Here is a 121,896-nt window from a genome sequence, read left to right as displayed (position 1 = left end):
TAATCTCTTAATTTCAGGCATGGAGAAGGAGGTGAGAGGAGATGTGAATGTGTGAACCCAGAGTTCACCGTGGCTTGTTCAGGTAATGGGAAACCATGATTAATGATTATGTCTGAACTGGGCCATTGAAACTGATGACATTAATTATCTTTTGAAGATCTTTTTTTAAAAAAACTGTCTTTGTCAACCTATCTATTGTACAGTATATAAGACCCAAGTACAACTTAGTACATAGACGTTGTTATTCCTCTTCATATAAATTATGAGGTTCTTTTGTATTCGCCTTTGGCATTATCCTTGCCACTTCTTTAAGGAACATGCAAAAAATAAATCCAGCTACCCTGTAAAAATTGTAGTGCTGGTGATTCCACACATCAAGTAGGATCGAAGCTTGTAAATCCAATCCATCACTCCCCCCTCTACCGAGGATCTGCTTCTCAATCAAGTGCTGCTATTGCCCTCCCTTCCACCTGCTGAAAATAGATTCTGGAGCTGATCCCGCGGAGAAGGCTGCCCAGTTAAGTCTTTCTCCAGCCTCCCCCTTTCCCAATTTGCTGCCTTGTTTTTACACACGACCCCTTTGTTATGTCGCGCTCCCGTTCACACGCCTGTGCGCACGACTATGCAACCAGCGGCCTTCTCCCCCACCCCCAATTTCACAGCTGCACGATCTTATGTTGTAACAAGCTCGTTCGCTTCGGTTGCGTTTTTGTTGTTGCTGTTGTCGTGCCCAGCAGGGGGCAGTGCTGCATTCTGTCATGCAGCGGGGACGCATCCAAGGCAGGCCCGCGCATTGACCAGGGAACATCATCGTACCGAGTACGCTCGCAGGCAGCGCATAACCAGCAACACAAATCCCCTGGTATGCTGGCAAAACGTGCTTGGGTGGACCTGAAAGCACTTCCGAATTCTGTCACACATACACGCCCCCCCCCAGGCTCTGTATATGCCCAAATGCATATTCCAGTGGCATTATGGAATATGCTGGGGTTCTGTATATACTTCCATATGTATAAGCCAGTGATTATAGCTCCATGAAGGAATGCAGGAATCTGCTGGCTCAGACCATTGGTCATTTCGAGTTCTGTATTTCCCACACTGACTGGTAGCAGTTCTCTAGGATTGTAGACAAACATTTTCCCCAGCCTTACATGGAGAGATAATAATAATAATAATAATAATAATAATAATAATAATAATAATTTATTTATACCCCGCCCGTCTGGCTGGGTTTCCCCAGCCACTCTGGTCGGCTTCCAACAGAATACTAAAATAAAGGTAAAGGTAAAGGTACCCCTGCCTGTACAGACCAGTCTTGCCAGACTCTAGGGTTGTGCGCTCATCTCACTCTAGAGGCCGAGAGCCAGCGCTGCCCGCAGACACTTCCGGGTCACGTGGCCAGCGTGACAAGCTGCATCTGGCGAGCCAGCGCAGCACACGGAACGCCGTTTACCTTCCCGCTAATAAGCGGTCCCTATTTATCTACTTGTACCCCTTGGGTGCTTTCGAACTGCTAATACTAAAATACAATAACCTATTAAACATTCAAAGCTTCCCTAAACAGGGCTGTTTTCAGATGTCTTCTAAAAGTCTGGTAGTTGTTTTTCTCTTTGACATCTGGTGGGAGGGCGTTCCACAGGGAGGGTGCCACTACCAAGGAGTTCCTCTGCCTGGTTCCATGTAACTTGGCTTCTCGCAGTGAGGGAACTACCAGAAGGCCCTCAGCGCTGGACCTCAGTGTCCAGGCAGAAGGATGGAGGTGGAGAGGCTCCTTCAGGTATACTGGACCGAGGCAGTTTAGGGCTTTAAAGGTCAGCACCAAGACTGAATTGTGCTCGGAAACGTACTGGGAGCCAATGTAGATCTTTCAAGACCAGTGTTATGTGGTCTCAGCGGCCGCTCCCAGTCACCAGTCTAGCTGCCGCATTCTGGATTACTTGTAGTTTCCGGGTCACCTTCAAAGGTAGCCCCACATAGAGCACATTGCAGTAGTCCAAGCGAGAGATAACTAGAGCATGCACCACTCCAGAGAGACAGTCCGTGGGCAGATAGGGTCTCATCCTGCATACCAGATGGAGCTGATAAACAGCTGCCCTGGACACAGAATTGACCTGAGCCTCCATGGACAGCTGTGAGTCCAGAATGACTCCTAGGCTGCACACCTGGTCCTTCAGGGGCACAGTTACCCCATTGAGGACTAGGGAGTTCTCCACACCCGCCTGCCTCCTGTCCTCCCCAAAAAGTACTTCTGTCTTGTCAGGATTCATCCTCAATCTGTTAGCTGCCATCCATCCTCCAACCGCCTCCAGACACTCACACAGGACCTTCACTGCCTTCACTGGTTCTGATTTGAAAGAGCTGGGTATCATCCGATGCCAGGATCGAACCTGGGACCTCATTTACATGAGGCAGATGCTCTCCCACTGAGCTTTGCCTCTTCCCTCTATAACTGTGCTATTGACTGGGAATCACAACCAGGGGCAGTGCTGTTGCACTTGGGTCCTGCTTCCGGAATTCCCCTGGGCATCCGATTGGACGCTATGAGAGAACAGGATGCTGAACGAAGATGAGGCCTTTGACTCGATGCAGCTACAGAGTTCCCTTAGGTGACGGATTCTAGCTTCATGTGCTTGTCCACATACAAATCCTCCCTGCAGACAGAAAACAAGCATAGTGTGGAGGAAAAAGTTAAGCCCCAGCTCTCAGCCTTTCTGTGCTGGCTTTCTACATGCGAGGAGGAACATCTGGAAATGTGGTCAGCCATCTGCCACTCGAAGAGGTGCGGTATGTTTTTCTGTCTCGCTCTTCCACTTCGTTGCCTCACTTGGCTGCTCTGTGTATACCTGACCTAGTCCGGGGGGGGGGACTAGGAGGGGGAGAGAGATCATTGGGACACCCCCCCACCCTAGATCTGTTCTCCAAAGTGGTGGAAATCTTAACCCTATTGCCACAGCCTCCATACCAGAAGAGACCAAATGTAGCCCGGTTGAGTGATTTTTAATTCGGTTTTTTATTATTATTCCTCCCTTACTCCAAGGGGAGCTCTGTTTTGTTTTGTTTTGTTTTGTTTTGTTTTGTTGCTCATTTGCAATGCTATAAATTAGGTAAGGCTGAGAGATAGTGGACTGGTCACCCGGTGAGCTTAAATAACAGAGTGAAGGATATGAACTCCTGTTTTCTCAGTCTTAAGTCCAAATCATACACCACACTGCCTGATTGGTGCAGCCCAAGACAACTGCTGTCCTTGTAGACACCATCTGCTCCCACTATAGAACATTATTAATTACTTAATTAAATTTGTATACTGCCCTATACCTTCAGGTCTCAGGGCAATTCACAATATAAAAATCACAATAGAAAAATACAAAATACATCATCAAAATAATAAAAACAACCCAATAACCCTACCTCAACACATTTTAAAAGAGGATTGGATGTCAACCCTCCACATCCCATAAGAAGATTCTGCTGGATCAGACCTCTAGGCCAGCATCCTGCTCTCACAGTGGCCAACCGGATGCCTGCAGGAAACTGGCAAACAAGACCCGAACACAAGAGCCCCCTCCCTTCCTGCAGTTTCTAGTGACATATTCAGAAGCATCACCGCCTCCAATCCTGGAGACACAGCCCACCCATAATGACTTGTAGACATTGATAGCCTTATCAGCTACTAATACGTAGCTTTATATGGCATTTCCAGCATAGTTCTAGTGGTGTATGTCGCCGGCTTTAATCACAGTCTTCCATCCAGCTATAGCCAGGGCTGCTCAGCATATTCTTTGCTTTGCGATGACGACAATGTTAACAGCGACAGCAAGCATGATTCTAAAAAAACAAAAAAAACCTCCTTTCAAAGCTTAACCAAGTTCTGCCCCAACCCTAAACCCACAACACAGAACTTGTGTTTTGCTTATTTAGGAAAATATGCTTTGTTTCTGTTAGTCACAAGAAAAGGAATGCAACCTATTGAAATTCTGCCCGAGCATCCTTTTTGCGTTTTTCACCAGACACTGCCTGAATGCTTCAAACTTTTCCAACCTCAACAGCTAGAAACTTGCTGGTCTCCCTCTCTTTTTAAAAAGTCGAGACTCCCAGAATGCAGACTTCTGTGCCCACTGCTCAGCCTGCCAAATACACAGAGGCCCTGGTTGTAATTATTAATAACGGCTTTGTCTTGTTATATATGTTATGGACAGGAGCTGGCAGCCCAACTAGCCCTTTCCAAAATTTATTATTGTTAATGTCATGCCGTCAGTTATGCACGACACTTTACAGAAGAAGAAGAAGAAGAGGAGGAGGAGGAGGAGGAGGAGGAGGAGGAAGATGACGGACAGGGCTCTAACACACCGTCGACAATAGTCTCCCCCATCTGGTGTCTTCCAGATGTTCTGGAGTGCCTCAGCCAGCACAGCTGTACTCCAAAACATCTGGGAGGCTGATCAAAAATTTGACACATGGAGCCAACAGAGGGAGGTGAGAGCAAAATGCATTTGGCTCAGGCTTAGTTTTGATCACCGTTGAAGACTACCTGTTCCTTCCGATGGCAGTGAACCCATCGTTGCTTTCTGCTCCCGCCTGCCCCTGAGCAACAGAAATGTGTTCATTAGCAGAAGCATGCTCCTTTCGCAATGCCTGGCTCCTGACAAAAGTGCTGCCATAGGCTGACATGCCTGGCGGGAGCAGTCAGTCTAATATAGGTGCAAAATTGGCCCTAGACTTTTAAGTTGCTGCTATGCTTGGCATCAGGCCTCTTGATACCAACACCCAGTTGACAGCTGGGCATGCCGTCCAGAGCCTGCGGCAGATGCCCTGTCTGTCATATGGATGGACTGGCCCAGAACATCTGTCTCTGCGGAGCTGCCGTGTGTATGGTGACGTTACTGATTTTTTTAAAGGCGTTCCCACACTGAAACAGGAAACCTAGACAAATGCTTAGAAAACTCTCCCATCACTGGGCTTGTACTTAGGGCTATCTAGGTCACTGAAAGCACCCAAAGAATTCTGGGAACTGTAGTTTGTTAAGGGTCCTGAGAGTTGTTAGGAGACTGCCTATTCCCCTCAAATAGCTATTGTTTCCAGAGTGGTTTGGCAATCAGTTTACATTCCCCAGAAACTCTGGGAACTTTACTCTGAGCACCCTTAAGTACAGTTCCCAGGATTCTTCGCAGGAAGCCATGACACTATCAAAGTGGTTCAATAGTGCTTTAAAATGTACAGTGAGGCTGTGGACCTAGTTAACCACCAACACGCTTTAAACACACACTCATAACCAGGTTCATTAAAAAGGACAGGATTGTTCCCCAACCCCTTTAGCACATGGCTCATGTTCACAGTTGGGAGAATTTGATCTGTGTCAGTCACTATATGGTGCCCCATACACAAACCCACACCCCTTTTAGACATACGAATAACGAGCCTGAAACAATTACTGGGCAACATAATCTAGTGACCGCAGCGTGACTCAATCAACCCTTCAATCATTCTGCTATGTTTTTCAGACTTTCTAGCTTCAGCGAAGCATTTCTTCACCAACCTGTCCGCTGAGGAAGCTGTGTGAATTTGTGGGGGTCACTGCACACTGGAACAATCCTTTCATGGGTGGCTTTCACAAGATTCGTTGGCCACCGCCAGCTTCTTGTGGAAACTGAGCATGCACCCAGAAGAACGCATTAAGATGCTCCTCCTGGAACAAGCTCATTTGGGGGTGAACGCTGGTAGCTGGTAGGATCGGGCCATCTGTCCTTCTGGGAAGCTTGCCTGCCATTGATCTCCTGATGGAGGAATTCCCTAATAAGCTTTGGAGGGATGTCCAAGGCCCCACCAAAAGCAAAGCTTAAAAGCCTCTACTTGGTTGCATCCACAGCCTCAGTGGCTAAAGGGTGGGCTATGTCTTCCTACAGTACACTTGTGAGTGAAGTTCAAATCAGCATGAGCGGTTGTGAGTATGGAGGAGGATGCCACATACAGATCACAGCCTTGTACTCTGTATTAATTAACCCAGAATAACTGGCCTCCCCTCCCCATGTAAAAACATAAAGAACATAAAAAGAGCCTTTCTAGAGCCATCCAGTGGCCCGTCTAGTCCAGCATCCTGTTCTCACGGCAGCTAACCAGATGCCCGTGGGAAGCCCACAAGCAAGACTCCTGCGGTTACCAGAAAATGATATTCAGCAGCATCACTGCCTCTGACCATGGAGGCAGAGCTGGAGCCATCATGGCTAGCAGCCACTGATAGTAGTTGTCCTCCGTGAATTGGACAGATCCTCTTTTAAAGCCATCCAAGTTGGTGGCAACACTGCCGTCAGAAATGGTTTGGCATCCCTCCCATAAGTCCATCTTGAAAGAACTGACCATTCCTTATCACACACTCTCTGTCCACCCTGGTTGTGAGCAGGGCTGGCATTGCATCCAAGACCGATTATTATTATTTGGGTGGGTGGTGCTGTGGTCTAAACCATGGAGCCTCTTGGGCTTGCTGATCAGAAGGTTGGCAGTTCGAATCCCTGTGACGGAGTGAGCTCCTGTTGCTCTGTCCCAGCTTCTGCCAACCTAGCAGTTTGAAAGCACACCAGTGCAAGTAGATAAATAGGTGTCGGGAAGGCAAACGGCGTTTCCGTGTGCTCTGGTTTCCGTTGTGCCAGAAGCGGCTTAGTCATGCTGGTCACATGACCCGAAAAGCTGTCTGTGGACAAACGCCTGCTCCCTCGGCCTGTAAAGCGAGATGAGCGCCGCAACCCCAGAGTCACCTTTGACTGGACTTAACTGTCCAGGGCTCCTTTACCTTTTTTTGGCATCCGAGACGCAAAATCCCACAAGCACCTTTCCCCCTCCCCATCTAGCGGTAAAAATAAAATAACGGCCATAACTTCCTATTCAGACAACTTGCTGCCTGAGACAGCCACCTCACACTGCCCAATAGTAGGACCGGCCCTGGTTACGAATGGCAGGATGTGATGTTAAAGGGGAGGAAACCACAAAGAGTCCAATAGCCCCTCGGAGACTAAGAAATGTGTTGTGGCATGCACTTTCATAGACTCCACTTCAGCAGCTGCAGAAGAACGCAGGTATCATCCCTCTGGAAGTTATTAAAGGGGAAGTCATCTCTCTGTGTGTTCATATTACTTACATCCCACTTCTGTATGTGGCTCCCATCCCAGTTTCCGTCTGGTTTTATGCCTGCTTATCTTCGGTAGTACTGCAGCAACCTCAGCTGCTCCCAGACCATCCCTTGTCGTCTCCCCAGTCCCCCCCCCCACCCGCTTGCCGCTCTGCCTCAGGAAATAAATCTGTGCTTAGCAATCTCAAGTGAATTCCCCAGGAGGCAGCAGCTATTGCAGAAGAATTAATGTAGAGTCCAGGCCGCGCGATCTTATGGGTGATGCGGTGCCTACCGCCTTAGAAAGCAGCCCTCGCCTAGGATGCCCCCTCTCTCTGGCAGACTACAACTCCCATGGCCCCTCGGGTGGGAGGGGGTGTAGCGAGCATGCTCAGCTTCCCTGCTCTGCTCCCCCTCCCCTCCCCGCATCTCTCTCTCCCTCTCTCTCTCCCTCTCCTGCATCTTCCCACCCTGCTCTGCTGCATCAGCACCAACCTCTCTCCATCCTTAGAGCATCTTCCTCCTCCCAGCTTGGCTGAGCAGGGAAGGCTCAGTTTATCCATTACTGCAATTACCAGTAACCTTCCTTCCCGCCCTCCTCCTCCTCCTCCACCACCCCAAAGAAGAGGGGTCTTCGCCAGCCACCGTGTCTGTCTGTTGAGCCACACGGAGGGTGGGGGAGAAGACCCACTGAGGACCCACAGCCTCGCCAGGAAGCAAGCGCAATGAAGGATCGCACCCAGGAGTTGAGAAGTGTAAGATGCAATTTTCTTTCTTCCCTCCCCCCCCCACAACCTTGATTTAATGCCTGGGGGCCTTGTCTCTGTCTCCCCGCCACCCAGCTCCCAATCCTGTAGAGAGGCAAGTGGGGAGATTAGCAATAGCCCTCCGATGGATTTCTTAAATTCCCTTCCTCCAACTCTCCAAATGGCACAAAAACAATTATTTTATTCAGCAGTCACTAATAGGCAAGGATTTAATGGTAGGAGGAACACTCTATATCTAAATTATGGTGTGTGTGTTTTTTTGAGCGCGCGCGGGGGAGAGAGAAAGTGGCGGTCAGATTATTGAGGGAGGGGGGGAGAGAAGCGATCCACTGCGGGATCTGTCGAGAAGGATGTCTCAGGTTTCCAAGATGGGGGAGGGTTGGACTTGGCATGGGGAGAAGAGGGGCTCGTCTCTCTGCAAGACAAGGGAAAAGGCTGTCTGGTTTCATTTCAGGAGGGTTGATATTTCTCCAGCGAAGAATTACACAGCTATGTATCTGAATGTGGGGGAGCGGGGAGAAGGTTTTATGAGGTTGTTCCATTCCCCCAGAAGTATGGGGAGGAATTGGGGAATGCGTTCTGTTAATGTACATGTCCGTGCGTATATTAAGGCGATTTTCTTTCAGAGTAAGGAGAGAGGGTGTTTAAATATCTCCTTTTAAGTCTCTTATCCTAGCCAGTGTATGTCTACAGAAATTTGTGTGTGGGAAGACACAGTCAATTTTTATAGGTCATCCGATTCCTCCCCTCCCCAAAGAGGAAGGGGGGTGGGTTGGAGAGAAAGGAATAGCCCTTAAGGCGTCAAATATTTCAGGAAGTGTGAGAATGGAGGGGGTGGCTGGGCGGGGGGGGGGGAGAAGAGGAGGAGGAACTTTCTCCCTCCTCCCCCTTCCACCAGCTTGTTGGGAGAAGGACTGTGATGGATGGTTTTTCTCCTTTCACCTCTTTGCATTTTGGGGGGTGGGGGGAGGGTGGGGGATGGCTGAAGGTTGAGCCAAATTGGATGTGACAGATTCTGTCTCAAGGGGAGAGGCACTGGGAGGCAAAGAAATGTTGTGGGGTGCGTGTTTTATAGCCCGGTGTGTTAATGTCAATTCTTTGATTAGCACAAAGCACTCACGCATCGATATGTTAAGAGAGGGGTCTAAGGGGAGATCACCGAAATAATTCCTAAGAACCCCCTCCTCCACTTTTATAAGACCGCCCCTTACACACGAACTGCTGTGCTCCAACCTGCCTTCCCCCCCGCCATCCGTTTTCTGGTTTGCTGAGATAGGATGTGACTCTCATTTCCATTTAAGCCTGGAGACACACAGCAAATCTTTGGCTCCTCTCCCTCCCTCCCTCCCTCCCTCCCTCCCTCCCTCCCTCCCTCCCCCCACGCCGCTCCTTTCCCTCCCTCCCGTCCCCCACCCCACAAGGGGATGGAGTCATTCATACAAAATGTTTTCAGTCTGTATGTAAAGCAACAAGAAGTAAGGAAGAGGCTTTCTGTGATCTCGCTATGCCAAGTGGGCTGATAGAATTGGAGTGATCTACTTTTCTCACGTCCATCTAATTTCTCGCAGCTCTTTTTAAAGTTGGGATTGTCCGCGATCTGGCAAAAATAAAACAAGATTCGTTTTGTTTTATTTGGACCAAAACAAGAATCACAACAAACTCGCCATCTCCTTCTCTCCTCCAAATGAGATTTACTACTTCTTTTTTTTAACAGTGCCTGCTGTTACATGGTCTGGTCTGTTCAATTTTAGCACCTGTGCTATTGTTGCTTTTCTGGCCAGTTTCAGGGTCTTTTGTGTGAAAACGAGGAGATGTGCGCTTTTTGGTATCTCTCTCTGTGTGACAGAATATCACGGTGTGCGCGTCCCTATGTGTATAGGTCATCTCTCTCTGGGTCTTTAACGCTCACCCTTCTCCGACAGAACAAACAGTATCTTTGTGTGTGTGCAAAGGTTGGAATTGCTGGAGTAGCACATCCTCTCTGGACCCCTTTCTCCCCAATGGCTTGTGTGCATTTGTGGAAAGCAGGAGAAGGGGCTCCTTGGCCAAATCATCTTTGCGGAAGGAATATGTGACACTATCACCCAGCGACAGAGAACAGAAATTCAGCCATCTCCTTTCATCCCAATTCCACAATTGAATTGCAACCCCGAAGAAATAATTCAGTGACCTTTTCAAGCGTTGGGAGGATTTCTCTCTCCCCCCCCCCCCAACCTCAGTTTCTGTTTTTCTTATCCGAGTGAAGCAGAGAGAAACCGGTTATAATCACCATTGCATATGCTTCCATCTGCAGTAGCAACAAAATCGAGCTATTCCCTTCTCTTTTAAACAATTGGGGGGGGGGAGCAGATGCAGTGACAATAAAGGAATCCGTCTCTCTCTCTCTCTCTGTGTGTGTGTGTGTGTGAGAGAGAGAGAGAGAGAGAGAGAGAGAGAGTTTTATACATATATATATTTATTCAGCAGCTCCTCCCCTCTGCCTCCCCTTTATTCTGCATGGATTACCGTGGGGGGGGGGGGGACACGCCGACGACGGACCAGACAGAAAAATTGTTGAAAAATTGTGCAGGCTCCCGATCTGGGAATAGCTTTAGTGGCTGCTTATACAGGATGCTGGTGATGTGCCCCATCAGATCTGCTCAAGGCAGATTTCTTTAAAAATGCAATCTCCATCTCCATCTCTCTCTTCCCCCCCCCTCCCTCCCGATGCCCCCTGCAAAAAAAAAACATTTCTTCGCCAGTGGGGGGAGAGAGACTGGGTTCCAGCATCGCTTCCTATCCTCCTGCCCAGGCAAGGGAGAAAATGGCATTTGCTTTATCGTTGGCGCATTGTCGTTTGGGGGGGGGGTTATGATGGAGGAGACGGTTTTGCTGCAGGAGCCAAAGGCTTGTATGTATGTGTCTGTGTCTCTCTGAGCGTGTGTCTCTCCCTCTTGCTGCTCTTTCTCTCTCCCCCCCCCTCACACCACCCCAGTGTTGATAGTGTTAGTTGCTGAATGCAGCAGAAGAGAAGATAGGCACACAATAAAGAGAGATGTGGGGGAGATTATAAAAGCAGGTGTGTTGGCAGGAAGGAGCAGGATGGTGGTGCTGGCATCGCCACCAAGTGTGGTGGCGGCGGCAGTCGATCTTGATGGGGGCGAGGAACCCGCAGCCCTGAGGCAGTGTGTGTGTTTGGGGGGGGGGTGTTGTTGCAAGCTTTGCAAAATCCTGCAGTCTAGAGCCGGGTTAATAAGCCCACACAGACATAGAGAAGGGCAAGATTGCTTTGCAATGATGCTATGCACCGGAGGCGCACAGGCGAGGGACTGTGGCCCCGTTGTCTCAAGCCTATTTGTTTATCTCCTCGCTATTTAAACCCATCCAGTCTCCAGCAGGGGAGAAACATCACAGTGAAACAAATCAAATGGGGAAGTCTAACCCGCTGCTGAACTAACCTCCCTCCCTCCTTTACACCGCACACAGCGGACCCCAGCCAATTAAAAGCCAAACTGAGATTTGCTTTTGGTTTGTTTGTTTGGGTTTGTTTTTTAAGGAGGAGGAGGAAAGGTCTTAAATACTCCTTAAAAGATGCTCAGGTTCAGACTCTGGAGTGTCTCTGAAGAAGGAGTTGTGTGAGACAGCCTCGTTGTGCTTAAAATGGGTTGGATTGTAATGAATGGGAGCTGATAGTGGCTGGGGCCAGAGAGGAAAGATGGACACCCCTCCCAATTCTGCATTTGATTCCCTAGAGGCCCATAAAACAGACTCCACAGACACAGCTCCCTCCGTCCGAACAGCTTATTAATTGCCCGCCGTGTTCAGGGAGCATATCCAGGGGGGCTGGCTGTGTGTGCATTAAACGGGCAGGACAGGGCTGGAGGAGCTGAAATATGAGGCTTGAGGAGGCTGAGAGAACTCAGGCGGCAGGTGGAGACACAGATAAGCTGAGATTCTGTTGAAGGACTTGAAGAGGAGGAGAGACAAGGGGGCTATTCTGGAGCATAGCAGAAGATTTGGGAGAAAGGCATGGAGGGAGGGGGCAAAAGAGGGCCTGACTGCGGGTGAAGATGTTCAGAACTGAGACAAATGTGAAGGGGAGCATAAGGAGTCAGCAGCGGAATACGGTTCTTTCTGCCTCTTTTACGTGAAATCAATTTATACCCCACTTTTCTTGACTGATTGTGAACTCAAAAGCAGCCTGCAATTAAAAACACAAAAGCAGCTGACTGTGCAAATTAATAAATAAATAGTAAACAAGCGGCAATAAAAGAGCGAAGTCCCGACTTGACAAAGAAGGGGGGGGGAGAAACCAATTACAGTAGCAATAATGATTATTAGTCTATAGCCACATGGTGGGGATAGGCTAGCCAGATGACATTCTTTTTTAAAGGCAGGTTTTTTTACCTGTTGTCTAAAAGGATGCAGCCTGGGATACTGCCTGGGGTGGGTGGGTGGGTGGTGTTCTATAAAATGTGGCATCACTACCAAAAAGGCACAGTCCCTGCTTGGTGCCTGTGAAACTTCCTCTGAAAGCAGCACCAGAGCAAGGCCTCGGATGCTGAACGGAACATATGTGTGCAGATAAAAGTGGTCCTTTAAGCAGCCCAGGTCCCAAGCTGTTTGGGGCTTGAAAAATCAAAGCCAGTACTTGTATTGTACCTACAATTGAGCCTGGAAACAAACAGGCAGGAGGATAATATTATATTAATATCACAGGCTGCAATTGGCCAGCTCTGTTCAATAAGCTGGCAGAGGCATTTTTTTTTTTTTTTTGCACCAGCTATAATTTCCAAATAATTTTTAAAGGCAGTCCCACATATAACGTATTATTACAGCGGTCTCGTTCCTTGGGCATGAATGGCTGTGGCAAGGTCCAACTTTGAACAGAATGGCCATGGCTAGCTTGCCAGGTGATGCTGGTGAAAAAAGTTCCCATTGCCATCTCCCCTATTGGAATCCTGACCTCCCGGTTCCTACAGCAGATTTCTAATCTCTAGGGTGGTCTGGCTGAGCTTTTAAAATGAGGACTAGTAGCTTGAATGAACCAGAGGTAAGATGTAAGCCACTGCAATGAGTTAGTACATAACTATTTGTTCCTGTATTAAAGGGACAGGGGAAACGGAAGTCCTCCCTATAATTGCTTGAGGTTTGTTTTGTGCATTTGGCTTAACAGCTGAATAGTGTGTACAGGGTAGGACATAAGCATATCTCTCTCTGTGTGTATTCATTTGTTCTTCAGCATCTAAAATGAGAGCTCACCCCTGTCATGAGTTTACTTGACAGCCTTATGCAAGTCACTCACCCTCCAGCCACCCTTATACTATATGGAGAATATGGGCCTTCATTGCAGGGTTGTTGTAACAATTGTTGAGCTCACAGCACAATGCGCTATAATTCCTTAATTCTTCTTGACTGGTACTTTTTAAAAAAAATAATCCAAGGAGAGGATTTGAACTCGGTCCCACCAGTCCAAGCCCAGAGGTGTTTCCCCCACCCCTCTACTACACTTCACAGTTTCTACATTATTGAGGTTTGGAAGTCTTGAACTGAGAAAGGCTCCTCAAGGCCAAATGCAGCAGAGTCTTTGCAGGATGTGAAATATACTGCTCAGTTTGCTATACTAAGTTGCATGTTGTAGCGTTAAGGTGGGGGGATATGATTGCTCTCGCTTCCCTCTGACTGTCTCTTTCATCCTCAACTCAAGGGCAGTAGAGACGCTTTCGTGAAACCCTCACATCCTCAAAGGCATCATTTGGAGTGAGCTCAAAAGTGCAATCCTAAAACATTGAGCCCAGAGGAATCTGCTTCTTAGTAAATATTCTTAGGATCACACTTCTTAATGGTACAACCGCCATATAAACTGAAAGCTGGTCGGCATAATGTTGGAAGATGCAGTGTGTTAAGAGGTGGACAACGGCATGTTCTCAGCACGTCACAAAAACTACGGTTTCCAGAGTTGCTTTGTGAGCACAAGCATTCCTGCTGATTTAAAAACCATGTAAATTTGCTGTAGAGATGTGCCTTAAGGAAGGACATGCACCAGATTAGCTGTTCCACTTTCCAGGTGGGAGGAAAGAAGGCTTGAGCGATGCTTGATTTTTCTTGCTATGGGGAGAAGATGAGGAGGACTTGGTGCTAAGAAGGTTGCTGGGCTGGGAATCTTGTTACAGGGAGTGAGGAGAGGAAGAGTTTACAACTGGGGTGGGGGACATTTTTGGCCCTGTGGGCCAGTTCTTTATCTTCCTCCTCCACCCAATTTTGACGCTACCCACCTGTCTGTCACCTGATGTCAAGTGACTGACAAGTGGGCCATCCCACCTGCCTGTCGGATTTGACTTGTGGGGGGAGATAGCGCCTAAGCAGAACTGAACTCCTCACACATCATTTGACACCCCCTGCTTTCTGTAAACTTTACAAGGAATAGCAACATCTCAATAACCCCTCTGCCTGACTGTTGCAGGACGTCTTAGGTTATTCCAGTAAGAGCTGTTATGTCCGAGAGAGGTGACTTAGGTTGGAAGGACCCACTTTGGGGAGAAAAGCTGCAACTTCTGTTTTGGAAACCCTTATCGCCAACCCCAGACTTGCAGAGAACTAGTTGTAGAAGAGGGAGAAAGCCTCTACTTCTTTGTTAACGAAGAGTTAACAAAGAAGTAGAGGCTTTGTCAGCACCCGGGGCAAGGCAAGTAATTTGACCCCCTAACCCGTGGATTTGCGCCCCCTAACCCGTGGATTTGCGCCCCCAACCCTAACCCCCAGATGTTGCACCCGGTGCGGCCGGCCCCCCCTGCACCCCCCACGCTACGCCACTGAACTCTTCCCATGTTCTAGGCCTGAGGCCAGGCAGGATCCAGGGCTAAACCCTCAGTGAGATCCATCTCCAGTTAAATCCATTCATCACAGCTCTGCAGTTTTGTACCCACAAGTTACTAGCCCCCAAAATGACAAAACCACCTGCTGGACCAGACCAAGAGTCCATCAAGTCCCACAGTGGCCAGCCACCAGGTATCTCTGGAAGCCCCCAAAGAGGACTTGAGGTCAATAGTCCACTTGTGTTTTTGCTCCTACTAGTTACATTCAGTTGAACGCCACCGCTGAACCTCGAGGTAGGTGTAGCTATCATGGCTAGTAGCCATTGATAGTCTTTATCCCCTATGAATTTGTCTCATCTCCTCTTAAAGCCATCTAAGCTGGTGACTTCCTAGTCACCTAAAGGTGTGTTTCCCTTAGCACAAGTGACCACCAGTATGGCGACAAAACTGATCATAGCTGTCAACTTTTCCCTTTTCTTGCAAGGAATCCTATTTGGAATAAGGGAATATCCCTTTTTTTAAAAAAGGGAAAAGTTGACAGCTATGAACCTGATCCAACACACTGGGCCTTTACTGTGTATCCACAGAGAAAAGGTAGGCTTACAGCTGTTTGTTCTCTCTCATTGGTCGTTACACGGAGGGCCATGACCTCGGGTTGGGACATCACCATCATCCTATTCTCTCTTTCTCTCTAATAAAGATTTTGAAGAAGAAAAAGATGAAAGGATAAAGTTGTGGGAAGCAGCAGAGAAATAAAACAAGAAGAGGGGATAGAGGAAGAAAAGCCAGTAAGGAGAAGCGCCTGTGGGAGAGGCTGGTGGGAGGATAAAAAAATGGATAAAACAAAAGTGTGCCTTGTGTTGTTACTTTGGCTTAAATGTGATGCCCCCAGTTCAGAAAAAGTTGGTGATTGCTGTGTTATCCTGCTTGTTGATTCATTCAACTGTTGTTACTATTGAGCATTTGTCCAGTTCATACAAAAAACACTGCTAGGTGTTGTGTTATTAGCCAGAGTCCTATATTTTTGTGTGTGTGTGTGTGTGTGTGTGTGTGTGCACTTCAGGGTGTGGCAAGGGGGATTGTAACCTGAAAACCAGCCACTTAGACACACATGCAATCACCCTACACGGAAACAAGATTAAATGTTATATAAGTGTGGGATATTTGTATTTCTTGGAACCCGAGCTGCGGTAAAGCAGCTATTCTCTCTTTCTCTGTTTACCCCACCTGCTAATAACAGAATAAACAATGCAAGGAGGAAGATGCAGTCCACGATAGGGAAAGAAGCGGTAGGGGAACACCTGCTTTAAATGAATTCAAATTTCCAGGGCCTGATGATCTCCACCCAAGGGTACTAAACAAGCTTGTGGATGTAATCTCAGAGTCCTGTGGACTGGAGCCAGTGTGGTGCAGTGGTTAAGAGCGGTAGACTCGCAATATGGGGAACCGGGTTCGCTTCCCCGCTCCTCCACATGCAGCTGCTGGGTGACCTTGGGCCAGTCACACCTCCTTGAAGTCTCTCAGCCCCACTCACCTCACAGAGTGTTTGTTGTGGGGGAGGAAGGGAAAGGAGAATGTTAGCCGCTTTGAGACTCCTTAAAGGGAGTGAAAGGCGGGATATCAAATCCAAACTCTTCTTCTTCTTCAAATGTTGTCCTCATCTTCAAAAAGGGGCAAAAAGAAGACCCAGGAAACTTCCAGTCGGTGAACTTGATATCAATACCAGGAAAATTCCTGTAACAGATAAATAAACAGTTGGTCTGCGAGCACTTGGACAAGGTTGCTGTGATTACAAAGATCCAGCATGAGTTTCTCAAAAAACAAGTCATGCCAGTTGAATCTCATTTCTTTTTTTGATAGAGTATCAAGCTTGGTGGATCAGTGGAATGCTGTGGATGTAGTGTATCTTGATTTCAATAAGATTTTTGACAAAGTCCCCCATGATATACTTTCATAGAAGTTGGTAAAATGTGGACTGGATGAGATACCTGCTAGGTGGATTTGTAGCTGGTTGACTGACTGAACCCAAAGAGTGCTCACTAACAGTTCTGCCTTGGTCAGATCACAGCTGGAGTACCGTGTCCAGTTATGGGTCTCACAATTTAATAAGGATATTGACAAGCTGCAATGTGTGAAGAGGAGGGCAACCTAGATGATCAAGAGTCTGTGTACTACATACAAAAATAGTGTGCTAGGAGAGATTCTGAAATGATGAGGAATTTTCATGAGGCTTTTTCTTTTAAAAAAAACCAAATTGCTTCAGAAAAGTTTAAGGTTGGAAATGTGAGAAACAGAATCGAAACTGATAGAGACTTTCACATTTAGTCAGGACTGCGCTAAATGGTTGACTAGGTTCAAGGCAGGTTCACAGAACCAACTTTGACAATTGTTTTCCACCAGTTTGTTACATTTATATCCCATCTTTTGTCCGTGATGGAACTTTCAGCAATGTACAGCAGCCTTGCATTTAAATACTCATCTAGTTCCTGAAGGAGTCCAGGAATTGGAGAGTGGACTGTCAGAAAAGGATGGCGCATACATCCGTCCTCTGCACACCATCTAGAAACCAACTGGGCTTCTATGCTCCAGGTGGAGAATATAAATAGCCCCCCTCCATCCCTTTTCTGCCCCAGCCCCCAACAGGCTAGTGAAATAATTTTGCCAGCTAGGAAGTTTTATTTGTTGTATCAATTTCCTTATTTAATAGATTTATATACAGTGGTACCTCAGGTTACAAACACCTCAGGTTACAAACAGATTCCACTAACCCGGAAGTAGTACCTCAGGTTAAGAACTTTACCTAAGGATGAGAACAGAAATCGCATGGCGGCAGTGGGAGGCCCCATTAGCTAAAGTGGTACCTCAGGTTAAGAATGGTTTCAGGTTAAGAACAGACCTCCGGAATGAATTAAGTTCGTAACCAGAGGTACCACTGTACTGCTTAACTACCACAGTCTCTAAGCGGTTTACAAAGATACAATACAAAAAATAAAAATCAGTTAAAACTATAAAATCAAACTTTTAATAAAAATGCCTGCTGGGGTATCAGTAGGCACTGGAAGTTCAGTAGTGAGGGCCCCGGTCTAACCTCAACTAGAAGAGAATTCTGTAAAAATGGACCGATAATACGAAATGTACGGCTCAAAGATCAGGGATATAAGGGATTAGGTGGTCCTTGAGATATCCTGGAAGCTTATTTGCCTTATTTGTATGGCCAGCCTCTATGGGGTTCCCATTCTGGCATTGACTTGCCCCCGATCTGCTTAGCTTCACCAAAGCTGCAGGACCCAACTGCCTTCAGGCCATGTCTGCTTGAAGTGTTGGGGAGTGTTTTGCCAAGCCCTGATCAAAATTTGGTTAAACTTCCAAGGAACCAAATTAACTTGTGGGGGGGGGGTTTGGGGGGAGAGGCAGATTTGGCCTCGTGGCCATCTATCCTAGAGAAAGGACCCTGAGCTGTCATACCCCAGCCATACTGGGCCCCCAGAAAAGATGGATTTTGCACTATGTCAGAATGATGACAATGGACTTCAAGTTCCACATGCATTTGTGTTCCTCCACTGGTTATGAAACATCTACGTAGTCTCTTCCTCTCCTCCTGGTTTCTGGACTATCACCCTTACAGCCTGAAGCCTGATGCCCCTTAAGGACTGGAAACATTATTTTCTTTCTAATGGAAGCTATCCCCCCCCCCCCAATGCTGTACCAAGCACCCAATGACATATTAGAGCAATGCAATGGCAGGTGATCTAGAGAAGACTAGGAAAGGAGGGTGCTGTTGTTATTGTTTTTAAGGGTGGTGGTGTGTGCTACAGAGGTTCCTCGAGTTACATACACTTCAGGTTACATACGCTTCAGGTTACAGACTCCGCTAACCCAGAAATAGTACCTCGGGTTAAGAACTTTGCCTCAGGATGAGAACAGAAATCGTACTCCGGCGGCGCGGCAGCAGTGGGAGGCCCCATTAGCTAAAGTGGTTCTTCAGGTTAAGAACGGTTTCAGGTTAAGAACAGACCTCTGGAACGAATTAAGTACTTAACCCGAGGTACCACTGTATTTATATAACCATGTGCATTCCATACTTTCTATATTTCCATCCCCATCTTTGCCTTCCTTCTGTCTTTCCTCTGAGGTCTTAGATCAGGCAGCTGGCTCGAATTGTCACAAGACTCACTTAAACAACACGAGACGTTAAAGTGGTCATGAGTTCATTCTGTCTAGTTTGCTTTAATTTCCAAGCCTCCTGGGCCTATTTCACTCATATCTGCAAGCACTTCCAGGAGGGGCAGAATTTTAATCAAAGCTCTCTGGGTGGTTACCTTGAAGCAGTTAGCAGTGGGATCCTAGGCATGTCTACACTGAAGTAAGTCCCACTGTGTTTAAGAAAGCGGCCATAGCCGAAACCTAGCTGCACAAATAACTAGACATCATCTTTCTAGACTTTTGTGTAGTGTCTGAAGCCATGCTAAGCGCTTGCAGATTTCCTGTGTGTAGAGAAACAACAAAGAACCTCAAAGCACCTTAAAATACTTAACAAATACATCATGCCATAGTCATTTTCTTAGGCTTAAGGTGCCACTAAATTATGCCGTTTTTGCTGCAAGAGACTAACATGGTTTCCTCTCTGGAACTTCTGCTTATGCAAGATAATTCTGTAGTTTATGTGCAATTTAGCACGTTAAAGAAAATATTTCATTCCAGTCAAGTTTCTAGCCCTCAAGAGCATCGCTTACAAACTTGTCCAATCCCGCTGCCCTCCCATTCTTTGTCAGCTATTCCCCACCAAACATCGAAAAGATTCAGTGTGGAAAATTATGCAATGTGTTGTGATGACTGCCTAGCCTCTGCTAGCTTTAGAGGTCTACAGTTGTGGTGTCTGAGGAATACTTGGCTGGTGGAAGGAAATACTGCCAGATCTCAGAGGCGCTATTTGCCTTAAGCAAACGGAATGACTCATATTGTAGCTCCGAGCTACTACTTAGTAGTTGTAGTTTTTATTTATTTCAGTGATACGCTACCCTCCCAAAAAGTTCAAGATGTTCCCCCTCATCCCCGTTTTGTCTTTGCAATCCTGTGAGGTAGGGGACCAGCTGAGAGACAGTGCCAGGCCTGGGGTACTTCCACATTTCCACTTGTGCCATGCTTTCTAGGCTCCAGTCTGTGCATTTTCCCAATGGCCCTACTGCTTTCCCTGCGAAAATCCCATTCTTTGGTGCTGGGTCAGAGCAAACATCAGTCCACAGAAAACCCAATGGGCATTTGCTCTGATTCAGCAGTAAATATTGCGTTTTCCTGGGGGAAAGCATTGGAAGTCTGGTTGAGCCCTATGATCACCCAGCAAAGATCAAGGCTGATCCCAGATCTCTCCCTCTGCAGTTCCAGTGCTCTGCCTTGTTTGGAAGCTCTCTCCAGCAGCAGTGAAGCATTTCCCTGTGAGATTTTGAATTATACTGGCAAACCTTCCAAGAAGTTGCTCCATCTTTTACAGAATCACAGAATTGTAGAGTTGGAAGGGACTATGAGGACCAAACCCCTGCAATGCAGGAATCGTTTGCCCAATTTGAGGCTCAAACTCACAACCGTGAGCTCTAGTGACTTGAGCTTTCCAGCTAACTACTACACATCAAAGCCTGAGTTTGATATTCAGCATCCTTGAATCCAAGCAGCCATGTTTCAAACAAGCCGTTTCATAGTTCGTAAGGTTGCAGAAACAGATCTGGAAGTTCGGGGGCAATGCTGGGTGATGTCTGAGGGCATTTCCTCAGTGGTGCTGAAGCTATGGCTGTATGTGTGGTGTTCCTGTGCTACCTCTGTAAAGTAGGAAACCTCCGGCCTCAATTGTGTTGAAACAACCAGGTTACATAGGAGCAGTTCATAAAACTGGCTTCTCCCCAAGCTACTGCCCCTCTTTCTGGGAGCTGAGGCAATGCCACTGTGGGAAGGAGCCACACCATGGGTACCGTCTGTGTGACGGAACTGTGTGAGAAGTAAGGTAAAGGTAAAGGAGCCCTGGACAGTTAAGTCCAGTCAAAGGCAACTATGGGGTTGCGACGCTCACCTCACTTTCAGGCCGAGGGAGCCAGTGTTTGTCCACAGACAGCTTTCTGGGTCATGTAGCCAGCATGACTAAACCGCTTCTGGTGCGATGGGACACTGTGACAGAAGCCAGAGCGCATGGAAATGCCATTTACCTTCCTGCCGCATTGGTACCTATTTATCTACTTGCACTGGCGTGCTTTTGAACTGCTAGGTTGGCAGGAGCTGGGACAGAGCAATGGAACTCACCCCGTCACGGGGATTCGAACCGCCGACCTTCTGATCAACAAGAGGCTCGGGAGTTTAGAAGCACAATCTGCCATGCCACTCCAGAAAAACCAACAAGGGAAGTCAGCAAGGGCCTCCAACTTGAGGAGGCTCAGGTCGAGGAGAGGGGTTTCCATGCCCTTGCATAACTGAGGCCAGGAGGAGGAGAAGGAAGATAAATTATGCAAAATGAGCACATTTGCATAATTAATGCAGGTTGCATAATCCCAGCATTTCCCTCAGCAGAGGAATCTAGCAGGGAAGACGCCCCCACCTCCTCCTCCTTGCGTATAATCTCGCCCATCCTGCTGCTTCTTTCCACCTTCCTTCCTCTTCTCCTCTGCCTCTCCTTCAATGTAGCCCAATCGTTTTTTATCTATCCTATCCTATCCTGCCCTGTCCTCATGTCTACCTTTATAAGGTGGCATCTGTCCAGCCTGTCAGCAAAATTGGGAGCTTCCTATTCTTAAGGGAAAGAAAAGACACACTGCACTTTGTTTGTCTTGTTCAGCAGAGGAGACTGGAAAAGCCAGCGCAAAGGCTGCTTTTATTTCTTTTTATGGTTTCTGTGCCTTCGGGGCACACACTGCGGTCTTTCCACCCAAGCCTGTCTCTTCAGCTAGGAAGCAAAAATGCTGGGTCTATGTGCTTTCCTTTTTTGCTTGTCTCCTTAAACTCTCCCTCCCTCCCTCCCTCCCTCCCTCCCTTCTTCCCTCTCTCTCTCTCTCCCTCCCTCCCTCCACACACACACACAGAGAGAGAGAGAGAGAGAGAGAGAGAGAGAGAGAGAGAAACTTAGGTTGTGGTACAGTGAAGGAAGTTACAAAAAGCAAGGCACCATCATGACATTTTAAATATAATTGCACTTCTTTCACTCTTTACCCCACTACTCCCAGACCAGCCTCGAGTGGTTGCAAAAAGAGACACAGGTCTCCCTCAACCTGGTCTGCAGACAGAAATGAGAAAACGATAATTCAAATTAAAATGCTTTTATAAGGAAGAGTGGAAAAAGAAAAAGGAATGGCAAAGGACGCATCATTGTTGTTTTTTGAGTGGGGGGTATTCAAGGAAAGGAGCTCATCTTTCCTTGCTAAGAACCTGTGAATCCTTTTTAATTTTAAAATAATTAATGTACTGTATTAAAGTTCCCTGTGGCCAGTTATATGAGCCTTTCTTACCAAGGCCCAGTTCCTACGTGGCAGGGATATGAAACGGGGATGCTTTCACCAGGCTTTGCCAGTTCACGGGGCAAGAACATTCCCTCACCTTGAAATTCTCCCCGCATGCAGAAAATTAGTACTGGAAGGAGAAATGCCCAGTCTAGCCTTCTCGCTGGCGGGCTATATCTCCACATGCAGGGACTTTTCCCTTTCCCCCTGCCCCCACACCAGGGGTGGATCCAGGCATGAAACCTGTAGCCCAGGAGTAGCCAGTGTGGTGCCCCCCAGATGTTGGGGAGGCAGGAGGGCCTCAACAGATGAAAGAAACAACTGTCTACTGTAGTAGCATGGAGGAGCCTTGCACTGCAAAATGCTCCTGTTTGGGGTTCCATTGAGCCAACCACGCTCTCTTCCAGGATACTCCATTCCATTCTTCCTCCCCTGAGTTTCCTCGTGTCCCTCCCCCAATGCCACACACACTCAGCAGGCACAGGCCTCCTTGGGTTGTTTGGAGATTTTGCTTTCTCTCTCTCACTTAGGCTCTTCCCCTCCCTTTAAAGATTTTTTTAGAAGACTTCTGCAAGCTTTGGGGGGCCCTGCTGATACCTCCTTTTTTGTTTCTCATTCAGCGCTTGAGATCATTATTCAAGGGAATGATTAGTCACTTAAGTTCTCAGGCAATTTTAGGGGGCATGCTATACCTTACCTTAGGGATGGAAGTGGGTTTTAAGGACCCACCAAAGCCAGTGTTGTGGTGGGTGCTAAGGTTTCCTTGGTTCCCTTTCGCAAATGCAAAATTTGGATATATATTTGTGACGGTACGGGGTACTGTCACCTCTTTCTCTGTTGCCCATGACAGCTATTTTGTACTAGAACCCAGGGCACTTTCATCAAGAGATGTGTGAAATATCAGTATCTAAAACAAAACCCTGCCATTTTAGGAATTGCTGTTTCAAACATTGGCATAAAATCGAGTGGCCACAAAAACCTTCATACCCCCCCATGCCTTTGTGGTTCTTTGCGCACTGAAAATGGCTCCCTGTTCAGTGAGAGACACTTCCATTGGGAAGGAATCCCATGTTCATGCTGCTACGATGCGCCCACTGAGGGCAGGAGATCGTGGCTCAGGTGTCGACCTGAGTGCACAGGTAATTGCAGGTAGGATGAGGCAGTTATTTAGACATCCCCATTTAGAGCCTTAATCACCATCATGATTTAGAGCAGGGGTCAGCAAGGTTTATCTTGCCTGGGCTGGATCGGTCCTGCTGAGATCCCTCCATGGGCCAGATTGTGCACACAATTGTGCACACACCCGCAATTTCCGGTGTCTTTGTTGCGCAGACGCGATTTTTGGCACCGCGGAAGCGAGTCCCTGTGCTATGCTGCACCAGTTTAGTGCAGCACATGGCTCAGTTTGGGGGTGGCTCGTGGGCTGGTCAAACGACCTCCGTGGACCGCTTCCAGCCCATGGGCCTTAGGTTGGTGACCCCTGATTTAGAGCTTTGGTCATCCCGATAGCATGGTCTGTTAAAAGCTCAAAACCAACACTTTGAATTATGCCCCAAAATGAATTGGTAACCAGTGCCAAGATGGAAGAATATCAGAATGTGTAGTAAGTCCCAGTTGCAAGTCTGGCTGCTGCATTTCAGACCAATGGCATCTTCCGAACACATGTCAAAGGCAGCCCCACATAGAGGGCAGGAAGAAAGCACTGGGAGAAGAAGCGCATGCATCTTGAAAGCAACTAAATAGCACTGCAACCAAGTAGGCTCTGGGTCCTTGAAGGATACGGTCAAATACTAAATATTAATATATGCAAATAAATGACAGAGAGATGGACTTAAGACTATTCACTTAAATGTTTCAGCTTCCACCTTTTTTATTTGGAATTTCAAAATCCAAACTGTGCTGCTGAGGAAGGCAGAAACAGAAATATGTAACTGTAAAGACTTCAAGTTGGACGCAGGTGGCGCTGTGGGTTAAAGCCTCAGCACCTAGGACTTGCCGATCGAAAGGTCGGCGGTTCGAATCCCTGCGGCGGGGTGCGCTCCCGCTGCTCGGTCCCAGCGCCTGCCAACCTAGCAGTTCGAAAGCACCTCCGGGTGCAAGTAGATAAATAGGGACCGCTTACCAGCGGGAAGGTAAACGGCGTTTCCGTGTGCGGCTCTGGCTCGCCAGAGCAGCGATGTCACGCTGGCCACGTGACCCGGAAGTGTCTCCGGACAGCGCTGGCCCCTGGCCTCTTAAGTGAGATGGGCGCACAACCCCAGAGTCTGTCAAGACTGGCCCGTACGGGCAGGGGTACCTTTACCTTTTTAAAGACTTCAAGTTACCTCTCTTTGGCCATTCACTCATTTACATCTGTTACATAAACATTTCTCTGAAAGAGGGATGGGGAACCTCTGGCCCTTCAGATACTGATGGACTACAACTCCCATCGCTCCTGATCATTGGCCATGCTGGTAGGGACTGATGGGGGTCCTGCAACATGTGGGGAGCCACAGGTTGCCCAGCCCTGCTCTAAAAGGTAATAAAACTTTGACATGAATAAGAATGCAAAGGTAACTCACATGTATCACAACTTCTCCATGAGAGCCTGGAAGTGACCTCTCCAGACAACAGAACAACTCTTTTTCTTTTATCTCTGCAAGCTGTGATCTCCTTTTTGAGACAGATGCCATTAGGCTATTGAACATGTACTCTATGTCTGTTTCCATCCCTCCCACTCATCCCCTCTGTGTGGCCCTGGGCACTGGCAACCCACAGTATGCCACTGAATCCTCCTAGCCATGTTTTAGCCAACGTTGTTTAGCAAACGTTGGCAATGTTGGCTTGGGCTGATAGGCGTTATAACCCAACACCTTACAGAGGGCAGCACATTGGCCACACCTGTTTTGGGCCATACAATGTGATTATTTTGCAGCAGCATCTCTGTCTCTGATTTTTATTATAGCCATGCCAAACATTCTTAAAATGCAGTGGGTCGTGGGTATCTACCGGTTTGTTTATTTTGCAATTCAAATCTCCACTTTTGCTGCGAATCCTGTAGTTCCCCTGTCTGAAATCTCTTTCATCCCCTCATTGAGACTTTAAATCCTGTCTCAGGGACATGATCCACCATGGAAGTTCTCCTGCCCAAGACTTGTTGAAATGCATGAGATCTATGCAAGAGCTGGGGGCTTTCCTGGTGGATCCAGTCTCCCTGGGTCACCCCTTCTACTCTGCTGCCCTTTATGGCATCCGAAAGACGTCATTGTTCTGCTTACAGTCTAGCTTCATCTAGGATTCAGGGACTTTATCTGGGATTTAGGATCACGGTTCCTAAAATAAGAATGTGGATTGTATGTGGGGTAGTGGTGGCGGAGACTTATTTTTGTTGATGGGAGTCTGGAGGTGCAACTGCATAGAATTTGCAATGTTTTTCCGGGGGGGGGGGGAGGAGAAGCTGGTTGAGGAACCCACACACAGGGAGAAAGAGAGAGAAATCTCAGCCTGCTATCTGGGTAAGAGAGCCGTAGAGGCAGATAGATTTTTATATAACCGGTGATAGCGCTGTCACTGCGTGCTCCAAACAATAGAGCTAGCTGGAGAGGCAGAATTATATAAAACCCCTATATGTCAGTCTCTGTGTTGCCTTGTGTGTTTAGAGAAATCTGGATCTTTGTGGAAGCCCGTCTCTCATGTGACCATTTCTAAAGAGACAGAGAGATGGGGTTACCTAAAGTAATGAGCTGCTGTGACCTGCAAAGCTCTGCTTTCCGGAAATCGTAGGCTGTGGCCTAAAATGCCTTTGAAAACAGGACTGGGAGCCAAAGGCAACTTTGCCCCTTTGAACATAAGAAGATTCCCTTTCTCCCCAATATACAGTCAGATGATTTGTCCCTCTAGTTCCCAACTGGCGAGAGCTAATGGGAGTTGTAGTATGAAACATCTGGCGGGCACCCAGCTGGTGAAGGCTGTGTTAGTTCCATCTTGTCGGCATGCCCTCAGAGCCAGAGGACTTTCCCGGCACCTGTTGGCTAAGACACCTTTATAATTGGTGGTGACAACGGATTGAGCCTGAGGCACTCTCTGGACACCACCTGTGGTGCTTACAGGCCAGTCTCATCCTCCATTTAGATAGATAGATAGATAGATAGATAGATAGATAGATAGATAGATAGAGATAGATCCACACCTTCTCTGAAATCCTAGTGATAAAGGAAAGGATTTAATTTGAGCCTGATTCCTGTCAGGCCATACAGACCCAGAAGCGAAAGGTCAAATGTCAAGGAACACACAGAATAATATTCAAGAAGGGAATGCAGGCATACAGATCACCCCCCTTTCCCTCCTTCCCTCCCTTGCAGCTGAGTAACTACATCTGCCCATTGTGCATCTGGGATTTGGGAATGCAGCTTCTAGGTCAAGCTGGAGCCCTGACACGTCTTTCTTTAAAAAAGAAAGAAATTAGGTACAATATCAAGACACATCCATCTGTATGTTGCTTGCGCTCTCTGTGTGTGTTGGTGTGTGTGTGTTTAAAGCCTTTCTAGGTGTTGTTTAACAGCAGAACTGAAATAAGGGCTATGACCTGAACTTAAGAAAGTACAAGACCTTCTATAACACGGCACTTTCCCAACCACAACTATGCTTAGGGAACATCTCTGCATGACCCCTCTTTGAGGAAAGGCTGTAGCTCAGTGATTGAGCATCTGCCTTGCATGGAGAAGGTCTCGGGTTCAATCCCCAGCATCTCCAGGTAGGGATTAGACAGTCCAGCCCTGAAAACTTGTAGAGCCGCTGCAATCAGTGTAGACAATACTGAGCCAGGTGGACCAATTATTTGTTGGTTTAATTTGGTAAAAGGAAAAAAAAGACATGGTAGAATAAAAGGAAAATTCCCTGGGTGCCTAGATCCAGGTTTGGGGCAAGTACTCTTTAGTGAGAGTCCCCCAGCAGAGATTTAAAATCACAAAACAGTCAGCAAAGTAAAATGTGTAAGTAGGGGCTGTTAGACATTTAAATATCCCTTTCTAAGTTGCTTCCAAAGTTCCTCACTTCCTTTAGCATACAAAGAGAGCCCACGTGTAGTATGTTAAAAATGGGTTACTTACAGATGCTTCAAAGGTCAGATTCATGTGTTATTCCATACAACAGCAATAAAAGACTGGTAGTGTAACTTAGGAATCTTGCAATTGGTAGGCATACCTGACAAAGATCATCTGCCTCTGCTGAGATACCTTCATCCATGCAAACAAGTACCCAAGAATGACAGGGGCCTTCTTGCCTGTATGAACTGATCCTTATATCAAGTTATATCAAGTTATGCTATCAGTCCAGTCAGTGTAACCAATCTTGACCACTAGGTGTTCCTGGAACAGGATGAAAGCTTTCAAACCATGTTCTACAGGATAGATTCCAAGAGTTCCCAACCCCAGTGCCATTTCATCAGCACTCCTGGTTTCCATTCGAACGCGGTGCCCATTTGGGTGGCAACTGGTGACCTGGCAAATAATGTGTTATCCTTTAGAGATGCCAGGTGTGGAGTATCTCAAATTTCTGTCCTGACCAGGAAAGGTCCTAGAACAGATAACTAAACACTGGGTCAATGGGCACTTAGAAAATGATGCTTTGATTTCTCAAAAACAAGTTATGCCAGACAAGTCTCATTTCTTTTTTTGAAAGGGTTACAAGCTTCGTGGATCAGGGGAATGCTGTGGATGTAGTGTATCTTGATTTCAGTAAAGTCCCCCATGATATTCTTGTGGAGAAGCTGGTAAAATGTGGGCTGGATGAGATAACTGTTAGGTGGATTTGCAGCTGGTTGACTGACCAAACCCAGAGAGTGCTCACTAACGGTTACTTGTCATCCTGGAAAAAAAGTGAAAATGTGGGGTGTCGCTGGATTCTGTCCTGGGCCTTTGTTGTTCAACATATTTATAAACAACTTGGATGAAGGTATGGAGGGGATTTGCAGATGACACCAAGCTAGGATAGGTAGGTAATGCTTGAATTGGGATTCAAGATGACCATAGCAGATTGGAGAACTGGGCCAAAACTAACAAAATGAATGTTAATTGAGACAAATGCCAGGTTCGACACTTAGGTAGGAAGAACTAATGGCACAAATATAAGATGGGGACCCATAGCTTACCATTAGTACACGTGAAAAGGATCTAGGGGTCTTAGTAGTGTAACATGAGTCAACTGTGATATAGTAGCAAAAAAAGCGAATGCTATTCTAGGCTGGGCTGTCTCAAGTCTAGTGTCCTGATCCAAAGGAGTCATAGTTCCGCTTTCTACTGTCTTGGTCAGACTACAACTGTGTCCAGTTCTGAGCACTACAGTTTAAGAAGGATATTGATAAGCTGGAATGTGTGCAGAGGAGGGCAACCAAGATGATCAAGGATCTGGAAACCAAGCCTTATCAGGAATGGTTGAGGGAACTATGTTTAGCCTGTAAAAAAAGGAGAATGAGAGGATTGTTGTTGTTTAGTCGTTTAGTTGTGTCTGACTCTTCGTGACCCCATGGACCAGAGCCCACCAGGCACTCCTGTCTTCCACTGCCTCCCACACTTTGGTCAAACTCATGCTGGTAGCTTCAAGAACACTGTCCAGCCATCTTGTCCTCTGTCGTCCCCTTCTCCTTGTGCCCTCAATCTTTCAATGATAGCCATCTTCAAACATCTGGAGGAGGGAGCAAGCTTGTTTACTTCTGCTTCAAAGGTTAGGACCAATCGATTCATGTTACAAGAAAGGAGATTCCAACTAAACACCAGGAAGAACTTTCTGACAGTAAGAGCTGTTTGACAGTGGAACAGACTCCCGCAAGTGGTGGTGAACTCCCTTGGAGGTTTTTAAGCAGAGGTTGGGTGGCCATCTGTTGTGTATGATCTAGTTGTGATTCCTGCATTGCAGGAAGTTGGACTAGATGACCCTTGGGGTCTCTTCCAACGATTCTATCCTGCCACTCAAATGGCAATATTCAGATGTGAGCAGGAAGCAAAGTCTGTTGCTCTCGTATCATTCTTTCTCTGACTCTGTTGTTGACTCACAGCATCCTTTTCTTATACATAGCAAGGGCAATACAAAGTGATTTCCCACCTCCTGAGGCGATCTGGTATTTTTGATATATAATCAAATCACAACTGAGAAAAGAGGGAAATGGCCTAGCCCCCTTTCTGGCAACTGGCCTGAAAGCAAAAGAACCTTATTTTTCTGGCAGTCTTAGACGCAACATGTCTATATTTGTAAGAGCCAGCTCTGCTGCAATGTTTATCATCAATAACGCAAATGGACTTGAATATTGCTTCCTCTTTTTCCCTTCCTTTCTCCTCTTAGTTTTTTAACGTATTGGGTTTCTTTAGATTGTAAATATTTGTTTGTTTGTTATTGTAAGAATTTATGAGCACTACAATTTGAACTGATTAACAAGGAAATTTAAAGTGTGTGTGTGTGTGTGTGTGTGTGTGAGAGAGAGAGAGAGAGAGAGAGAGAGAGAGAGAGAGAGAGAGAAGGCATCAGTGCCAGGATGAAACATGGGAATTAACACTGGTAACACATAACCCTTCGGTGATACTGGGTGACTGGCTGTAATTTATTTATTAGTTAGTTAGTTAGTTAGTTAGTTAGTTAGTTAGTTAGTTAGTTACCTGTCCTTCTCTCTGAGGTCTCATAGCAGGTCATAATCTCTGAAAAAGCAACATTTAAAACAACGTTAAAAACTTAAAATCCTGAAGAATACAGTCACTAAAATATGCATGCATCTCAGGTGTTGAAGACTGGTGTAAAGAGGTGTGTCTTCAGTATTCACTGAAAATTGTATAATGAAGTTACTAGATCAGGCATAGGCAAACTCGGCCCTCCAGATGTTTTGGGACTACAACTCCCATGATCTCTATGGCCAGCTGTCAGGGATGATGGGAATTGTAGTCCCCAAACATCTGGAGGGCTGAGCTTGCCTATGCCTTTACTAGATCCACCTCTGCAGGTGGGGAGCTCAACAGCTTAGGGGCTAGTTGTAGAGAATGCCCTTTCCCAGGCTTCCGCCACCCAAGTTTCTGAACCACCAATAGGAACCCCTCTGTTGATCTTAGCACCTGAGAGGGTCTGTAGGGAAGGAGGCAGTCTTTCAGATATTTGGGGCCAGAGTCCTTAGGACAAGCATAGGCAAACTCCAGATGTTTCGAGACTACTATTCCCACCATCCCTGACCACTGGTCCTGTTAGCTAGGGATGATGGGAGTTGTAGTTCCAAAACATCTGGAGGGCCGAGTTTGCCTATGCCTGCATTAGGACTTTAAAATACTCACATCAACACCCTAAATGGGCCCAGAAACAAGGAATGTGGCTGTTTTAAAACGGGGGTTATGGAAACCCAGCCAGTAATCTGGCTGCTTAATTGGGACCAATTGAAGTTTTGAGATATCTTCAAGGGAAGCCCCACGTAGAGGGCCTTGCAGTAATGCAATATGGAAGTAACCAGAGCATGGACTACAGTGGCAGAGTCATTTCTGTCCCAAAGGGGCTGTAGCTGGCAAACCAATCAGAGCTGGAAAAACACCCTCCTAGCCATCAAGACCTCCTCCATGATCAATTAAATGTCTGGATTGTAGCCCCTTCAAGGGGAAAAGCTAGGAGGCCACTTCCTGGACAGGCTGACTCAGAGACATGTGCTTCCACTGCCCAAAAGTGGTAGAATGTCTGGAACAGCCTTTACAAATTTAGGCTCTTTTGGAGAAGATTATGAAACTTATAGTGGGTTGTATCCAAAGTACATCCATTAAAATTAATGGCCTTAAGTTAGTCACATTCATTCCTTTCAATGAGTCTACATTGGATGCAACCTAGTGCAGGAATCTTTTGGCCCTCCAGATGTTGCTGAACTGCAACTCCCATTGTCCCTGGCTGGGGATCATGGGAGTGGCAACTCATCAACAACTGGAGGGCCAAAGGTTCCCTACGCCTGACCTAGCGTCTCTGTTGGCATCTGTTTGTCTCTAGAGACAATGGAGTGCGCCTCCAGGGTTAAAGTCAAGCTACTGCATTAGCAGCACTGAAGTGACCTGTCTGGGGTACATGCATAGGCAGTGTGTATGGAGGTCCTGGGCTGCCCAAATGACCCCCTCCCCTCGGTCTCGTTGATGTGGCCCAAAGCAGCCCAGAGCAATAAGTTTGGCACCAGCTTGACTGCAGAAATGGACGGAAGGAGGCATACAAGGCACCGTCCAACGCCCTCCCATCAGATGTCAAAGAGATAAACAACTATCTGACATTTAGAAGACATCTAAAGGCAGCTGTTCAGGGAAGTTTTTGATGTGTGACATTTTGATGTATTTTTAATCCTTGTTGGAAGCCGCCCAGAGTGGCTGGGGAAACCCAACCAGATGGGTGGGGTACAAATAATAAATTATTATTATTACTACTACTATACAAGGCACCATCCAATCATCTTAGGGACTCCACTCCTGATTTTTGTAGGGTTTACTCCTGAGACTTTTCTTCTCCTGAAGATATCCCACAAGGCAGCAGAGGTTTAGGATCAGTTTCCCTTCTCCTAGATAGGCTACTTTCCCAGGTGGACGAGCCCCATACGCTCCTTGCTTCCCTCTACAGCACATGCAGAGTCCCTAACTCACCGACGGTTTGAGACCCATCGGCTAAAGCTATTGATTTTAAGTGTATGTGTTGGCCAGGTGTTACAGGTGTGTGGGCATGCTTGTTCACTGAGAGATCATCGCCGAAGGTCCTCCGATGTCTCAGAACTGGCTTTTCCCTCTAGATACCTTCTAGCAGTTTTGCCAACCACCTCCATCCTCTCTCTCCTCAAATCCAGGTGTCTCCTGTGCCCACTTTAACCCAAATTGTTTTCAGCCCGTGCTCAGGCAAGTGGGTGTGAGTCATATTTCAAAGTAGCTTTTTCAGCAGCCTAACAGCCCATCAATGACCACTCCAAGTGACTAAGACTCATCAGGGCCAGGGAGGTGTGCAGATGACGTTTGCTTCATGCTGAGTCATCGAGCCCACTACTATCTAATCTTGACTGGCAGTGGTTCTCCAGAGTTTTAGAAATGTGCCTTTCTCAGCCCTTCTGCTTGCAAGTATTTTGAATCGAAGAGATCAGGGATTGAACCTGCAACCTTCTGCATGTGAGGCATATTGTCCGCCATGGAGCCGACGTTCCACCATTCCTAATAGGGCAGTGTAGCTACAGTACAATACATTTTTTTAGCCCTGCTTTGAGCAGCAAACATACCAAAGATAGGTGGATGCATTTCAAATGAATATCAGTAATGCAGTCCAGGTTTGTAAATTGCAAAATATGTTGACAAAGTCCTTCTGTTGATCTCTTGTTGAAATAGATTCTTTTATCCAGATGTCTTGCAAATGAAATTGAAATCTGATTCCCCCTTTTCCCCCTGGTTCTCCACTGCCCTCTAATAACTCTTTGCTCTCTAGACAACCTTCCATAGGGGACTAGATTTGCTACCCTCTGGGTGTCTGGAGAGAGGAAGAGCTTTCTCCCCTTGAAAGGCGAGGCAGATGACTGGGAAATAATATTTCAGAACACCAGAACAGACATTTTTCCATAATAATGGTTGTTTCAGAGAGAAAGAGAGGCTGTGGAAGCTTCCTCTGGAGAGCTGCGTATAATAGCATTATCTCTGGGGATTCAAGCTTTACTCTGCTTAATTGGCAGATTAATCAACTCCTGCTTTAGTTGATTAAAACTGCCCCCCCACCCGATTATAAATTTTAAGTGGTTGGACTTAGGAGCAGATTCGTTTGTTTTTGAAAGCTGTGTGGTACTTGGGCTTTCCTGCCCAATGAATGAAATAGCAAAGGCAAAAATGGCCTCCGTGAGTTGTGACTTCTGTTTACGATTGAGCCGATAACCATATTGAATTGATTGCAAGTGATATGCTGATTTACTTTTCTTCGGCAAATTCGCCGGTTCTGTTGATTCAACCACTACAGATTCTTCCCAGTGACCGACAGCGCTGATTATATGGAATTTTTAAAAATGACGTTCTGATTTGTTGGAAGTAGGATGTGGGGGGGGGGGGGAGAGAGAGAGAGAGAGAGAGAGAGAGAGAGAAAGAGAGAGAAAGAGAGAGAAAGAGAGAGAAAGAGAACAATTCTTGATTCCAGTCTGATCAAATATGATAGAAAATGGGCCCTGACTTAGACCAACAGGCTTTCCAGTGGTTAATGGCAAGTGCGACCGAAGTTATCTTCCTTCCTGAAGTGGCCAAATGGTGCTGTGTCCCTCGGTGTCCCTAACCCCAACTAGGACTTTAAAAACTCTTGCTTTACTGCTCAGACCCCAGTTCCTGCCTTCATCGATCATTCCGCCACCCGTCCTCCCCAGCCAGAACCTGGCTCAGGGCGGCTAACATCAAAATATAAATATATAGGATGCTTCCTCCCCCCAACAAAGAAAGGGGAACTAGGGTTCAAGGATGCCCAGAAGTGATACCATTAAGACTGAGGGCCCCCAGCAAGGTCTGGTTATAAGAGGAAGGCCCTCTGCCCAGAGAATTTTACCTCTTTATGAGAACATGAATATTCAGGACTGACTCCTGACTTTGGAAACAATTATGGAGCCACGATTAAGCTCTCGACAAAAGCTCCGGCTCAGTTTAAGATGTGTTTTTCAGTTGCTTTTGTTGTTTTATCACTTCTTGTTTGACCCTGGGCTCCTTTGGGATATATTGTTGTTGTTGTCAATCACTTCTGTTTTGTACATACACGTCTATCTCTCCTTCCCCTCACCTGCTCTCCTTCCATTCATCCCTCTGCCGTTGTATACAATCCTGTGTTCCATCAGGCATTTATATGCTGCTCAATCATTTGCATTTCTGTGCTGCGTACATAAAATAAACCACGCAGAATAAACCAATAACATTATCCTAAAATGAAAACAGAAACCCAAACATGACCTTAAAATGCCTTCTGGAATAAAGGCGCCTTTGTCATGAGTCTGAGGTTCAGCAAGAACCTCCCATCTCTCCCATCTCACATAGGTGCACCTATCCTACCCTTCCTGTCTTATATATTAATAGCAAAGGTTCTCTGAGCGTGGATCCCCTTTGCTGTCAAAATGGCGCCATTCACACCAAAGGGGCTCAGCACAATTGGGGTCGGGGGGGGGGGATCCCTGAAGTTTCCAGCGCTACAGAAAGCTTCTAGAATAAAACCCCTAAGGTTGGTTTTCATCCAGCTGATACTCTCCACATGTTCTGGACTACAATTCCCATCAGCCTCAGCCACCAGGGCCTGGAACATTTGGAGGTCACCAAGTTTGTGAAGGCTGCCTTAAGGGGAAACACAGACACACACACAGCTCAGTGAAGTCTGGGCATGCTCAGTGGGCACGAAATGGTACGGTGAGGTAAACAGACAACCAGGGTGGGGTGCGGAATGGAATCTCCCACAGGAGGGCATGGCCGGCTGGAATTCTGAGCATGCCACGCTGCCACATTTTGCTGCAGGAGTCCCTTGCGCCCTGCTGTGTTCTGTGGGGTTTCTTCAGTAGCAAGTGTGTTTAGGACTGCAGCCACCCGCAATTGTTCTCCCTGGCGCTACCCACATCTTTCTCAGCGTTGTTGAAATACTGTTTGCCAGCTCATTATTCATATCTCTCATCCCTGTCTGTCTCCAGCTCCATCTATCCATCAGTCTCCTAGCAAATATCTCTCTGCCCAAACCTGTCCCCATAAATACTCCTTTGTCTCCGCAGCCCCATGAACACACACATGAACACACACACACACACACACACACACACACACACACACACCCTACTGTGTCTGATGGTCTCCTCCCTTACTTTCCTCCACCTGCATCCTAAAGATTAAGCATTCTGTTGGGATTCCTCCCTCCCTCCCTCCCTCCCTCCCTCCCCCCCGCTAGTCAGATCGGAGGTTCCTCCTCTTGCAATATAGTGGGTGCCTGTATTTGCACGGGGTGTGGATGTATTCCTAGGGCTCGAATACCTGCATTTCCCTTCCCCAAAAACAGCTGCAATGCAGGAATGATTGTGTGAGTGGCGGAGACGGACGTGGGCTTTGCTCGCCGTGTCTCTCGTTCGCTCCCTGGTTCTTTTTTTCTTCCAATTTCCAGCAAATGCTATAACTCATGTCAGCCAGGGTGGTTTATGGGCTGCAGGCGGGAGGCTGGGCTGCAGTGGGGTGAGAGGTGACGTGGGGCTCTGAAGTGCTGGCTTAAGAATGCTAGATATCTCTCTCTCTCTCTCTCTGATGGTTTATGTGAAACCAGGATATATAGAAATATCTGCAACCAAGTTATCTGTGCTTGGACTCTGTCAGGCAACAAGAAAAAAATGTTATTAGTTATGATTAATTGCAAGCGTAATGTCCTGCACCTCCCTGCAAGTTTGTCTGTCTGCCTGTCGGTATGGGTTGGAGAGTTGGAGAGTTACCACTGGAAGCTGGGAAGGAGAGGCAGGTAATAGAAAGGGTTGCCAGACCTCCAGGTCTGAGCTGAAGTCTCCAGGTTTGCCTGGCCCCTTGCGGGCAAGAGGTATAATAATAATAATGATGATGATGATGATGATGATGTACATGCAGCTTGCAAGCTGCAGCCCCACAGGAGCTGGCTGCAAATAATAGCATAGAAACTCTGGGGAGTGGGCTGTCTGCCTTCCTCTGTTCCCCTCTCCTAATTAACCTCCATCACCAGGACACCCCCCATGTGACATCACTAGGGGCTGGTTTGGCCCTGAAATCTCAGGGTCTGGGATGCTCCTGACCTGGCAACTATGGTGGCAAATGATGTTAGGGGCTGTGGCAACCACAGCCAGTGAGGTCTAGTGGTTAGTGTTGGTCTAGAAACTAGATGAGGGCTCAAGTCCCTGCATTAAGCTCAGTGAGTGACCTTGAGCCAGCCACGGTCCCTCAGCCTAACCTACCCCGCACGGTTGTTGTGGAGATGAAATGGGGAGGAAAAGAAGCATGTGTGCTACCTTGAGCAAAGGTACAGTATAAATGTAATAAATAATAACAAATAATCTTCCACTCGAGCGGGAATTCTCTTCCCTTACCTCTCAGTACCCTTTTCTCCTAGGAACTATACTGGGAAATGCCACAACTTTAGGAATCCATTGTGCCTTTGGGACTTCAGTAGCTATTCACCCAATCCCCGTCCTCCCCTCAGACCTATTTGCATGTCTAGCAACCCAGGGGCAAAACCTACTGTGGTTTAATGGGCCTGGAATCAAAGGGTTGAGAAGGAGCATCTCACTCCCTCCCCCTTCAGCCCAGACACTGAGGTCCAGCGCTGAGGGCCTTCTGGCAGTTCCCTCACTGCAAGAAGTGAAGTTAAAGGGAACCAGGCAGAGGGCCTTCTCGGTGGTGGCACCTGCCCTGAGGAAGACCCTCTCTTCAGATGGACGTAGACCCCTAAACAGTTTCTGAATCTTTGTACTTTTGCCCAATCACTGTACCCCACCCCCGATTTGAACTATAAAATGGTGGTTTTCTAGAGTCAAAATGAGAGTACCCCCTAAACAATTTTTTTTAGAAAAAAAGCACTGGTTATAAATGCAACAACAACAAAGGGGTATATACAGAGGTACGCAGTGATCAGCATTTGCTTTCTTGCTCAACAACAGCTGTCTTTGTGGCCGCATATCCATACACACTGCCATTTACCAGACATTTTGCTAGAATGAAATACAGTGGTACCTCAGTTAAGAACTTAATTTGTTATGGAGGTCCATTCTTAACCTGAAGCTGTTCTTAACCTGAGGTACCACTTTAGCTAATGGGGATTCCTGCACCACCGCCACACAATTTCTGTTCTTATCCTGAAGCAAAGTTCTTAACTTGAGGTACTATTTCTGGGTTAGCGGAGTCTGTAACCTGAAGCGTCTGTATCCCGAGGTACCACTGTAGTGCCATTGAGCACATCTAGCTCCCCATGCATCTGGGGTTATATGGAAGACTTCTGGGTTAAAGGGTATCACACCTAATTTAGGCTTGCACCCCAGAACCTCTCACTTTGGATATCAAGCACTGGACACACCGGTGGATACGGGGAACAACTGCCAAAACACATCCAATTCCCCCTCTCCCGTTGTTATGCTGCCATTTTGAGAAGAACAAAAACGGGTCTTTTCTGCAACGCACCATCTCCGAGTGCCCCGTCTCGCACCCAGACACAGCCCTGTTCTTTTTGAAGGGACATGCAAAGGGGAAGCGTGTGATAGCATGCTCCGCAAGTGCGCTGCCACGCACCCTGGCGTGCGCAATCTTGTCACAAGAGCTGCTTTGATCTAGTGCTAGATCAGATCCCTCATGGGGTTGCTTGCAGAAAACTGACAATGCATGATAACGTATCGGGGAGGACAGTGGCTAAAGCGGAAATCTCCCCCTACCACACACAATGGGTCACATCTCCAGAAATGCCCTCACAAAGAACAGCGATCAAAGGGGACACTACGCAATAAAAGGTAAATGCCTCAATATAACCCAGAGGAGAAAAACCTCATCACCTTTTGACCTGATGCCGGTTGGCAAGAGATGGCTAAATAATTTCTGTATAACACAGCCTCCTTCAGTATCGCCTTCATAGTATATTCCAAGGCAAGTTCCACCTCCTTTTTGTTTAAGCAGCAACTTTCAGACTTTGGGGAGCCCTTTGCCTTTCCAGAAACCCCTTTCTGTAGGACAAGGGATACGTCTGAGATGTTGCAAAGAAATCTCAAGCATATTACAGGGTGAGCTCCTGCAGGATGTTGTGTTGCTTACATCAAAATTAGCAAGTACATACAAATTAATTCTATGTAATCATATAATGCCTCTCAATAACTAAGCTTATCATCTTTATCTCGTTCCACACTGTCTAACATTCTTAAAAGAGCACATGGCTGAAGATTACCCTGCATTTTATTATTCCAAAACATAGCAAAAATATTTTTCCCCCAGTGTGATTGTCCATGCAATGTGTCTTTCAGGGATCTTGCTGATCTGCTCATTGAGGAAATTCTGGTGCACTCCTGAATGTTGGGAAATAAATGGGGAACACCAGTTAATCCTGAAGTCCCACATATGTGGGGAACTATGAAGAAAAATGGCTGACTGCCTGAATTCAAAAAAGTATGTTCAGGCCTTGACTCCCCTTTAGCTGAAACAGCCCCCAGCAGAGTTTAAAACACAGGTCTATGCGATGTTTGCAAAGTGTGGGAAATATAGGTTGCTAGATGTCTAAATGTCCCAGTATTAAGCTCTTAAAATGTGCTCCCTCTACCTCTCTTGGAGTGAATAGACCACAAACTTTAGTAAGTTTAAATGCTTTATTTACAGATCTCACTCATGCATTGTTCAATGCTGCAGCTGAAACAACACAGGCCAGGTATTATTGGTTGCAAAATACAGAAAGTATCTTCAAACATGGAGTCTGGGCATGGAGCACACCTGTCTCATGTGTCTGCTCAGCTTACGTGGTTCAAATAGTGGAGGGAGGGAGAGAGGGAGAGAGAGAGAGAACGGAGGAGGAAACATCCCTTACTTCCTCTCCCCTTGGAAAAGAGGGGATGTGACATCACAGCCTAATCTAGTAGTTTAGAACTCTGTGGTCCTTAACCCCTTCACATACTAACTAGCATAGATGTGCATTGTTAGCTTTGACTGCAAAAACTCCCACACTGAAAAACCCCCAAGTATCCTAAAAGACAGTTTGAAAGAGGAAGGAAGGAAGGAAGGAAGGAAGGAAGGCTTCTTTGTTTTTAAATGGCTAGGTAAAAACTGCATAACAGTCAGCTGCATAACAGGAACTGTTTTCTAGCATTCAGAGTAGACTTTACCAGTGGGCACCAGGTCTTATCATGAGTAGCTTCAACTTCCTGCTTTGGGGCACTGTTGGGGAAGGACCAAAGCTCTTCTTTGCCTGGAGAAAGGCCTAGGACTGGGAGAGACTTCTGCCTGAAACTTTGGAGTCCCACTGCCAATCAGTGTAGACAGCACTGAAGTAGATGAACCAATGATCTCACTTGTCATAAGGCAGCTGCCTATGTTCCATTAAAGACAGGCAAATCTCTGGCTTTTCCATACCCTCCAACACTTCTCTGATGAAAATAAAGATGTTGCCTCCAACATTTCTCCAATGAAAATAGGGATGTCCCAAGGAAAAGCGGGACATTCTGGGATCAAATCAGAAACCAGGGCAGCTTGTGTAAATCTGGGACTGTCCATGGAAAATAGGGACACTTGGAGGGACTGCTGACCCCCCCTCCCCGCAGGGTGCCAGTTAGATTTCTCCACCTTGGGTCCAGAAATTTACTCATTTACTAATTTTCTTACACTTACATCCTACCTTACTTCCATCATAGAACCCTGTGGTTTCCAGGAAATCTTCCATTCAGATGCTGGTGGCCTTGAGACCCAAACCCTGAAGCCATTTCAGACTAAACTGAAATGGGCTTGCCTGTTGGCGGTTTGCAGTGGCCTTAGAGCAGTCTATTTTTGTGAAAGTTTCTCCCTCACCTTGACTGAGGTACTTTGGTGGCTGCCGGAACCAGGCACGTTGCCTCTGTGCCTGCCTGCCTCCAGGAGGTCGCAGGAAGGTTTCACTGCGGTCCAGGAACAAGCGATGGAGACAGGTGCAAGCTCCTCTGTCGCAAGCAGCCAAACTCATTTCTCAACCTCTTGGCTAGAGCGCAGTCTCCGCCTCCTACCACCGCCACCCATTTCTCATTCCACTGTTGTTCTCATCACTTTGCATCTTTTGCTCTTTCTCTCTCTGTCTCTCTCTCTCTTTTTTTAAAAAAAACCCAAAATAAAAATAGTTATGCAGCACTTGCTGTCAGGAAACCTGTCAGGAGAACGAGCCACCCCCTTTGCTGCACTGTAGCCCTGCCTTAATGAGGATATTCTGCCTGTCTAAATGGCTGTGGGGGGTGGGGGGGAGATTTACTTATTTATCTAGAAGCCCTAATGTGTGGTGTTTGGGGAAAGCAAAGCCCTGCTGCGATTGCAGTCTCCTCACGTTCCTTTTGACTGCAAACGGGGGGGGGGGGGTTTACAAAAAGAGGCCAAGTGTGGACAGCAAGAGGCCTTTCATCCGGTGGGCGACAAATCCTTGGAATGCCTTCGCAGTTGCAGGAAGGGGAGCAAGCAGCGAGACCTGGGAAGGCCAGAGGGTGAGGGACGAGGCAGGCCCACGGGGAGAGGCTGGGAAGGATGCGTACGTAAGCCATTAAACTAAGTGGCTCTGTATTTGGGCAGCTGTGTCTTTTTTTAGCCCATTATTTTGACGCTGTTGCGCCGGGTTTTCCTCGGCCAGGGGAGCGGAGTGGAAGCCGGGGACGCTGAACGTGGCACTTGCCAGTAGTCTGCGCTCTCTGTCTCTCTCTCTCTCTGTTCAAGAATAATGTTCATTATAATAATCTCGCCGGATTCCACGTCTGCTGGTGTCGCTCTGTATTTGAGGGTTGTTTGCTGGAACTCAGGGGAGCTCTCCCCCCCCTTCTTGTTGATTTTATTGGACTGCAGTCCTTCCAGCTGAGGCTCTCAACCTGGTGCCCTGGCTCCTAGCCATTCTGCCTCTTAACAAACCAGACCGGCTTAAATAAGAGAGATAGGGAGGGTAGATCACTGGCTCACAGCTCATCTTCCCCCTCTTAACCCTTCCCTCTGCTTTGCGATCGCACAAAGAAACCAAGAGTCCTGGTTTCCCTGATTATAACCTCTGGTTTCTAGAAAAAGCCCTGTTTGGTTTGGTTTTGAATCCAGCAACACCCACTAAGGCTGAACAGGGACAGAATCCTGCACCCTTATCGCTCTCTGGAATGATAGTTATGCAGACAGAGTGCCTCTGAAGCTTGCGTTCTTATTTTTCATCCACATCTTGAGCAGATGAGAGACACTCCCTACCAGCGTATAAATCTTGTCTTACATTAAAAAAAAGTTATGGATCTAGGGTGAGATGACTTTCGTGTTGCCACCATTCCCTTCCTGGCACAGCTTTTGAACAGCTGCATGACAGGTGACTCCCAATAAGTGCAGGTGATGAAGAAGGGAAGCTTCACCTGTTGACCTTTTTACCTGTAGTGTCATTGTTCAAACCTCAGAGGGGAAGTCGGATATACACATACAACCTTACCCCAAATATATATATATATATGTTTAAGTTGATGAAACCCATTTTGGCCAGCTTTGCAGCCAATCTGGTCTCTGCCCTCTGCTACTGCAATCTCATTGGCTAGAAAGCAGCTTAGTCACTCTGGATAGAGCGAGCCTGATGGCCAAAGAGCCAATCGCATTTGAAGGAGGCTGGTGGTGTGAGCTTTTCAGGCATGCAAACAAAGGTATCAGAAGCAGCCAATCACGCTGGAAGGGCAAGCCTATGAGAATCCTGATCTTTTAAGCGAGGGGAAGCAGTCGCCCAATCTGCTGTGAACACAGGCTTGCAAGAGACCTGGTGGAGGGTGGAGGACTGCCAATCAAATCTGAGTAGCCTGCAGACAAGCAATATAAAAGGCTAAATCATTCCTTCGTTCCGGTGAGGAGGTCTGATCTTGCTAGGGATCTGACTTTTCATCCCCAGGTCCTGCTTTTGATGTCTGTATGCTTATCTTTATAGTCTGGTTTACAGTGATATTTTCCTGCCTGCCTTTTAAGCTTTTGATAACCTTGACATCCGTTTAAATGTACGATGACCCTCAAAGACATGCCTAGCAAAGAATACGGACTCTAAAGGCACATTAAAACACACACCCCACCTGAGCATGTCTTGTCTTCCTCAGGGCCTGGATGGGGAAATGCTTAGGTAGCCCTGTCCTAAACCCTGCTGAGTATGTAACAGATAAATATATATGTCTGTTAGCTGCAGGCAGCAACGAAAGCTGAGTCCTTCTGAGCGTCTCCTTCATTCAGAGGAGACCTAGGTTTGAATCCTTTGCTCACTGGGTCACCTTGGGCACGTCGTCTTCAAATATCTCAAGGGCTGCCACATGGAAGAGGGAACAAGCTTGTTTCTTCCTGCTCTGGAGGGTAGGACTCGAACCCATGGCTTCAAGTTACAAGAAAGGAACTAAACATCAGGAATAACTTTCTGGCAGTAAGAGGTGTTTGACCATGGAACGGTCTCCCGCAGGAGGTTGTGGACTCTCCTTCTTTGGAGGTTTCCCAGCCGAGGTTGGATGGCCATCTGCCATGGATGCTTTTAGACGAGATTCCTGCATTGCAGGGGGTTGGAATAGATGACCCTCAGGATCCCTTCCAACTCTCAGATTATGAGATTCTAAGTTACAACGTAGCCTCAGCGCAGGACCAGTTTGGGGATTAAACAGGGTTACAACTGTGATGGCTAAATAAATAGATTCCATTCCTTCCATCGCTTGGGTATCTTTCCCTCTCATCAACATGCCTAGGAATCCTTGAAAACAGAGGAAGCAGAATGTTCCCAAACTCTGAGCCTGCCTTCTGAATCAACATTGCATCTGAAGTGCCCTGTGGCTGCTTCTGAATCATCCAGATCTTGCCACTATTGCAGAGGGACAAACCATTTGCCTGGCCTGATAGGACCATTTGCCCATTCTTGCCAGGAGATGACCTTGGCCTGCGTCTCCTTTCGTCATGCAAATTAGCAACCTGAGCAGCGTTTGAGAATATATATGGGGGTTGCCAAGCATCCAAAGCTAAGGTAGGTTAATTGCCTGAGCCAGCCAGGAGTGACACAGAACATCAATGCAAATGGCTCTGGAAAGGAGCCAGTCATGCACTCAGCATCCAGCCACATGGTCCAACAGGAAGATGGCTGGAGGAGCCAATCGGCTCACTATAGAATCCTCATATTCAAATAAAAGAGGACAAAAGGAGAGGTGATTGGTTGTACTTGGACTATAAGGTAAAGGCACATGATACAACAACCTTGCTGAAACTATATAGGTCTAGTCATGCCTGGATAGGGGATGGTTTCAAACCCTGTGCATTATTATTATGAAACCCTATGTTTATCATATCATATCATATCATATCATATCATATCATATCATTATATTATATTATATTATATTATATTATATTATATTCCCTGTCTTTTTCCTTTACAGGGGCTCAAGGCATCTTACAGATAAAATAAAAACAGCTAAACAGATAGAGGAGGAATAATTAAAAATTATTTAAACATTAATAAAATCAAAACACACACACGCTATATATTGACCTATTTAAAACATACAGATAATCACAATAAAAACGGCATGGCACTAGCCCTTTCATTAAAAGTTTAACTTCTCTAAGGAGGGAGTTTCAAAGTCTGGGAGCAGCCACCGAGAAGGCCCTCTCCAGCCTCCTTGGGCATCTACAGTTGCAGAAAAGTAAATAAACGTGAAGTAAAATTAAACTTTAGCAGTGTTTCAGTAACATGCTTACCCACTGTGGTCTCCTAACCTCCCCTGCAGTATTTCCCCAGTGGACCTGCTGTGATCCTGACTTCTTCTCCTTCTGCTCCTTCTTAAAAATCTGCTAGCCCTCATGACCATAGAGGAAAATGTTAATAATCAGTGGGCAATGTTGCTAGTGCTTTGCTGTCACTCTTTACATTCCTAGTTGAGAGGGTGGGGTGGGCAGCTGTTACTCTTTAAATGGGTTTAGAAGTGGGAAAGGGAAAATATTCTCCCTGTGGCCTGCAGACAAGCAGACAGCCACCAATCCCGCCACAATCACACCTCTCTCTGTTTGTGTGTGTTCCTTCCCGCCCTCCTGCCCCCGCCTGCCCCTTACTCAGAAGTTGGGTGGGGGGCAGGAACGGGACATGAGAAGGGACCACAGTTGGTTTGACATCTGTGGGCCAGTGTTGCATCTTCTGAGGAAAACCAACTCTTTAAAACTACCACAGAACCTTCTACAGTGGTGCCTCGGCTTAAGTACTTAATTCGTTCCAGAGGTCCGTACTTAACCTGAAACTGTTCTTAACCTGAAGCACTACTTTAGCTAATGGGGCCTCCTGCTGCTGCCGCACCGCCAGAGCACAATTTCTGTTCTCATCCTGAAGCAAAGTTCTTAACCTGAAGCACTATTTCTGGGTTAGGAGAGTCTGTAACCTGAAGCGTATGTAACCTGAAGCGTATGTAACCCGAGGTACCACTGTACTGCAGAAAGAAAGGAGACGGGAGGGAAGAGGGGAGGATTTTTATTCTTATTTATGTATTTTATTTTGTCCTCCGTGACCAGGCTGGTTATTTTGGGGATGATGGTTTTCCTGGAAGGAGAAAAGGAATCTGATAGTCTGCCGAGGTGATGTGGCGCTGCCCCTGAGCCACCCCACCCGGTCTCTGCGTGCACACGCATTCCCAGTACACTGGAAGTGCAAGCGGCTGTTTGTGTGCATGTGTTATTATGTCACTGTTCCAGCTCGCTTAGCTGTGACCTTGGACGAAAGGAGAATGCGATGAGAGAGCTTCGTCACAAACTGCCCTCCAGGAGACGGAGCCAGGCACTGGTCCAAAACACAGCTTCTCCCTCCAAATCCCTCTCTCCAATTCCTTTCCCCGTGGTGCCAGGCCAGAGAGCCTTCTCCATCACTATTCCTTCCCCGCTGCCCTGATTGCCAGCTTTCTCCTGCCTTGTGGAGCAGCGCAAGTGGCAGGGAACCGGGGTGTGTGTGTGTGTGCCGCCTTCCAAGTGGCTAAGCCCATCTCCCTCTGACTTGTCACCTCAGGTTAAATCGAGTTTTGGGGGGTTGCACTTATATAAGAAGAAATGTGGCATCTCGGCTGAGAAGGCAGGGCTTTTTTTGGCCTTGACAACTGCTGCAAGGAACTATGGGATATGGAATGGGAGGTAAGGGTGGGACAGACAGACAGACAGACAGACCACAATTTAACTCTTAGTGCTAAGCTGACATTCACATAGGAGATAACCACTTCTGGACTTTACGTGGAGCACCCATGATTGATTTTCTAAAAAAATTGAAATGCCCTGCTCCTAGAAAGCCAGGTGTTAAGAAAGGCTATTGTCTAGCTTTCGTTGATAAGGAAGTTTTCTATGTGAGGGTTTTTTTCTTTCTTTCTCGTGGAAACGTTCAACCCCAAGATGCCCTCAGATCATCCAAAGCCCCTCCAGACTGGTGGGGTGTGTGTGTGTGTGTGTTGCAAATGTATCCTGCCCACATGTCATTGATGCATGAGTTGTTCATTGGTGGTGAATTTATACCAGACTGTGCAAACACCAGTCCGCTTCATTAGTGGTCCTGTAGTCTTTGCTGGGGGGTCTTTGCTAGACCGCTAATGAAGCAGACTGGTGTTTGGACCATTCACCACCAATGAACAACTCATGCATCAATGGCATGCGGCAGGTTACATTCATTAGTGGTCCTGTAGTCTTTGTTGGGGGGACGCAGGTGGCGCTGTGGGTTAAACCACAGAGCCTAGGACTTGACGATCAGAAGGTCAGCTGTTCGAATCCCCGCGGCGGGGTGAGCTCCTGTTGCTGGGTCCCTGCTCCTGCCAACCTAGCAGTTCGAAAGCACGCCAAAAAGTGGAAGTAGATAAATAGGTACCAGTCTGGCGGGAAGGTAAACAGCGTTTCTGTGCGCTGCTCTGGTTCGCCAGAAGTGGCTTAGTCATGCTGGCCACATGACCCGGAAGCTGTACGCCGGCTCCCTTGGCCAATAAGCGAGATGAGCGCCACAACCCCAGAGTCGGCCACGACTGGACCTAATGGTCAGGGGTACCTTTACCTTTACCTTAGTCTTTGCTGGGTGCTGTCACATTGTCATGATTTGGAGGGGCAAAGCAGGACATAACAAACACACACTTCCCAGAATATGGCGGTATAATGAAATGTTGGGGGATTTCAGGAGGAAGTTATGAGACCGGAAACAAAGCAATATGTATGCCCTCAAACTGTTGCACCTGCAAACCAGTTATGAAAGTGAGATTGTGAATAACCACCCCATGCCATCATGAACACAAGTCATCATGACCACACAGTTAAAAGGAAGCTTGGAGGCTGGGCCTGTCTAGTCCACAAATAGTTTCCCCCCCTGCGTGAGGCAGCTGTCTGTGGTATTTCTTTTGGGTTCTCTAACCCGACTCTTCTGCTCTGGAACGGAAATGAGGCCTTGTGGGATGGAAGTGTGGGGAACTGGGTCTCCTGGGATTTCCTTTTAGATCCAAAAGGAAACTGGATGCATTTCTGGAAAACAGGCCCTCAAGTTTTCTCCTCAGCTCTAGGAGCCGGAAACGGGTGTAGCTTCTTAGAGCAGGAAGGCATGATTCCTGGATTTCGTTGCCAGTTTGAGAAGATTAATCTGTTACTTCTCCCTCTTGGGGTTTTAGGCAGTTCTTAATTTTTAAAATGCGAGTTGTGACATTTCAAGTTTGCCTAGTGGGAGCATGCTCTGCATTCCCTGATCACCCTGTTTTTAATCCCAGATGTCTAGGGGCCTTACCCACAATTTTGTGTATTCCATAGGAATCAGTTGATGAAGGGTGGTTAGCAATATTTTTTAAATAAATGAATAGGGGCTGGTTGTGGTTAACCCATAGCAAAGCCGACATCTCTGCATGTGGTCAGTTACAGTCAAGTCTTCATTATTGCTTCGCTTATTCCAGGGCTGAGCCATAGAATTAAAAACAAGGTGGATTGAACCCAAAGCATGTAGCAACCACAAACACTCCTCCATTTCTTCCTTCTCACTGGATATGTGTCATTTTCCTGGCTCCCCTGGTCATTCCCTTTCTCCCTAACAAACTTTTGCTGAAGGGTGTGAAGTGTGAAGTCTCGCACTTGCCCTTTCAGTCATGTTTTCTTGGCTTGTTTTCTGCTGAGGATGGCGATTTCGTGTTACGAGATTCATGTTAGGAGAGGCATAGCAATGGCGCCTTTCAGAAACCAGGGCTATCTACCGTATTTTTCGCTCTATAAGACGCACCAGACCATAAGACGCACCTAGTTTTTGGAGGAGGAAAACAAGAAAAAAATATTCTGAATCTCAGAAGCCAGAACAGCAAGAGGGATCGCTGCGCAGCGAAAGCAGCAATCCCTCTTGCTGCTCTGACTTCTGGGATAGCTGCGCAGCCTGCATTCGCTCCATAAGACGCACACACATTTCCCCTTACTTTCTAGGAGGGAAAAAGTGAGTCTTATAGAGCAAAAAATACAGTAATTCTTCCTTTCTGACGGTTGGCTACATCTCTTAATTGAGCTAGGAAGAGGGGATTCACCCCAAGCATATTTACTTTTGATGATGCCGTATGGGCTAGGGCGAAACTGCTGCTCTCCTCCACCGAAATACAGATAAAGAATCATGAAGTGAATGCAAGAGGCAAATCAGAGAGAAAGAGGCTGGAAAAGAATGAGGCCTAGGAAGGAACATGGATATTTACAACAGAAACAAGGGCCTGAAATACTGGTTGGGGGAATCTGCTGAGTGTCTGTGTGCATCTGCTTAAATAGGGGAGAAGGGGCAATTGGGAAAGGTTAAAGGCTTGCTGCTTTCCCCCAAATGGTTCCCCCCCCCCCACTTTTCATTGTGTAGTGAAGAAATGGCAATTGGCTACGTGATATGTGTGCTTGGAAACACACAGAAGAGGAGAGCATCAGGGTATCTTTGAGGACAGAGCCAGGAGGGTGTCCTAACCTGTGGAAACGTTGTCTCTTGGACAGGCCAAAGACAGCGACGATGAGGAAGAGGTGGTGCACGTGGACCGAGACCATTTCATGGATGAGTTCTTCGAACAGGTAAGAGGAAGGACAGCCTTGAAGGTGTCACAGCAGCATGGTCAGTGGTCAGGGATGCTGATATTTGTGGTCTAACATCTGGAAGGCTGCAGGTCCCCCACCCCTGGCATGGACCTTGGTGTGGGCTCTTCTTTGGTCTGTTGTTATGCTCTCATTTATCTGGTGCTCTGCTTGAATTACATCAGCGTTCGCCAACCTGGTGCCTTCCTGCTTTTTTGGACTACAACTCGCATAAGGCCTGGGGCTGATGGGAGTTGTAGTCCAAAGCAGCTGGAAGACACTAGGGGAGGTGAAGGCTGCACTACATATTGTACCAAGTCCTACCTCTTGAGTAATCATACTCCTTTCCGGCTTCTGACATCCCCCCAGGTTTTGTCCATATATTTTGAAGCTTATCTCAACAGTCATGAGATCTTGACCAGTGGCAGAGAACCTGTGGCAACTCCAGATGATGCTGGACTACAGTTCCCATCAGCCTTGCCCTTTGGCTGTGCTGGCTGGGACTGATGGGAAATGAAGCCCGACAGCATGTGGAGGGCAAAGGGTCCCTCTCCCTTTTCTGTAGAAGCTTAACTTCTTGAGCCATGGCTAAGGGAGGTTGCACTGAAATATAGCTTAAGAACCCATGACTCTATGGGTTAGCCTTTGCAAACCCGGTGCCCTCCAGTTTTTCTGAACTACAACTCCCATCATGTCCAGGACTAATGGGAGTTGTAGTACAGAACATCTGGATGGCACTGGGATGGCTGATTTGGCATATTGCAGGCTATACTCGTCACTTGTTTCAACACTTGATGTCTACTACAGTCGTACCTTGGAAGCCAAACAGAACCTGTTCTGGAAGGCCATTTGACTTCTGAAATGTTCAGAAACCAAGGCACGGCTTCCACTTGGCTGCAGGAAGCTCCTGCAGCCAATCGAAAGCTGTGGAAGCTGTGCCAGATGTTCGGGTTCCAAAAGAACATTCACAAACCGGAACACACACTTTGCGGCATTTGGAAGCCAAAATGTTTGACTCGCAAGTCATTCGTCAACTAAGGTACGACTGTACTGGTATATACTGTTGTCTCATTCATGTGGCAATCAGCAAACACGTTTATTTCTTTTTAAAAACAAGTTCTCTGAGGCCTGAAAAGGGCACGATAGCAGCAGGCCTGCCTCTTTAAACCTAGGCCTCACCCAATCACTCTCTCTTACACAAAAACAAAAGAGGAGGAATGAGGGGAGGGGAGCTGAACCTCCCCCCCCCCCCCGCCTGCTTCTTCTTCCCCACAGCCCCTCATCTGAAGCATTTCCCCCTTGGCCAAAGAGACAGACTGCAAGGGAGTCAACGGTGAGCAGGGAAGCTTACACCCCCTCTGAAAACAAAACCCCCTCACTCAAAACACATTATTTAATGATCAGGGCAGACACATATTTAAGGAGACCAGCTGACGACCCTTTAGGGGTTATCTCCAGCTTAAATTTCCTCAGATTCAGGGGTGCCAACTTGAATAAAATATTGGGGGGGGGGAGGTAAGCCCTGTCCTGCATAATCAATCACAAGATGGCAATGCCTGTCAATTTTGGTGGACCCTGGTCCCCTCAGATATTTTATTGGGAGGGCCAAAGGGACCTCAGCCCCTAGGAGTTGGCTCCTATGCTCAGAGTAGACTTACTGAAATTAACGAACCTTTTAGTTGTGTTCATTTCAATGGGGCTACTCTTGAGTAGCATTGGCTACAACCCTAGGTTTCAAAGCGTAAGGGAAAGAAATAGTTTTCAAAAGGAGTGTCTGTGTCATAGCTGTCAACTTTTCCCTTTTCTTGCCAGGAATCCTATTCGGAACAAGGAAATTTCCCTTTTAAAAAGGGAAATGTTGGCAGCTATGGTCTGTGTGAGGGAGGGAGAGATTCTACAGTTTAATGTTTCCTCTTGTTTTGGGTTTGGTACGTCATTCCTCAGCCGTGCCTGAGCCTATTTGCCTCTGAACAATGAGGTCCTTTCATGCTGGAGGGTTCTTGCTTCATTATAGAGTCTGAGAACCCGTAAAGAGGTTGGTTTTGTGCAGCAATACATACTTCCAGCTCCCAGACCGCTGTGCGGAAACCAAATGGCTGCCAGGATTAGAGAAGGTGGCCACCCTTGTTCCAGGTCCTCCCCACTTCTTCGCAGCCTGCTTTTGCATAGGAGATGGAGCCTACGAGCTCCCATGCCCTGAATTAACTCCTGCTTAGACACGTGCCTGGGATCTGCACGAGAGCTGAGCGCATTAATATTCAAGCAGCATGGCTTTTAGTATGCAAGAGCATCTTGTTAATGATTCTATGCAGCCCCTGCGATGGGCAGGCGTCAGAGGTGGAAGGATTGGAGGGGGGGAGGCAGAGAGATGCCACCGGGATGGCAGCCACCCACAACTGTGAAATCCACATTCGCTTGTTGGGTCTTGTTCACAAGTCGCAACTCGTGGCTGAGATCATCACACTACACCCCGGAGAAATCTTGCCGTTTCTCTGAAGCAATTCCGCAGCGTGCTGTGGCTGCTTGCAGGAAATCCATGCCTCAGATAGCTCTTGCCTCTCTTTCCTTTGAATTCCAAGTTCTATTTAAAAAAATAAAATAAAAACCACCTACAGCCCACTCACCCTCCCTCTCTCAAATAAGCATACAGATTGCATCATTTCATGCAAAATTAGCAAATGTTGTTGCGTAGCTTTGACCCAAGATTGTAAACATTCCTGCAGTCTTTTCCGGTGGGTGCCTGGATTCTTATCAGTCTCAGCACTCATCAGGGAGTTCGTTACCAGTGAGACCCATAATTAACGATCCAATCTTATTTATTGCTTTTGTGGCCCCCCTTTAATCTCCAGTCATCTTGAGGCGGTATACGTGTTTCTCCCCTTCCTCATTTAATCCCCACAACAACCCTAAGAGATAGATTAGGCTGACAGGCAGGGACTGGCCCAAGGTCACCCAGTGAGCTGCATGGCAGAGTGGGGATTCAAACCCAGGCCTCCCAGGTCCTAGTCTGGGCCTCTAACCACTACGCCACACTGGATCAATTTGTGGACATTGGGCTCAGGCGACATATGATAGTGGAAGACCCATCTATTTAAGACCTGGGCCTGCCCCACTCCTGCTTAGACCGGCAGCCTCCCCCAAAGAGAGCTGCTAAATGTGTTGCTGCTGCCCTGAAACCTCTTTTACGAAGTCATTTTCCCTCAGCAGTGCTCTAGCTCTGTAAGTGGGTCTGTACGGGAGGAAAAGACCACACAGGGAGAAACTTTGGGGGAGTTAAACAATGGGTGAGGATTCTTATCCATATGTCCTACAAATCCTCTTAGTTCACACGCCTCTTTATACACGACTGAGGCAGACCTGAGTTCGAAAGCTGCACTCTGTTCCAACATAGAATCATAGAACTGTAGACTTGGACGGGACCCTGAGGAATATGCAGCTGTCCCATCGAACCTGAAACTGTGATTCCGCTGCATGAGGGAAGCAGGGCTGGCCCAGGATTTGTGATGCTTGATTGAGGGGCGCCAGCAAAGCTATTGTCTGTCGTGGGCGAGTCGGCTGCAGATTTCAGGACCTTGGAGAGCGTCTCCTGGTAGTTTGCCTCCGGGCCCGCATTTCAACTCCTTTCTTCAGCACAGTGCTCCCTGGTGGCCATGCTGAGGCCTTACAGTCATTTAACTGAGGAAAACTACTCTATCAGACCGACAAAAAGGTATTTAGAGAACATTTAAGTCAGAGTTTCCCAAACTGTAGTTCATGGACCGCCAGAAGTCCCCAAGCTTCAGTCAGCTGCTCTGTGACATGTCTGCATTCAATATTCCTATTGCTTTTTTAATTGGCTGCTTTGTTTATTTCTTATATTGCATGTTTTTGTATTGCAATCTGCCAAAGAGATCATAGTCTCAGTGAACTGTAGCAAAACTGTCAGTGCAAAGAAATATTTGTTTTTATTCATTTATAAAAAATATTTATATACTGTTGTTCATTAAAAAAATAAATATCAGAGTGGTTTTACACAATTATACATAAAACCATGCCATAAAGAGCATTTTTTAAAAAAAACAAACTTAAAATCAGTTAAATATTATGGGCAGTTGTATTATTAATTATTTTTAAAAATTAAACAGAAGGCGCCCACTGTATTTCTATTGGCAGATTATTCCACGATCCTGGCCCTATGGCACCAAAATCTCAGTTCCTTGTTGTGAAATGATCCTGACCAACTCAGGGAACAACTAACAATATTACTGCAGATTATCTCAGTGGCTGAGCTGAGATATAAGGCTTCAAGCAGTCCCCAAGGTACCCTGGACCTAAGTTGATCAGGGTGTTGTAAATTAATGCAAGGACCTTGGTAGTGTACCATAGATGTTTGGTGACAGAGGTACTTCCCCCTCCTGCCTGATGCTCTCGCTCTGCACATGGCGGAATGTGGAAACGAGGCCTGTGTATCCCTCTCTCCTTTTCCCGCCTCTGTGGCTCCTTCATGGAATCTCCTCCAAGCTTAAGAGTTCTGTGGCTCCACGATTGGCTAAATGCAGCATAGAGGACCCGTATTGACCGTGGCAGCCCTTGGTCACCGTATCAATTACTTAGCGGTGGGCGTTCAAGGAACCACAACAGGAGGGAGGTCCTATACTCACTTCTTGCCTCCCTGTCTTTCCCCAGGTGGAGGAGATCCGCGGATGCATTGAGAAACTCTCGGAAGATGTGGAACTGGTGAAGAAGCAGCACAGTGCCATTTTGGCTGCCCCCAACCCAGATGAGAGTGAGTGGAACACCCAGAGGGTCACGCCTAGTGATGCTGTCCCATGGCGCTTGCACAAGCCCCGTGCCATGCGTGAATTTGCCCAAGATGGGTGCGCAAGGCTCTCTCTCTAGATCCTGCACAAGGATGAAGGCAAACAATGCATGGGGGGGACGGACACAGTTCAATCATCTTGCAGGGGGTTGGATTCGATGGCCCTTGTGGTCTCTTCCAACTCTATGATTCTATGATTCCCAGGTCTGCTGTCAAAACACTCGCCCCATTTATTTATTTTTGCATTTTCCTTGTAGAGACCAAGCAGGAACTGGAGGATCTCACAGCTGACATCAAGAAGACTGCCAACAAGGTGCGCTCCAAGTTGAAAGGTAAGAGCTGGGTCTCCCCAACATAAAGTTATTATATATATATATATGACCGAAAGTCCAGAGGTAGCATTGTAATCCATTTACGATGGAGTGGGAGGTTTGCAGGCTATGGAGGACTTGCTCACAAACTTATTGACAGCTGCACAAATTATTATAGCCAAGAAGTGGAAGGGGCAAGCAGAATATATAATAGAAGAATGGTATAATGAGGTGTGGGAATTAACACGTGCCATTCTTCTTTTTCTTTCTTTAACTTTGGCGATCACTCATAGCTGAGTAAGATTGTCTTCCATAAACACGGTTTTAACAATGAGTCCGTAAGTGACTTTGGAGGCCAATTCTGGATCCACACGTTCTTACACAGCGGGGGCATTGGTTTCCAGGCAGGAGTTGATCACGGTTTGGATTTGCCAAGCGTGCCTTCCTCTTAGCACATTTCTCCCTTGCGTTCTGAGTTTGAGTGTCTTCAAAGCCCATGACATCTTTGGTGAAGGCTTTTCTCCAACTGGAGCGCTCGCAGGCCAGTGTTTCCCAGTTGTCAGTGTTTATACTACTTTTTTTTAGATTTGCCTTAAGACAGTCTTTAAACCTCTTTTGTTGACCACCAGCGTTACGCTTTCCATTTTTAAGTTCGGAATAGAGTAGGATGGGGAATATGCAGGAGAAATGATTCTGAGGAGATATGGAGGGCGTTTGTAGAATTTGTACTGTTAAAACGGAAAAGAGGTCAAACCATCGCAAGCCAATGGGAAGCCGGACAGCATTGCGGAAGGTGGTCCCCACTCTGCTCCGTGCTGTTTTAGCGTGGTGCACGGGAGCTAACCGAGCGGGCGGTGGGGGTCCATGGGTCGGTTAAACGACCTCCATGGGCCGCTTGTGGCCAATGGGCCTTAGGTTGCTGGCTCCTGTCCTAGCCCTGAGGTAGCTTCGAACCTGCAACTTGGCAGCTCACCACTAGAGGCAGCAGGAGAAGAACCCAGAAACTCCAGGCTCTGACCTAGACAGCTCTTCACTCTCCGCCAAAGCTGCCCTGATCTCTTTGCCATTGTCCTCTCTACAGCGATTGAGCAGGGAATCGAGCAGGAAGAGGTGCAGAACCGATCTTCGGCTGACTTGCGGATCCGGAAAACACAGGTACTTGTCATCGTCACATATATTGGATTTCGCCTTATTTCTTCTGCATCTTCCCTCACCCTCATCCCCAGTGTACTTATATTTAAAATAAATTGCATGTTGTTTTTTTTTTAAACTTCCCGGTTAATTGGGGGGGGGGCCTTTTAGCTGACCAAATTGTTTTTAAATCCATGCATCTAAACCCTGGGGGGAGACCTGCAATGGCTAATGGCCGTTCCAGTCCAGCATTCTGTTCTCACAGTAGCCAGCCAGAAGCTTTAGATCATTTGCGTAACAATTTCCCCTCCCATACACACACAAACACACACACACACACACACACACACACTCCAAAGGTCTGTGATAAATACCGGTAGTTTTGGGTCTTAAATTGAAACAGGGGAGCGGAGGGAATGAGGGGTACAGTCCGCTCTCTTTGGTACCTTCCTCTCTGCCCCAACATGACTGACTCCCCATTTCGCTGCCTAGCACTCGACCCTTTCCCGCAAGTTCGTGGAGGTGATGACGGAATACAACACAACCCAGTCCAAATATCGAGACCGATGCAAGGACCGTATCCAGAGGCAGCTGGAGATAAGTACGTTAATTCTCTCTCTTGTATATATTTCCTGCCCTCCCTCCTTAGGTATGGCCTTTTAGGTACGTTTCCCCCCCAAAATTGAACTCTCTGACGATCTAGGAGTAGCATTCTTTCGGGTAGCATTCTGCCAGGGATTATTTAGCTGTGATTCCTGTATTGTCTGGGGGTGGTCAGAATGACCCTTGATGTCCCTTCCAACTTTGCAGTTCTATGATCCCACAATTGCATTCATCCGGTAACTAGTGAGGAAAGAGCTAAAATATATGACATTAGCAATAAGGACATAAGAGTCCTGAGGCTGGCTCTCTCTCTCTCTCTCTCTCTCTCTCTGAAACAAATTTTTGATTTTCCAAAATATAAACATACAACAAAAACAATTCCCAATCTAATTATCAAGATTAGTCTGTGGTCCATGCACACCTGGATCTTGTGCTGGGCTCCTACTAGCAGATGTCTCCACTGCCGAAAGGCTGCATAAATTGCAAGCAGTTCGCGATCATACACCGTGTAGTTTTGTTCCGACTTGCTCAGCTTCCACGAGAAAAAGGCGCACGCTCATTGGCTTCTGCAGATCCACGTGCAGGAGTTGTTCCTCCGAAGCGAACACCTTCTTTAGTCTTTCGAAGGATTGTTGGGCACTTTCAGTCCAGACGAACTTCCTCTTGCTGCTGAGACAATCCGTGATGGGCGCGGTTAAGTGGGCGAAGTTTTTGATGAACTTCCGGTAGAAGTTGCTGAACCCGAGGAACCTCTGCACATCCTTTCGTGTTTTGGGGGTCTTCCAATCCAGCACCGCCTGCACCTTGCTGGGGTCCATAGCTAGGCCCCTGTCCGACAACTTGTACCCCAGAAATTCCACTTCCCTGGCGTGAAATTGGCACTTCTCCAGCCTGACCCACAACTGGTGCTTCTGCAGTCTCTTTAGCACTTCCCTGACGTCCTGGACATGCTGTTTCTCATTGTCCGAATAGATTAGGACGTCGTCCAGAAATGCTATGCAGTTCTTGTACAGCAGGGAACCCAACACGTGGTGCATGAAGGCTTGAAAACAGGCTGAGCCTGACTGTAATCCAAATGGCATAACTAGGTACTCAAAGGCCCCTAGGGAGGTAAACATGGTGGTTTTCCATTCATCCCCTTCCCTCATCCTAATCAAATTGTATGCTCCCCTGAGGTCCAGCTTGGTGAAGATCTTTCCATTCCTTACCCGTGTTAGAATGTCATCAATTCTGGGCATTGGGAAGGTCACGGATTCTGATACAAGGTTTACCTTTCTATAGTCTACGACCAATCTGGGCTGATTCATGTGTTTTTTTGTCCACAAAGAACACTGGGCTGCCCCCCACTGCTTTAGATTTCTTATGAAACCCCTTTTCAGGTTCTTGTCAATAAAGTTCCGCAACTCCTGCATCTCCCGGTCCGACATGGCATACAGCTTACCCACTGGCAGCTGCGCCCCTGGGAGTAAGTTGATTTGGCAGTCAAAGGGCCTATGTGGTGGCAGCCTGTCCGCCTCCCTCTCGCTGAAGACCTCCTGCAGGTCAGCGTACTGTGGCGGCACCTCTCCTCCCGGCTTCAGTACCGTTCCTGCCACTCTGGCCACCCTCAGCCTTGGCTTCCCCCCCCCCCTAGACAGTGTTCCAAACAGTGAGCTGACCCAAAGGTGACTGTCCGTTGATGCCAAGCCACCACTGGATCATGTAGCGCTAGCCAGCTCATGCCTAATATTATTGGGGGTCCCGCCAGTGTGGCCACGTGAAAGGCAATGGTTTCCGTGTGCCTGGAAACCCTCATTCTCATTGGTGGGGTTTGATGCGTCACCTCCCCTCCCAGCAGCTCCCTGCCATCTATCGTGGTGACTTGGAGGGGAAAATCCAGTGGCAGTAGGTGGAGTTGGTGCTCTAGTGCGAAGTCCTTGCTGAAGAAATTGCAGGAGCTGCCTGAATCCAGCAGTCCCTTCACCTTGACTGGGTGTCCATTTGGGAGTTCTAGCACCACCTCTATGGCTATTGACGCCTTGGGGGGGTCTGGTTGGGGCACTTCCATTAGTTGCTGGCCTGGCTGCTGTGCCCCCCCCCCCCGATGGGCAGCCAAGCATTGGCGTTTCCCTGCACCTTCTCCTCTGCCCCTTCCTCCTCACCACCAGCGGCTCCCACCATCCCTTGCCAAGCCTTTCTTTGTGGACAAGCCCTGGCAAAGTGTCCTGGCCGTTGGCAGAGGAAACACTTCTTGGTGCCTTTGCCATCCTTTCCCTCCCTCTTGCATCCTTCGCTGGCGTTTGAAACCTCTTGCGCACGCGCTCCATCGATTTCCATTGGCTCAACGGACCGGGAAGGCTGCTTTGGCATCTCAGGAATGCGGTAGTCAGGGCAATGCTCTCCTCTCCCTTCCCGCCTCTCCAAAGCGCGCGCTTCCTGTCTGACTCCTATCGCAAGCACAGCTTTGGTCAATTCATCCATAGATTGCGGGCGGGACTCGTGGGAGAGCTCATCCTTCACGGCTGGGGACAACCCCTCCTCAAACAGCATTTGTATAGGTGGGGAATTTAGGTTCCATTCCAGCCGGTGTATTAACATCGCAAAACGGGACCAATAGTCTGTAACTGATAGGTCCCCCTGCTTGCATCTCATCAGTTCCCGCTGGTTCACACTCTGTTCTACTTGGCTTGAATACATCGCGTCCAAAGCCTGAAGGAACTTCTGAACGTCCCTCATGGCAGCATTCTGCGTGGCCATTAGGGGCCTGACCCATTCACGCGCCCCATCCTGCAGATGCCCCACGATATATGCCACCCTCTCTGCATCATCAGCAAAGTCATCGTGCTGCAGTTCCAAAGCGTACTCTATTTCCGTTCGGAACGTGTTATAGTCCTGGGGCTTCCCCCCAAACTTGTGTACCAGTCCAGGCACCTTCCTTGCCACAGGGGTGGGTCTGACCTGCGCATCCTGAGCTCGCCTTTCATCCAGCTGCGCCGTCAGCAGAGCTACATGCTGTTCCGAATCCTGGTTCCTCTCCAGCAGATCCTGCACACTCGCAGTTTGCTCTGCGGCGCCGGCACCTCCAGTCTGACTCATGGTCTCCTGCCTGTGCACAAGTAACTTCAGTGACTGACGGATTGCTGTAATGGTTATAAGGGGTTATTGGTGCGTAAGTTGCTGTCACTTTTGGCTAGAGTGCCTGGCTAACCATGCCTTGGCTGACAGCCCTCACTCCGTGGCCATTCAGTCGCTTGCAGAATCCGTCGATGGGCATTTCTTGAACCTCTTCCAGCATAAAAGCTGTTTGACGCCAAGTCTCCGCCTACTCTCCCTGCGCGGGACTCTTCTGCGCAAGGAAGGAGTAGGCAGAGGCGGGCCCGTGCTCTCTCCACTAGTCTCGGGTGAAGAGTCTTGGAGACCTCTCTCCGAATCCTCCATCTCCCTCCCTTCTCTACTGGTGTTACGCTGAATTCCTTCCCCCCTGCTGGTCCCCTCTCCTGCATCGCTTTGGAGCCTTGCCTCCACCTCTCGCTCTGATGTCAGTTCCCTGACACTAAAGGTCAGGGGTCCCTTTACCTTTACCCAAGTTAGGGCCTGAGGACAACTCTCCACACTTGCGATTCCTGACAGCTAGTATTCCGAGGTATCTTGCCTCCAACAGTGGAGGCAGAACATATAGTAGCTACTGATAGCTTTGGTCTCCATGATGAAGACAAGAGTCCTACCGAGCATGTGCAGAGTGGCTTTTCTTCACTGCCTTGTGATGGCCGCTAGCCTCTTATTATCTGAGATCAGGGGGCTGGGCTCGCACGACAACCTCAAGCAGGCGTGAATGCTGGCACTATTTTTTTTTAAATGATATTTTATTAGATTTTAACAAGAAAAAAGTTACAGAATAAACAAAAAACACACCAGAAAAATACAAAAACCAAAATTTAACATAAAAAAATAAAAATAAAAATAAAAAATAAAGATCCCTCTTTTCAGTTTCTTACCGTTCATTTACTTATTTTCCTGACTTCCTCTCACCTCCCTTTTTTGTATTCCATTTAAAAGTTGGTTCAGCAAATTCATACCCTCTTAATTTACCCTTAATTGTTTATCCTCATATGTTATAACTTCAGATTTTCATCTAATATCAATCCATTCTTGCAAATTCTTATTTTACCTTGTTACTAGAACCACTTCATTTCATTTCAACATCATTAACATTTGAAATTTTTACAATTCAGTTTACCATTAATTTCTTTAACCTTATCTTACCTTCGAAACATTAAAATTTTGAAATTTAAACCATATTTAAACTTGACTCCTTCAAACCTTTCTGCTAAAGCCAATTAATTCCTTTCCAGCACATTTTAGTATTTCATTAGTATTACACTAATTCCAAAAATAAAATGATATGTAAAAGAGAAATTCTCATTCTGGTTTTATCCAACGTCCCTTCTTCCTGGTTTTGGATAATGTCAGTCCTTACACCATTGTACCCTGTCCATCAATCGGGTGTTCTAATATCTGAGGCTCTCAGGTCCCTTCTATGCCCCCTCTGCAGGTTTTCTTGTTCCTGTTTATACTTGCACACATCCTTATCCCTTGTTGGATTCTTGCATATTTTCTTCTCTTTCTCCTTGGGGAGTGAATCTCCGGGGAGTTCCATACAGTAATATTCTCCATTTTCTTTTATCAGGTTGTCCCATTCCCCGGTAATCCACTCTCCAATGTTTAATTTATAATACAAAAGGTAGTTGTTCCAAAAATAATCATCAACCTGTTTCACATTCCCACCAGAGCTAAAGGCTTCCTTAACTCCAAAGTCTTGCAAATGTTCTCCAAGTTCAGTCTTCCAATGTTGCAACTTTTGGTCATGCGGGATTTTGAGTTGTGAATGCTGGCACTATTACAACCTGAAGTGCGAGGAGCCGCCACACACCAACCCATCCTCAGTCATACTTCATTGCGGCTGTTTTTTTGTAGCAGTTGCCTTTGCCTCATAGGGGCGAGTAGCCACTGTGAGTTTTTAAAAGGCAGAGCTGCTGTCTATAGCTAGGTGCTTTCATCCTATTCAATTCTTCTTCTTCTTCTTCTTCTTCTTCTTCTTCTTCTTCTTCTTCTTCTTCTTCTTCTTCTTCTTCTTCTTATTTCATTATCTATACTCCACCCATCTAACTGGGTTGCCCTAAAAACTTCCCTATACAGGGCTGCTTTCAGATGTCTTCTAAAGGTTGCATAGCTACTTATCTCCTTGGCTCAGGAGTGACATAAGTCCATACCCTTCAACATTTCTCCCATGAAAATAGGGACATTCTGGGGTCAAATCAGAAACTGGGATGGCTTCTGAGACTGCGATCTCCTGAGTGACACGGACGCCATTAGGCAGTTGAATGCACATCCATACTCAGTCCGTTTCCCTCCCTTCCACACGACCCCAGCTGCTAGCAACCCACGCTACACCACTGGGCTGTCCTAAAAGCACATTCTCCTGCCACCCTCTTGCCAGTAGTTGTGCGCCTCACTGGTGGAAGGGAGCCTGCTCACTTTTACATGAACTGGAAACAAGGAGATCAAAACAAACAATATGCCAGTTTCCTCATCGGGAGGCCAAGGTGCGAATGCTTTGTTGAAGCAATAAGGCGATGTATTATAATGTGTATTATAAAGTGTGGCCATTAATCATGGCTCCGGTCTTCCCTTTTGCAGCTGGCAGGACAACAACTAACGAGGAGCTAGAAGACATGCTGGAGAGCGGAAAGTTGGCAATCTTCACCGATGACGTACGTATCCCAGAAGCACTCGCAAGCATGTCAGACATGGCCGTCTTGTGGTTCCAAGCTTAGGAAATGACAGGGTTGGGGTGCTCTGCTAGGAAACTGCTCTGGGGGTCCTTGGAATTTATGGGTCAGGCTGGGATTGAAGTAAGCAGGTTCAAGGAGGGGCAGAATGTCAGGCAGGATGCTGAAACCCCAACCACTGATATTACAATGCCCTGTTCTTTCCTGCTTCCCTTCATAGTCATAGGGAATAGAAGTTTGCCAACATTTCTTAACATATAAGAAGCAGGCTCTCCGGGTTCCTCCTCTTAACCTCTTTGGTCCATTGTTCTAACAGGGATGGGGCTCTAACTTGGGTGGGCGCTGTTTAATTTGGGGGTGGGGTTCTTTTAAATTGTTTTCAAATGTTGTATGTTAATTTGTATTTGTGGACTGGGGTATTGTTTAGGGGCTTTTGTTGGGAGTGTACTTTTTATTAGTATGTATACATTATAGTACTGTTAATTGTTTTAATTATTTCTATCATGTACTTTTTGCTTTTATATTGTAACTTTATGTTGTGAACCACCCTGAGACCTACAGGTATAGGGTGGTATACAACCTTTAACAACAACAACAACAGAAGCTGTGGTTCCTAGGACAACAGCCACATTTAACAAGTCTATGTGGTTCTGTCTTTCAATCTGTATCACTGCTTGTCAGTTTACAGTGTTTATTCAAAATGTGGGGTGGAGGCTTCCCCAGAGGGTTGTGGGGGCATTGGAGCGCAGGAGTTTTCCTTAGTGCAGAATTCTGTCTGTCTTTCTGTCTTTCTTTTGTCTTGACTCATGTTGTTTCCTTCAGATCAAAATGGACTCACAGATGACGAAGCAGGCCCTGAACGAGATCGAAACCCGGCACAACGAGATTATCAAACTGGAAACCAGCATCCGGGAGCTTCATGACATGTTCGTGGACATGGCTATGTTGGTGGAGAGCCAGGTACGGCCGCAGGGTCAATGTGGAGCTGTCCTTGAAGATGTAGCTGCTAGACAACAAAGTGGGACCAGGAGTTGGGATCATATCATACCCCGCTTGGAACCCAATTCCAGTGGCTCCCTATGCCTTACCTTTAACACCCTGCATGGCTTAGGACCCCGGTACATTCTCCAGCATTGACCCACCTGCGTTTCTGAGATCTCCATCTGAGGTTCTTCCGTGGGTACTACCACCATCAGAAGCAAAATGGCTGGCAGTGATCATAAAAAAGGCAAAAATAAAAATCTGGAATCTTGAACAGGAGCACTCCACACAGCAGTTCTAGGTCCTGCTTATAAGTAAATAAATAAAATAGTTTCATTGGGGACTACAGAATTCATCACACACACCCCTCAGAAGTCAGCGCAGAGGGATCACCGTGATTCAGTATAATAGCTTCAGTATCTGTAATTCTGAAATTCTAAAATGAGAAGTCTCAGGGCTCAGTTACCTGGAAACTCCCCCCCCCCTCTCCCTCTCTCACCTTGCCCTGTATTCTCAGGTGAGTAGTGGATCCTGAAGCTCCTCTTTGCTGAGAAAGAAAACTTTGTACATGTTCAGAAGCACATTTTCCAAGCTGAGCTCTGACAGCCAACCTCCCCTGCCCCCAACCAAGAAATGTTTGTATCCCTTTGCTCAAGTTAAAGCTTGGCTGGGAGTTATTTTGTGTGTGGACTGCTTCACATGAAACATGTACAAACCAAATCAATGAGCGCAGAGGGTTGGACTTGAACTGGGAAAGACTTGGGTTCAAAACCCATGGAGCCATAAAAACTCATTGAATTGTTTCTGGCTAGTTGTTGTCCTGAGCCTCGCAGGGTTGTTGTGGATATGTTAACCTTAGAGGAAAGGGTCAGGATGATCAGATTATCAGCCATAGCCATTGACCAATTAACTCGCCTTAGCTTCACAAGTCGCCACTTTCTACCATTTCAGGGGGAGATGATTGACCGCATTGAATACAATGTCGAGCACTCCGTTGATTACGTGGAAAGAGCCGTCTCTGACACCAAGAAAGCTGTAAAATACCAGAGCAAGGCTCGGAGGGTAAGTAGGAGAGGTTGGGACATGGGGCAAGGAAGGCAGAAAGGGGCTAATGTTTCCCTCTAGGTGCAAGAGGCAGTCAAGAACCTGGAATGAGTAAAATGTGTTGGAGAAGGCAGGGCTGAGATCAGAAAACTGAGGAGTCAAGCCAAGTTCAGAAGAAGGCGAGATCTAAGAGAAAATCTCCACAATTAGGAAATTACCTATGGATTCCAGATTCTTAATGTTGGTTTGGGAGCGAAAAATAAATGGATGCAGTGGCTTCTGTGGCATATTTGCCACATACAGTCGTACCTTGGATCCCAAACGCCTTGGAACTCGGATGTTTTGGGTCCCAAACACCGCAAACCCAGAAGAGACTATTCCGGTTTTCGAACGTTCTTTTGGAACCCAAACGTCTGATGGAGCTTCCGTGGCTTCTGATTGGCTGCAGGAGCTTCCTGCAGCCAATCAGAAGCCATGATTTGGTTTTGGAAGTCAAACGGACTTCCGGAACAGATTCTGTTCGACTTCCAAGGTATGGCTATAATTTTGAACCGAAGTGAAACTGCCGTACTTGGAACCAGACCTTTTCTTCTTCTCTTTTGGTACTATCTCCTCTGACTCCAACACTTCAGAAGAAGGAGTTTCACAGCCATACTAACCGAAACCCTTTTAAATGGAAACAATGGTAACTCAAGGGTGGAGAATTCCCTCCAGGCCTATCTGTCCTGGCCCTCAGGAGTCTTGCAAGGCCACTATGCCCCTCACTGGCCATGCATCAGTCTCTCCTTGACTGCTTCTGCCAGCCTGGAATGTGTCATTGAACTGCGACAATTGTTTCTTGCTTCCCTGGAGGGAGGGAGTTGTTTGTGCATGTTGTGTAGAAAACTCTGGCTTGTGGCATGTAGGCGATTGTAGACAGGTAAGAGTCGTAGGTCTTGCTCCTCCCACTTCTGCCTCTGGCCCCCCCATTGCTGGCGGGTGGCCCCCAGAAGCCTGTCTATGAGGAAATGTGGCCCTCAGCCTGAAATTTATTTATTTGGTTTTTCAAATTAAATTTTGATAGCTTCCCCACACCTGTGGTAACTGAACCAAATGGCTTTCTTTCCCCTCTGTTCCTTATTTATTCCTTATAATATTGTTAGGTTGCCTCTCTTGCAAGTCATCTGACAGTACATAACATAACTGGTTATAAAATCGAGCAACTATTTTAAACACCACAAACTGACAGCAGTTAAGAGCTTATTATAGCTCTCGGCCGAAAGATTTAAAAATACATTTCCACAGCATCAACCTGAAATCATCAAGGAAACGCATGTTGGAATGAGTAAGTTTTTTTTACAAGAAGAAAAAGCTCATTTAGAAACCTGAATAGAAAGGGCTGGTCATGTATAAACAGGAGAAGAGTTTTATAAATTTGTGGCCAGCATTAGGAAAGTCCTCTCCCTTGCATCCTGCAACTTGAATGACCTTCCTTGGAGGCATTTTTATATGCAATCAAAATTTTATGCACACAGACAATGGAGAATTAAAACAATTAACAATTATCATAGGGACAGAACTGGGATTAAGGTTGTTTTTAAAGGAATCTGTGAATACGGTCCTTTTACAATAAGGCTATCAACAAGGGCTTTTGCAAGGAGCCCTTGATTAAAATCTGTGTACTCAACCTAAATCACACATTTATCAGAAATGTCAGCCTGTGGATCACAACAGGCTTCAGCGACCTGCTGCCCTCCAGATGTCTTAGACAACAAAGTCTGAAAAGGTGGGGTTACAGGCAGTGTTGAGACTGGAGGTACCAACTGGCCAATCGCCAAGGCTTGCCTAGTAGTTGTGTTGGTGATGCTTTGCAAACCTCAGCAATCACAGCCTCATGCCTTTGCCTGCACAGCTTGGTTTCAGACCATGTGGGTAAAAAGAGGTCAGCTGACATCATTGTTGTATCAGGTGATTGACAAGTGGGCAGCCCCACCCATCCATAAAACTTGTCCTATGCAGAGTGAGGGAGATAAGGAATTTGCTCACCAGCCAGATCCTCCCCGCCCTTCCCAGGCCCATGTCTGATACCAAGTCATCAGCGTTGGTGGCATCTTACAGAGCCTGAGAGGTGGGAACGAACTTCCGTTCTAAAGTAGGCAAGGGGAAAGCTGACAAGTGCAGAGAGAGGGGAGGCTGGCCTATGAACGCAGTGGGCAAGTACTGAAAAACTGATGGTGGTTGGGAATGAGGACAAAGGGGATAGTCATAGAATTGAAGGGACCCTGAGGGTCATCTATTCCATCTCCTTGCAATGCAGGAATCCTGTCCACAGCCATCCTTGGGCGGGCGCAAACCACCAACCTTCTGGTTAATAGCCAGACGCACTGACCCATTGCGCCACAGCCAGGATGGCCAAAGGCCAAGATGGAAATTAAAGATTTTGAGGAGGCATTCAAAGAGAGGAAGGGAGGGAGGGAGTCTACTTCTTGGTTGCTGTGTTGGTCAAACACCATTTGTGATGGATAGCTCTGCCCTGGTCCATTCTCTGGCGGCTGCCACTCAAACTTACATTCATGGTCTGGTATAGGACTTTCCGAACCTGATGATTTCGGACTACAACTCCCATCAGCCACAGCCAGCCTGGGTGTTGTAGTCCAAAGCAGCTGGAGGATGACAGATCAGGGAAGGGTGGTTTTGTGGGTCTACAGCCCATGGTCAGTTCCTTTGAGGTTTGTGGGCTTCCCGTGCATCACAGCCACTCATATCTTTCTGAAAATGTGTTGCTTCGATTGTGTACTGTGCAGGAGTGCACAACATGGCGGCCTGCAGTTTGAGACTCAACGCCTCGCCTACAACAGCCTGTTACTAATGCTCGCTTGTCTTTCTTTCCTCCCCTCCCTCCTCTCTCTCCTTTTCCGTATTGCTCCGTGGATTTTCTTGGGTAATGTAGAAGAAAATTATGATTATAATTTGTTGTGTGGTTCTCGGTATAGTACTGGCCTCCTCCATTGGGGGCACGCTTGGGTTGTAAATTAAAGCAAAAATAATAATAATAATATTATAATAATAATTTAAAAATTGTACATGCAGTGGATATAACAGCACATGTTCCAGCTACCTATAGATAAAAACAACTTTATCGGGTCAGCAAATCTAAGTTTGTTGTTCAGCATCATCTTTCTCATCCATTTTTACTCATTTGCTGGACACCAGGGTTCTGCCCAGAATTTCCAGAGATTCTGGGCTTCAACCGGGTGTCTCGTAACCGCACCTCCTCTCCCCTTCCCCTCCACCATGGTCCAAAACGTGTAATTCCTGCCCACCCCGGCGATTTCCCCCTTCATATTAATGGTTAACCCTGAGGGAAGAAATGGTTCGTGGAGCTCTTTTCCCGTCTCAGCGTGGGAAAGGACCCGGCCACGAATTGGGCAGTCATCTCTAAACGGGCCGTTGTTTAAAGTGCTAGGACAGGAGAGATACCTGAAAGGGAGGGGGGGAATAGGCAGAAGCATTAATGCTGGAGTACTAGGCACTAGCGAGGGCCGCGATCTAGCGCACAGCTGTTTGGAACTTACTCCGTTGCACGCAGGGGTAGGGTCCGGGTTCAGGTTCCCCCTCATTGCCTGTGGAAAGGGAATGGTGAACGGTACACCTCGCGAAACTGACAGACACTCCCTTTTCATATCTGGCAATGGGAAACCTTGGGGAAAACAGACATGGTTTCCAAGAGTAGCATTCGTTGCAAGTACAGTCGTGCCTTGGTTCTCAAACGCCTTGGTACTCGGACGTTTTGGCTCCCGAACGCCGCAAACCCGGAAGTGAGTGTTCCGGTTTGCAAATGCTTTTCGGAAGCCAAACGTCTGTCGTGGCTTCCGCAGCTTCCAATTGGCTACAGGAAGTTCCTGCAGCCAATCAGAAGCCGCACCTTGGTTTTTGAACCGTTTCGACTCCCGGAATGGATTAAGTTCGACTGTATTCCAAAACACACAGATACACACACAAACAACAACAACCCTGAAGTTTTCATTCTTAGGTACCTGGAAAAATTGAGTCAATTCTCAGGGCACAATCTGTTCATCTGCTGCATCTTCTTCCTTGTCCGTCCGTCTTCCCCACCTTGTGTGTGGCTCCACAGGCAGAACTTTCCTGCCACAGGCCCCAACCCCATCCCTTGCCGCTGTCAGAGAGCTGCCTGAGCCTGGCAGCACGTGTAAGAGACTAACCGGATCAGCCCTCAGATTTCAAGGATTATCTCGGCGCTCCAGGACACTTGGGTAGCAGTAAATCGAATCGCTGCGTCCAAAAGTTCCTGCTGCTCTAGCTTCCAAAGACACTCATTGTGGACCAAGGCCACGTTAAATTGGTGTGTTGATAATGACACCTTTTTAAAAGATTGCCATATCAGCGGGGAGCAAGCAACGTGTCAAAGCTCACATATCAGCACAGTATTATCAAGCAATATTTGCAGCAGCCAGGAATCTGCTTTAGGGGCGCTAGGAAAGGGAATGCTTCCACATCGAGCCATCAGGAAAGCCGCAGATTTTGCTCCTCTCTTACCTCAAAACTTGTGATACGAATGTACCCAAGACTAGAAAACAGAGACTGTGGTGTCCAGTCGCCCTGTTTCAACATGCGCCAGAAAATAGAATTCTGAACTACTGCTAGCTCATGACTGTGACCAGCCACTCTGCCATTCTCCCAGCCTTTGCACATAGGACTGGATTATTAATTCAGTTCATTTGTATCTGGCAATAAAAGAAAACCAGAGCAAACAACGCTCTTCTGGGCTTCAAATAAGGACGACAACTAGAGGTGACGTTGGTCGTACACTTTGTCCTGGTGTGCATGATGTTTTAAAAAATCATAAATAGCTATTAGTAGGAAGGGGGGTGTCGGAGGATGATCGAGGCTGTGGAGAAGGAGCTGCTGCCGCCATCTCCACTGGAATCAGGTGCCCTGAGGACCTGCTCTCTGCAGTGGGACGAAAGCCCAGCAACCAGTGGGTGCTTCCCTCCCATTGCAGACACGTGGGGAGCAGGGCAGTTCCACTCAAAGCCATTGCCATAGTCCTTATCTGGCCCAGTGAATATTTATGTTTATTTTCAAATATCACCCACGCCACGGCTTGCCACATGACTAATGTCAAATCTGCCTTGGCCCTTCGTGGGCCAAAAATGCCACCTCTGGGGCAGCAGTGCTTGTTTAGAAATGTCCCACAAAATGCAGAGTGTACCATGTCAGACTGCAGGGGAGTTCTCACATTTTGAATTCTTCTTCATTAACCCCCCCAAATAAAACCTCTCCCTGCTAATGGAAAACTAGTTTATAGGTTTCAGGTTAACCTCATCTCCTCCTGGGTGTGCTCGTTTTCTATTTTCAGAGAGATTCTGACAGGAGGAGAACCTTCTAGAACCTAGCCCCCTCAGTTGCATGCTGACATGGATGGTATGGCTCCAGGGGGCCTTGCTGGATGTGGTGTTTTTGAACATGCAGTTCAGCTCTGAGCGATTTCGAATCAGACGCCTGTCTTAGTAATCCACTGCCAGAAATCAGCCGTTAACGAAAGGGACACGGGCAACAGTAGAAGGCTTGTTCATTTTTCTAATAACATTCCAGTTTTCCAGACTTGATGGAGAAGGACTGTCAGGGTTTCTTCCCTGCAGTTCAACGTGGAACTAAAATAAAATAAAATAGTAAGGTTGTTGCTACCATCAGCAGCAAAATAGAAGACAATAGCCTCAACTGATGCTACAGTAGTGTAGACTTACTTATATGGCAATTGGTTCCCTGGAAGGGGTGATCCCAAATGCATCAACTAGAACAGGCTTAATTCACACAGCAGGCATTTGATAGCATTCCATGCAATATCATTTGTCCCATACCTTCCAACACCTTGAAGGCAAAAACAAGGACACCATCTTCCCATATTTTTTCTTGAGAGAACGGCCACCATTTTGGGCATCCTGATCTCGCGCCACGATTCCCCCCCCCCCACCCCCGTGCTTTCTTTGGGCATGGTGGCCAAAACCTTGCATTTTGGGTTGCTGCTGAGATTGTGCTTTTTTTTCCGGGGGAAATCATGGCACAACATTGTGTGAGACCATGGCACCCAAAATGGCTGCCATTCTCTCACGAGAAAAAGAATGGGATGCCTCGGTTTTTCTGGGACATTTGTGGGGTGTGTTGTTCCCCCACCTATAGTGGCTCTTAAGGGCAGTCTCTACATTTCAGCAGAATCAGGAGGGAAAGCTTTCATCGGACCATTTCAGATTAGAGATAGGGGGTTGTGTGTTTGATAACGAATCCTCCTTCTCAAATCCGGAATCCTCGTAAAGGGTCAGCCTAGCTGTCTCCCTGAAACATGCTTGTTTTCTCTTTGGCAAGAAGTTTTGGAGCGCTGAAAACTCCACCCACAGCCCAGCTTGGCACACAAAGTGCTTTACCACATGGTTCTGCTGAATGTGTGAAGTGGTTCTTGCTTTCAGGTACATGTACTTGGAAATCTGGATCTGGGTTGTTGATTTTTTTTACTTGTTTTGATTCCTCTGCCCTGTTCCCCCAGCCGCATTGCCTTGACCCAGTGATCATCTTTCGTGACCTTCCATTATCTACACTGAGCAGCTAGGCTGCTGTGGGATCTCGCTGGCTGCCGTAAACGAGAGGCGATCCCTCGCTCTGCCTTCCGTGCATGAAGACCAGCGCGAAACCCTACCGCAGGCTAGGAAGACGGAAATCCTGGGAGGATCTTCAGGTCAATTTCTGCATGCACAAAGCGTCGCTCATGCGGAAAGAGACCCAAAGCCCAAACCCACCTGAATGCAAAAGTAAAGGCATATCCATATCAAAACTCCATGCACAGAACTAATTATGCACAGTGTATAGCTTAGCTGTTGGTTGTATCAGTGCCTGTGAAATAAGAAGCAGTGCTAAGGTACTGATTGCCATGAAAGCATACTCTGGCCATGCTACAGTCGCATTACCCAGCTCTTAAAAACTGGCAAAGTATTATTATCCCATTGGCCTATTTGTGTTAAAATGCACACCCCTGAGTAACAGTACTCCATCGCTAGAGTATCCTAATGATGCTGTATTCTTAGCAGAAAACAACAGCACCTGATGCGATTAGAAGAAGCCACACTCTGACCCATGCCAAATATGCTGCAGTATTTAAGAACCTACTTACCAAAGGTGCTGCAGTATTCCGGAGTAAGGTAATACTGTGCCCCTGTGTCGAGTTTCGTGAAATAGCTTTCTGCCTTTCCGAGAAAATAAAACGAGCAATGCAAACTGCGCCAGCAACCTTAGCACCCAAACTATGCATCCTTTTCAGGAGCGCTCGGTTGACGTTTGCTCCTTTAAATGGCATCTCTATTTAAAAGAAGAAGAAGAGCAAGAAAAAGCACACCCAATGATTAGATTTTGTAGTAGAACATTAGCTGCTTCTTGGTAGGCTTTTGTAGATCTGGAATTACCTGGAGTGAGTACTAACAATCCAATATTATGAGTAGATTGTGTTGTGGAGTTACCATTCTGGGGGGGAAATAGTATTATTATTTTTTAAAAGAATAGCATGAAAATTATTTTCTCCAGAATGTAACATGTAGGAACATGTAGGGCAGTGTTTTTCAAAGTTCGGGAGCATTCTTACGTCTGAGATGTTTGAGAGCGTGTAAGAAGTGTCCCCCACCCCAACCCGGTGTTTTTGCATAAATCCCTGTTCTGGGCTTGCCTCCTTTGAGGGAAAGCCAGTTTAGTAAGTCTCTGTCTTGACCGTCATTGCATCATCCAGTCCCTCCCAATGCAGAGACTCAGCAGAAATGCCCCATTCCTGGTTGATTTGACAAAGCCCGAGTAGCGAGAACACAGAGATGCATTGGGCAGCCTCCTTTTCGGCTGGGTCATTTGGGCCGACAAAAGGGCACTTCTTTCTTTCTTGTGCTCCTGCTCTCAGTGCGGAATTCCTGGTGTGTTGAGGAATTCCTCAACACACCAGTTATCAAAGATGGCAAGGTCCATACGGACCTGTTCTTCGCTGAAAGCGTCTTCCGTTTCCCATGGCTGTAAAGTGAAGTGGACTCTACATTTGATGGTCTTCCTAGATTGTGAGGGACAGAGGTCAGGGATGCACAAAGACCCCCACCACCAACCTTTCATGGGCTACCCCTGCCATCGATCTCCTCACGACCTTTTCACTTTCTGTCGATGTGCTAGCAATGACAGCTAGGTGTGCGACCTTTTCGAATGTCCCAAGCATTTCCTCCTGCTTACCTGAGCCTGCTAATCTGGACTGGGAGGCAGATACGGGGCAGCCCCCAAAGTTCCAGCCGTGGATGCCTCAGGCTTCAAAACACATTGAATGTGGAAAATTTGAGGAGTCACCCACATGGGAATAAGTAGCCAGAAGCGGCGATGGAAATTATCCAACCCTCTTGGCTGCGGAAGGTGACCTTTAGCGTGGAATTACTCCAGACTGGTTAGAGGAAATAATGCAATTCTAGAGGGAGGATGCCCAATTGTTCCGTAATGCTCAGGATCCTATCCAGTTAGGCCCCGCCCAGTTCCACCTGCAATTCTGTTCCCCAGGGTTCACTCTCTTAAACAAAAGGGTCCTCCATACAACTTTCCCACTGGGGTGGGTAACGGTGATTTCCCCCCACCTCCAAACTCTCATTTCCCTTACCCATTCACGCATCTGCTATTTCTTCCGTCACCTTTGATTCTGATTTTATAAAGTGTGTGTGTGTGTGTGTGTGTGTGTATACATATCTGTATGTAGATATGTTCAGCATTTGTTCAGCGTGGAGGTTTTTTGTACCTATATACAATGGAGCTGATGGAGATATAGGTAAACATATATAAACACACACTTGTTGTATACTTCAAGCAGTATGTGATGTGTGTTTGCATATGTGTGGGTGTGCCTGTGTGTTACACTCTGTACGTTTCTGGTTTTCCGCATGTGATCACTGACAGTCCTTTGCCCTGCTTACTCCAGAAGGAGGAGATCCTTAAACTTCAGCGGGGATTTGGGCAAAGGTTGCTCCAGAGTAGGGGGTTTGAGATCTGGGTCTAAGTCTCCTCATATACATGGCATCCTTGCTGTCAGACTTTATAGGAAGATTCCATGGGCAACTTTTCTTTCTTTCTTTTAAAGCACCACCAAATTTGTGTCAGATCAGGGGGTTCAGACGATCCCTCAGTCTGGATTAGTTCACACCATTAATGGAGAATGAACAAACAATGAATGCAGTTATATGAGAGCAAAGAATGATCTTTCAAATACTGCTTAATAGGGTAGCGATTCTAAACTTTATTTGCAAATGAAAGCTGCATTACAAATACAATGCACAGACTTACAAGAGGAAACTGGGGGAACCCATCACCTTTTTATGTTATTTTAACCACCCTGATTATGTGAATCAAAGGGTAGCTAGAAAATGCAAACATTGCTCTAACCATGCACTGGAAGTTCACTGATCCTTTAGTAATTCGGCTTACATTTAAACGAGAATCAACCCAATTCATGCTTCCCCAAACAATTTGAAATTTGCCCTTTGAAATTTGCCCTTCTCCGAATTTTGTAATGAAGCTCTCCAACTCTTCATGAAGCCTTCTCTCCCCCCCACCCCCAATTGCAAACTGAAATATGGAGAACTGAACTTAAAGACTGGTGGAAATGAGAAATGTAGAGGAACTGAAATTGACGGGTTTGCCCATCCTTAGCTTCAGCAACAATGGAGAAGCGGACCCCCATCACCGTATTTTAAAATGCCGCTATTAGTTATTCTGTTTAGAGCTGAGCTACGCAGTCAGCAGATCTGTGTGACTTATCTCCTGGTGCTGAACCCGCATGACTTCAGACAGCAGGCAGAGGACCAGGCGCTTGAGCCCTTCCACGTACTGTACTTTATAAATTCCGTCCATTTCGCGGGCATATGTTTGTTCTGCGTAGGGAGGGAAGTTGTATTGTACTTGAGCAAGTATTCAAATGGCCCATCCTCAACCCGCAGCCCGAAGCAGAGCATTAGGTCTGCTGATCATGAAGCTTGACTCTTAAGAGAAATCACCCAGGGTTAACACAATCCTCACATTCGCAGGATGCTTACGAGACCTTGCGGGGACGTAACTGGAGTACAGAGTGTGGCAAATGTCTGTTACGTGTTCTTGGCATGACGAAGTATGCTTAACATGCATACGTGACACTGTTGATGCCTGTGTCCAGCTTTTAATGTGCCTAAATACTATGCGCTATAACTATTTATTTGTGTGTGTGTGTGTGTGTGTGTGTGTGCGATTGGTTCTCAAAGTGCAATGTGGGTCTAACAAGGAAAGGGCAAACAGTTGCTAGGGGAGATGAAATCCCTTCTGTGACTCCCCTCGATTGGGCCAGGAGGTTGGAGGGGACCCTTCCACCTCTCCCCTCCCCTCTCTGCCCTCAACAAAACCACAGATCACGTGCCCTGTCCCTTGGGTTGGCTGCCAATACTGAGGATTATTAACACTGCCTTCAAAACTCATCTCGGCTATACATTTCTCCAAAGGCAATTGGAAACTTCTCTTTTCCTTGGCTTCTTTTGGGAGAAGTTCCATTGCTGTAGCTCGCTGGCAATTTGAGAACCATTTATCTGTATTATATCGTGGAGAGGTAGAGATAACATTTATGTATATACTGGTATAGGCCACGTTTTTGCTATGCAATGGGTTTCTAATGTGTGCATTTAGAGGCAATCTGTTTACCCCCCACCGCTCCCCACCCCCATATCGCTGAGCAGGCAAGAAGGCCCAGTTGGAAACTGCCTGCCATGATCCTAACTCCAAAGTGGCTCAGGGTCTGAATCGTTGTGTTGGGATATCTAAAAGCCATTGCAAATTCAGCCGCTAAGCTATATCAGTATATTAATGTGTGTGACACAAGCGTGCAAATCAAACACATAGCTCTGACTTACCGCTGTGGATGTGCTGCTCAACTTTTTGTGTATGTGTATAAATACACACACACACACACATGTAAACACACAAACACACCCCAACACAGTTCAACTCAAACACACACACACACACACACACACATTAAAAATGTGAACAGAACTGTAATTACCCTCAACCAAGCCCAAAAAGTTTCCATTCAATATCTGGGGTTCATCTATTAGAGAAATTACGGTAGGCGGGACTGGCCCAAATTAAGTGTGCAGTGCATGGTGGGAGATGTAGTCCACACATGGTTTGCCCTGAAAAGCTGCTTATACTTGTGTGGACTGCATTTTTCGTGTTCTGTTGGGAGGTTGGATTTATTTGCTCTTTGTGGGTGGGAATGCCTTGGTCTCTTCAAAGAATCATCCTTTACATTCAGGGTTAATCTATCCATTTGCCATGGGGTGCTTTTATTTCATTGTTTAAATGCATTTAAAGGATACCTTTGTTTGGGGGTAAATGCAGTGTAAACTCCAGAGTATATTTGTACAGTACTGTGTATTCTCTGTGTAAATACATACATGCATTCCTTATTTTCTCTTTATAAAGCCTTCATCATGTCATCTCTGCATAAAAAGAGATCAAAATCCAGAAAAAAGAACAAAGAAAACTTAGATTTTTTGATCTTTTTTACAAAAAAATTCCAATATAACACACAAACCAACAAAAAACTGTTTGAAAAAAAAATACGACGACGCAAAGATAAAAAGACAAACCCTACGAACGTGTCGAAAACCCCTTGACTTTCCATTTTGGGTATTGATCTGTGTATTGTTTCAATGTAGGCGGTTTATTGTAGTCTGTGGCGTATTTGCTAAGAAACAACAACTTTTAAAAAAACTTCCTTTTTTCCAAAAAAAAAAAAATCATTCTTTATTTCCCACTGACATATCCTTCTTTTCCCTGACTCTTTTATTCCCCTCTGCTTTCTTCGCTGAACTTCTGTGGTATTAAAAAATAAAAATGAAAAACCACCAACCCACAAAAGAGGGGGACATACTCTCGGCATACCTTCTTTCCCCGCCATTTCACCAATCAACTCATTTTACAAACAGAAAAAAAATAAGAGAGAGAGAAAAGAAAACTATTTCCCTCTTTGCCCCATAAAAACCATGCCGTTACTGAGCGTCCTTTTAAGGGACAAATGCTTCGTCATCTCTCTTTCCTGTTCCTTGTTTCTTTGTTTTTCATTTGATTTTGGATTGAGGGAGTTCATCTGATTGGCGGTCAGCTAATAGTCCTCTCGGAGATCCATGTATGGTGTGGTGCAGGGATGAATCTCTTCAATACATGGGGCTCCCTGTTCGTTGCAGCGCAGGAGACCTCTTCCACGTTTTGCAAAGGAATCTATGCGCAGAGACCACTCACAAAAGCTCCTTACCTGTCAGAGTTTCCACATCTGGAGAAATAAAAATAAATGTTAAAAGGAGATTGGCTCTCCCCCACCCTGCCACTTCTAGAGGACAGGCCTAGTGGGATCTGTTAACCTTGGGCTTCCCCCTTTTTAATGATTTCTTATTTATTTATTTACAGTGGACACTTGGGTTGCAAACGTGATCTGTGCAGGATGCACGTTCACAACCTGCCACGGCGCATCTGCGCACGCACAAGTTGCAATTCAGCACTTCTGAGCATGCGCAAAGCACAATGTAGTACTTCTGCGCATGTGCGACCTCCGCAACCTGGAAGTAACCCGTTCCGGTACTTCTGGGTTTCAGAGCGTCCGTAACCTGAAAAAAAACTCAACCTGGAGGTGTGACTATTGCATTTCTATCCCATCTTTTTTCTGCAAGGAGCTCGAATTGCCGTACATGATTCTCCCTCTCCTCATTGAATCCCCACAACAACCGTGTGAGGTAGCTCAGGCTGAGAGGCAGCAACTACGGTAGCCCAAGGCCGTTGTGACTTTGATAATGCGGTCCAGACTCCACGGCTCCCCGTAGCAGCCGGATGGTTTGACGCCAGAGTCCTCCCCCCGCAAATAAACTTCTCCAAATAAACCACATGAGGTATATTTCAAAAGGAACTAACAATATTGGGGTCTTAGAATCATAGTTTTGTGGCTATGGAAGGCACGCCAGGGGTCATCTAGTCCAACCCCTGTTTAATCACAGTTTAAATAATCCCTGACAGATGGAACATCCAACTTCCGTTTATAAACCTCCGGTGAAGGAGAGTCTACCACCCTAAAAGCTAAAAGATAAGCCTGCATTTTCTCAGCAAACGAGCTTCTTTGTTTTTCCCTTTGCAATGAGTTCTCTGGCGTCCTTGTATGTAAATCTTCCTATTTCCAAAACATTGCAACCCACATATCTAGTGGCTTTAGGCTTGTTCACATGTTAGTACAATACTGAATGCAGGTAGAGGCAACCCAGGACTAGAATCTTGCCAACCCAAAGACCATCCTTCCAAGTCAGGGACTGTCTCCAAATACCATAGAAATACATGTATTCCAGCAGGCTTTTGATATGGGGAGCGAGGGGCTGGGAGGCAACTTGCTGGTGGTTTGTTAAAAGGAATATAATCCCCAGTTGGAAACTCGTCAGATTTGTTGGCGCTTTTGCCGGTGAGTGAGAAAATATCCATTCCTGCTTCCTTTACGATTTTTATCCTGCTGAAAGAGCTTCCTCGGTCCAAAAGAAAAGGAGGGAATATTTATTTATTTTTCTACAAAAGAAATATATATATATCTATATATATCTCCATCTTCCTATTTAAAATATGATTTCCCCCTCCTCCCCCCGCCTCCTCCTCTCACGTGGTGCTTTCAAGGAGTCGGAAGGGCTTGCCAGTCCCTGATCACCCAAAGATTTACATAGTTGCTTAACTTAAAGTGGGAAACCCAGCTCTGTCAACCTTCGGGGCCCTTTGCAAAAGCCCTTAGCAAGACTCGGCTCTGTTTAAGAACAAGTGTTTGAGGCTGCCGTCCCCTGGGAAGTTGTCACGGCCGTGCCCCACCGAAGTGAGCAAAGGTTGCGCAAGGCGATGCGCTCTCGCGCAGCCCCCATTCATTTCGGCAGGACACAGGTCAGACAGACCCGCAGCGGCTTCCACCCCCATCTCACGGTCCCCCAGTCATCACAAACCGCGCTTGCAACTTCCATCGCACCCTGTGGAGCGTTTCCTGGTGAAAACGGAAGGAGACCTTAATGCAAATTGGGGTGTTTCCTTTTCGTCCAATGCAGGGGGAAGAGTCGCCTCCCTTCCCCACTTCCACGTGACTTTTTAAGAGGCAATGGCAAGGATGTGAAAATGTCATCTTAGAATTATTGGCCCATAGTCCTGATTCCCTCCTGGTCCTGTGGGTAGCTGACTGTCTCCTCTTAATTCAACCAGTCTGCTGGGGACGCAGTTAGGCTATCCCATTTTCTGGATTTTTAGCTTGCCCTTGTCTTCTGCTTGCAAGATTTTTCTCATCTTTCGACGCTTCTGTGCCGCGACCCTAAGCTGGTTTCAAACCAGTCTAACCGCCATGCCTTCCATGCAAAGAGCTGTAGCTTGGGGGATTCTAGTTTGATGGTGTTGTTGAACTGCAACTCCCACTGGCTAGAGCAGGCATGGCCAGGGCATTGTTGGAAGTTGTGCATCAGCAACACACCTGCCTTACAGTTCCCAAGATTCCTCAGTAGTCACGGCATGGCAGTTAAGCTAGCTTGAAACTCGCGGTTGATACCTTCCCCTTGAACAGTTTTCGGTAACCTGGTGCCTTCCATATATTTTGGATTACAGCATGATGTAATTTTCATGATGAAAATACTGGCTGGTCCAAGCCATCTAGAGGTCACCAGTTGCCGAAAGCTGCCTTAAGACGCGCATCTGAGAGTGACCAGCAGAATTCACCCATCTTCATATTATTATTTTTTAATGACGTTATTTCATTTTGTTTTGCAATTGCTGGCCAATAAAAATAAAGGTGAGAATGCTTTCAAACAGGGTTGAAAGGAAGCATTTCTCCTCCCCCCCCCCAACGAGGGAATGACACATGTGCCCACTGCTCAAAAAAAGTAAAAAATAAAAATTGAGAGGTGAAATAATCCTGGGGGTTTTAGAGTTGGAAGTCACTGACTCCAGGCGACATGCATGCAGGTGTGAGAGCAGCATGGCTCCATGTCTGTCTCTGGGGTCATGCACCCACAGCCAACCCTGGCATGCTGTGGAATGAGAGATCGACAAGGAAAGAAAGCAAGGTTAGGTTGCTTTCTTAGATTCAGGGCCCAAATTGATTCAAAGGACTCATCTCCCCATCTCAACTCCTATCTTCCTCCTCCTCCTCCTCTTTTTCAAGAATATTTTTTCTCCACTCTATAGTTCCTTCCCCGCCTCCGTGTGTAAATACCAGCTGCTGTGCGTGACGGGTGCCCTTCCCTTCCTCCTCCTCTCTCTCTCCCCACCCCCACCCCCGTTTTTTCGTGGAAAAAGTTGCGTTTGTTTTGTTCTGAATGCGCTTTAACTGGCTGACTTCGGAGGGTTTGAGTGTTTTTTATTCTGGGGAAGTTTCTTTCCAGATTTCTTTCCGAATTTGTTCGTGTGGCTCTATGACTACTTCGTCTTTTTTTTTCTTTTCCAAAAAAACGACGACAACAAACAGTCCTTTTCATTTTTAAGAAGAGATAATGATTTGATTTCGTCTTTTTTTTTTTCAATGTCTGTCCGAATGTGCTTAGTTAAAGCCAGTGACTAAATGCTAAACCTTTCCAAATGCTCGACGGCTTTGCACGCTCTTGCCAACGGAAGTTGGTCTAATAAAAAGGTATCACCCTTTGCCTGCCTTGTGTCTCTCTGTGTGTCTTAAACTGTCCACCTCTCTCTCTCTCCCTCTCTCTCTCTCTCCTTGTTCCGAGGTTTTTATTCTGTGTAGATCGGACTTGGGTTTTGCCAGGAAAGCTGATGGCCACTCAAGTCGGAGGTCATATGACTTTCAAGGGAAGTTGAGTACGCATCTCAAAACACAACATGTAACAAGCAAAAGGACGCCTCTCAAAACATGTGACCAGCAAAGCTGAAGCCCTCATAGTGAATCCAGTTTAATACATGGCATATCAATGAGGAGTTTTGCCCACTGCTTCATGGTTAAGAGGGTTTTTTTGTCCATCTAGCCCCCGTGTCATTGACCCTGACCCACAGCAGGTTTTCTGTGAGACTTGGGCGGGGAATGGTCTTTCTAGCACTTCCCCATGACGGCCAGAAAAAACACTTTTTGGGGGAACGGCGCCCCAAAAAGACGTATTTTGGCACGCTGTGCAACATTGTTGACTTGGAAAAACACTTTGGGGTGTGCGTGTTGAGCTGTTGACCCAAAATTGCACAAGAGCAAGGTGCCAAAATTGTAAGAGGAAACGGGATGTCCCAGTTTTTCCAGGGCAGTTGATGGGTATGCAAGAATAGGCTGGGTCCTGAAAACATACATTCCAGACGTTCAAAGGCCAGTGTATAGTGAGCTGTATAGTCAAGAAGTCACACATGCCTCTGCAGGGAAGGGAAGTCCATAACTTAGGGGCTACCACAAATAATGCTTTCTTCAGGGACACCCTCCCTCCCTCTTACACTTCTGGAGGAGGCAAAACTACCAAGAAGGCCCCTGTGCCATTCTTAACACCTGGATGGGACTAATAGGGAAGGAGGCAGCCTTTCTGATATTTGGGGGTGAAATCATCAAGGACTTAAAACACAGAGAATAGGCCAGGGAAAAACCAAGTCTTCAAAGTGGCCTCTTGCATTGAGCTGCAAGTTACATGCAAGAGCCCCTTGCCAGACAGGCCTGTTATAAGCCAGCGGGCACTGGAAGCAGTTGACCAGTGTGTCACAATGTAAGGGGTACCAAACTGCTCAGGAAGCCTTGAAGGTGCAAACCCACAGGACACAGGCCATTTTCTCAGTCGCAGCCCCTTGCTCCGCGGAGGAGGGGGAATAAGGCTGCGAGGAGGAGACACAATTCTTCTCCTCCATTAATAAATAAATCTTTATGGTGGTAGCAAAATCCGTTTTCACATGGTACCGTGTTATAGCTAAAGCTGCCTCTTGTGCCAAATAATATTTAAGAGCGGCATCGCAGGATTAAAAAAATACGCAAAACAGCACTAATTTGTTTATTTAGAAATTCAGTTCGGTCTCCACACACCGTTGTCCCCGGCTCAGATTATGCCGATGCCTTTCTCCCCAAGCCTGGCTGAAAGCAATGCAAATTGGGCAGACCCTCACCTCTTCAAAAGAAGCTCAATTCTAGCAGAAAGGGGCTTTGACAGCTGCCACCAGCCCCCTTCATGACACTGTCACCTAGGCAGCAGCAGTCTCTTTCCCAAACAAAGCTCAAACTGAGACATATTCTCTCCCCCCCCCCCTCAATCTTGCCGTCCTCCAAAGAGCCCAAGAAAGCATTCGTGGTCTGTCTTTCCCTTTTTTAATCCCCACAGAACCCTGTGAGGTAACTTAGGCAGAGAGATCGCGAACTGGCCTACAGGGCTATGTGGGGATTTGACCGCAGGTCCTCCCTGATTCTTCACCAGCACTCTAACTCCAAAAGAGGGTCATGGGATAAAGTGCCTTGCTCTATTGGGTCGAGGTGGGCCGTCTTTCAGCGCTTCTCCACGAAAGCCAAGCTATGCTTGGAGAAGCGTCCTGCCAGCCAGAGTGAACTGGAGGGGAAGAGAGAATGAGAACTAGGAAGGGGAAACGGAGGGCAAAAGTTTGGGAGTCCTACGTGCGGCCGACTCTGAACAATGAGGCAGATGTGCGGTCCTGGTTTTCCAATGCAGTGGAGAGAGTTAACGGGGTCTCCTGCTGCTGCTGCCGTGCCGCCGGAGCACAATTTCTGTTCTCATCCTGAAGCAAAGTTCTCAACCTGAAGCACTATTTCTGGGTTAGCGGAGTCTGTAACCTGAAGCGTATGTAACCCAAGGTACCACTAATTTGAAAAGGTGTCTGGCTCCACTGTTGGCCTTGGCTGGAAAGGAATGGCTGGGTCCATTCTCCTTTTGCATGGGTGCCTAAGAAGATCTGCTTTTGGCAAGTATCTAGCCCTCATGTGCTCAAAAACGGGAGAGTGACACTTGCTTGAAATCTCAGAAGCCAGAAAATTAGTAGGATGGCTCAGGAAGCAGTTTCCCAGTGGGCTGCTGCAGTGGAGCTTCTGTGCCTTAAATACATCCTTCCTGCTCCCATGACGGCCACAAGTATAATCCATGTTATGCAAGACAGTGGAAAGGGCAGGATAAATTTATTCAGAAATCAGAGCAATTATGCAGATCGGCGTCAGAAGCCAGGCTTGGACACTTCTGCATCCTGGGATATCAATGATCTTGATAGGGAGGGTGGAAGCAGCCACCAAATTAAAGAAGATGAAGCACGTCTGCCCTCAGGACTTTCTGGGCCTGGTCCACTGTATTTTGGTTGGGCCCCCTGCCCCTTGACCTAGTCGGACAGAAGCCTGCATAAGATTTGCATGGATGTGTTATCTGCATTTGGAGTGCAATTTGTTTAAGGCTTCCATACTCAGAAAATGGGACGCGGGTGACGCTGTGGTCTAAACCACTGAGCCTTGGGCTTGCCGATGAGAAGGTCAGTGGTTTGAATCTTCACGACGGGGTGAGCTCCCATTGCTCGTTCCCTGCTCCTGCCAACCTAGCAGTTCAAAAGCACATCAAAGTGCAAGTAGATAAATAGGTACCTGTTATGTTCTCACCCTGGGCCAGCAGGGGGATACTGTAGATAGTTATGCAAATGAAGGATCGAAAGTGACATTCAGTGATTGGATAGTTTTAGAAAGTTGTTACAGTAACGTGGTACTGGAGCTCTATATAAGCAGGCTGACTGAGCCCTTCAGTTCAGTTCTGTCCTGGCCTGTGAATAAACAAGAGCTGTTTGAAGAATCGCTGTGTCGCCTGAGAAGTTCACCCACAACTTAACAATACCACTCTGGTGGGAAGGTAAACGGCATTTCCATGCTCCGCTCTGGTTCTCCAGAAGCACCTTAGTCATGCTGGCCACATGACCCGGAAAAACTGTCTGCGGACAAACGTCAGCTCCCTCGGCTAGTAAAGCGAGATGAGTGCCACAACCCCAGAGTCGTTCACGACTGGACTTAACTGTCAGGGGTCCTTTACCTTTACCTTTTACTCAGAAAACAGCTTCAAAATGCCCCAGGGAGTCCTCCATTGTATGAATCCAGATGAAAAAACCTAGAGTGATGCACGCATCAAGTAAGACCCCAAGACAGCTTCAGAATTAACCAGAAAATTAATTTTTCGATGCCTGGAGTTCTGGGACCATTTTAAAGTTTTCTGTTGGGCTCTATGTTCTTCTCTAGGACTCGTCAATCACAGCCCTGATTCCTCTCATTGGCTAAAAGCACTGAAAGGCGGGAGCAGGCTCATCTCTCGCAAAGCTATAGCCATGATGGTGACGGCAATTTCTGCTTCATAACTTTTGTTCTATGAGGACTAGAGACTTGCTTTCTTTTCTTGCCTGGGACAGGAGTACCCTCTGCATCCCACCTCTCCCCTCAGCAACCCTGGGGGGAAAATCTGCAGAAAGACACGGCTTCCCCTCTCTCCGCTGCTCCGAAAAAATATTTCCTTGCCATCATTCTCAGATCCCAACAGCAACAGCTGCTCTTTGGCTGAGGGCTGGCTAGTTTCAGTCACCCAACAGATACCCAGCCACTTGCCTGCCTGCCCCCCTCCTTCTCCCTTTTAATATCTTCCTCGGCCTTGTTCCTTTTCAACTCGCCAGACTGAAAACAAAAGGCTGGCTTTTCAATAACTCCACCGAGGCGCAAAGCTGTAGTGGCAGGAATATCATTCAATTATTAAAAGCCTCTTCCGTTCCTCATAAGTCTCCCTGCTTCAAAACCTCTCGGATTTTAACATTCTGACGCCTTCAATAGTTTTATCACTTTCATTTCTTGATATATATTTTTAATAGTTTCTGTTCATGAGCAGTTCTTAAAAAGATACAATAAAAAGCAACAATGGCTGATCTGCTCCCCCAAGGACCTTACCGTGCACACCTCCCCAAAGGAATATTTTTCCTGCCCTCTTTTCATTCTCGTGTTTTATTGTTGAAGTAATGTCATTTTTCTTTCCTCTAACAACCCACTTCCTCGCTTCGGACACAGAGTCTCCCATCGTCTCTGACCATTGGCCATATTTGCCGTGACTGATGGGCAGTGGAGTCCAGTGACGGCTGGAGAGGACCACAGGTTCCTCAACTCTGTCTTAAGTGAAATTTGTAATATTTTCCCCATCTAGGTAAGGCCTCCGAGCGCAATCTCAGAGGAGGCAGAGGCTGCTGCGCAGTGCTGGGGATTGCTAAGGCCTGCCCAGCTGCTATCGCACAGCGGGCTTACCGAGCATTCGAAATGGGATTGTTCTAACGAGATTTCCCTTTAACGATCCAGGATTATCCACCCTACCCGATTAGCACGCAATCCGATTAGATAATGGCATTTCTGCTGGCTGGTTTGCCAAGCCACTCAGCGACTGCCAAGAGACTGGGGTGCTCTTCTTCTGAACCTCTGCCCTCTGTTCTCTGGGGCACAGTAGCCCCCTAATATTGTACAGGCCCATCACATCTCCATTGGCTTTGGGGGGAGACAGAGAGAAAAAGTGAGATTTTATACATGGAGCGAATGTCTCTGCAAAGAGAAAGGGGAGACCTTAGCGATTTGCAAACCACTACAGTGGTACCTCGGGTTACATACGCTTCAGGTTACAGACGCTTCAGGTTACAGACTCCGCTAACCCAGAAATAATACCTCAGGTTAAGAACTTTGCTTCAGGATGAGAACAGAAATCGTGCTCCGGCGGCACGGCGGCAGTAGGAGGCCCCATTAGCTAAAGTGGTGCTTCAGGTTAAGAACAGTTTCAGGTTAAGAACGGACCTCCGAAACGAATTAAGTACTTAACCCGAGGTACCACCGTATTTTGCTTTGCCTGCTTTTGTGAGATGCCATCTCTCTTCACCTCCTTCCTCCCTATTTCCCTTCTACCTAGTAGAGGCACAGGCTGAAACTGGTGTCAAACCAAGAAGTGTTTCCAATGTAGATGTTCCCCTTGTGGAGGTCACAGGTTCCCCTTGTCTGCTTCACAAAGCCAGGGATGAATGTTTCCATTTTCTGCCTTTTAGGCCTTGAGCCTTCCTGCAACAAATAGCCATTCAGGGTGTGGCGCTTTCCCCCAGCATGGGGACACAGAAGTTTGAAGGGCTTCACCTGTTGGTTGTCTGCCTGCCACACACAAGATTATAAAGGCACAGAGACCCTGCTGGGGTGGAGGTGGGAAACGTGGCAACTCTTCCCATGACCCAACGCCTGCAGCATAATACCCCAACCCCAGGACCTAAGCACAGGTCCTGCAGGGTGGAGCGACTTGCTTCTCACTGTCATAGAGAAGAGGAATTTGGGGCCCTCAAAGAGCAGAAGAAAACAAACCCTTGCTAAAAGAAAGCAAATGGAAAAAAGGTCAGCCAAGCGCTCTTCTGAATGGCTGCCACGTTTCAATAGATCAGGGGTGGCCAACTCCCAAGAGACTGTGATTTACTCACAGAACTAAAAACTGGCAGTGATCTACCCCCTTTTAGGGGGTTTGGGTCAAAATTGTTGAGTTTTTTCAGGGAGGAGGTAGAATGTTGAGCTTTTTTTAGGGGGGCCACAGTTGTTCAGCTTCTTTGGGGGGAGCCAATGATCTACCAGTGATCTACCGGTAGATCGCGATCTACCTGTCGGACATGCCTGCAATAGATTCTGGCTGTCTTCCTTCCCGCATCTTAAACCCCCAAGATGCAAACAAATGCAAATAATAATAAAGAGAGAGAAAGGCAGGTGCAGCAGCTGGGGGGCGAATGCTCCCTCCCTGGCCAGCGCTCCAGACAGTTATACAAGCTGTCAAACGGTCAGCCCGGCCCCCAACATCCTGAGCCGCCGACTCTCATTCTGACCGCTCCTTCCTTACACGATATCACATGCACGCAGCGCTCTGTCTGTTCCCATCTATCCTGACCTACTGCCCTCTGGCTTTAATAAACGTACTTTAAAAATATTCTCTTGCTTCTTCTCCCCCCCCCCCTCTCTCCCCTCCCTCCCTCCTTGCCGTCTTGATTTTATTTTTAGGCTGCCTGGGAGCATAGTTTCTTAATGTAGTGGTTTTTGCAGTCAATAATGTCCTGCTGCCCTCTGGTGGCCGGCAGTGAATGAGAGCTGCGAATCAAAACACAAACAGCAGCAGAAGAAAAACCCCTCAAACTGTTTTTCTGACTTGATCCAAGGTCTGTGGTACACATACAAGCACACACATCACCCTCTGGGGGCATGAGGAGCTGTTGTGGCTGCCTTCGTCATAACAGAGATTTTATTTAAACTTCCTGTTAGCACTTTAACTTGGGAAAGGCTGAATAATATAGGAGTTGCTTTAAAGATAGCAACCTTCCAGTAATGGGCAGAAGACAAAGGTTCCCAACTTTGAAATCGGCTTCTGTTTCTGTGTCTGGGACAGCATGGTTCTCTTCCCCAGCTCACATGTGCAGCTATAAGCAGGGGTAAATGCTAACAGCCTTGGTTTTTTTGTGGGCAAAGTTACTGCTTTTAGACATAACAGCAAGGCAGGGCTTTTTCTGGGCAGGTGACCACCCTAGTGTCCAGGAGATAATGAGGGTGATAAGTTTTTGAAAAACTGGTACAAGATGGGATAGAGAATGAATCCAAACCCTTGGCACCTCATGAGCAAACAGGTTGCTTCAGTGAGAAGCAGCAAAGCATGGATCAGACCGGTTTTCCATTTGCCCCATTGCTTTACCTGGGAAAACTTGATCTTTACTGCTGAATCGGAGCAAACATCAATCTCTGGAAAACCCGGTTGATGTTTGCTCTGATTCAGCAGTAAAGAGCGCGTTTTCCCTGCGGAAAGTGGCAGGACTTTCCAGAAAGCATCAATGTAGAATCACAGAATTGGAAGGGACCCTGAGGATCAATATGCAGCTGTCCCATACAGGAATCGAACCTGCAACCTTGGCGTTATCAGCACCATGCCCTAACCAACTGAGCTATCCAGTGTCAGTAACAACAGGGGTCTAGTTTCCAAATTCAGGACTGCAGGGCCCCCACTGCTGAGTCCTGGAGCCTTGTCTCAGCCCTGGTACCCCAACACCCCCCCAAGCATGGAATCAGCAGGCAGTCGTGTCAAGATAGACCAGCCTCCTGTGCTTGCCTTGCACTCCAAAGAAAGAGGACAAGTTTTGACAGTGTTTTGACAGTTCCAAGGGTAATCTGAAAGAGGGTCTTACTGAGAGCACCCTGCTTTGATAGCCTCCCACCCATTCACCCCAATAAAACCTGGAGCCTGTGCTACCCACGGCAACCTCCATCAGGGATAGAGCGGTCCATACGTGGTTTCCAAATCCGCCCCAAGCCTTGACTTTTTCAGCCAGCCCCATAGCTCTCCCCTTAACAGCAATGCGATCTGCAGATGTGCCCAGATGTGAGGAGTTGTCTCCATGTCGTCATGACCAGCTTCACCTGCTGATTTTGGGAGGTTAGAAAACATTCGGGGGCAAACCAAGGCAGCTGTTTTTTGTTTGTTTGTTTGTTTGTTTGTTTGTTTGTTTGTTTGTTTGTTTCCTGGCAAGCCGGCAACCTTAGTTAACCTCTCTTCTTAGACACAAAACGAGGGAGCGCAAGGCAATCTGTTCTCTCCTCCGCAGGGAGCAGAAGGAGCCTGGGTGGGGCTGTGTCATCTCTTTGCTGCAGGGGGAGGCTAGATGAGTAATAGGACTCCCGGTGCAGATTTGAGCTCCCGAGCAAAGGCACACCTACCCCCTTCCCTTGGGGGGAGGATGAGGCAGAGGCACAAGGGAGGATTCGAACACGATTCCTCTCGTCAACACTGACTGCATGTTTCCTTCCTCCGGGCAGCTGGGCTAAGTTACGCCCTAGAGGCAACCTCCCGTTCTAAATCAACCTGCCAATGGCTGTTGGATTGTTGCTACACACTACAAAATATTTATCGCCTAATATTTTCTTCTTCTTCTTTCACATTAAGCAAGAAGTAAGAATGATCAGCCTCAGCTCTCCATATGGAAAACAAGAAAGATAAACAAGGATGGAGTTTTGTAAAGAGCTTATAAGGCACATGAACAGTGTCTCCCCAGTGCATGATCCTGTACCCAGGATTCCAGCAGTGGAAGGATGGTTACGTATGTCCCCTCTTAAATCTTTATATGGAGTTAGGAAAATAAAATAAACACGAAATCCCATCAACTTCTATTGCAGGTATGGGGAACCTTTGACCCTCCAGGTTTTGATGGACTACAGTTCCCATCATCCCTGGCCATTGGTCCAACCTTGCTGGGACTGATGGGAGCTGTAGTCCACCAACACCTGCAGGGCCAAAGGTTCCCCACATCTGTTACACTGGATATCAGAAATGGAAATGTTTCCTTTGAGATGTAGACAGTTTCCTTGCCAGCTGGGCCTGCTCTAGGGCACATTCATTGTGGTCTGGATTAGGGCCACAGTGGGCCTGACTCAGCCCACTAGACACATTTTCTAAGAAGGAAGTTTCAGCAGGTACAACGGGCACCCATTTCCAAGTATTTCAGCTGTGGGGTGATCACATTTCATCCCTAGTCGCTTTTATGGGCGGGGGGAGCAACCAAATACAGTGGTACCTCGGGTTACAGATGCTTCAGGTTACAGACTCTGCTAACCCAGAAATAGTACCTCGGTTTAAGAACTTTGCTTCAGGATGAAAACAGAAATTGTGCTCCAGCCGCACGGCGGCGGCAGGAGGCCCCATTAGCTAAAGTGGTGCTTCAGGTTAAGAACAGTTTCAGGTTAAGAACGGACCTCTGGAACGAATTAAGTTATTAACCTGAGGTACCACTGTAATAATCTTTTGAAGGCTGGAGGCTACGTGAGGACAGGTAAATAACGCAAGGGGCAAGCCCTCCTCCATAGGGTGGGTTTTTATTGCAAACTCAACGTCCTTGCTCATGAGGTCTAGAAACTGGATTTATTTGAAGGTAATTAATAAAAACCAAGATCTCCAGGAATCCATTTTCTTTCAGGCTACATTCCACAAAAATAGTGTGGATATCCACCCAATATGTCTTAGTAAAATATTCCAAATGTCAGGACTCCTGCAGTTTCCTGTGTGGGTGGGGAAAATGCTAAGAGACAGATGGCACTCCCCACCCTATAACATTTGGCAGCGCGCAGATTACTTGATGTCCAGCCAGAGTTGACCTAGTATTTGTCTCTGACTACGCCTTACTGACGGCCTTTGAGCCATTTCCCCTTTCGCCATCCCTCCCAAAACCAACGCAGGGCTTCCTGGACCAGTTGCGCTTCTCCTCTGTCCTCAGAGAGCGGACAAGAAATGCAAACTCTTCTCCTGGGAACGATGAGAGAACGATGCTGCACCTGGAAGCAGCCAGACACTGGCCAAACCGTGCCACTAAGGGGCAGCATTCGGCCATGCCATAACACTGGAGCCATTCAAGACCTGGTGCTCTCTGTGTGCATCCCTGCTCTGGGGAACCCTCGGGAAGAACCCCAAATAAGATCAGAAGGTGAGGCCCTGAAAGAGAACTTGCTCACCACAACTGCCCAACAGAGCCCCTGGAGCCACAAGAGACAACGTTTGGGGTGCACCTTCTCAGTCCCTCTTCCCAGAGCATTCTGGGAATTGTAGCACAGTAAGAGAAATAGGAGGGACACGGGTGGCGCTGTGGGTTAAACCACAGAGCCTAGGACTTGTCAATAAGAAGGTCGGCGGTTCGAATCCCCACGACGGGGTGAGCTCACGTTGCTCGGTCCCTGCTCCTGCCAACCTAGCAGTTCGAAAGCACGTCAAAGTGCAAGTAGATAAATAGGCACCACTCTGGTGGGAAGGCAAACGCCGTTTCCGTGTGCTGCTCTGGTTCACCAGAAGCGGCTTAGTCATGCTGGCCACATGACCTGGAAGCTGTACGCCGGCTCCCTCGGCCAGTAAAGCAAGATGAGCACCGCAACCCCAGAGTCAGCCATGACTGGACCTAATGGTCAGGGGTCCCTTTACCTTTAAGAGAAATAGAAGGCTTCCTAACAACTCTCAGCGCCCGAACAAACAACAGCTCCCAGGATTATCTGAGGGAAGCCATGACCGTTTAAAGTGGGGCAACAAAAAGGCGGAAATTTCCGGGTGTCAAAAAAGGTTGTTTATGTCTGCCACTACTCTGGCCCCTGCTTCATTAGCCCCAAAATGGAAAACGAGCAAGGTCCCAACTAAAGAAAAATGGCAATTTAAGCTGACGGAATGTGCGCAGCTTGCAGATTTAACATATAAAATAAGAGAACAAGAAGAACATACGTTCTGGAAAATGTTTATTGAATATATGGGGGGGGGGGGAGAATGTGTACACTTGAAAACATTGGCAGCATTAAGATAAATCCAACAGTGTAAATATGTTTTGATGGAATACTGAATGGTTTAGTTTTTTGTAAAATGTGCAAGGATTTATGATATGCAAAATGAACCACGGAAAGAGAAGTCATTGATATTTTAAGGATGTTTAAATGAGTATTCTAAATTGTAAAACAGAAAATTTAATAAATATTGTGTTTGTGTGTGTGTGTTTAGTGGGGCAACAATGCAGCCTCACAGGGTACGCATTCCAGGACCGCCTCCTGGTGGCCTTGCAATGTGCAGGGCTTGCACATTTCCTCCGTAGATGGGTCTATGTGGCGCCCCTTGCAGACTTGGCTCTTTGGGTGGAACTAGTCCTGTCTTGGAGGAAGAAGAAGAGCATTCTCTGGGGTCCTCTCCTACCTCCGTCTCAGGCCAATAGTATCATTTTTAGCGTCCTTGGAGCTATATGGCAGATGGAATGACAGCAGGCCTCTTCGCCACACCGCCCCTTTGTCAGCTGTTGCTGCAATGGGCAAGTTCTGCTTCATTTGCAATTTTGGTTTCCAAACGCTCCATTCCATATCCCTCTTGGGGCGAAGGAGGGAGGCAGAGGTCAGCCCCCACACCCCACACCTCCCAGTCACTGGGCTCCAAGACTGCTGACAAAGATTTGCTTCTTCTTTGAGGAATTGGTGACTGACTGGAGCAGCTACCCTGTGTGAGAGAGATGCACCCCACTTCGAAAGCCTCCCCCCATTCTCATTTATCGCATGTATCTCTAAGAGGAGGAAAGGGGGGCAGGCAGATGCTAAGAAATCCCAGCAAATGCCTCAGAAATGTGTGCATCCAGTCCCACTCATTTCAAAGAAAATGAACATGCATCAGATCAAGATGAGCACCTTATCTTGAAAACTCTCAGATGCAAAGCTAGCTTTCCTGACTTGTTTTCAAGGCTCTAGGCCTTATTATTCTGGAGTTAAGTCAGCAGTGTCTGTAGGGATCAGTAGTCCTATAAGAAGGCTCCGGCAGTCAGGCATTGGGGGTTGGAGGGGGCGTGTATCAGGTACCAAAATGTAAAAATCCTGGTTCCTGGATCCCTTGTGCTATGTCTCCATGACAATGAGAGCTATGGCCCTTTTCAAGTTCTTCTATGTCAGTTTTATCAGATTCCATATAATGGTTCCTAGGCACACCACAAACTACCAGCCACAGCAACACCTGAAACCTGCATGACTTCAGATGACTTTTTTTACAGCCTTTACATCTCATGGCAGCAAATGGTCCTCCTCTGCTTGTCTCCCTACAAATGTCCCCAAATCCCCCCGTTTGCATCAGTAAGGCATCACTCCAGACACCAGGGACTATGGACAAAGCTACTGTGTGTAAGGTCACCGCCCCATAGCCAGTATCCTGGGAGCAAGTCCCACTGATATAAGGCCTTACTGATTCTTTTTATAGTGAAACAGGGCCGTGGGTTCTCCTCATGAAAGGTCACATCAGGGTCAAATTGCACAGCCAATTTTGCAAGCCGCATAAATCGTACTTGCACTCTCTCTTATCTGGCAATATTTTCTCTCTTTCCTCATCAATGAGTGACGCAGGGCTCTGGAGCCCTGTTCAGAGCCGCTTCCCGCATCCACCCAAGGTATTTGCAAACACAGGGAGTGGTGCAATCTGTTTATACCGGGGTGGCCAACATGAACCTCAATTCCCATCATGCCTGGCCACTGGCCATGCTGGCTGGGGCTGCTGGGAGTCGGAGTTCAGACTCTGCAAACATGGCTTATTTGTTTTTAAAGGTGTATAAGCCGTGTTCAATGGATTTTCTAACCTTAATATTATTCACCTCTGCTCACAAGCAGTGAGTCTTATCTGCCAGGCGATCTGAAAACTTTCACATGCCTACAATTCCTACCTTGTTCATAAACACGCCATTTATAGCACTGTTAGTTAGAGGAAGAGATTTTTAGGGAGGGAGCGCTCCTACGGATTTCAGAATTCTCATTCTGCCATTTCTACGACCAATCTCTGCATGGCCCTGTGAAGGCTCCCCACAGACACGACAGGAGGGAAAATAGGAGCCAAACTCGTCAGAATTCAACGTATTTATTTATAATAATTAAGACTTTGATCAAGGAATACATTCTACATTATTATTTGGTTTCACCAGCAGGAGCAGCAGGCTGGCATCCTCACCATGCCCAGTTTCAGCACCAGCAATGCTCTTACGGGGGAAGGCAGTTGGTTGTGCTAATGGATATGACGAAAAGGTCTGTCGAGCCCAGAAATGCTACCTCTGAGGAGCCCATGAGCAGGGCGTCAAGGCAGGAGCAATCTCTGCTAGCCAGGGAAATCCCACTTCCAACCCCTGTGACCAGCAGCCCTATCTGCCATCTATTTGCCTTGTCCCTTCTAAAAAGCCAGCTTAAGCCAGTGATTTTTAAAGCCTTCCTTGTTACCCGGGCATTTGATGGCTGAACGATAACCCCTGAGATAACTGGCTGAGGGAATGTGCTTGGTTTTAGCTGGTTTTAGAAAGTTTTCAATTATATTTTTATTGGTGCATTTGGCGCCCTGAGCTCCCTTGGGAGGAAGGGCGGGATATAAACTGAGTAGGCGTCACATTTACTGACAGAGCAGTGAACTCCATCAATTAATTAAGTCACTGTGTGGTAAACAGCTTCCTCTTCAGTCTCCAGCCAATTTTTGTACTGCGAAAGAGGGAGAAACACCTATTTCGATCGGCTTCCTCCATGTCGCAAATCATTATATGTGCCTCTATCTGCCCTAGGGATGGCTGGCTCCACCAATCTCAGTTTCTCTTTTTTAAAACCTTCAGGATGCCCCATTTCTAAATCAATTTGTGGGGGTCCTCCCCTACTAATACATGCCTTTCCGCAAGCAATTTCCATCAGCGCAACATAGTTTTGTGCCTCGTCTACACTAAATATTCGTTTTTGTGCACACTATGAGAACTGCATCACAAAATTCAGAAACGTGCAAATTTTAAAGGAAAGCAGTGTCTCAGTTTGCATCGTGTTTCAGAAACTAGGAATTAAGCTCTGCATGAAAATGCAAGCTGAACAGACTCACCTCTCCCCCTCACCAATTCCTATTCACCCCCAACCTTCAAATCATCTAAACTTAAACATGTCCAAAACACTTTCGCCTTCCCTGTTAAGGATTTTGCCAGCGGGCTTTCCTGCACCTTGTCCAGCCCAGCAACAGTGTATTGTGTGCCTTTGTCACTTTTATTCAATGCTGTCACTCCTTAGATCCTGCGAGGTTGTCAAGTTCCTGCATTTGACAGAACGTTTCAGGAAAATGAGCCTCTTTCACTGGGTCAAATCTCAAAGGGGGGGGGGAGTAAAACCACATGGCAAAGAGTCAGAATCAGGGAGGCTGTTACCTCTGTCCCTTATTAATCAGACTGTGGGCAGGGGCATCTGGGCTCCACCCACCCACTGTAGTAGCGTGCTGTTTTTTAAAAAGAAAAATCTGCCATGATTCTCCAGTCATATTCATAGTGCACAAGCCCCGCAAAAAGTGGCAGGGAAAAGAAATCGTGGCATTATATGTCATGCTAAGTGAAGTCCTACACTGAGAGGACAGGCTGGATGAAAATCAAAACATGGATCTGGATCCCGACTGCACTGGAACCGGCGGTGTAGTGGCAATTGAGGTAGGAAGAAAAAACTGGAATGGGATCATGGCGATGGCGGAATGGATCGAGGATCCTTCAGAGGGGTTCACATTGCTACAGGAAAGGAATGACGCAGCATGAAATTGCACACAGCCCTCCCCGACCCACTGTGCCGTTCATTTGTAGCACACTGAAAATAAAGACTGCCAAGGGAATGGAATCAGAACGAAGGAAAGTGGTTCTGGAAGAGGAGGACTCCCATCAGAGAGGGAGTCTGGAATGTGCAACGCAGCCCAAGCAAGATCTGGATCGTAGAAGTCATTCTAAGACTGAGATTGGAGGCTCTGCTGCAAGAGAACACCAGGGAGGCAGGTTCATTAGGGCAAAAGGGAAGCCCTGCCCCACCAACTTGCCTTCTTTTAACCAGCCCAGAAGGTAGAACTGAGCTGACAGTGTCCTCTTTCTCCTTAGTCTCAGGGCTGCCCTTGTAAAATTCACCAGGTAGGAAGATAAGGACCAATCTAGCATTCCTTAACTCTGCCTGCCATTGCCTCTGGCGCCCTCTAATGTTAGCCTCCTGCTTAACCCCCTACCGGCCTTGACGGATGACAGCCACTAGTGGAGCACACAGCTCTTAGTGGAGACCCTGAAGTAAAACTATATGCTTAACCAACATTCAAAACAGATTTCGGTAGAACTGTTACACTCTCACTGAAAGTGGTTGCTACCAAATCCTGAAGTAGGTTCCCCGCAGATCAGTTCCTCTTTCTACCCTCTCCCGGTCATCCTTTTAAGTGCTTTGCGAGTGACGAATAAATAATAGTAATTACAAAGATTAAACCAATAGTGTAATCCAGAGTCTACCGAGATGAAATTACTCTTGACGGGTATCATAAAACACAGCTTCGGCAAGAGTGTGAGAAAATGTACTCAGATACTCCAGTGGAAGCAAAACCCAGGGCTAGGCTGCTTTTGGGGAGCAAGGGGGGAGTCCCTCTCTATCCTGGCTCCCCTGTCCCTCTCCCCCCCCCCCACACGGCCCGTGTCTCATTTCCCAGCATTCCTCTGGGCATCGATCTCCTGGAGCCATTTCACAGTGCGGGCCCGGCTCTCCTCCCAGCTGTAGAGGGGCTGGTAGCCAAAGTGCTCCTTGGCCTTGCTGGTCTGCACTGTGAAGGTGGTCCTTACGACAGTCAGAGTGTAGGGGTTGAGGATGGGCGCATAGTTGCACAGGGGCTTCAGCAGCCACTGCAGGAAGGCGTTGAACAGCGCCATGAACCGCAGGAGGAAGGAGGGCAGCAGCGGCCGGGAGCCCAGCATGCGGAAGCCGCAGGAGCCCAGAAACTCCATGTTGAAGTCCTCGTAGCTCTTGTAAGGCGAGTCGTCATAGCAGAAATAAACCTGGCCTGAAACGGTCGAGGGAGACTCCTGGATCTTCCGGGCTACCAGCAGATGCATCCAAGACACGTTGCCTGCAAAAGGGTTGGCAGGGGGAGGAAGAGAGGAGAAACACTTGGGAAAGAGAAATAGAATCGCTAAAGCAGCCTATGCAATGGGCGAGAGAGAGAGATCCTACAGATAGGAATATAATAATAATAATAATAATAATAATAATAATAATAATAATTTATTATTTATACCCCGCCCATCTGGCTGGGCCTCCCCAGCCACTCTGGGCGGCTTCCATAAAAACCAAAAATACAGTAAAATATCACACGTTAAAAACTTCCCTGAACAGGGCTGCCTTAAGATGTCTTCTGAATGTCAGGTAGTTGTTTATCGCTTTGACATCTGCTGGAAGGGCGTTCCACAGGGTGGGCGCCACTACCGAGAAGGCCCTCTGCCTGGTTCCCTGTAGCTTTGCTTCTCGCAATGAGGGAACCGCCAGAAGGCCCTCGGCGCTGGACCTCAGCGTCCGGGCAGAATGGTGGGGGTGGAGACGCTCCTTCAGGTATACTGGACCGAGGCCGTTTAGGGCTTTAAAGGTCAGCACCAACACTTTGAATTGTGCTTGGAAACGTACTGGGAGCCAATGTAGGTCCTTCAAGACCGGTGTTATATGGTCTCGGCGGCCGCTCCCAGTCACCAGTCTAGCTGCTGCATTCTGGATTAGTTGTAGTTTCCGAGTCACCTTCAAAGGTAGCCCCACGTAGAGTGCATTGCAGTAGTCCAAGCGGGAGATAACCAGAGCATGCACCACTCTGGCAAGACAGTCCGCAGGCAGATAGGGTCTCAGCCTACGTACCAGATGGAGCTGGTAAACAGCTGCCCTGGACACAGATTTGACCTGTGCCTCCATGGACAGCTGTGAGTCCAAAATGACTCCCAGGCTGCGCACCTGGTCCTTCAGGGGCACAGTTACCCCATTCAGGACCAGGGAATCCTCCACACCTGCCCGCCTCCTGTCCCCCAGAAACAGTACTTCTGTCTTGTCAGGATTCAACCTCAATCTGTTAGCCACAATCCATCCTCCAACCGCCTCCAGACACTCACACAGGACCTTCACTGCCCTCACTGGTTCTGATTTAAAAGAGAGGTAGAGCTGGGTATCATCCGCATACTGATGAACACCCAGCCCAAACCTCCTGATGATCTCTCCCAGCGGCTGCATGTAAATGTTGAAAAGCATGGGGGAGAGGACAGAACCCTGAGGCACCCCACAAGTGAGAGCCCAGGGGTCTGAACACTCATCCCCCACCACCACTTTCTGAACACGGCCCAGGAGGAAGGAGTGGAACCACTGTAGGACAGTGCCCCCAGCTCCCAGCCCCTCCAGACGGTCCAGAAGGATGTTATGGTCGATGGTATCAAACGCCGCTGAGAGATCCAGCAGAACTAGGAAACAGCTCTCACCTTTGTCCCTAGCCCGCCGGAGATCATCAACCAGTGCGACCAAGGCAGTTTCAGTCCCATGATGAGGCCTGAATCCCGACTGGAAGGGATCCAAATCAACAATAAGAGAGGTGAATGTCATCAGGACACTGACTCAGAGTGCTTTGGTTTGACTGAGCATCCAGTCCGTAAGCACGCCTGTCTTTGCTTGTGCATTTGCCAAGGGCTTAGCTCAGCCTTCCTTGTAAGGAGGAAATAAAAATAAATTCATAATTTAAGTTACAGGAGATCAAAGGGATCTTCTTTCAAGAAAACCACTTTTTTAAACACATTTTCTCCTTGTGAGCCAATCGCCCTCTAGCAGAGGTTAGCAAACTAATAAAAAGCAGGCCCAGGAATAGCCACGTTGCTCTCCAAATGCTTACACAAATTAATTTACAAATCCCCATTGTGGTTTATCTGTTGCTCTTGGAAAAAGAATTCAAGAGGTCCGACTGCTAAACGTTAATACACAGGCTCTGGTGTTCTTGCTTTGCTTTAGTCATGGGTAAAGAAGCAAAGCATTCCAGGAGGGAAAGATGATTTGTTTTGATAAAAAGCAGCAACACCATCTTGCTTCTCTGGGGCTTTGGCTATAAAGGACCAGAGGGAGTGCGTGCAAAGGCATCTGAAGTTCATGGTGACATTGCAGTTCAAGAATGGCACACAGCATGCATGCGAGACTTACCAACATAGACCCTGCCGTGCTCAGTGGAGGCTGGGACGGTTCGGATAAGACACTTTTTGGTGCTCAGCCCTTTCTCGTAAAACTGTTTCATCAATGGGTGGTGCTCCCCATAGATGCCAGTCGGCCGGAGAGCACAAGTGACCAGCTGCTTCCCTCCTTCCACCTGGTGGCACAGAAGAGGAGGTGGAGGAGAAAACCCGTTATCTTCCGCTGCCACCAAGGACCTGGCTCCCTTCCCACCCATGCACCCACTGTGACGCATGTGGGGTAGAGGAGCCTCCGGGTGGTCAAGCATTTTGCTGGAGAGATTCAAGTTGAGGTATGGGGATCAAAGGGCTCTGTCTCCCCTAGCTGCAACAAACCCACTCTGGAAAAAAGAAACTTGACTTTTTAAGCAGTTTGGAAGGTGCAGAGTGAGCAAATGACTAGGTAAAGGGACCCCTGACCATTAGGTCCAGTCGTGACCGACTCTGGGGTTGCGGCGCTCATCTCGCTTTATTGGCCGAGGGAGCCGGCGTACAGCTTCCGGGTCATGTGGCCAGCATGACTAAGCCACTTCTGACAAACCAGAGCAGCGCACGGAAACGCCGTTTACCTTCCCGCCAGAGCGGTACCTATTTATCTACTTGCACTTTGACGTGCTTTCAAACTGCTAGGTTGGCAGGAGCAGGGACCGAGCAACGGGAGCTCACCCCGTTACAGGGATTCGAACCGCTGACCTTCTGACCAGCAAGCCCTAGGCTCTGTGGTTTAGCCTACAGCACCACCCATGTCCCAAGCAAATGACTAACAAGAAGTAAACACCCTGCAAGTGAACCAGGGTGAATGCAGCAGGAATGGTCCCCGTCATATACAAATCAAAACGAGAATGACTAAATAACCTACCACACAGGGTTATCAGAAAGATAAGGAAATACTATGTGCACTCAAGCTCATTAGAGGAAGGAGAGAAAGGGTGGGTTTTAAGAGTGTCGTAAATACACTGCAGAGAGAACATCTTGCTGCACTTTTTAGGGGCCACAAGACTCTTGTAAGAGACTAATCGAGTTATTGGGGCACATAAACTTCCATTGACAGCAGCCTACATCATTACAGTGGTACCTCGGTTTACGAACAGTCCTGTTTATGAACTCCACAAAACCGGAAGTAGTGTTCCAGTTTGTGAACTTTACCTCAGTCTACGAATGGAAGCCAAACAGTGGAAGGGCACCGGCAGTGGGAGGCCTCATTAGGGAAAGCACGCCTCGGTTTAAGTATGGATTTGGTTTAAGAACGGACTTCAGGAACGGATTAAGCATGTAAACTGAGGTACCACTGTATATGCATAAATTGTTCTTAGTTGGCCGACAGAGACGAAGGGTTCATGCCACGGATCTGGGGAAGTGGGTTTTGGCTCTTGAGCATTTATGTCCTAATAAATCTGTTAGTCCTTTTAAGGTTCTTTGTTCCATTCGAAACCTGGGCTGAAGGGGAGCCTGACTCACCGCTCGTCCATTGGCTTCGATGACCAACCGCTCAGCCTTGGCTTTGCTAACCGGGTAAGGCTCAGTGTGAACAACCTCATATTTGGTGTCTTCGTTTCCCCTGCAAAGAAGAGGAACATGCCACAGGGAATCAGAACCCAATACTTCAATATAGATAAAGAGAGCCCAGAAGCCCCACCTGCCAGACCCATCCTTTTCCGTCTCTGCTACAAAATAATGTACCTCAATATACTTCAGTTTTGTTCAATTAACTCCAATGCACTGTGCTATGATGGTACAGAGGCCACTGTCAAGTGCAGGGCAAGGTGCCTGCATCTTAAAAGAGACAGGTAGAAGGAAGAGTATTGTTTCTCCCAGCATTGCAAAAGCACAGTGGGAAACGCTGCAACTTTAATGTGCATTTATTTATACCTTTTAATAAATGTGCATTAAAGCTGCAGCATTTCCCAGTTCCTATTGCAAGCTGAAACTTATTACTTGATTATTCCCTCACTTCCTCAACAACAGCAAAATCCCACCCCCTACAAAGACCACCCACCCCAGAATTCCATCATATCATTCCAGGGAAGCATCTTTTTATTGCAGCGCATGGACATCACAAGCTTCCTTTTGACTGGCAGGGGTGGGAGAATCCAAGGGAGGTGCTACTGTGTAATCTGGGGGTCCCCCAAATTGGTCCCTCTGCTCTGCAGGGGGTTGGACTAGATGACCCTCTAGGTCCCTTCCAACTCTACAATTCTGTGATTCCTCCCTAGTTAATGTTTTTTAAAATGAGTTTGGCTTTTAGGAATTGCTCAGTTGCAGGCGTCTCCTGCTTTTCTGTCTGTGTGTGTTGTGTTTTGGTGGGTGGGTGTGTTTTCTCTGTTTGTTTTGTAGGGGCAGGGGCAGTTTCAGGCATTGCCAGTTTTTCCTCTGTAAAGCCAGCATTCTCTGGTGCCTACAGATACATTTTAAGATTTGCAAACGGGCCTCTAAAGGTTGGGAACTTGGAATCCATGTATGTTTTCAGCACTCTTCGAGAAGGATGGATTATGGGTGCTTAATGTTCCATTCCTTACACACACACACACACACATACCAGACAGCCGTCTGAGTTTCTCCATTTTCTTTCCTTGCCCCGGGCCAAAATATTCAGCACCGAGACGTTTTGTGTTTACAGACAAAGGAGGCGATTTAATGTTTGCAGACAAGAAACTGCCAATCTCCTGCTTTAGTGGAAGTGGCAATTTAGGCTGCATCCACACACCGTACGTTTAAAGCACATTCAAGGAACTGCGCAAAGCTTAAGAATGGAAGGACAGCCCTGCTGGGTCACTCCAGCATCCTCTTCCCACCTTGGCCAGCCTATGGGAAGCCTGAAAGCAGCACCCAAGCAGAACACCATGCTCTTCCCCTCTTGCGATTCCCTGAAACTAGCATTCGGAGGCGAACTTCCTCCAGCAGTGGAGGCAGGACATAGCCATTGAGAGCCACTGAGTCTGATCCTCTCTTAAAGCCATCCAAGCTTCTTTCAAAGAATCCTGGGAACTGTGGTTTTCCCTTCACAGAGCTACAATCCCCTGCACCATTAACAGACTACAGTTCCCAGGATCCTTCGGCAGGGGAAGTCTCTTTAAATGCATGGTGCATGCACAGTGTTAGAAACAGGAACAGAATATTGCCATGGAGGGAGCGCTGTTATATATAATATATCTCCATTGCCCATCTCCAGGGTTACCGTTGCTGTGTACATGTGTTGTTGTGATGTTGTTAGGGAAGGCACGGGGGAAGCCCTTGCACGGGGGGGGGGGGCGGGGACCACTGCTGGCCTGGACCAAAGCCAGAGGGAACTCCCTGCTGTGGATATCAGGGCTCTGGGTGTGTATGTGTGTGAGAGAGAACACAAGCGCTTTAGGCACATCGCTTTTTCGAAAGTGCCTCCCAATGTTAGGATGGCTGCAGTTCCCACTGGCTCAGCCTAGCCTACCTCACAGGGGTGTTGCAAGGTTAAAAAGGGGCAGGGGGAGAGAACCACCTATAGTTCTGAAAGATGGGTGGGCTTTCTAAAGGCAAAATGTAGTTAGAGGAAGAACTCGCCTGCCCTTAATCACAGACTGAGAAGGAGACAGGTCTGTGCTGTGGAAGGGGAAGGAAGCCCAGCAATACACGCTGGAGCACAGGCAGCCGGGGCAGAGATGCCGGAAGCACCAGGTGAGGCACGTACCTGAAGAAGGGGTCGCCCCTCGCATTGGGCCCCACCACTTCCATGCTGCTGGTGTAAATCAGGTACTGAGTTCCTTGTGTCACACATGCTTCAATGACATTCTGAGTTCCTGTGCCAAAATGATAGAAAACAGAAGGGGAGAAAGGAGAGAGAGAGAGAGAGAGAGAGAGAGAGAGAGAGAGAAGACACATAAGCCACACCTCTCGGCCAGCCCAAGAACCCCATGGTGCCCACATAACCGAGGGGCAGAGATCATGGTCCCTTCCAGTTCCCACCATCCCTGACCACTAGAACATGGGTAGGCAACCTAAGGCCCAATCCGGCCCATGGATGGTCCGGGAATCAGCATGTTTTTACATGAGTAGAATGTGTCCTTTTATTTAAAATGCATCTCTGGGTTATTTGTGGGGCATAGGAATTCGTTCATTTTTTATTTTATTTTTCAAAATATAGTCCGGCCCCCCACAAGGTCTGAGGGACAGTGGACCGGCCCCTTGCAGAAAATGTTTGCTGATCCCTGCTCTAGACCATGCTGGAAACCCTGACAACCGAAAGCACGCCTTGGTTTAAGAACGGACTTCCGGAGCGGATTAAGTTCGTAAACCAAGGTACCACTGTACTAGAAACTTGTTTTTAAAAATAAAAAAGCAAGCTAAGGTTTTCAGCTTTTATCGATTCCATGCCTGTACGATGTCAACTACAGATGTACAGAGTGGGTTTATCAGTGGCAGCAGTATACTTCTGAGTACAAAATGCTGGGCAACGGCAAGGGGAGAGAACCCTTGCCTTCCTGTCCCAAGGTGGGGGGTGGGGTGGGGCTTCCTGGAAGCATCCGACTGGCCACTGTGGGAGATGGTACTCTGCAGCTCTTTAGAGAGATCTGGCAAGGCTCTTCCAATGTCCTAACTGCATCCCCTGAGACAGCGACTGACTGCAGACAGCAAGGGGAGGGCATTTTGGTCGCCCCTGCTGGAAGGCAATCAGAGAGTAGGGGGACTGTGGGTGGAAATATCAGAGGGTTTTTGGAACCAGGATTCAGTGGCTTGGGGCAGGTTGGGAGTTGGGGGTCCTGGGGGAAGAGAGAGACACAAGGGTGTGTCCCGGGTCCCTATAACTCAACCACTGTCCTAGGAAGCGTACCAAATCAGACGGTTGGTGCATCTAGTTCAGGACTGCCCGCAATGACTTCCCAGGGTTTTCAGAGACCTGCCGCCACCACCACAGAGCTTCTCAATGAGGTCCCTTGAGAGCTGGTGTTGGGAAGGGAAGGGATGCTGGGATGTGGAACTCTGGGCCCTCTTCTGTTAAGAGCCAACATGGCGTCACGGTGAGAAGGTCAGGCTAGAACAAGGTCAGGCTAGAACACCCAGCCATGAAACCCCATTAGCCGACCTCGAGCCAGTCAGAGACTTGGTAAACCAGGAGCACACCTTGGTGACAAGCTTGTAGTTTAATGGTAGCAAGACAAACCACAACCCTGTGTTTCCACAGAACATGGTGCCAAACCATGGCTCGGCTCCGGGTAGCACACAGGACGCAGAACCAGGGGAGGAGCAAAGCAGCTGCGGTTTTCTTTTCAAGCACAGTGGTACCTCGGTTTACGAACTTAATCCGTTCCGGAGGTCTGTTCTTAAACCGAAACCATTCTTAAATCCAGGCGAGTGTTTGTAGACTGAGGTAAAGTTTGCAAACCAGAACACTACTTCCGGTTTTGCGGAGTTCGTAAACTGAATACAGTGGTACCTCTGGTTACGTACTTAATTCGTTCTGGAGGTCCGTTCTTAACCTGAAACTGTTCTTAACCTGAAGCACCACTTTAGCTAATGGGGCCTCCCGCTGCTGCCACACCGCCGGAGCACGATTTCTGTTCTCATCCTGAAGCAAAGTTCTTAACCCGAGTCTGTAACCTGAAGCGTATGTAACCCGAGGTACCACTGTAGTTTGTAAACAGGACTGTTCGTAAACTGAGGTAGCACTGTAGCTTAACACTAGCTTATTCTCGCTAAGCCACAGTTTGGCTTGGCCTTCTGTGTGGAATGAAGCTAGCCTGTCTCAGTCCGACTTACCTCAGAGGGTTATTGTGCAGATAAAAGAAGGCGGCGGGGGAACATCTGGAAAAACAAGACCAACCCTGCCCCAACCTTGGTTCTCAACCCACCCTCTTCCAGAATTCCTGACAGTTGTGTAAGGGGATCAACCCACTTTCTGTTGTGCAATAAAAAGCACCTGTTTTAGCCTGTGAGAGAAAATGTTGAAATATATAGAGACTTGGCCTTTGCATCTCATGTAGTGGCAGGAATTTCATCCCAAACTTCACAGGCCCTCCCTGCCGGCCTCTTTACTCCCTGGCAAATGCGACGGACGTTCATAAATTAAAAGGAATGCCCACACATGGACATTATTATCCTTGTTCCTGACTCATCTCTGCCTTGGTTGGTTTTACATCCGTAACCGACAGAGGGTTTTTCCCAAAAACCTCAAAGCCCTTTCCCAAAGACACAAACAAACAAACAAACGCTCCACCCCAAATGGAGCCACTTTTGGGCCATGGAGTCAGAACCGGCTATTAGAGTTTGGTGGAATAGGAAGGTCTGACAGGACAGGACAAAGCTTTTCCTCTTAGGCTGCCAGAAGGAAAGGATGAGTGATAGTGCTTAAAAAACGTGGCAATCCATTCCTGTTGTTTCCTCTCCAGACGCTCTCAGCCAGGAGCATCTGATGTAGAGCCAAAGGGGGGGAAATGGAAGGAGCATCTCAGCTCAGGGGCTGACTTGCTCATGTACCACCCAGTTGCCGCAGAGATGAGAGAGAAGGACATTGGATTCTGCCTTATATCAAGTCAGGCCAAGCTGGGGTGTTGGTGGAGGGGAACCTCGGTTTTAGCAGGGATTTCCATGTGAACCCCTTCCTCAATCCAGGATTTAACACCTGCTGAGGAGCTGATGGGTGAGGATTAAATCTTGCTCTCAGAAGGATTTAACCCCCCTGACAAGCAGGGAGTATAATCCTGCTTCCTTGGCCATGTGCCCATGTTCTCTGTTGGGAATGGGTGTGCATAGCCAACACAGGATTTAAACCCCCCCCTCCATGACCTCCTGAGTGGGGGAAATGGGCTGGAGGTTCCCCACTCCTACACAGGCTGGCAGCGGCTCTCCAATATTTCAGGTAAGAGTAAAAGTCTCTCCCAGCACCTCCTAGAGATGCTATGAATCAGACTGAGACCTCCCACATGCAACCTATGTAGTCTGCACTACTGAGCTGTGGCCTCTCAGGCCGTGCTTCCCAACTAGGATTGATCCCCGGCCTGTGGCACCAGGGCTCAGCCTCTGAAAAAAGATGAAGCTGCAATAATGGTAAGAGGGTATCTGAGCATACACAGAGGGAAACTGCCTCTCCCCTTAAGTAACCAGAGTCTGTTCTTCAGCCTCTGGGATGTGGGGCAGGAGACCCACATGAGATAGTGGCTTCCTGAACCTGGAAACACTCTTCCTTGACCACTGGTCCTGCTAGCTAGGGATGATGGGAGTTGTAGTCCAAAAACAGCTGAAGACCCACATTTGGGAAACCCTGCTTTAGGGTAAGGCTGGGGAACCTGCAAGCAGGCATGTGTTGCTGGACTACAACTACCAGCATCCCTGTCCACTGGCCAGGCTAGCTGAGGCTGATGGGAGTTGGAGTCCAGCAACTGCTGGAGAGCCACAGGGTCTCCCAAGCCTACTTTAGAGGAATTAGCCAGCTAGTTCTTGGAAAGGCTTAACAGCACTGTTTCAGAGAAATCCTTCTGTTTTCCTTCTGTATACAGCAAGGCTAATTTCCCAGTTGTAATATTTTCCTTTCCATTGCAATTTTATTTAGCAATTCCTATTACGTTTTTCACAGAACAGTCTTCAACCACCCCCGCCAGCCTCCTGAAAAACAGATTTATTAGCTTGGCAAAAGCTGGCGTTGCTCTCTTCAAAATATTTGGCTTTTATCTTCTAGAAAGACAGGCTGAAATATTAGCACTTCCCATCAAGCGATTCTTAAAAATCCAGACCTTTCCTTGGTAACGTAAGAGGGTAAGAAGAGCCCTGCCATGTCAGGTCAAGGTTGGATGACAATACATTGTGGTATGCTTGGCCCCAGAACCTCTTGGTTTGGAAATGAAGGCCTTCCTCTGGAACGTGACCTGGTTCACTGGCTTGAGCAACCTGGTAGCATTTGCTCCCCAGCCAAGTAGCTTTGCCCATCTTGCTTGCCTCATAACACTAAACCGTGGTTTATGAGACTGTTTATTACAGCATGGCTTATTATTATGTGCAAACCCTGCCAGAAGCTTACCTATGGTTTCCTTACTGCCAACAAACCACAATCTGAAACCATGGCTTGTTTTGCTATAACTACAGCCTGGCGTTATATGGAAACCCAGCACCATTCCCTTAGCCATGGTTTGTTGAAGTCACCCTGGACACTCACTAAACTCCACAAGACAAGAACAAAACAAATGTTGGAGAAACAAGCCATGGTTTGTTTGACAAACTCGCGGTTAACTCATGGTTTGTGAAACAAACCATGGCTTAGCATTATGTGTGAACCAGGCCGTTGTGGTGCTCTCCTTGGTCCTGTAATGGGCAGAGTGACTTCCTCTGGACCATGGGGGAAAGAGGCTGACTGGGTAGTCTTTCAATTCCTACCTTGAACATTGACCGCAGTGATCTTTTCAGGTGAGACTCTGCCCCAAACATCCACCAGGCTGGCAGTGTGGATGACCAGGTGGGCTCCTTTCACGGCTGCCTTCACATCCTCCAGGTTGCTGATGTCGCCCTGGATCAGAGTCACTTCGATTTTGAGAACGAGGAGAGAGAGAGAGAGAGAGAGAGAGAGAGAGAGAGAGAGAGAGAGAGGGATGAGTTGGGACTTTCAGTTGCTACCTGGGTCAGAGAGAAAAGGCGGTAGCAGGGAACCGGGGACAAATCCATCAACCAAAAAAACCCATGTAATCAAGTCTACCTTGGTTTCTTAATTAGAAAGAACATACTAAACACAAACAGGTCCATGTCTCTCCCCTTCTCATCATCCTCCCTGCCCCCAACAGACGAAGGAGAAGCAAGGTGGCATCAGGGACCCTGCAGGACTTTGTGCTCCTAGCCTTGCCCATATGAACAATTGGAAAATCATTGAGAGCCACAGCTGTCCTTATGCACGCCCCAAATAGAAACATCGGGGGCTGCCTGGAGGCTACAGGGATCTTCTACACATGCAAAGCATATCATTGGATGCAAAACCGGAGCTTAGAAATAGCGATGTGTTTCAGCAATTTGCCTCTGGGCAAATTTCTATTTTGATTTGCATCATTGAATTCAGGAGGGGATTCAGTTGTGTGCTGAAGGCAAACCTTCCCACTTCCGCCCTGTGGCAATACCGAGGCATTCCTGCATACTGAATGAGTGAGACAGCTTAGGAGAATCTTCCTTATGAGTGATAAGCACCGCAAGTGGCAGGCTGTTGAGAAAGAACAAAGCCAAATACCTGCTTATGTAATTAAATGCCTCATCCCAGAAAGCGGGTTGGGCGGATGAGTTAATTTCTGTTTCTCTTTCTCATTTTCCACATCTTGGTGCTTAGCTCTCCACATTCCCACATTGGTTTGTGGACATGTTTATTATTTAAGTCCTCATGAAAACGAAACATTGTTTTTATTGCTATATTCTCAGTTCCCAAGACGCACTCCTCCACTGTCTCCCGAGACAGACAACTAAAACCTCCTAATATACCCCTTTGGTATGGAATAATATACACATCTTTGTAAAGCAACTTCCCCTAACATAATGCATTTTGCATGTCATTCTGATTAATATATGTGTACCTTAACATCTACATATTTGTACACATTACTTGGCTGGAAAACTGCACTGCGAAATTCGGAGATGTGTGAATTTCAAGCGGTGGCTGTGCTTCGGTTTGCCCATTGTTTTAGAAAGTGTGAATTAAGCAGTTTTGCCTTTAAATGCAAACTGAATCTAATTTCTCCCCACCCCTTCCTAGAAACAGCACTGTCTTTTGTCCAGGCAAAGCTGGGGGGGGGGGGGAGGTAGAAACCACACCGTCACCACTTGGCACCATTCTCTGCTGCCCCACGTTTCCTAGAGAGAATAACACGGAGAAGAGAAAATGCAAGAAATTGCAGACCCACCCTCAGCTCAAAAGGTCTCCTCTGCACTTGGACAGAGACTTTCTAGAAACAACACCCGCAAGGCCCATATAGCTGCCCCATAACATGGGACATATTCCACTTCTTTACTTACTGTGCCCACCTATTGAGTGAAGAAAATCTTCAACATTTCAACAGGAAGTCAAAGTCAAGCATGGCATAAGATCAACTTCTTGCTGGCTTTACAATTTGCATCAGAATTATGCCTTCTTAAGGATCCAAAAGTTAAGTTAGCCACCAAACTACCTTCCTTGCACACCTCAGGCATTCTTTACTTTTGCTTTCACACACAAAAAGCATTGCATAATACGTGCGGCCTTATACATTTAAAATAAAAAGAAGGGAGGTCTTAAAATATATATATAGGGGGAGGGGGAGGTGTTCTTGATATCACAGGTGTTAGCCAATCGGCCCCACAATTGGATTAGCACTAAGATAATAAGGTATTGTTTGAAACACTTCTGCCTCTCCCTTTGTTTCAGCACAGCAAGGTCATCATATAAGCAAACGTGACAAAAGATTACAAAAACATCCTGGGCTTAATGTTGTTTTGTCAAGTTTTCCTTGGAACAAGAAACTGTGTTGTTTGAGCCATCGGCCCCTCTCACAACCGCTTTTGTTTTGTTTAGTTTGAGGAGCAGTTTTTAAAAATGCCACAAGGACAGCCTTGGTCACACTGAAGGGACATGTGGACGGGGCTTGTCACAGAAAGCTTAGAGGACATACCAGACAAGAATTCTATTTGGAAAATTGACAGACCACCAAACATTAGCAAATATCCTAGCGGTGTAGAACAATTTAAAAAATAAATGAATATAAGAAGACAGATGAGAACAGTTTCACAAAGAAATCTGATGCTGTACATGAGCCAACTCATCCTTCTGGAAAAGCTGTTTCCAGTTAGAGGGCAGCCACCGTTCTCTTGCAAGAAAAAAATGGGGTGTCCTGGTTTTGCCAAGACACTTGCGGTGTATGCCATGTGCGGTGAAATTATATCTTAAATGCAACAGCTATTATGGCTATTGTCACCTTCAAGACCCACTTGCTTCTCAGGCTAACCACCACGGGATGGAAAGCGAACTTTGGTGTTCTTTCCTGGGCAGCTGGTTTTATCTGTGATAATTTTTGAAGCCTCACAACAGGTCTGAGAGACGTGGCAGGCAGGGAGAACAGGAAGGAACGGGATCTAATGGGTTACACCAAGTTCACCAAGTGCCTCCCTCTCTTTCTCTCCTGCATTTCATAGGCAGGAAACCCTCTCAGGAAATCCTGCCATGATGTCATCTGCTGCGAAACACCTGCCAGGAATGAACGGCCAGGGCACCCGTCGCCCTTCCTGTCCCCATCAACCTGCTTGCCCACTCACCCAGGGACTTTGGGGCCTTGCAGTTCACTCCTGTCTGCCTCCCTTTACGTCACGCGAGGCCTTGACAGGAGGCAGTTCCCCTCTTTTCCGCTTCTTCCTGCCCAGATGCTTTCTGGCCGCCTGTCACTTAGCTGGCTGTCAAAATCATTTTCCCTTCTAAATGTGGTGCTGGAAACTCAATTCTCTGGAACTTGAAAGAGCCATTACCAAGGAGAGGTCACCAGGAGGCATCCGGGAAGGGACCAGAGTCATATTCTCACCCTTCCCAGTTATTTATTTATACCCGACTCTTTTTATTCTTATTTTATTTTTATTTTTAGGAGGAGAAAGCACTCCGAGTGGCTCCAGCTGAGCTCCTAAGCTGTCGCCCATCCTGGCAACCACCAGGCCGAAGCCTGCTTTGCATTAGCAGCATCAAAGCCGCTTCTCAGGGTATTTCCTGGCCCCCAGGATGTTGGGCATTGGCTCCTCATGTGACGAAACGTCGCCTGGTTCACTCCCTCCTCACTCAGTCCTGGTCACAAAGACTGGAGCGAGGAGTAGTACCTGGCAATGGGAAATGCCTCAGCCCCTATTACTTAAATTAGCTGCTTGCGAATTAATATTCTTGCAAGGTACCACTTTCTTTCTAGCCCTTTCCCCTCTAAATTGGCAGAAGGCCAGATTTGGCCCAAGGATTCCCAGTTGCATATATCAAATACACCTTAGCTTTTTTCTTTTCCGATAAAGAGAAAAATGTGGCACGTGAAGCATCTCTTAGGCCCCAGCTGCACTACATATTCAAGGTAGCATCATGACACTGTAAATAGTCATGGATTCCCAACAAAGAACCCTGGGAACTGTAGTGCTGAGAGTTGTAGTTTGTTAAGGGTGCCGAAGAGTTCCCCTCAGAGAGTGACAATTCCCAGAGCGGCTTAACAATTAACCCCTTTTGTCAAGGAATTCAAAAGAAATGTAACTGTGGGCCTCCAAACAACTATCAGCACCCTTAACAAACTACAGTTCCCAAGATTGTTTGGGGGAAGCCACAACTGTTTAAAGTGGGATGACACTGCTTTGAAATGAATAGTGCAGATGGGGCCTTAGTGAGAAAGGAAAATAAACTCTTGCGCATGTTCACAGAAGTCTCCTCTTTATGCCTATCACTTTCACATACCATAAACGACCCCTAGCTTTGTTGACATCCACGGAAACTCACATTTTCTCCCTGCAGAGGCCTTGCAAATGGCCTTAGCTGATTCCACCACCCCCATCCCCTTCATATTAGCAAGCCCACTTTTTACAGGTGTAATAAGCAGCAACCTGCTTGGAAGAAGGCAGATGGGGCTCACTACCAGGGAGGTGTTGGGACTCCCTGCCACAATGAGCCTGCCATAGCAGAGAAGCAAAGCCAAGCAACTTCACCAACTTTTGGTATTGACTCCCACTGCCCACACCTCACCAGGAGGGACGTTTTGCTTGTATTACCGTATTTTTCGCTCTATAGGACACACTTTTTCCCCTCCAAAAATTAAGGGGAAATGTGTGTGCGTCCTATGGAGCGAATGCAGGGTCCTTGGCTTCAGCGATAGCAACATGAAGCCTCCGAAGTGCAGAGGGAGCGCTCCCTCTGTGCTTCGGAGGCTACGCATTGCTTTTGCTGAAGCCTGGAGAGCGAGAGGGGTCGGTGCACACCGACCCCTCTCGCTCTCCAGGCTTCAGGGATAGCCGCCTGAAGCCTTTGGAGCGCAGCGGGAACTCGCACTGCACTCCGGAGGCTTCAGGTTCCTTTTGTTGAAGCCAGGAGAGCAAGATTCTCCTGGCTTCAGCAGAGAGGGAGAGCTGCGCAGCGCCCCTTCAGCCAAGCGGGAGGAGAAATGGAAGGGGCTCCATTTTTCCTGCCGCTTCGCTGAAGGGGCACTGAGCAGAGAGGGGGAGATATTTTTTTCTTGTTCTCCCCCTCTAAAACAAGGTGCGTCCTATAGAGCAAAAAATACATTAACTATTGGCAAAACATGCCCTTGGCTCTGCAGTTAGCCTCTTTTCTTCTCCCCAAAACACCTCCTTCCCTTGGTTCAAACTGCATCCTTGCCGTTAGAAACCGGTGAAACTTCATTGTCTCGTTGCTTCCTCAAATCAAATCAGATGTGCTTTCAAGGTCAGGTCTTGTTTACGCTGGACTGAAACCAACACAGAAGAGACCTTGGACCCAGAAGGATATGAGGCCGAGGTTGCTACTGGGCTTCTCTCAGGGAGAAATCCCCAGGCAAGCCCTTCGTTCCCTCCACCCCACCCCACCCCCTCTCCCGCTTCTCAATTCTTGTTTCTCAGATTCCTGTTTTTGCCCTGCTGCTTGCTACTGAGTGCTATTTGCAAAGAGATTTTGGCAGCGCACGCGAGCTCCGCCAAAGGACACGGGCCAGGCACGAGGCAAAGAGAGTGAATTGCAACCAGCTGGAGTGGACAGCGTTTGGATCATCTGCTCCTCCACAGCCAAGGCTGGCTCTGTACCATTCGCTGCACAGCCCAACAACGGGACTGGGAGCACGCTCTTGCATGGAGGTCCATACTCGGAAAAAACACTTCCATGTGTGGGTGTGGTCTTCTTCAACCCTGCCAACAAAACCCCTCATTGTTTGGGGGTTGGGAGGGTGGCTTTCCTGGGAATAAACCATCGCCACCACACCCTCTGCATCTTGCAGGGAACAGCTTTGAAGGTCAACAGCGAGCTGCGCACCACACATGAGGAAAATGGGCCTGTACCAGTTGAATCAACGTGAGGGAACAGAGTGTTATGGTGGCCCTATCCTGCCCTCCAAAGCTTCCTCCCCGAGAACCGCACAGGCACATTTTCTCGCCACATGTTGGCTGGCTTCCTGGCCAGTTGTTTCAGGGAGAGAACTACTCACGGGCTGGATGCTGTTACCCGCAAGTTGTAGCATCTCAGAGCATCGCCTCCATTTTGCTCTCAGTAACTTTCCCTTCCTTACGTGACAATTGCTCGCACCCACAAAAGGATTTCCAGAGGGGTACAAAAGATGCAGCTTCCTGACTCAGGACCTTTCTTTATTTCCAAACTGGTTGCTTTAACTTATTATAGCAGGGAAAAGTTAGCCCTCTTTGTGTCGTTGGGCACTCCCAACTCCCAGCAGGCTGAGCCAGCATGCCCAATGGTCGGGGAAGATGGGAGCTGCAGTCCAGCACCATGAGGAGAGTCAAGGGTCCCTATTTTAGGGAGCAATACACCAACCCTTTAAAAGGGTGGAATTTATACTTTTTAGTTGGTTTTCATGCATAGTATTTCACTTTATTGATGCTTGGAGGATATTTTGTTTAGTCGTCCTGCTAGGTTTTCAATGAATTTTCCTTGTGTTTTCGCATGTAATGTTTGATACTAAAAAAAAAGATGTTCTGTTTAGTTGTTGATTGTGTTTTATGCAATGTATAAATTTCTGGCATTTTATCTAGTTGCATTTAGCCTAAGTTGTAAAAGGCTTTGTTTTAAAGTTGTAAAGAGCTTTTGTTTTGAATTTAAACAATGTATACAAATTGTCATCAATCAATCAATACCTTCATTCAGATTCCCAGGATAGTTTAAATTAAGGCTGCTTTATGTTTAGCTCTATCTTACAAAGGCTATTTGTTTTTAAGCAAAGCTTATTCTTTTCTTTTCTTTTTTGTAAGCTAACTTTTAAACTTTTAAATTTGAAAGGCGGGACATAATTTTTTTAAATCGAGTAAAGATGAGCAATTCTTCTTCTCTCTCCTCCGCCCCCCCCCCCCGCCATCTATGTTTGTGTTCTGCACCCTCCTAAACTCAGCTGCAGTTAACCCAGTACTGTAACACCAAGGTGTAAAAGCATTCACAGATGGAGCTGCAACCTTTTAGAACACACTTGCTTGGGTAGAGATGCAAAAGCAGACCTTTAACAGCTGTGTAAAACAACAACAACAACAATTAAAGGTGCATTGGTCCCATGTTTCACCAGGCCATCCTTACTCATGAGTAAGGCTCATTGAACACTAGGATTTGATTGCCAAGCAACCAAACATAAGACTGCTCTGCAACATGTGAATTAGATGCCAAGGACTGAAAAAAAAGAGACAGACTTATTGTGCTATTGGCTGCCATCCACATTCCTAGGGTTTCTAGCTGCTAAGTTCCAACATTCTTGCGGAGACTACTCATTTTTTACTTGGAGGGGAAAATGTGTTTTTAAAGGTCACACACCTTCAGACCTTGAAACATATGAGTCCTTTTAGACACCGGGGCGGGGGGGAGGGTTACCGTCCGAGAAAAATGAATAAAACTTAGCGCTACATGGGCTGATTTCTGTTAAACTCTCTCAGGTGGACAAAGGTTGCCAAGATGGAAAATATTTCAGCCTCCTGTTTATATAACCAGGGAAATCAATGTTAAGCTGGGGCTCAACTGGGAAACCTGCCTTAGAAACCAAGGACTTCTAAAGAAGATAGCTGTGGCCAGTTTCAAAACTCCACCGATTTTCAGAAACACAGTTGGGCTTTTTAGAAAGTTAGCTTTTTAGTCCCCGCCACACGCTAGCAGATGTGGAGAACATTTGGTGCTCCAGATGTTGATGAACTACAAATCCCATCAGCCCCAGCAAGCACAGCAGGGGCATGGGATGGTGCCAGTTTCAGTTCACACCAGGTCTAACACGTCATGGGTCCCTTTCATACCTCACCTTTAGGGCACCTTCAGAGGACTTTATTCCAGCATTCATCTATATTTAATTGCACAGAGCTTATACAGCAGGTGCTGTCATTGTTGTTAACCGACCTTCACCATAATGTACCAGGGCAAGTTTCAGCAATTTTAAAATTCAACACTGAAAACAGTTCTAAACAAGTTGCAGCCACAGGTATACGGCGGGACCATATATATCTCAAGTATCCAAGTCCAGTCTTTACTGAGCATTCGTTCTGATTTGTTTGTGGGGAGGTTATACAGTATGACAGCCAGATTTTATCCTAATTTCTTTGTGCGGTGGTTACAAGCCTTCCCACTAACCAATAATTTATCCCACACTTCTTAGCGACTTTCCCCATCGCTTTCTTAAGCACGAGAAGGTAAATGTTTTTAATTGTAAAAAAGTGGACTTGTTGCACCAGGGCTCTTTAATCCACTTTAATTCTGCGAATGTAATTTTCCTAGAAATACTGGCAGTGGTGGTGAACTTATTACCTCCCACCAGCAGTAATGCAAGTGGGGTAAGCAAACAAAACACAAGAGGCAGCTATGCTGATATCATAATGATATTATTGCAGGCCATACCAGGGGCAGTGGAACCTGGGGGTTCTCCATCATTTGGGAGCAGTGAGCATTTAGGGATGCCAAGATATGGATGACCTCACTGGCAGACCCTCCAAGCATCCCTGTTTTCCAGGGACAGTCCGGGATTTACAGAACCCATCCTGGTTTCTGATTTGATCCCGTTTTTCCTTAGGCTGTCCCTATTTTCATCGGAGAAATGTTGGAAGGTGTGGCATTAGGCAACCACCACCCCAAGCCAAGGAGATAAGTAACTATACAACCTTTAGAAGTCATCTGAAGGCAGTCCTGCATAGAGAAGGTTTTTTAGTGTTTTTATATAATTTGGAAACCACCCAGAGTGACTGGGGCAACCCAATCAGATGGGCATGGTATAAATAACGTTGTTGTTGTTGTTGTTGTTGTTGTTGTTGCTGTTGCTGTTGCTGTTGCTGTTGCTGTTGCTGTTGTTATGGAATAGGTAAAGGGACTCCTGATATTTAAGTCCAGTCGTGAATGACTCTGGGGTTGCGGCGCTCATCTCGCTTTACAGGCTGAGAGAGCCGGCGTTTGTCCACTTCCGCAGACAGTTTTCCGGGTCAAGTGGCCAGCATGACTAAGCCACTTCTGGCAAAGCCAGAGCAACACACAGAAATACCGTTTACCTTCCCGCCGGAGTGGTACCTATTTATCTACTTGCACTTGATGTGCTTTTGAACTGCTAGGTTGGTAGGAGCTGGTACCGAGCAATGGAAGCTCACCCCGTCACGGGGATTTGAACCGCCGGCCTTCTGATCGGCAAGCCCAGGAGGCTCAGTGGTTTAGATCACAGCACCACCCGCATTCCTTTCTGTTATGGAATAGGATGCCCCTATTTTCATTGGAGAAATGTTGGGGGGTACGCCCCGACATCCTCCCCTATAGCCTTTAACGTGGCCAGTTGGGCACTTCTCTGGAGAGATTTTTGGAGACTCTCTCAAAATGTATTTGCCCATTCTGTGCAAGACCCTCAAGGAAGTGGAATCCACACCCACACCTCTGCAGGAACAGGAAAGAGTGACCCAGGGGAATGGGCATCTTACCTCTATCCAGGTGTCGCATGCTTTCATCGAGGTGCAAGTCTAAGACGCGCACTTTTGCAAGGCCAGGCTCCTCCTTCAGAAGCATCTGGACCAGAATTTTCCCCAGAAAACCGCAGCCACCTGTCACAAGGTAGATCTGGTTTTTGCTTGATGACCCCATTTGTCCTGTGAGTAGGGAGTAAAGGATAAAATGTGCTTTCAGTCTAGAGGAACAAAAGAACTGTAGAGTTCTGGAAGGGACAAGCGAACAGAAGCTGCAAGCTAAGATTCCCCAGCAATGGTTCAGATACTACTATTTCTAGAATGCTTAATAGGACTAGATAGTTCACACAGGGACGTCAAAGAATTTCATCGCAAATGGAAAGGGAAGAAGAAATTGCTGCTGCCCACGTTTTCGTCCCAGGTCTGGAGCGGAAATCAATCCGACTGACACAATCAGTATTTGCTCACATTGTTTTTTTTAAAGTCCGCAGCCAATATCCAATTAAATACTTGGGGGGGACGGGGACACAATTATTGTTTTGACATTTTGTTTACACTGAAATGAGCGGCGTAGAAATAACTGCACCATTAATTGCTTCAGATTCGTAACTCACATAATTACCTAAGTTACATTAAACAGAGAGGCAGCAAGATGAAGGATGCAGGATTTGCCAGAAACCAAACTTCGGCAGGATGGAAAAAGTGAGGTTGTGACAAAGACAGGTTGGGATGGAAGCCGCTGCCTTCTGACATCCCTGGCTTCACACAGAAAGGAAAAAAAGAGACAGGCCCCACTGCCCTCAGGCTTACGGTCAGTCGAGTGAGGCTTACTGCAGGAGAGAAGGAAAGAAGAGACAGCACACAAAAATAAAAGCGACAGAGGAGACATTGGTAGGCACAGGATCCTTAGAAGGAAGGCAGACGTTTGCAGAGCAGTTTTTGGGACTGCCTCCAAGTGGCTAAACAGAATAGACGCGCCTTTCCAAATGCACTGAGGCACCTGCAGGAGACTGAAGAACAGAGGGGCACGAGACCACCGGCCACAGTGGCAGACAAAAAAAACTGTTCAGAGGCCCCAAGCAGAACAGTCTTTCCTATTGGGCTTACTGGCACATTGCGCCAGGGCGCTGGCCTCTCAGGGGCGCCTCAGCAAGTGGGGGAGCTGCGCAGCTTTGCCGGCGGCCCCCCCTTTCCCTAAATGCCCACCAGCTGCGCCCCGCCAACCATATGGCTGGCAGGCGTGCAGCTTGCATCCCAAGCCTCCGCAGGAGGAGAGCGATCCCCACAGAGGCTTGGGGAAAGGTCGACAACTCTGGGAAAGGGGACGTGGCATTGGAGGGATCTTTGAACCACGGCGCCGGATATGCTTAAGACGGCCCTGGCCCCAAGACAGGGTGGAGAACCTCAATGCGGCCCTCAGCACCTCACTTTCTGGCCCTCAGGACTCTCCAGAGGCCACACTCCCTCCCTGGCCTGCTTTGCAACATCCTTGAGGGTGTTCACCTGGCTGCCTCCCTGAACTCTGACAATGACTCTTGCTTCTCTTGATGGAGGAGGGGGGGGGCAAGAGGGAGTGAGGAAATTAGGTAAAAGGGTAAAGTTTCCTTTCCTCCGGCCCTGCCAGCCACCAGATGTGGCCCTTGGAAGGCTGTCTAGAAGGAAGAATGCAGCCCTCAGTTGGAAAAAGGTTCCCTGTCCCTAATCCAGGGTATTTGCAGCTGCATCCCCACTTCTTGCAATCACCTTTACGGTTCTGCTTTAGCACGTCTCAACTTCAGCTTGAACTGTGAAGCAGGCCAGTTGCTTCCCCTATACTGCAAGATGCACAATTATCGGTCTGGAAAACAGTTGCCCCGGTGATCTATCACAGATAAGCAAGAGGAGGGTTCTGCAAAACGCCAAAGGGAAGCGGTTTAAGGAATCTCTCACAGGAGGAATGCTGGAGGGGAAGGGAAGAAATAAGCACAAGCTCTCTCCATTTTTTTGGGGGGGGGGTCTTCCCCTTCCTCCATACGACAGTGATCAGCTGCAGGGCTTCTGGAGTTTCTACAGATGTCCCCTATTAATCTCAGCACCTGTCAAATGGACCATTTGGAAAGGTGTCCTGTTTCTGTTTCAACATGCCTGAGAGACAGCCCCGAAGCAGCCAGTCACACCTGGTTTGATGCCTTCTAAATCGAGTTTCTCAGAGCACTTTAACAAGCAATCCCTCTTCCCCCGGGGGAACTCTGGAATTTAGTTGTGTGAGGGGAATAGGGATCTGCTAACTTAGCCACTCTCAGCTCCCTTAACAAACTCCAGCTTCCATAACTCTTTGGCCACAGCTGTTTAAAGTAGCATGATACAGCTTTAAATGTATAGTGCATGTGCAAACTAATATTCCAATATTAAATTCCCAGCACGAGGCCACAACCCGCACAGTACATTTTAAAGTCCTTCTTATAACGCTTTAACGGTCACGGCTTCCCCCTGAAAGAATCTTGGGAACTGAAGTTTTTAAGGGTGCTGGGAATTGTAGCTTGGAGGGGGTGGGAATTAAGTTCCCAGGATTCTTGGGGAGGAGAGAGCCATGACTGCTATAAGTAAAGGTAAAGGGACCCCGACCATTAGGTCCAGTCGTGACCGACTCTGGGGTTGTGGCGCTCATCTCGCTTTATTGGCTGAGGGGGCCAGCATACAGCTTCCAAGTCATGTGGCCAGTATGACTAAGCCACTTCTGGCGAACCAGAGCAGCACACAGTAACGCCGTTTACCTTCCCACCGGAGCGGTACCTATTTATCTACTTGCTCTTTGATGTGCTTTCAAACTGCTAGGTTGGCAGGAGCAGGGACCGAGCAACGGGTGTTTTAAAAGTACTGTGTAGATGGGGTCTCAGTTAATAGCTGCATAAAGGCCTAAAAAACCAAAACCAAACCAAATAAAATAAAAAAATGCAATCATGATTTTTTGTGGGTGGGGTGGACAGAACCTGGCATTCAGCATTCCTGGGTCCTAGTCACGTTTCCTAATGAGTGGTTATAAGAGCAGACAATGTCATGGAGTGAGACAGAACTTGCTTTGGCTGTGGGAGGTACAAGATAGAGAGAGATCAGCTCAAAGCCGCCACACTTGCGTAGCCAGATTAAGCTTCTCACAACCCCAAACAGCAAATTACTAGGAAATCTGTGATAAGATGACATTGCTGCATTAGCCTCCGTTCAAAGTCTGCTTCCAGCAGATAAGTAAATGCTTTAGAATAAAACCTGCTTGTCGTTTCTAACCACTCTCTCAAAGAGAAAGATCAGTTGGATTTATAATGGGCTAGGTTCAGACTCCCACCCACAGACTTAACAGCCTGTTCCCTCGTCTCCCCCTGCCCCGCCACCCCACACCTCCCCACAATCTGCTCCAGAGGTTCCCTCAACCTTCCAGAGGAGATTTTGGGGCGCACAGGGGGAGAAGGGAATAAGTCCCGTTTGCACAATCAAAAGTCTGTTTCATGCGTGGGATGCTGCAATTGTAATACAGCCTGTCAAGAGAAACAGGGGTCTAAACAAAAGCCATTACCTTACCCCCCCCCACCCCAATGGAAAATGTAGCAATTCCCCATTTGCAACTTATTCCAGATTTTAATGTGTGCATGGGGGGGGGGGCAGAGAGAGGAAAGGGGTGTGCAGCATGGAAGGAGAATCACAAAGTTTAGAGGCCTGCGCTTGGCACTGCCTTTAAAAGCAGCATATTTTAAAAGCGTTTCAATTTGCTGCCTTTTATACACTCAAGACTTTATATAGAAACACCGCCAGACAAGTCAAAGAGTCACTCTCCTTTTTTAAGCCCTGGGACACGGGCCTTTGGTCTGCATGCCAGGCCCCTTTTAATTGTTTAAAACCGTCTCTTGTTGTCATACATACTAGTGAATATAGTATGAGTCACATTCTTATATGCAGGTTGGGGGAGAGATTAGGCACACCCGCTGCCCTCTCCAGAAGGCATCCCTCAAAATGAACAGAGGCTTAGTCAGTCCGACAAGCCAAAGATGCAGAAATCAAGACTGCTGCAAGTTTCCCCCTAGGAAACAAGGCCAAATTCATTCAGAAAAGCGGCACAAAAGCAGAGCATTGTTGCAGGTTTGCTGTCCAAGAACCAGCTCTATCACACAGTGGCTTTCCTTTAAAAAGAGAAGGCAGATCAGAGTCTGAGATCTCACAAAAGAACATTGATAGGGTGGGTGTGTTTTTTTTAATGGCCCACGATGACCCTTCACTGCTTCTTTGTTGAGGCCAATTACGGGAAGGCTAGTTTCGATTCACAGATTTCTCAGAAATGTTAGGGTGGGAAAGGTGAAACATCCCACTTTCCTCCAGTAAAAGCATTTGGCAGGCTTGGAAAAGGAGCACCTTCCTCCTTGAGGATCTAATGTGGGGTAGTGGATCCGCTCCCTAGTAGGAGTGTCTCTTGCTCGTCTCTGCAAATAGTCGTTTGTGTGCATGCATACACAAAACACAAACACGTATAGAGATTCATCTATACAGTGGTAGCTTGGAAGTCGAACGGAATCCGTTCCAGAAGTCAGTTCGATTTCCAAAATGTTCGGAAACCAAGGCATGGCTTCCGATTGGCTCCAGGAAGCTTCTGCAGCCAATCGGAAGCCACGTCAGACGTTCGGGTTCCAAAGAACGTCCACAAACTGGAACACTCACTTCCGGGTTAGTGGCATTCGGGAGCCAAAACATTTGACTTGCAAGGCGTTTGCGAACCAAGATATGGCTGTACTGAGTATTGCAAGATGACATTAAGTCTTCATTGATATTTTTCTTACAAAGAAACACAAAACCCAAATAAGCTTGTTCCTTACAAATTACCACTGCTCAGGGAGTTGGGGTGGGCATACAACCATTCTGCACAGCTCAACTGAAATACGCTCAATGTGACAGTTTCAATAGCAAGGGATACAGGGGTTTCAAGACTGCTCATCACACCCGTTGTAAAGGCAGGTCCAAGAGTTTTTGCTGCCTGAGGCAAATTCAAAATTTGCTCTTATTTATTCAGCATCATCCAGATTTTGAGTCACATGGCTTCCCCCAAAGAATTCTGCGAATTGCAGTTTGTTAAGGGTGCTGGGAACTGTAGCTCTTATAACAACTCTCCACACCCTTAAAAACTACAGCTCCCAAGAACCTTTGGAGGAAGCCACAACTGCTAGACGTGGTATATGCTTTGACAGCTAGACTGTGCCCAATCTTTATAAAGCATTCGCTGCAATCTCTTTGCAGGAAAATTGCACAGAGGGCATTCATCTTGATTTGCCTACATGGTGTTTAATACATCTTCCCTTCATTTACAGTGGTACCTCGGGTTACAGACGCTTCAGGTTACAGACGCTTCAAGTTACAGACTCCGCTAACCCAGAAATAGTACCTTGGGTTAAGAACTTTGCTTCAGGATGAGAACAGAAATCATGCGGCGGCAGCAGGAGGCCCCATTAGCTAAAGTGGTACCTCAGGTTAAGAGATACCTCAGGTTAAGAACAGTTTCAAGTTAAGAACGGACCTCCAGAACGAATTAAGTTCTTTTTTTTAAATAATATTTATTACTTTTAAAAGTTACAAAAAAGGAGAAGAAAAAGAAAAGAAGACAAAAGAGAAAAAACAAAAGAAAATAAAAAACTGAGAAAAACAATACAATACAATGTATAAACAATACAAAACACAACCTAAACCCATTAAACTAAACATAAATAAAGCAAAACAAAAACAATTTAAAAACATACCTCCTTTTCCATGCTCTATCCTTCATTCCCTTGTTTCCTCGACCTCCTCTCACCTCCCTTTTTGTATCCCACTTCTACTAATTGTTTCAGCAAATCCTTTCCATCTTTCTCCATTTTCTATAGAAACATATTTTTAATATGTTAAAAATAACATATTTTTAAACCTTATTTCCCATTAAAACTAAAATACTTATATATACTTAACTACTTATAACATTTCTGCTAAATCCATAAAATATCATTCCACCATTTTTCTACCAGTCATTAATTTTACAATATTTCTATATATAAACTTTAAATTTTCCAGTCTTCTTCCACCATCTCCTCTCCCTGGTTTCGGATTCTGCCAGTCCTTTCCATCAATTCCATATAGTCCATCAAACTGGAGATCTTATGTCCAAGGCTCTTAACTCTTTTCCAAATCCCTTCTGCAGATCTTCTTCATATTCTTTAATGCTAAGGAGCAAATCTCGGGAAAACTCCAACCTAACAGTACTTTTATTCCTTCTGGATAGTTCAGCCAATTTTCCATAGTTAAAGCTAAGGTCCATAAAGTATTTCAGGACGTATTTCAGGATTCCTCCAAATCCAAAGGCCCCCAAAACTTCAATCTCCTCCAAACCCAAACCCATGTCCCAAAAGAGAGTTAATCCCTGGATAAAGGGATCTTTCCAACTTTCCTTCTTCAGTCCAAGCCGGGATCCAATCCTCAAAATCTGACTTTTTCTAAATTCAATCATAAAAAGCCTCAATTTATAGTCCTCAATTTGCTTCTGCAAAACTAAGGATCCCACTTGTATTACTTTAGGTTCAAAAACAACAGCTTTCTCCTTTTCCTCCACCCTTTGTCCTGCCAAAGTATATTCCTGTACCGAGTCCTGAATTATTTCTGTGTTGGTGCTCACTTTTTGATTCAAATTAGTCACTTTCTGTTCCAAGTTATCAATTTTAAACATCATGTCATCTGTCTTCTTATGAAGCTGTTCCAGCGAATAGCTTATCTTACATAATACAGTCACAATGGCTTCTCCTGTCAACATTTTGAATGGTCCAAGGTCAATCTCTGATTTTCTCAGAATCCTTATCTTGCAGCTGGAGATAAGGTGCCAGCCGAATCAAAAGGTGCCAGCCGAATCCCAGGTTCACAAGCTTCTCCCACTTGTGATTTCAGTGGGTCTCCACCTTCGCCGTGGCGGTCAGACCCTGTTTTCCACGGAGCAAGTTCCTCCCGATCGGAGGAGCTCCACCATTGCCGGAGGCGCCAACCCGGAAGTCCCAGAACGAATTAAGTTCTTAACCAGAGGTACCACTGTATTCACTCGACACTTTTCAATGAATTTCCCTGAGACTTTCCTAACTGATAAAAGTCTGTTTCCTTTTTAAAATGCGGGTTTTTGCTGTCCTTGGACGTCACAGTGCTTCAATCCACTTTTATTGCTAACCCTAAATCTCCAGGAATGCACTGTAATCCCTCTCACCAAAAAACAAACAACAAAAAAAACAGCCTACAGACACCCTAGATGCCGAACAAAATAGCAATGGCCATTCTCAGAATACTGAAAGACCAGGGAATTTTAGAACTCATTCCCAACGTACTGTTGCAAAAGCCCAGCACCTACCCCTCTCTCTGCCAAGCCGTGGCAAGAGTGCATCGGATCTCAGGCACCAACACAGGATCTGTGTCCCTTTTGAGAACAGAAGACACGGTGGAGTCCGCTGTGCTTTAAGAAATAGGGTTTATTCGCCTGTTTAGGGAAGCTTTTAATGTTTAATAGGTTATTGTATTTTAGTGTTTTATTAGAAGCCACCCAGAGTGGCTGGGGAAACCCAGCCAGATGGGTGGGGTATAAATAATTATAATTATAATTAAATTATTATTATTATTATTATTAAATTATAATTATTATTTACACCCTCGGTCTGCTTGGAGGGGGTCCAGATCTTACAGCATGGCCCAGAGCATCGCAGGCAGTCCTTCCTTCACCCTCCCCAAGATGGATCTCTCCCTTTCTTCTTCCCAGAAGCCCCTTGCCCTCCTTCAGAGCAGTTACCCTGGCAACCTCCCGAATCTCCAGTCTCTGGTCCTACCTGGGACAAGGAGTTGTTGACTACCCTCAATTTCTTTCTATTGTAACGCCTGCTTTTCCCTCAAGCCAGCAAGACTGGTTTGCATAAGGCAGCCCAGGGATCCTCACTTGTAGTATGTATTCTCCCTGCATATCACAAAGAACCCAGAATCCTAGCATTTATTAATTTCTAGGGTTTAGCCCAAAATCTCTAACAGTACTTTGCATTGTCCTCATCAGGGGAATCTACAGAACATGCCAACACCACTTCTTAGCAATTTATTTTAAAAACTGTAAAGCTATTTGTGCTCATACATTACTGATATTATGTGCTCCTGCTGCAAACATATTTAGAAAAGATTAATCATGAGTCAATGAAGCCCATATTCCCCAACTAAATTCAAAACAATTAGCCGAAAGAGTTAAGGAACTGGCCAATACAAATGCATTTCTAGAGCAATAAATTATCACAAAACTGCACGACGTAATTAAAATCCATTAAAATAAATAAATAACTCTGCGGTTTGCAGAACGCTTTGAAGG

General features: G+C 47.1%; 2 protein-coding genes across 5 annotated transcripts in view; one reads left to right on the top strand and one right to left on the bottom strand.

The window, feature by feature from the left end:
- Nucleotides 1-7,502: 7,502 nt before the first annotated feature.
- On the top strand, nucleotides 7,503-67,348 carry STX1B (syntaxin 1B). The gene is made up of 10 exons (XM_083707545.1): nucleotides 7,503-7,851; nucleotides 47,740-47,814; nucleotides 52,480-52,579; nucleotides 52,870-52,944; nucleotides 54,005-54,078; nucleotides 54,547-54,655; nucleotides 60,334-60,407; nucleotides 61,248-61,385; nucleotides 62,358-62,468; nucleotides 65,380-67,348. The coding sequence occupies exons 1-10, from the start codon at nucleotides 7,822-7,824 to the stop codon at nucleotides 65,458-65,460; spliced, it is 867 nt and encodes a 288-aa protein (XP_083563671.1). The 5' UTR covers nucleotides 7,503-7,821; the 3' UTR covers nucleotides 65,461-67,348.
- Nucleotides 67,349-90,867: 23,519 nt separating this feature from the next.
- HSD3B7 (hydroxy-delta-5-steroid dehydrogenase, 3 beta- and steroid delta-isomerase 7) overlaps nucleotides 90,868-121,896 on the bottom strand; it is a 57,282-nt gene continuing 26,253 nt past the window's right edge. For 3 of the 4 annotated variants that reach the window (XM_083707493.1, XM_083707496.1, XM_083707495.1), the window contains 6 exons: nucleotides 113,556-113,720; nucleotides 104,340-104,483; nucleotides 99,667-99,775; nucleotides 97,464-97,563; nucleotides 95,980-96,142; nucleotides 90,868-93,892 (listed from right to left, as the gene is read on the bottom strand). In XM_083707493.1, the coding sequence (XP_083563619.1) occupies nucleotides 93,468-93,892; nucleotides 95,980-96,142; nucleotides 97,464-97,563; nucleotides 99,667-99,775; nucleotides 104,340-104,483; nucleotides 113,556-113,715 (1,101 nt within the window). In that variant the 5' untranslated portion in view covers nucleotides 113,716-113,720 and the 3' untranslated portion in view covers nucleotides 90,868-93,467. Of the gene's footprint in view, nucleotides 93,893-95,979; nucleotides 96,143-97,463; nucleotides 97,564-99,666; nucleotides 99,776-104,339; nucleotides 104,484-113,555; nucleotides 113,810-121,896 lie in introns of all 4 variants that reach the window. The other variant, XM_083707494.1, reaches the window with a different exon arrangement.

Source organism: Podarcis gaigeae (assembly GCF_964106915.1).
Source record: "Podarcis gaigeae genome assembly, chromosome: 13".
Classification (NCBI taxonomy): Eukaryota; Metazoa; Chordata; class Lepidosauria; order Squamata; family Lacertidae; genus Podarcis; species Podarcis gaigeae.
The sequence above is the reverse complement of the archived record's forward strand: the minus strand, read 5'-3'. Positions and strand labels throughout refer to the sequence as shown.

What these genes read in the sequence shown, in the direction of transcription:
- STX1B (XM_083707545.1), top strand. Translation starts at nt 7,822, where the DNA reads ATGAAGGATCGCACCCAGGAGTTGAGAAGT. An exon ending in GCACCCAGGAGTTGAGAAGT is followed by an intron (nt 7,852 to 47,739) that starts GTAAGATGCAAT and finishes TCTCTTGGACAG; the next exon opens with GCCAAAGACAGCGACGATGA. An exon ending in CTATGTTGGTGGAGAGCCAG is followed by an intron (nt 61,386 to 62,357) that starts GTACGGCCGCAG and finishes CTACCATTTCAG; the next exon opens with GGGGAGATGATTGACCGCAT.